Here is a 143,289-nt window from a genome sequence, read left to right on the forward strand (position 1 = left end):
AAAACTTCTAAATGAAACAGAATTAAAACAAATTAAAAAAAAAAGACAAAAAAAGACGCCGGCCAGAAAGTGACTGTGCGCCGCTCAAGATGTGACGCCGTGTTGAGTGTGTCATCGTTTTACTGCGAACACGGAAGTGAGTAGGAGGGAATCCTCTCGCTCCGGCTGGTCGTTTCACCACTCTTCTCTCTCTCTCTCTGCTTCTTCTAAACTCTGCAGGCGGCGTTGCGCGTCAAAACATTGCGTCTCTGCAGGACTTGTCAGGGCCAGAGAGGAGAGGAAATTTGCCTGGGAAGGAATGCGAAAGAGGCTTTAGGATTGGCATCGCCACGAGGAGAACGAGGAGGTGCGACATTTTCTTGGCTACGTAGAGATCCCGTTTTTTTCTTCTTTACAAAGGTAATATGATTTCCACTGCGTTATTTTTCCACTCTGGGGCACGAGTTACGCACTGTTTTCATATCGCTCTTTGATGCTTATTCAAGCATCGCTGTAGTCGTGTACAGCCTGTCCAGTAGTTTTTAAATGAGGCAACTTTTCCGTCAACCTGAAGGTACAGATGCTATATTATTACACATTAAAGGTCAAGTTTATGATTTGGTCGTATTCTGATCATTGTAACAACAGTTCACGTCTGGACTGGTGTGTTTTCTTTGTGGACGTGATGCTGAAGTCTGAAGTGGAGCGACAGTATCTTGTGGTTATTATTAGGACACATGCTGTTTGTGGTCCTGCTGCACGTATGCGCCATCGTCCCTGTGCGCGCGCGCCTGGCCGTAACTGTGCACGTCAACGGTGATCAATGCGGGTTATCGTGTAATAAGCTCACGTGATCCCATACTAACGGAAAACACTTGTCTGTGAAAGTCATTGGGGATGTTAAAGCTTTGCAAATGTAGCTCTGTGTGTGTGTGTGTGTGTGCGCGCGCGCGTGTGTCCGTGCGCGCGCGCTAGCGCGTGCACATGTGCGTGCGTTTTGAGCATTGCTGAGCTGAGGCATCCCCGCCATCTGTACTACGTGTGGTGGCCGAAGTTCTGCCCCAGATAAAGTGCGCCACTGCCTGTGACCTGATTCAGACCAATAATGACAACAAGTACTGTAACCTCGAGCCTTCCTGCTTCCGTGTTTTTACTGATGTGTTACCCCAGGTGATGAGGCAACACTATTTACCTCCAAAACCAACTCAGTAAAGTCCACGTGAGGGCATACGGACAGCTGTCCTTATCAAGTCACAACCTCTCTTCTTTTTGCAGATCTATTATACATGCTGATAGTCATTGATCATGTGAGGGGGGTGGTGGTGGTGGTGGGGGGGGGGGGTCTATACCCAGGGATCGAAGATGGGGCTCAGACAGTTGCAGGCCTTGAAAGGTGATCCCTCACAGATAGGACTTGTTTACACAAACAAAAGTTGTGTACAGTGTGTTGCGCTTACAAGACTCTTTGTCACATCACCCACTTTGTTTGTAGTCACAGTTTGTCATCTGATAGCCACATGTTAAAATGCTATAGAAATTATATAAGCACATGAATAAGGAAAACATGAGCAATAAAAATAAGTTATGTGTTGACTCCCGCCTTCTGCAAGGAGATATGGTGACATTTAAGTGTCAGAATCGGCTGAAAACAAACATCACGCTCCATAAAGCTGCTTTTCCCTTCTGAGGAGAACAAGACAAAGAGAGACAGAAGAAGTGCAGGCGTCCGTAACCAGACACACACACCCGAGAAGCAGGAGCATCACTTCATCAGTGAGATGTGATATGAGGGTTTTTTTTTTTTTTTTTTTTTTTTTTTTTTCTTCTTCTTCCTCCAGTCAGTGATGTCATGCTGCTGTAGGCTGTTGCCCTGGTGTAAAGCTGAATGGAGAACAGGATGGGAGTACAGAAAGTACAGCAGTCGTGATGCTGCAGCTCGTGGGCAGCGTAGGACACGCAGCTCAACCGGCGCCAAGGGACACACTCCTTCTTTTTCTTCTTCTATTCATTTAACTCGCTCTCTGTCCCTCTCTGACTCCCATTTTCACCTCGCATCCCTCCTTCCCCTCTATCTTCCCCCTGCCCTCGATGGTTGTCAGAAATGGCATGAGCAGCATCAGTGTGTTACATAACAAAGAGGGTTTTTTTTGTTTGTTGGGATACAAGGGCCCTTTTGGCTGGTGAGACTCGTGGCACGTAGCCTTTTGTGATGACACCCAGAAATGACCAGAATGGACAGCGCGGTGACCTCAAACGACCCGCGGCAGGACTGATGAATAGACAGAGTGACAGCAGAAAAAAATAAATATACAAACAGGCTGAGAGGCATGGAGACAAATGAAGAGAAGATTGAGAGACAAACTGATAAAAAAAAAAAAAAGAAAAAGAAACGGGACAAAACACACGGCGGTTGTGCAGACGGTCTCAGTCCTGCCTTGTCAGCTTTGATAACATTTGTAGGCTGTGTGGATCCCTGCAATCAGCTAGTCATCTGATCATTTATGCAATTTGTTTTTGGTTTTATTTAGTGAAAAGCAGCCCGGACGGACTCTTTGTGTCAGCACATCAGCATCCTGGTTCCCAGTAACAATGTTGCTTTGCAAAATGACTTTCAAGCATCTCCACCCACCAAGATGAGCGAATTTGGAAACAAATGGAAATTGTTAGAAAATGCCAAACAGCCTCGAACAGATCCAGTTCATTTTCATCTGCTTCATGTGGCTCTACAGCCTGTGCCTGCTTTCTCTCAAATATTTCAGTACTTAATGTTTGGTGTACTTCTTGTAGTCACTGCGTGTCAGAAGAAACAAGGTGCAGGAGACAAACTTTTGATAACGGGAGCTTACAGCCCTTCTCGTATAATAGTGGCAATAAAGTATCTCTCGGACTGCAACTGAAGATTGGTTTCATTATCAGTTCATCTGCTGATTATTTTTTGGTTAATTGATCTTTAAAATGTCAGAGTCATTGAATGTTTTTTTTGTTACTGCGGTGTCTTTTAGGAGCAGCTGGAAGCCGTAAAAAAAATTAACAAAATCCTAGCATGTCAGCTCGCTGACGGCCAAATAAAAGTCTTGAAAGCCTGTCACAAATTCTCAGAGCCCAAGTTGAGTCTTTAAATGTTTTGTTTTGTCCAAATATCAGTAAAAAAAAAAAAAACAACAATAACCTCAAAGACATTCACATATCAGTGATGTCAATCGAGCAAACTCTCACATGTGAGAGGTTTGAACCAGAGAATGTTTGGGGTTGAACTTTTTCTGACGATCAATCGACCGATCAGTCCGGCGAACGTTACAGCTCTACAAATAACTCTGGCACTTATCCCTCCGCAGTCCTGTTAAGCACAAGCTGTAACTTCACACAGCATGACTGTACTGTAATGTATTTTTGATCACATTAGTAAGATGTATCGGTTTTCATGCAGAGCCACTGGCAGACAGTTACAGCTGTCATGAAGCGATTCTTCTTCAGAGTGTGAGTCCAGATAACACACACACACACACACACACACACACACACACACACACACACACACACACACACACACACACACACACACACACACACACACACACACACACACACACACACACACACACACCGAGAGAGCTGCGCATGGATTATGTATGACCCACGAGATGATGCGTTAACGTGTGCGACACTGTAATCCTCCTCCGCTGTTGAATATGAGTCCACAAGGGCACACGAGTATCACGATGCACTATATGCGTCAAACATGCTGACAATTGGCTGCAACAGCATGTCGCAGAGCTTTTTCAGCGGCGCGTGGTCGTCTGGCTTCCACTGTGACGGACAGCTTCTGGCTCATACGAGCGTGTTTACGTTTTATACATTAATCTGGTACTTTTGAGCCTCCACAGCAGCTTTTACCACAAGTCTCTCAGGCTAAAAGAAACTGCTTCAATTTAATATAATTCAATCCAAAGCCTGAGGTTAATTCTTGCATTCCTAAGATTAATTACTCATTCAGCTTTTTTCTTGATTAAGTTGTTCATGGTTTGATAACACCAAAAAACAACAACTGTCCATTGCATTTTGTAATTGCCTGACGGGACGTCTTGAAATTGCTTGTTTTGCCTGATCAACTGTCGAAAACATCAGAGGATTCCATTTTCTATCATGGTATACAGTGAACCCTCGCTATAACGCGGTTCACCTTTCACGGTCTCGCTGCTTCACGGATTTGCATCGTGCATTGAAATCATATTACGACTATATGTAACGTAGATATATTTAATGTCCAGTTCTATCTATTTCAATTGTAAAATAAAGGTTACTACTTCACGAATTTCGCCTATCATGGTTTCTATTTGGAACGTAACCCCCGCGAAAAATGAGGGTTCACTGTACTTTTAAAAAGTGCAAATATTCATATGAAAACTTCCTATCTCTAATTAGAAAGATAAATTGTTAATTAGGTAAAGGGGGACTCAAAATGTTGAACAAATCTCGGACGACTGGACGCAGCGTAAATGTTGTCCTGAACTGACTGAGAGGGTAAAACATTCTCTGGGTTGAACATCTGTGTGTGTGTGTGTGTGTGTGTGTGTGTGTGTGTGTGTGTGTGTGTGTGTGTGTGTGTGTGTGTGTGTGTGTGTGTGTGTGTGTGTGTGTGTGTGTGTGTGTGTCAGCTCTGACAACTGTACTGAGTGTGTCTTTGTGCCCTGATCCCACGCTGCTGGCACAGAGTCAGAGGAGAGAAAACAAGGGCACGTCTCACTGCCTTATTTATTTATATCCCCCCGGTCCTTCCCATCAGCGCTGGGGCCTTTATCAGCCTCCGTCCGACACTAAAAACAATCATATTGCAGAGCTGTAAAGAGGGCTCCCCTCCACGCCCCCCCACCCCCTCCCACCCTCCACTCTCTCACCACTCTTGTTTGTCCTAAACTCACAAAGGCCTCCTGCACCCAATCAGTATTTTTTTTTTTTTATTAGTTTTTCCAGATGGTTCAGTAAAGACACACAGGAAGGAGAGGAGACAGAGTGGGACAACATATTGTAGAGGTGAGCAACTCAAAACAAAAATCTTAAAGAGTCGGAGTCTTACGAACAATAGAAATGCCTGGTTTTATTTAGTGAGAGAGGTCATGCTTTTTTTATTTTACTGAAATCATTTAAATCAGAAAGAATAGTAGGCGGATAGACAATATAAGTAGCATATACAGTTTTATTGGGGGCTCATCCACAGCTTTATGAAAAGAAGCACAGGGGAATAAAACAAGATTACGTTTGTGATTGATAGGGTAGCAGAGTCACATCGCTGAAATCACGATTAAAGTTGCATTAAGCAACGAAGACCACAAACATTATTACTGCAGTGCAAGAGGCAGAGCGCAGGCCTCTAACCATTTAGTTTCTCCTGCACAGTTAGTCAAAGCGTACTCCTCTCCTCCTGGCCCTTGGCCCCCGGGATGCGTTCCCAGGCCAGCTCACTAATCTTCTCGGTCACCAGGGCGCACCAGTAGGAAGTATTTTAAGGGCTCGATCCATTTGGATATCATGGAGCGAGCATAGCACGATCCTCACAGTTGTGCTAGGCCAAGCAGATTATCTCTGCAGCCTCGCAGACTTAAACACGGAGTGTGAGCTAGCTGCTGCTACTGCTGTGTGTCCGGGGAAAAAAAGCATTCAGCTGGTGTGAGGGTAGTGTGGTTTGACTGTAGGTTAACAGTAACAGCTGGGACAAGATAATGGTCAAATGATGACTGCTTTCATTGCTTAGTTTTCCCCCAATGCCTACTTAAATGTTTGGTCTATAAAAACCTGAGAAAATAGTGAAAAAGGCCCATCAGAGTCCGAGGTGACATCTTCAGATGTATGGCCATAAAAGGGGAAAACAGCAGCCCTGCCCCTCGTGTTTGAGGAGCTGGAAGTCGCTCAAAGAAGTTTAAATCCAGAAGCTATGTGATTACTGGGCTGGATGCGGACATGCTGACCTTTTATAGATCTAATGTTTATAATGGTCATGACTCAGTTTAGTTTGTTAGCATGCTAACATTGCTAATAAGCACCGAGGCGGAGGCTGATGGTAATGTTATAGCTCCTATTATTAAATACCTGCATTGCACAAATTGCAATCTTGATGCCTCAGTCTGTGATTTACTTCTCAGTCAGGAGGATTTATTATTTGGGCCCCATATGTGCCTGTATAAATGTCATGTTAATACATCGTAGTAGTAGTGGTAGCATGGACGCAAATTACAAATAACATTTACAGAAGTGCTTGAAAGTTTGTGAACCCTTTCGAAATTTTGTATCTTTCTGCACTATTGTTGCCTAAAACCTCATCCGATTGTCACGCAATTCAGAAATAATTATTTCATCAGCGATGACAAGCCGTCCTGTTCCAGATGCACCAAAACAGGCCCAGACCATGACACTACCGCCACCATGTTTCACAGCTGGGATAAGGTTCTTATGCTGAAACTACGTGCTTTCCTTTCTCCAAACAAAATGCTTCTCACTTAAACTAAAAAGTTATATTTTTGTCTCATCCATCCACCAGACGTTCCTCCAGTAGCCCTCTGACTTGTCCTCATGATCTTTGGCAAACTGCAGACGGGCAGCATTGTTCTTTTTGGAGAGCAGTGTCTTTCTCATTGTAGCACCAATGAGAAAGACACACCGACCTCATTGTTGTTCAGTGTTCTCCTGATGGTGGACTCATGAGCATTAACATTAGACAAAGTGAGAGAGGCCTTTAGCTGATTAAAAGGTCACCCTGGGTTCCTTTGTGACCTCCCAGACTATTACAAGCCTTCCTCATAGAGTGATCTTTGTTGTTGGAGCCCTCTTGGTGAGGCTAACAATGGTTTTGAATTCCCTCCATTTGTACACAATCTGTCTGATTGTGGATTGGTTGAGTCCAAACTCTTTACAGATGGTTTTGTAACCTTTTCCCAACTTATGAGCATCAACAACTAATTTTTTTCTGTGCTCCTCAGACGTCTTCTTTGTTCGTGCCATGATACACTTCCAATCCATAGACATGTGAAACTTAGACTTTAATAGATTCCTTTCATTTAATCTGAACAGGGCGCCCACTAACAGCTGATTGTTATCCCATTGATTAAAAACACCTGAGTCTAATCACACATTCATACCTGCTAATCCTGGAGGTTCACATACTCAGAAATATGTAATATTGGATAATTTTCCTTAATAAATAAATGTCCATGTATACTATTTTCTCTTATTTGTTTCATTGGGTTCTCTTTAAGGATAACTGTGGATCTTCTGGGTCCTCCTTTCCACAAGCCAACGTGTCTTCAGGCAAGACACTGAACCCCCAGTTGCTCCTGATGGCAGGAGAGCACCTTGCATGGCAGCTTTGCCGTCATTGGTGTGTGAATATCTGTGAGTGGATGAATGGGGGAAGAGTAAGACTGCTTAGGTGATAAAGCGCAATGTATGTGCCGTACTTACCATTTTATCCACGTTTAGGACTTGTGTGAAAATCCAATGATGTTTGATCATATTTATTCAGAAATATTAAATACACTGAAGGGTTCACAAACTTTTAAGCACCACTCTACCTGATAATTTTCTGTTAGGCCCTGCTTTGGTGGCTCATATTGTGCTCCCGACCAGCTAGGAGTTATTATAGGCTACTAGGCGGCGATGGAAGCCTCTACCTGTACCGTGTTTGATACTCATCTCTTTCAGTGCTGAGATTTTTCGGCTTGAAACTGAAATGTGAAATTTTGTGCCTCAGCACGGTACACAGGTCCATTAATAATGCACGATGTCTCATCATATCATAGCCTTTTGATGTTTTATGAGTTTCTCAGATGCAAGCCCGGCTGGAGAATTCACTCAGCCCACAGAGCAGACTGTAATCCCATCAGCAATTTTACACCTGTGGCTTCATTAGCAACAACAGTTTAGGGAAACAGCTGTTACACAACCATGTAGCCATTAACCGCTCTCGTATCCTCCGTGTGCTCAGGTGTTCGCCTCCCGACCCACCGCCCACCACGGCCCTCACCTGTGTGTTGCGGTGCTTCCCTTGTGAGCCGACCTGGGCTGGCAGTCCCTTCTTGCACCGCCCGCCAACTCCGCCCATGGTCAGGATGACGCGCTCCAAGACCTTCCAGGCGTACCTGCCGAGCTGCCACCGAACCTACAGCTGCATCCACTGCCGAGCTCACCTGGCCAACCACGATGAGCTCATCTCCAAGGTAACCGACGGCAACAGAGCAAATCCAGTGACTTGACTCATTTTACCAACAGTTGTTGCCCCTGGAAACCACCAGGACAGGACTTGCATTCAGGCAGCTCATTACAAACTGGAAAAAGAGAGCAATGGAGTTCACAGGCAGTTCTTTGCTTCGCTTTTGGTTTAATCACAGGTGATATTTTATTGTGTTATAAATTGGAACAGACAAAAAAAATTAGAATTATTTGCAGGATTAAGAGCAATTAAACGGACAAGCACTGAGGAGTAAAAGAGAGGTAAACAGCAGGCTGAACACCTGTATGTCTGTCAGCCACCGCCACACTATTGCCTGTGGCTGGATTATGTTATAAACTGGTTAGTGAATTGGATTACGAGTGCTCTATCACTTTTTCCACGTACGATTACAAAAAACCCGCTCACCTGTGTACAGAGGCCTGATGTCAGTCCTAATACAGCTGCACTAAATAAATCTGTGTAATTTGTCTCTTAAAAAAAAAAAACCCACTGGTGTTGCAGCAAAAAAAAGGTGTGCAAGAATACAGGTGCATTGCTAGGTTTAAAGGTACTTATGCATTTGTCAACTGTGATGTTGTCAGTGACGTAAAGTAGATATTAAAACAGATCTTGTCTACAGGTTTTAAAACGAGAGCGTCTGTGACAGTAAAAAATAGTCTCAACTCAACATGAGGAAACCAAACCAGACCTTGTGTTTGAATGACAGTTTAATAGCACGCTTAAACATTTTTATTAGGTTGTTAGACCGTATGAAGAGGTAGATTCTTGTTCCAGCCTTTTTATGTTCGTCTCATCTTGTCGCCGCAGTCGTTCCAGGGCAGCCAGGGCCGAGCCTACCTGTTCAACTCAGTGTGAGTATCCATCGAACACCTCTCTTCATGCATTTCAACCCACCTGTCTTAGAAAAAGACACACGTAACCATGCTCAGGTTAATAATACAGATTGTCCCACATGGCAGATGTGTTGTTTTTGATCCCCAGTGTAGACAGTGTGCCTCAGAGCGATGTCAGCTGAATCGAGTGTGAGAATGAGGATGTTTGAATCTATGCTGCGCAGCTCGGTGCCGTATCAGTATGCAGCGTGTGAGTGTGTGTGAAGCAGCGACCCCCCTCTGCAGACACCATGCAATACAAATTTCATAGAACTATTTTTACAAAAAAAAACTTTCCTCTCTCGCTGTCTCTGCTCATGTCTCCTTTCTCTTTTCTCTCAGGGTGAACGTTGGGTGTGGTCCCGCAGAGGAGAGAGTTCTGCTGACAGGCCTGCATGCTGTAGCAGATATCTATTGTGAGAACTGCAAGACAACCCTGGGCTGGAAATACGTAAGTGTCCTTGGCTGATAGGATGCACAGCACCGCAAATTGCACCCAAGTTTAGAGGACGATAAACTGGGAGCTTGTTATTATAGCATACACAGATTTTATGCGTACCCTAATTATGTTTGGACTCGTCTTCTCCCAGGGCTGCTGCAGGAGTACAGCTGCAGGCTGAAGTAATTAGATAAACTTGTCAGAACAGATGGAGACAAGAAGGAGAAGTTGTGATTGATATTATGAGACTTGAGATGAGTGTTTTATGTTTTGGGGAATCATCTGGTTAAGCAGTTTTTTTTTTAAATTTCTTTTGTCACTTAAAGCTGAAGATTTACAATTTTTAGATTTTAACAGGAGATGTCTGCTTATGCTGTCGTTTATGCAGCTGATAGGTATTAATATTTCCCAAACATAAACATACCGGCACTCTGGTTGAATACGAGCTTAAATGATATTGCAAACCACATTGTGTAGTCTTGGCTAACCTGAGGCTCTGTAAAAGTTAAAGCCTGCGATGTAGCATGTCAAAATACAAAGTTTGCAGAATGTATTTAGTGCAGGCAGTATTTTAGGTCCCAAGTCAGGTTGAACCAAACAAGAACCACACATGTTAGCTGTCTTCATATATCAACAGAGCTGAACATGTGTTGCTGTTTTTGGTGACCCCTGTCAGCGTGGAAGTGAAAGTTTACACTACAGGGCACGTGACTGTATCTTTGAAGGGTTAACACACACACACACACACACACACACACACACACACACACACACACACACACACACACACACACACACACACACACACACACACACACACACACACACACACACACACACACACACACACAAATACACTCACAGTGTCCTTGTTGTTTAACTTCTGAAAAGGCCCCATTGACCAGAACTATTTACCTAACCTCTAAGTCTAACATTCACAGCTGTGTTTCACTTTAAACCTGATTCTTTAACCTCTCAGCCTATATATAATTATTTTCCTTATGGCGCCCGGTCAACACCTGGTCAACCAGCTTCAGAAGTAGCTACTTTTCTCAGTAGTTTCTATTCCTGTCGGGAGCCCACAAAGCAGAGAAAAGAGAGGTCACATGCATGCTAAAGCGCACAGGCACCAGATAAGGCTTAATGTAGGGCTGCCACTAATATTAGTTGCAGCAGTGTAGATTTTCTGCACCCGTCAAAGTTCTATTGAGAGGCTTGACCTACTGCACTTCTACACCGAGAAATCTGATAAGGGGCCTCCGCAGCTTTGAACCAAAATAGCCAAAGACAAAACAAGGTACAGACGCTGCACAGTGAAAGAACATTTGTATCGGCCGACTCTGTTAGTGCTGTACAGTGAGTGAATGGCTTTCGAGCAGAAACACAGGGTTGTTAATGGACTGGGACAGCAAGCAGGAGTGTCATTTTGTGCCATTTTTCATGGCATTGATTAAAAACTCTTTCCTAATTAGTGTTACTAAATAGAAACAATTGATTTTGAACAGTTTTCAAATAACAATGTGTCAAATGATTAACGGTATGTAGCCAGTAAACAGCCAGTACACTCTATATGATAGTATGTGAAGGAATTAATGACGTTTTCACACTCCTTTATGTATTTTACGCAACTGAGCAACACTACATGGTGCTCAGCTTCTATGTGGCTCAGATTTTGGCTCTGGTGTTTTCTAAATCCCATTCATATTTTCAGAGGAATTTTGGACTGCACAGCTACGAATAGAAATGCACGTTGGAGCCTGCAGAATTAGAGCTGCTGCGAGGCTCAAACCTGTGGCCTTTAGATTTTGGCAGATTCTTAGTGGTTGGAGATATTTTCCTGCCAACGTATGACGATTCAGTCTGGTTCTGCCGGCTCCTCTGCAGTGTTCAGTGACTGATGATTATATAACCAGCTTCCATAGAGCCAGGAGCAGAGAGGATTCAAGGTTTTATATACAACTAAAAACATTGCCCTATGCAGTGGTATTTTATGTCACGTGTCTCTTTTCCAACGTGATCCTACTCTCTATCAACATGTTAATATTTTCTGTCCATGGTTTGAATTAAATGATGTCTCTGCCACTCCCTCCAGGAACATGCTTTTGAGAGCAGTCAGAAGTACAAAGAGGGAAAGTTCATCATTGAGCTGGCCCACATGATCAAGGACAACGGCTGGGACTGAGGGGCGAGCAGCCGGGTGACAACCGCAGCGGAGGAGGGGAAGGGAGGGGACTGGGTGGAGGGATGGGAGGGAGGGAGAGGGGTGGTGTGTGGTGGGTGAGTGTGTGACTTTGGTTTGGCTGATTTACCATTAACCTCTGTAACTTACTGCCCATCCCTCCCGACTACACCTCTTGATGTACACGCACACACTCACAAACGCACACATCAAGGTCCCAGACATCCCAGTTTGACAGAGAGACAGACCAGGCAGGCTTGTACGCAGCTAGCAGGACTAGGTGACTGGCTGGCAACAGTAGACAAGACGAGATGTCAAATTTTTGTGTGTTTATTTTTTTACTCAAACAGGATTCGATTAAGCAAAAGGTAGCAACACTCCCTCTCTACACGCTAGGAGACATCTTCAATGTGTGCAGTATTTATCTTACAATAATGTTGGAACCAGTTGTCAACGGGTCATTCGGCAGAAATTTAGCCAGAAGGAGACCAATTGGCCGAGGCTGACGGGGTTCAGTGGCCTCGGCGGAAAAGCTGACGGGCATTCACTCTGTCCCCAGCGTGAATGAGATGACCTAAGATGATTATAGCAAATCCAGCTGATCGGGGACATGCCAGCTGGGCCAGTGATGAGGCCTGGCGCTGAGGCTTGGCACGGAGGCCCGAGCACATGGGTATTGAGTTGTGGCAGTGGGGGTGGGTGCAGGGATTGCCACCCACCAGGCCGCTCGCTCAAAATGGTGGGGAGGGGAAGATCCTGATACAGTTATGTAGAGGCTTTGATGGCTTCTGGCTGGGATCCAGTCCACGTCTTGCCAGTGATGCAGCTCGGGATGGACAGGGTGGGCCGGGAGGGAAAGAGATACAGACGGACAGCCACCAGCTTGTCCCAAAACCTCACAGGAATTTGCCCTTGCAGCAGCAAAGCAGCTCCCCTGGGTTTTATTCATCCTTCGATACACAGAGTTGTGTAAAGCGATCTGCTGATCCTCCCCACGTATGTCTGGTGTCGGTGGATGCATTGCTGCATCCACCTTTTGTTAATTGGCCAGATAAAATTACAAAACATAAGCATGTCTCAGGTCAACAACTTGGGCTGGGATTCCCAAAGGTTTGCGAGCACTGTGAGCATCTTTCGGCTGTGGCAGGGGCGATGAGCAGAGGTGACGAGGCTCTGCGGGCTTTGTTAGGAGAACAGCTAGTGATCAGGCAGACACAAACACAACCCTTGCTGTCATACAGACAGCAGTTTGATCTGAAGAAACTGGCGAACGGGTGGCCGACGCATGACTGGTTTCATGGGCCAAGGGAAAATGCAAATAGGAAAAAAATGATCACTAAAAGTTTGTTATTACTTTTAATGAAGTCCTGAGGTTTATACATGACCACAGAGGCGTGTACTGTAGATTTGTTTGTAAAGTGTATCACTCTTAGGCTCTCTTTCAGTCTGGGATGACTGTTGTTTAACTGCTGTTACCCTGATCTTCACTAACTGGCCCTCACAAAACCTACTAGGAAACATTATGAAGCAATGTACTCGATACACTTCGTCAATGCTTCTTCTTCTTCATGGCATTATTATTCCTTAATGCACCGACACATGATCTACTTACGGTTTTCCAAGCTTATTAAATATTTCAAATGCTTTATGGGCCTTCGATTTAGGACACCTGTGTAATATTTGATGTACCATTACTGGGAAGGAAGCATTGCTCAGGTACATTGATGCTAACTTTTCTTTGCTAAGGCCAGGATCCTACTTAATGTGCTGGATGTTATTCTCTGATGGAAATGTGTAGTTTTCAAATGAGAGAATCGATGACAGCTGCCTCCATCCCATGCAAATGCAACGCTGATGCATGCATGATGTAAAGCAACTCCTTTTCTGACTAGTTTTGTGCTGGGTCCGCATCACGTTTTTGTGAAAAGAACATTTTGTGTGTATTAGAGTTGCAATGAAACCTTGTGCTGTGATTCATCTAATCAGTTTCGCCGCAGTCCATTTGATCTGCAAGATCCTTTTATTTCCAGTGGCACAAAAATATCACAGATTAAATGTGATCCTGGTTTAGAAAAGCAAAATTAGTTGCTCTGTTTGTCACACAGTTTCCTGCAAACATTGCTCTAGAGGTTGCCCTGTATATGGCGAGACCTTTTCGGTTACAACCAAACCTGAACAGTTAAGTCTGTTTCAGTAATTCTCAGCGGCTGACTGCTCAGTCGGAGGCTGCAACATTAAACCCAGCACAACCAAAGAACCCACCCATCAACAATAAATTTGACCAAACAAAAGATTTAATTTTGCTTGGGCAAAGTGTTGCAAAACAAGGGTGTGTGTGCATAGCTGAAAGCCAAGGTTGTGGATAGCCTTTCTCTGTGATATATATATAATGCATTATGATTTTGTAAACAAAAGATCTTAATATATGAATATATTCTATTTACTGTATTCATCATGAGGATTACCATTCATGTCAACCTCTGTGTTACAGACTGTAAATAGTGTTAATGTATTGTGTTTTATCTATGATCCATACGATGATAAATGAATATGATTTAGGTCATGTCAAGCTTTTTCTCTGGTACCCCACATTGGCTGTACGATACTACTTTTTTACTGACAATGTTTCAATTTTAATGTCTTTTGTAAAGGAGGATGCTGATGTTGGACTATATATCATTGGATCTTCATCTAATAAAACGCACCTTGATATCTGTATGGAATATTTGTCTCTTCTCATGCTTGGACGTTGTGCACTTTAAAGGGACACTCTAATGTCTTTGTCAGGTTGTCCCTGGTTGTCCCTTTTAGACTTCACTCCCACAGCCCTAATGGAGGATTTTTAAAGTCTCAAGACAAATTAGAGAGAACTTTGAATCGTTTCCATTTAAATGCAAGACAATGTAACTTTGAGTGAACGTCAACCAAGCCACCATTTAAAGAACACAGTAACCACAAACATGTTATTTTTTCATCAGCTCTTTAATTAAAGAGAATCAATCCTTAATTAAACACATTTAAAAATGTGTTTTAATGGAAGTCAGAGGCCGCAGCAGTTACTGCCTCTCTAAGCTGATTAGCTTTCATCAGGACTTTGATTTATCTGCTTTTTTTCTCCACAGTGATTTAACTGTGATTTTAATTGTGTGGTTTTACAGACCTCATAGTTAAGCAACTGGAGCGTCAACATTGATTATTTTTTTTATTTTTTTCAATTGTGGTTAATAGGAGAAATCGGGGCAAGCTCGAGGCTACTAGCTGTAGCCAGCAGGAGTGCAGCCACTGCAGTTTGGATTTTGAGGTACCTGTGTGATCTTGTGGCCAAAACTCTAAAATGTATACACTAATTATGACTAAATTACGCACAAATATCTAACAGGAGAATATGATGAAGCGATATGACATTTTATATTTAAAGAAGGTCGAAGGTCAGCTTCACCGCGTTATCAAAATATTTTGTGAAACAATTTGTTATGGCTATTATTCAACACCGCAACACACGAACAGAAGGGGAGATTTTAATACTGAATGGGGGACAGTAGCGTCAGGTGTTCACCTTGAAACTGTGGAGATGGTATAAATCCTCTGTGCTGTCGGGTTGAAGTTGTGTGTGGAGCATCCACATGTTCGAGTTTGTAGTTTATTTGCAGCCACATCTACATCTGAAGAATTGTGTAGCATCAAGGTTACAACAACAGTCTATTAGCTTTCTTGGTCAAAGTCTTCAATACATGTATTATAAAGCAACTGGAAAAACATGGATATGAACTGTAACTTTACTGGTTGGCAGTGAGAGGAATGTGTTCAAGTTCATTTGTCTCGATTTAAAAAGCTCCCCTCCTGGCCATCATGGATTAAAAAAAAAAAAAAATCTGTGGAGATCCTCCTTATAAGAATGAAGAATTTGTTGTTTTTGTAGATGATGGATGCAAATACAGTCTCTGCATAATAATAACATCCTTGCCTGATTGAAAACGGTATTGGTGAGAGAAATGACTCATTCACACTCGTTATGAAGGTGAGTGTTTGTGTGAATTGACCAGGCATCATCATAAGAGGACGTGGGCACAAAGCCTGCAGCGAGAGGCTGAACAGAGATATCTGCTGGTGACATTTGATTGTCCCCGTGGTAACAAGTGCATCGTCTGCTACTATTAGGAGAGTTGCATAAAACAACAACAGCAGCGGAGCTTGGTTTCAGCACCAGTGTTGATCACTTTACGAAAACGTAGAGGATCCTGCTCGTGAGGTTTTCTGGGAAAAAGCATTCGAAGACGTGTGTTAGCGTGTGCGGTGTGCGGAGGAGGGTTATGAGTGGGTGGTAAGAGAGTCACACCTGTTAGTCATACATTAATCAAGCGTGCTTACGTGCTTATTTTCCTCCCTTTCCTCACTTCTACTCCTCATTCTCACTCTCCTGTCTTGCTTTTCTTTTGTGCTCTTCTTCCATTATCAGTCTAAATCCCGTCCTCTCCTCCCTCTGCTCTACACTCTTGTCTCTCCCTGTCGTGTTTTCAATGAGCCTCCTGGGCTGATTTCTCTCCCTGTCCAACTTGGCTAACCCACTCCAAATCTCACTGCAGCAGATGGTGCTGTGTTTGCATTGGGCCAGGTCTCCTAGCAACCCCGCCTCTCTCTATCACTCTTTCCTAAACCGGAGGAGTTGGTGTCATGTACTGTCTGGGTCCGCCATGCCCACCCTTCCTCTGTCGCTGATTGACCTGACTGCCTCTCAGTGTTGATGTCTATGTTTACGTCTGTCTCTTCTCTCTCTCGCTCTCTCCAATGCAAAAGTAGGGCAACGGATGACTGTCTGGATTACAATACATGTGCAATGATTACATTTGATGTGCAAAATGGGCAAAGCAGACACCACAACCAATGACCAGCCCTTTCACACAGACAAAGTGTGATTTGTAGTGACCTACATTTTACAGATGTTCATATATGTTGCGAGGGCAGGGAAAGATAACATCTGGGTCATGTCGGGCTTAAAGACAATATTTCCACAATTTCTGTTATTTCAAGCTGCAAAAAGTGTAAGTCTGTATGTTCTTTATCATCCCATCATTTAATATGTTATTAAAATGTTCGTTACTATCCTGTGAGCCGGTCTTATAAAAAACCAACAACAACAACGCACACCATCAGGTAACAAGCGACGCTATAAATACAGTCTGCAATGTACAGTCTGTTCTGCCCAGACACACACACACACACACACACACACACACACACACACACACACACACACACACACACACACACACACACACACACACACACACACACAAAATGCACTTTACAAAGACAGGAGGGCAAATAAGGACTTGCATCCCTACATGGCATTGGTCTTTTCATTGTGCCTCTGGCCTGCAGACATGCACACACACACACACACACACACACACACACACACACACACACACACACACACACACACACACACACACACACACACACACACACACACACACACACACACACACACACACACCACTGATATAGCACCACTATCACTGCCACTTTTACCACCAATTTCTTGATAAATATGTTATTGTGGGAATTACAGAAAATATAAGCAAACAGAAGGCAAATATTATAAATAATTTCTAGTTTTAAATTAAGAAACAAATATGGCAATACATTTATGGGAAAAACAAACCATGCATACCTCTTTTGCAAAACGAAGGCCAAATTCTCTTTCCCAAAATAAATTCCCCATATAGGCTAATATCTCTTAATTTAAAGTGTGGATACTGCAGTAATGTGTCTTTAACCTTTAAGCATTTGATGTTTTCTCGTCTCCTTGAGCGTAAAATCTAATCATGAACCCAGACTAAATCTTGAAGGGATAGTTTGACATTTTGAGATATATGGTTTCTGACCAAGAGTGCGATGAGAAGATCAACTCAGATATGATGTTGGAGGCAGCAGACCATTAGCTTAGCTTAGCATAAAGACTGGACACAGATTGCAACAGCTAACCTGGCTCTAGCAGACTGCCAGCACTTCAAAAGCTCACTAATTGACACAATATTTAATTTGTTTAATCAGTACAAAAACCGAAGCATAAAAAAAATTACGTTTCACCATTTTTCGGTGGTTACGAGCCACCATTTCCTTGCCATGTTGTGAAATTGCCAAGGCAAACTGGAAAATGTTTGTTTTTAATGTCGGTCTGTATGAATTTAAAAACGATGACAGAGGCCTATAGGGTGATAAACACTGAAAACACTTTGGAGGTGCTGAACCAGGCTTGTTGTTTCCAGTAAACTAAGCCAATCTGTGATTGGCTCCAGCTGTACAGTAATGAAAGTAGTGTAATTTTTTCGAAATAACTTTCAGCAAGCATATTTCCCCCAAACTATTCCATTAATCTTTTTTTTAATTAAGCCATTAAGCTTACATTTTTATTGTTGTGGCAACATTTGGTCCTCACATGCAGAAGTTTGTCACCACACTCACACATTAGCCTCCAAAGTCTCTAAGTAATCATCCATCATGCACAGAGTAGCACACAGACTAGCACACAGACGAGTAAACAGCCTCACACACACACACACACACACACACACACACACACACACACACACACACACACACACACACACACACACACACACACACACACACACACACACACACACACACACACACACACACAGGACACCTTAGTATTGTCGAGGGAAAACACACAATACAAATGGCAGCTACAGGCCATCTTTATGTCTCCCTGTCTCTGATTAATTGCTTTCATTTGCTTTTCCAGCTGCATCACGCAGACAACACAAATGCTTAATCATTCTCCTTGAAGTATGTTGACTGGTAGCAGAACAACAGCCCACTGCTACACGAGTATGCTGAATAACGTCTTTGTCTACTTTCACTAAATGAAAACTCCGCTGGCTCGTGTCTAAAAGGTACAGTTGCACAACTAAGTGGCAGCAGATATTGATGATCAATAGGGCGCCATCCCCCAGGGACCGTCTGCATCAGCTTCTAAAAGCTCGCTTTGTGGCTCTGCCCTCGTATGTGGAGGAATCATTGGCCCTAGAGGGAAACAAAGTGCAGTCCAGGTTGTTTGTTTACTTGGTTAGAAGTGCCCACAGGTCTCAACCAAGCTAGATCAGCTCCCATGCTCCCATTGCGTGGCCTAATGGCTCGCTATCGCCCCCTAAAGAGATGCCCCGTCGGCTACATTTACCTACATGCACGAAATCCGGTGGACATCACACCTTGTCGTACAAAAAAGTTCCAACGCACCATGACATCAACTCAACAGGAAGTCCGCCATTTGAATTTAGTTGCCATTTTTGGCGATTCGCGCATGTTTTACTTTAACGAACTCCTCCTACAGATTTTGTCGGACCGACTTGAAATTTAGTCAGTTCACTCTTAACATGTTTGGAATTAAAAGCTATCAAAATAATTTATCGATCGGTGTGCCCGTTGCGGCCAAAACGTGACCCAAAATTCATACTATAGCATGTTGTCCAAAAAGTAAAAAAAAAAAAAAAGAAAGACTTTTGGGTCACTTTTTGCTTTAGTAGGACTTTTTTTTTTCTTTCATAATTTGGACAACATACAATAGTATGATTTAAAAAATAAAAAAAAAATTGTGACAAGGGGGGTACTTGAACACCCAACCTTTTTAACTGAAAGGCAGCAGTGCTATCCACCGCTTCACCAACACTCTCAGATGATAGGAGGACAGAGGAGGATGAGTCCGCTTAATAAGCCACACAGTTCACAGAGGGCGAACCCTCTTAGGGTAAGCCACATGTTTCATGGAAGGTGAGTCCTTCTAAGGGTAAGCGACTCGGGTTTGTACATGCAGACGTATTAATACCAAACCAAAGGTCAACAACAGTACAAAATAATAATCCCCCAAAAGAGACATTTTTTAAAAAATATTTTGGACAACATGCTACAGTATGACACAGTGGTGCACTGGTCAGAGCAGTTAGCTCACAGTGAGAAGTAACTAGTTTCGATCCGCCCTTGAGGCATACATGTCAGTTCAGAATAAGTTCACACTCCAAAAAGTGATTACAAAATAGGCATGTTGTCCAAAAAGTGACCCAAAATCAATTATAGCATATAGTACAGCCGGGGCGATGCAGCTAAGTTTGATGTTTCGCCGTGACACAGGAAGTTGATGTTTAAAGTCAAACGATGCTCCAAACCTCACGAAACTTTGCACATGCGTCAGGCACCAACTTTCATGAGTTTTTGAAGATGTTAAAGCCGCCAAAAAAAGCCAATTCTTTTTTAAGAACAATAAGGAACGAGATCGCGGAAAAAATTAAAACCGCAAGCGGGAATATGCGAACCCTCGCGTGCTGCACGTCGGGGAGCCGGCGGCCCCGACCCGCCGGATCCCCGACGTGCAGCGTGCGAGGGCCCGCACATCACTGCTTGACAGTTTTAATTTCAGTTCTTTGTTTTTACTCTCCACAGCCTCATGGAGAAAGTGGTTTGCGTTTATATGTTGCTGTTTTTTTGTTTGTGACAGGCTCTGAGGGGTCAGGAGAACTTCTGGGAAAAGATGAGCTCGCTGACAAATGCAACATTGCCTCTGTCAACTGCAGAAATAAGGACATTCATGTTTTCAGAATTTGATGATAAATTGTGTCTGTTTACTCCTAAATTCAAAATGCGATTCATAAAAGCCTCCTCCCGTATGTTTGATTTACAGAAAAAATAAATATGGCGCTACAGCCAGCAGCCGGTCAGCTTAGCACAGACTAAAAACAGAAACAGCCAGGCGCTGTCAAAAGGTAATGAAACATACCTGCCAGCATATAACTCACTGCCAGAAGTAAATAAGTGATTTATTTACCCCGAGTATCAAAATATTCCTTTGAGTTTGTGCATTTCCCTGATCCAATGTTGAAATTCGATCACACAAAATGTTTTACTTGTCTTAAGAAAGTAAGACATGCAGAATTCATTTATGGAGAGTTATACGTGTGGTATCTGTGAGGAATAATTAAACACAAACGAGTCGGCACATCCATTGTGACCATGCAGCATTAAGGAAACGGTCTGGAGCGGGGAGGGAGGGGGTCCAACAGAGAGCAGTATGATTTGTTGTCTAAAACCACAAGTCCTGCAACGAACATTGTTCCAATTTTTTTGGCCATAGTTTGTGCTGAGGATCACACAATTGTAGATATATACGTGCATAGATAGATAGATAGAAGTACCTGCTTCATGTTATAAACAGTGCGTTGTTTCAGTTGGATGACACAGTTTCATACCTCCCTACTATCAGTAAATTTCTTTCCATGTGTGTGAAGAATCATCCAGTACCTGTCAGTGTACTGGCTGATTTAGAGCAACTGTACAAGAGGCTGTCATGACACGCGCTCACACACACGCGCGCGCGCACACACACACACACACACACACACACACACACACACACACACACACACACACACACACACACACACACACACACACACACACACACACACACACACACACTGCTGCCAGGAGACCTGCTGTAAGGCAGCCCAGCTCAGGACTGCAGAGACTATAAATAGCTCAGGCAGTCTTTCTCACAGGCACCACCCACCACATTACCCATGTGACAGAAGAGCAGCACAGAGCAAAACATCACAGCACCACTGCATACTGTTGGCTCCTACATTTTAATGAGTTCAGAGTTAACCTGCTCAGTGCTGATTGAAGTGGTACTGAGTCATAAGTGGAATGACAAGTGTTAATGGAGGGCTGTTTTTGTGAAGATGAAGGCCAGAAATGTGTTGGTCTGTTAGAGTTAGACCAGTGCTGTGTGCCAAGTGACAAACTTCCCTTAGTACACCGGTGTTCTTACATGTTGGGACTCTTACTTGTGTAGTACTTCACTGTCAACAGGGTAGTGTTGTCTCAAACCGCACAGCGCTGTACTGCACTTACAGGTAATAACCGCAGCATGTGAACTGACAACATATCCGCAGTTTTAATTATTTTACCCAGAAATGAATGTGTTTTTGTGCCCTCTGTTCAACGCACAATAAACACGCTGTTGGCTTTTGTCCAACAGCAGTATGGGGCTACTTAGTGAAAAATAAACATGTTAGTGCAGTGTTCGGGAACAGCTGCCTTGGACCCTTAATTTGAAAACTCTATGTCAGTTGTCCCCCCACTTCCCACCAAAATGGCGACTGTTTAGGGAGAACTTTGTTCAGCATGTCACACTTATTTTTTCGACCGTTTTGAGTGCATCACTCAAAATAGTGAATGTTGGAACTCAAGTACGTCATTTGGAACACAGCACAAGATATAGTTACTCTAAGACCAGTGTAGTAGGAGTTTAGACCATTAAAACAACAATACTGAGGACTTTTTTGGGTCAAACATGTTGGCAACTTGACTCACAGCTCTGCTCCCACAGTTACCAACTGATACTGATAACAAAACATGGAAAATGTGGCTCAATTTCACATTTTAAACAATGTGGAGCAGTTATTAAGACAATTAAAGGCTTTTTAAAGTGACTTTTACGCAGGATGTACGAGCTAACTGTCCGTGGCTCTAAATAGTCTTCATGAAGTCAGATTTAGCTGGCGTGCATAGTTTGGAGCCCCAAAACTGACTAAATATAGTGAAACATTATCAGACATGTTGGCTCAACCTTGTGACCACTAACATACCCGAGGACCAGTAAAGCAAAATACATTTTTATCCTAAAACCAACATCAAAACCAGAAGTGAGACGATGAGAGTCTGGAGGCTGGCCAAAAAGAACAAAAGGATGGTGGGAAGTCTGGGCCAGCCACGCAATGGGCTGTTGAACCCAGAGCTCCCCCCCCCCCTAAACTAACCAAGACAGATAAACTAAACTAACAAATAAACAAAATACCCCCCAACAAAATAGGACCGCCAGGCCTCCAGCCTCAAAAGAAAGAAAACCACTGATGAAAGCAAACAGTCTGCAGGAGGGAGAGCTCATCCTCCTTCTACCTCCCTTAAATAGACTGAAGTGGGCAGAGCCATCTACTCATCACAGATCCAAAACACCTGAGGAGACAAGAAGACAAGGGGGGGTTAATGAAATCAATTAAAACTTGATATGTTTAAATCTTTTAGGATTTAACCACTGTTCAGTCATGTGAAAAAATAAGTACATCCCATGGTGACTGTGGGCTTTTTTGGACAAAAAAAACAACCCATTTGCTCCTCTTTGACATAGTACTTTAAGATGAGATTCTTTAAAAAAAAAAAAAAAAAAGACCACAAGGAAAATAAGCTTTTTCAGTCATTTGGTCAACAAAATATCAACAGATGTTATACTTTAATGTAGAAAAACAAAGTTCACACAGTTTGCATAATAGTCCACCATTCTGTCATCAGCTTTGTGAAATGTTTGAAAACTGTGCCAGGAAAAAAAATGCCTTTAGTTGCAATTAGGTTTTCTCACATGTAATTTAATCTTCCATTCTATTTCAATATGATTCAAATCTGGGTTTTGACCAGGCCGCTACCTTCAATATTTCTTTTTGAGACATTTCTTGGTGGATTTGCTCGTGTAATAGGGTTCATTATCCTGTTGGAAGGTTCACCTTCACCTCATCTTTAACTTTGGCACCGTATGGCTTCATATTATCTTCAGGTAGAATTATAGTTCAATCAGTGATTTCAAGCTGCCCCGTCCCTGAGGCAGCACCGCCTCACTGTTGGTTCGAGGTTCTCCCCATGGAAAGCCTACTTGCATTGAACATTTCTTCTTCTACTATGGCCAGCTGTGTATATTGGCAAACTTTAATTTTACTGTAATGTTATTTTTGGACAGTAAAATATTTTTCCTGGCGGGCCTCCAATGCAGGTCAAATTTGTGCAGTCTCATTCTGATTGTATTTGCACGAACTTTGACAACGACATTTGCAAGATCTAGACTTAAAGCTCTTGCCAGTCTCAAAGACATCCACAAAAATGTTTCCGATCTTTAGATCTCTCGATCATGGCATGATAACACCACACACTTCACTGGCAAAAGGAACTGCAGACCCCAGATATCAGAAGATGTGATATAGTGTGGTGTCCTTTTTTCATGTGACTCTTTTTTTAATTTTTTATTTATCATTTATATAAATCATGACTACAAAATGTTGATTTTGAGACACATTTTGGTGGATGCATTTCTGCAGCACACCTGTGCACTTTAAAACTAAGGATGAATTGTGTCAGAAACCATTATAAGGTTTAAAAAAAAAAAATTCAGGGTGCTGTTTCACAAAAGTAGATTTTAAGAAATCCAGGATAAAAGAGTAAAGTGAGGCTTGATGTTGTCTAGTTGGTGCATTGTGGCTTACTCTGGTTTCAAAATGGCCAAGCCTGGCTGAGCAGGTACAGCCAGGTCAGGCCAGGTGTAATTAATCTGGATACGTGTTCATTCCCGGCTGTCTTCAAAAGGCCACGAGGTCCATCACAGGTTCACAGACAGTGAAATCGAGACATGCTTCCAGTTGACAACGGTTCTTTGGTGTGTGTGTGTGTGTGCGTGCGTGCGTGCGTATACATACATACATATATATACATTTAAATTTAATCAAACCTGGCTGTTAGCCAGACTAAATCTCCATGGTAATTTATGTGCCACTATTTTCATGAAACTGAACCATGGCTTAATTCAGACAGCAGAGCTGGAACATCATGGCTTAATCCCTTATGGAGGTTTTATGAAACAAGCTGATTTTTGTTTGTTTACAACCTGCTGTTTATGTTTAAAGAAATGCAGGAAAACTTAATTTATAGGATGAATATGTGTTGTGATAAAAAAAAAAAAAAGATGCAGAGCAGGGGCAATAAACACAGATTCATCACCAGGGGTTGATAAGAACCGGACACCATTGGGTGTTGCTTCTCTTTTCTGTGTTACTGTCTCAGCGGGAGTCTGTTGTACTGCAGCTACAAAGAAATAAGACTCTTATCAGAAGATGTGTTTGATCCTGGAGCACACTTTAGCCCAGATTAGGGATTTCTGTAATCTCAGCACAGTGGTTTCAGATTACGCCGATTCATTTACTCACAACTCCTGCAGCGGCTCTGCCATGTCCGAGAGTGGGGGATGCCTTATGTGAGTGTGTGTGTGTGTGTGTGCCTTGATGTATTTGCAGTACAGGAGGAGCAGATAAGGACAGGTACAGACTTTGTGGAAAGTTCAGTTTTTGTCTCTCATTTGACAATATTGTATTTGAAGTTGAATGCCAACAAAGCACTTTAAATTGCACGAGTCAATCCTTTTACCCACCACGACCAAAATTAAAAAAAAAAAAAAAAAAAAAAATCAATTAGCTGCATTAGGACTTCAGCTCTGCTCTGATGTAGTTGTGGGGTTCTGTGAAATGTTATTGAGCTAAAACACAGCCCATTTTTCCTCCACTCACTCTCACATACAAGTGCCCCATTGTTGGCATTAATAACATCCTGCTACATATTCTCTTCTCCAGACAAACTGAAATGCTGCTATTCATTCACTTTTAGGAAATGCTCGAGGCCTTTCGCCGAGCGTGGCATTAGCAGGTAAAAGGATTAACAGAACAACGACTGAGGCAATTTATCAATCAATGATTTTGATGTAATATCAACTTTTTCAAAGAACATTAAGCTGCAGAGGAAAAACAGCGAGTGATAGGCAAGAACAGATCTGTTCCCTCCGTCAGCTGAATGATCTGGAAAATAACTTGTTTCATAACATCCCGCTTTCCTCATCACGTTTTCACGCTCTGCTTGATTTATCCGCTCCAACCGAGAAGAAGTTAAAAACCACAGTGACACTTCACTCTGTATTAATGAGTTGAAATATTTATTTTTAAAAACTGAAAAAATAAAAACAAACCCACCAACATAGTTTTAGTATATCGTACAAAGACATTTCAATGTTGCTATGTGAGTATTTGTTTCTCTTTGACTACAGTGTGAGGCAGTTTGAAAGGCTAGCTGAGCTGGTAGGACTGCAGACACAAACCCGAGAGAGGAGACAAAGAGAGGTTAATGAAGAACATTTGGGCGAAAATAAAACCAAACATCACTCAAGGTGCGATCAGTACATCTTTCAAGACACCTAAAATACCTTAAAAGATTTTGTTTTTTTTCCTTTTATGGTATTTTGCTGGTTTACTTTATATTTCAATTTCTGATGAAATCAGGTACCAGTTTACCCAGGTGTTGAAGAAGTGACCAAGCCACAGCTGAATTGATGAAATACAAAGACCCGGAGTCAACAGTGCTCCAATTAATACTGCTGTCTGTTTTAACCGGGCTGGAGCAGCAGGATGTGTATGTCCTTTTTTTCCACAATTAACAGTCTTCCTTTGGGTGGTTTACAGTTGTTTTTTTGTTTTTTTTAGGGGATAATTATTGGCAAATACTATTTGACCAGCGTCTGTTAAATACCCAGTGTCACAACTTTTTAGAAATACACAGCTGAAGTATGTTAAGACACAGAAAGACAAACTCATCGTCAAATAGAGAGAAGGTAGAAGGTGATGGGTTGAAAAAAAAAAAAAAAAACTGCTCATCTCATTGTTTCCACAAAGGCATGGTCAGGCTTCTCACAGAGTCCATCAGTCTCAGCAGTGAAGTTCTGCTCAATAACAACCTCGTATGGTATGGAAGAAACAATGACTCATATTAGTAGTGTGTGGCGTTCATGTGCACCATTTTGTTCCCCTAATTCAATTAAACTGAATCCTTACTGGGAGAGACGCAAAAACAGAGGCTTTGAGATTCAAAGAAAGCAAAAGATAATTTCCAACAATAGAAGGCTTGTAGTTTATATACACAGATACTTGGTCTTGAGGAAGCTATTGAAAACACTGCGTGTGTGTGTGTACTGCAGTGTTCAGAGTCCACTGTGGTTCAAACTGCAGTCGACCATCGGTCCTATTGTGGCAGGATCGGGTGATAAAACGGGTACATCTTCAACATTTCCTTAATAAAGGTTTGTGCAGGGGAATGGCCTTAAAGTTCTCACTCAAGTTTGACTCCAAAATTTCAAACTTTTCTGCATTTACATTTCCTTCTTCTGTAGATTTATCTGACTTGAGCAGGCGGTTCTGTCTCCTGGAACACCCTAAAAGGATTATCGCCCTCACCAGGAGCACAGGCGCCCCGCTGGCAGAGTCATTACGTCTCCGGGAGAAGAAACTCGCAGAACTGTCAGAAGAAAACACCGTGAGCAGTTTGCTAAGTGGCTGGATCCCAGCTCCACCTGCGACCGGTTTGCCGTAGTGCCGCTTGATGGCTGACATATCGAAACAAATGCATCAATAAAGGGTCTTCAACTTTCTTAAACAACTTTGCCAGACTAAAAGAGCAGACTTTGTGTTATTGAACGGAACAGGTAGCACAACACGTTTTCCCGTATATAAAAAAGACGAGGGCAGCATCTCACTACCCTAATTTAACCATTAAAAGAGGAAATGACAAGAATTAAGCCCATGTTATTACAGTTTTGAGCAACACTTCCCTACTCCCCATGAGGCACCGCGACCTCTGACCTCTGTCGGTGTAGCATGAGGTAGTCGGCAGTCTGGAAGCTCACAGGGAGAAGACTGTTTTGTGTGCTACTTTCCTGTTCTGAAACTACTCCCAACCCGCCTGCACGCTGACAGTTTGGAGTCGTTTTCGGAGTTTCCATGCAAGCATCTGTTAAAATAAAAAGTACAAAAAAAAAAAAAGAGGGAGCATCGCTTAAGTTAACAGTCACAGTCGTTACAATGGTGAGGAGGTGAAAGGCAGAAAGTCCAGTGCACCAGCCAGTAAAAGCGGTACGGACTTAGTAAGGTGATAACTCACAGTGAGAAAAGAAGAGGAAGAAACTAGGGAGGAAGAAAGCGTCAAACTGCACCGACAGATAAAGAGCAGCTCAGGCTCCCGCAGCTTTAGAAGCTCACGACGTAGAACAAAAACACTTGTTTTAACAGGAGAGCATGCATATGCCATCTATGTCACACGAAGACATGAGTTTGGGGCAAAGGTAGGACAAACGGTCACTGATCTCCCCCCTCCGGCTGCTGAGAGTTTGGCCCTTGTGCAGTGCATCCCGGGATGTCTCGAGTAGAACTTGTGCTCATAGCGTCTCCGCTGCGACTCCTCGACGGAGTGGCGTCGTTAAAAAAAAAAAAACGCAGAAAGGAAAGACAATAAATACTCGTCAGAGCGGATCGACTTCATAGCTGCTTTTCACCGACAGTCCTGGAGGAGAACGGGGGGGGGGGGGGTGGAGGGAGGGTGGGGGGTGGGGGTGTGTGAGGCTGTTAAGTCGGGCTTCTCTTTCAACCTGCTCCTTACTTCCACTTGTTCCTCCCTCCGCCCGTCGCTGAGCCCTTGCTGCAGTCCCTTATGGAAGCTTCCGGACACGGGTGGAGAAGCAGGTTTAGAAAAGAAGCACCTTTTCATTTGGCTTAGATAAAAAAAAAAAAAAAAAAAAAAAAATTACACAGAAATAAAAAATAAAAAAAAAAAAAAAAAGAGGGAGGAAAGAGACTGAAAAGTGTGTCTATAAATAGAAAGAGGCAGATAGAAGCCAGTTTTCTGGTAGAGGAGGGGGCCGACGGGGCGGCGGGTCTCAACCTGTGCCTGTGGACGAGGACCAGACAGATTTCAGCCATTTTTACGACAATACTTTAGGATCTATTCAATGTGATGTTGTCTTTTGTACCCACCCTCCTCCCCCTCGCCCCAGCCCTCCGCTACTCCGGCCAGCTCATAATGCTTCTTTCTCAGTTCGCCGAGACGCTCTCTCTCCTTCTGCAGACGAGTCTCCAGCTCCAGAACCAGGACCTGAGAAGACACGGAAACATTCACACACCGCTGGTCAATTTCCGATTTCATGTTATTTGGAAGTCAAGGAAAAGTAAAAATGTAAACAAAACAAACAAGTAAACAATGTAGCTTTATTTAAACAGTATATTGTAGATTCATTTCATTTATTTGTCCAGAATTTACTATAATCTTTTCATGGATGTCGTGACAGATATTTATAGTTTTTGTTTTCCCTGTGATCAGCTAGCTGTCACAAGATGCCACTTTTTGTTTTTTATATACAACGGATTACTTTTTTCTTAAACACAAAATGTCATCCGGGCAAAAATTTTAAGTGGTAAATCATTTTTGTTCCTAGTTTTCTTTAATTTCCCTTGTGTCCGTAAAATCTTTCTAAAATTAGTTAAAAGTCATTATTTTCATCACAGGTTAAATTTAGACTAAAATTCACCGACTGATCTCCAAACAGGAGCCTTCTGTGCATTTACAACAGTAAACCGTGTGTGTCGGACAGTCCAGAGCTTCCTGTATGTTTCTTTCCTTGCGGTTGAAGCGGAGCTGCTACACAGAGTAAAGTGTTCGTATGAGTTTGAAATTCAGCTTCTTATAAGATGAAAAACAATGTACCTTCAGTGTTTAACAATCAACACGAGTGAAGCATTCATTCCTAAAATAAGATTTTCTAATGTTATGGGTCAAAAGGGGAGGGACCAAGGGCACGTTGTGAAAACTTTTCTTGAATGAAGCTTCAGTCACTGCTTCACTTAATTAAAAGCAGTAACAGCTGAACTGGGCTTTGGTAAGATGAACGCTTTTACTCGGTGCCTTTCTGCCGCTTACCTGTGCATCCATCTCTTGTCGTTTGATCTGGGTGAGAGTCATGCTGGAGAAATCCATTGTATCTGGAAACACAGCCAAACAAGAAAACTTTTAGGTTCAACAAAGAATTATAAAATGATATGAATAAATATTTTTTGGACATCAAAACAACCATTTTCTGAATTTAAAAATCAGAAAAGATCTGAAAATTTAGAAAACAGCAAACCAAGCGGAAGTTAATTAACCCAACAGTCACGCAGTCGGTGTGACGCTCTCACCTTTCTCTTCAATCTGGGACTTCCCAGACTTGGTGGAGGCCACGACAGCTGCGGTGGCCTGGGTGACGCCTCGGGACGCCTGCTGCAGACGGTGCAGGTTGCTGCTGTCTTTGTCTGCTTTAACCTGGAACAGCAAAAGTACAAAAGAGATGATATCTACAACTTGGGGGATGCTGTTTGTACATCTAGTCCTCCGACAAAGCCCAGAAAATACGAAACCTTCGAGTCATAAGTCGCCCCTGTAAGACACTACACTAAAAACTGCACTGTGCTATTGGAGGAATAAAAACATGTACTTTGCTCACCTTGGAAGCAGCCACTAGCTGCGCTGTGCTGGCAGCTATTTCATGTGAACACACCATCAGCTCCTCAAACTTCCCTTTGCCCTGCACCACCAGGTCGGCAGCATCCCTGGATCCACACAACACGATGCAAAATAAACTCAAGCAAATCACCTTTTTAAATGTTGGAAGTTAAGACCATTTTGTTGGCAAAGCAGTGAGAAACATTCGATTTATGCACAATCTTAAACACCCAAAGATTTACTGTTTTGTTGGTGCTTTATTTATTTCCTTGTAAAGGTCCCTTCTTTGGTTCTTCGTGGACATTTAAGATGCAATACACGTTTCCACTGCTGACTTTATGGATGTGAGCACTGTTGTGAGTGAGAGACACTCAGGAGAGGAGCTACTTACACCAAGACCGTGGCGCCCCATCCCACTGCTTTAGAGGCAGAGATCAGGCCCTCAGTCCAGCGGGAGTTCTTGGCATAAAATTCCTTCATGGAGGCTGCCCCCTGGTGGACGATGGAGGAAATATTGAAACATTTGTTTCATGACATGTTTTAAACTCACAGGTATGAGGACAGGGGTTTATTTTCCACTACTAACCTGGCAATTAATGTCTCACTTATTTAGTTTATAGCACATTAGAAAATATTGAAAAATGCTGATCACTGTCTGGAGAAGTTAGAAAAACTGTGTTGATGATCCAATATCTTGAATGAGTCTGTCAATCTGCCTTTGGGAAAGAACAAAGAAGACAAACCACAGCAAAAACTCACCCTGCCACTCTCCACGATGTCCCTTTGCAGATCTTTGGAGGACAAAATGAGCTTCTTGATCGCCTGCATCAGCTCTGTACAGGAGGCCAAGATCCTGCAGGGGGCAACATAGCAGAGGACACAAACACTGACACACTGAGACTCTACAGCTGATTTATCTACTTGATAGGAGGCGAGGCAGAGCATCACGTTTAGAGCTTGTTCTGCTCCAGCCTGCTCACATTGTGAGGTGTGAAACAAAAAAGAATAGTTTTTAAAAGACGATGCACAAAACAGGAAGAAAAGTTTCCCCACAGTCTATCATGACTGATGCACCGCTGACCTAAATTCTCAGTGTAGGTTTTTATAGGGGCTGCGGTAGCCGTTTGTTTCTTTTGATAATTATCTCCCACAGCAGTGGAGCAGCATTTATTAAGAAAACAAACTTTTTTTTTACATTATAATGAAGTCACTGGGAGAGATGAGAGAGCGTTTAATTGGCTTAATTTGCACACAAAGGGAATTATTACACAGACCGAAGGAATAATACATTCGTTCCTCTTTGTCTTTCGAGTTTAAAAATGAAAAGATACAAACATAATTAGCAGATGACACACACTTACAGCAGCAGGAGATAAAAGAAGCAGAACTGAGTGGAAATCTAAGACGGATACTTCTGCAGCCTCGGAGAGTTTAACGAAGATTTATGTGCGTGCAACAAATCAGTCGGATGGTTACGTTTGGAACGGAGAGTCAAAGCTTCTGCCCAATAATGTAATCAAGAGATTTCTGAACTTCCTGGAGCTGTCAGCAGTAGAGCGTAAATAAACCGTCTTGGTGTAATAGTTTGTGCAGCTGTTCCTGTGAAAAAAGACCCTGAAACTGCCCAACACTGGAGAAGCTGATGTCAGGCTTGTTTGGATGACAAAAGCGTTGTGCAGACAAACATTACGGGTCACACTGGCTTCACAGTTTGCACGGGCTTTGTAGCCGAATTGATTAAATTCTTAGCACAGCAGCACTCGGTGTGCGACTTTCTGAAACGGCACCGATGTGGCTGTTGCGTTCGCCTTGTTGAAAAGCAGCTCTATTTCCTTTTCCAGCTCATTGCCCTGGTTTGCATCCATTACATTAAATTCACAAACAAATAATTGGAGGCTTGGTTATTTATTCATAACAGATGAATTACTTTCTCATTATTTGAAGAATATTTGTTCAGTCATGTTCATTTCTCTTTCATCGCAGAGGTGGTTGTTGTTGTTTTTCTGAGTTTTGGTTACTAATAGCTCCAGTTATGGTTTCTCCTTAGATCTTAAAAGTATAAATTCAGAATTTAATTTATTTTTTGATCATAAAGCAGTCCTAGCTGCTCTATAAATACAGTGAAAGTGCCGAAACCCCTGAGAAATGCACACGGCGTGTATTCAGCAAGTGTGCTGTTTGGACTTTAGTAAGTTTGTGATTTCACAAACTCATACTCATGTCATATGTTTGTCCTCAGACCGCTGTCCCACGTTTTATGGTGAAGAAAACACAGAGAGTTTATTCTGTCGTGAAGCTTGTGAGCTACAAGAGCAAAGAAAACCTGTGGTTAGCTGGGCGTGCGTCACTCAAAATAGTCAATCAATCAGGAGAGAGCGTCACTGATCTCAATGCGCCTTAAAGACCTAAGACACTAAACAGCCTGCTGAAAAAGCTTAAGAGAGAAGAGCTATTGTTATATTGAGATGGTTTTTGATACTTCAAACCACAAAAATAGCTTCTTATGGACATCAAGACTGCTAATAAAACTGTAAAAACATTTTTTTTTTGAAAATATGGGACCTTTAATGTGACCTACTGCGATGGAAAGGAGAGAAACCGAGACAAAGCCATAGAAAATAGAAAAGTTTGTGGGTCAACTGTGTTTCTATTTAGGGAATACATGATATTCCTGTGAGTGTAATGAGGGTGATCTTGCTTGGTGGATGCACTTCAAATCTTATTGCTCTCTCTTTAAACTGTTCGATTTTTCAAGTATTCGTCGTCTGAAAGAAGTTTGACCGTGTTTAGATTTTTTTTTTTTTTACCTGGAAGAAAAACAATTGTATTTTTGAACCTACAGTTCACTTAAGAGTGATGTTACAGGAAAAAGTGAGTCCAGTCCGTTTCCTTTTTGCCCCCAAAATTGTCCGTGATCTGAATTTTTACCTCTCGTTGACCTCCATCTTGATTCCTGTATCAACTGCTCGAGACTTGTTGAGCATTTCCTGTCGGGACACACAGAGGCACAGAGGATGAAAAACACAGACACTTTGAAGTTGACGCTGCTGTAAAGTGAAACCGAAGGGAATGTTTTCACACAAATAACTGAAGCACCAAGTACGTCTGAATACACGTGAGCTGTTCGATGACCACAGCCAAACATACACAAACACACCTCTATCCTGGCAGCTGCCGACTCCACGGCAGCAGAAGTGGCAGACATTTCCTTCTCGACCAGATCTCCCAGCTCCCCCTGCTGCAGCTCCAAACCCCGAGGACGCAGTTTCTAGAACAATGAAAGAGCGAGATCGAGGCAGTGTTAAAGATTCTTAAACAGAACAGAACGGAGACGGATGTCAAATAATAATAACTTTATTTCTATAGCGCTTTCCAAAAACAAGTTACAAAGCGCTTTACATTTAAAACAAAATGCAACAGTATAAAATATAATGATAAAATACAACAGAAGTAAAACAGCCAAAAAACAGCCAGTCTAAAAGTCTTAAAATAATGCGTTTTTAAGAGTGACCTAAAAGAAAACGGTGTGTTTGCGTCCCTGATAACCTCTGGCAGGTTGAACAGAAAACGCCCGGTCACCTTTAGTTTTGCGTTTAGTTCGGGGTATGGTCAGGAACGACCTACCAGAGGATCTCAGGTTGCACGTAGGCTCGTAGGGGGACAGGATGTCCGCTATATATTCAGGCGCCAGCCCCCTGCGAGCCTTATAAGTGATCATTACAATTTTTAAAATCTATTCTAAAATGGACAGGGGGCCATTGAAGTGTTTTTAAATAAGGTGTAATGTGCTCTCTCCTGTCGGACCTGGTTATGAGGCTCGCTGCTGCATTTTGAATGAGTTGAAGTTTGTTTATGTTAAATTGTGAGGCAAGATGTTACGCAAGAAATTAATCGAGCGGTTCTCTAAAAGGCAGGAGTAATCATCATACAGCCACTCGGGAAACACAGTGGCTTGTTTTATCTCTCAGCACCAGAGTGTAAAATCCAGTATGTGTGAAGTGTGCACCTCTGCAGTGGCCAGGACGGCCTCCAGGGCTGCCTTCAGCTTGCAGTTGTCAGCTGCAGCCAGACTGTCCTGCTGCTTCATCTGTCCCAGGAGAGTCAGGGCTTCAGCCCCGCACGACTTCACACTCTCTGACAGCGCTGACGGAGACAAGGACACGCAGAGAGGACGCACGTGTTATTAAACATCAGGCATTAAAACACACAAGCCAACAGAGAAGCAGAAATATTCATCCGAGCAGATAGTTAGACTGCACAGAGAGGGATTTTCAAGTGTTTTAGTTATCATACTCCACACTGTGATGCTATTTACGCGCCGTGAAAATACCATATCATGTCTTGCGTAAACTCTGACGTTTGACAGCACCACTAGTGGCTGCAGCTGCGGTGTTAATTAAACCAACATCCCCTCAGGCAAAGAGTCAACTGGCCGAGGAAGAGGGAAACTAAAACTACCTCTGCAGCAGCCGTCGGCCCGCCGATCTGTGTCAAACTGTACGCAGGCTTCCTGCATGCTGTATTCACACTATTCAGCAATGTGATGGCAAAAACAGGGTCAATGCAAAGTGCTCTCCATTGATCCCCAGTGTCACAGCTACACACTACGGTTTGACCCAGTTGAAGTTCTATGCGTTTGTTTTTGGTTGCAATAATTCCACCGCAGGGCGCAGCTCCATTATATTTGGGCATGTTTGGACCTCCCATCTCCCACGAGAGCTGAAAAACATTACTGTCTGCAATTTTGCTGCTGATATTCTGCATTGAAAATGTGACTGAGGGGCTATTTCACAAAGACATTCAGATACATACACTGATACAGGCTATTGTAACAGACAGCAGATTGTTGGATGATACTGCAGTTAACTTACATCCCAGTAAACTACAGACAACAGTTCTAATTGAACACAATAAGATAACTACTTACCGACATATCAGGACACGTAAACGTCAGGGCTGACTGACTCACCCACAAATACCAGGAGAGACACTAAGACTACAGTCGATTCATCTCTGGCTCTGTCACGCGAACTCACCATCAGCTTGCTCCACAGGCACCATGTGGGAGGTGGCACTACCCTGAACGATGGTGTCGCCCACCAGGTGGCCACACTGGGTCACCACTCGTACTAGCCCAGACACACCTGCGCAAAACACGAGAAGAAATTATTATTATTATTATTATTATTATTTTAAATCAGCACATTCTTTGTGAGTTTCCTTCCTCATGAGGCGGCCTTGTTCACTTCTACATAAAAGCTGCTTTCGTCTTCATGAAATATATTCATATGAGGAACAAAAGTTGATAAAAAAAAAAAAAAAACATGTCATTGTCGGTTTTAAACGTTAACGCTAATAATAAGAACAACGTTGTCTTCGTTTTGACATTTGGAGAGCGTCTCACCTGTGTTGTCGGCCAAGAAGGCCTCTCTGGCAGAATTTAATCGGTCCATGCAGTCCAAAGACGCTTGGCATCTGGATGCAAGGTAATCTGCAGAGACGGAGACACATATGAGAACACGCAGACAAACAATTACTACACACAGTGCTAATTATGTCCCAGCACTGTGCTGATTGAATCCAAACATTAGCGTCTGACCTGCGGAGCTGGTGCAACTGATGTGTGCCGGGTCGTCCATCTGAGCTAGCGAGTCCTGGATGATCTTCTTGGCTTCCTCCACTGCTGCCTGCACACTGGACCACCGGGCCGCCACCAGCTGGCTCTCCAACGCCTGCTCCCTACTCTCCTGTGGACGCACACACATGGGTGAACTCATCACAATCACACACCTGTGTTAGAAATGCCAGAGGGTCTAAATGTTGAAATTAAGATTTTTATTGGACACGTGGGATCTCTGTGGTTCTCTCACTTGGTACTGAAACATCTGCTCGATTTACTGCAGCAAATTAAAAGAAAGAAAGAAAGATCAGTTGAAAAAAAGACTATTCTTCACCTTCTCATTGAGCTGATTCTGCAGGGCTTCAGCTGTCTTCACCCCGCTTTCCCTCTCAGTGGCGAGCGAGGTTTGGACTCGCTCTAGCTCCTCCCCCTGGACCGCAAGCTCCGCCTCCACCTTAGACAGGGACTGCACGAGCTCGGCCCTCTCAGACTCCAGGGCGGCCAGCTGAGCGCCGAGCACCTCGCTCGACTGCATCGAGGAAATTAAAGACGGGTGAAAAGCAAAGTTACCAAGAGGAGGAAGTGATTTTGAGGCACAATGCAGTGACATGGTCAGGATAATAAATAGCTGTCAGGATGTGGTATGATACGAGTGCTCTGACCTCACAATAGAAGAACACTTTATCTTTAACCACTGATTATAACAAGTTGCCGTTTGTGGAGAGCCATACAGTCTCCGGAGAGGTTTGGATTGAATTAAGGTTTACATTCAAAGGAACAATGGGAAGTTGTGGTTGTGCAACTTGGCTGCAGCGCAACGATGTTGAATTATGGCAACAGAGCGGAGTCATATCAGATCCCTGTACTGGGGCTTTGTGTGTTGGACGGATGTGAAAGCACTGGAACTTGTGGTCATTACCTATTCTGTCCCCCCCCTCCCCCCAGGTAGGTGTTACATAGGTAGGTGTATGCATTAAAAAAAAAAAAAAAAAAAAAAACAGCTGAAAGACTTACAGCCTGGGTGCCAGCAGGTCCGGCAGACAAGGAGAAACGAAGGAGAAACAGAAGTGGTAAGAATTTGACTTTTAAACAGAAGCTAGTGAGAGTTGGGCACTGGAAATGTGACATGAGCAATAAAACGTGGGCTGTGTGTGAAAAGGACTTCGGAGATTAGAGAAAGATGGAGGAGGACAGAAAGAGTGACAGAGCTGATAAGTGGCAGCTACAAAAATAGGACGTCAGGAGTGGGAGGCTGAGAGACAGATGAGAGGTACGTAAAAACATCTGAAACTGGGAGGAAGGAGTCACAACCAGTCAGTGGAACGTGAGGGTTAACAGCATGAATTAATGTCTTACGATACTAATTCAGCTATCCCCTTATAAATGTGCCTGTAGGTCATTTTCCTAGCTTTTGATAGATGCACTTTTATCCTGAAAATATTCAAGAATAAAGCTCAAACTTAAGATCTTGTAATGAAATGCTCCACCAATATGCTGAACTAAAAGGGCCATATATCAGTTTTAACACAAGCAGTTATTTGGACAAGATTTTGCTGCTTCAGTCTTGTCATTTTGTTTGTTTTCTTTTAATTAAGTGGCTTCAGTCGGCTGTCGTAAACATCAGCTTGGCTCAGTTGTTCAGCGATGACAAAAACAAACCGAAGGAGGATTAAGAAAACAAAATAAAAGACGGGTTGAAAAGAGTTTTGCTTCTGTTTGAACAATGTCTCCCCTCTGAAAGCCAATTAATTCACTGATGTCAAAGAACTGTATTAAGATATCAAGTCTGCCAGAAGATGAAGTCTGAGCCTCTGAAATGGTTCGTGTTGAAGACCAGTCAGTGACTAAGAGGAAAGCTGACATTCAGAAGAAGCAGTGAGCTGAAGGGAGTGAGTGGATGACAGACAGGGATATTGTGAGTGTTTTTAAGGGGTGTGAATGTGACAGAAGATGGAAAGTTTAGTTTGCTTATGGTGGAAAATTTCTCTTTTAGGCATGCGGTCTTTAATAGAAGCTCTAGAGCGGTCAACTTCCACCTTTAAGATCCAAGATCTGTTATGACTAAATAAAGTCAGGATTTATTCTTCAATCCTGTTATGAAAACTGACAACAGCAGTCAGGTTAGAATATGACTGGGATTATTAGTATGTAAAAGAGTCTGAAAAATGTTTCTGAGAGCAACAGAGTCATGCGAGTAACGCTGCAAAAAAGTTGAGTGTCCGTGAGATCATGAAATAATTGATGAGGTCTGTTACTCATTCATCTTTTCTCACTTTCTTGTTACAGCTGGTGCTTTTTCAAAATGACATAAAACTGTGGCATTGTAAATTAATTCTGTAACTTTTCTCAGGGTCTGCTTAGCAAATTGAAAACGATCTCTTTGTGTGACAAGTGAGGGAAAAAAAAAAAAAAAAGCTGGGGGAAGAGTGACCTGCTGTGATGAGGCCATGTTGGTCTTCAGGGAGTCCAGCTCTGCCCGACTGGACACCAGCTCTCTCTGGAGCTCCTGGAGTTGCTCAAGCTGTTCCCTTTCCTGAGCAAGAAAAGTCAAAACCTCACTTGGGACAGCTCACAAAACAAAAAGCACAATTTCTGAAAGCGGTTTTGTTGACGTTTGAAGCCAAATGATCGCGCAGTGGGCCAGAAAAATCCGACCTCTGCCTGATTATTTCCCTCTACACAGCACTGCTGGACTCACGGCAAATCGTCTGGCTCGACACCACTAAGCTGAAAGCTCGAAGAGAATTTTCCATGCGTGTTTGGCCATGAAAACAAAATTGATCTCCTCACCTGCCAGTCTGCGGTCTCCTGAGCCGCCTTCACCTTCTCCTGCATCTCTTTCCTCACTGCGTCCACTTCGTCTTGTGCTGCCTGAGCGACTGTCATCTGCCGGGTCACCTCTGCGTTCTGCGCGCACACACACACACACACACACACACACAGAGAGAGACAGAGAGACACAGAGAGACACACCAAAAATAATTAGGACAGAGGTCTGATCCTCAGCTTGGGGGAAATAAAACAGACACTCAGCGTGTGATGTAACTTGAAAGTTTGAGGTTTTATAAACAGGTACAAGGACACAGAGGAGGATTTCATGAACGTGAAGAAGTACGACTCGTCTTTCTCACCTTTCTCAACAGGTCTGCATGACTCTGAACCAGCTCTGAGTACTTCTCCTTCAGTTTGGTGTAGCGCTGCTCATTGGCCTGAGCCTTTTCTGGTTAAAGACACATGAAGACAGAGGCAGACGAACACAGCAGGAGAGGCAACATCATCAGAGATGCAGTAAATGACGTCAACAAGTGAGGAAATCATTCCTACATGGTTTAATAAATGTGTAGGTTTTTATGTGAAAACTTTAGTTTTTTTTTTTTGCTTTGAATTGTTGTTTCAGAAATTAAAGTTGTTTTAAATCGCTGTTTTTCCTTGTTTTTATTTTGATTGGTGTCCAAAAACTTTTCTAAAATACACGATTAATAAAGTCACCTATATTTCAAAAGGAGGTTACTTCTCCTTTAAAGTTGTCACACAGCAACATGAGTAACTTATAAATGTCTGCAGTGAACACTTCTTACATGAGTCATGGATATAACCAGGAGCAAACTGAAGAGTTAAAAAGGGGCCAACACATAAATGTGGAAGTCTTTACTGCAGGTTAAGTGCACTGCTGTGTCTGCGTGTCTGTGTTCTGTACGAGTGGGACACAGCATCTGTTGTACGTAACTAAATGAAGCCTTACTCTCGATCTCCGTCAGGCTGCGCTGCTCCTTCTCCGTGTCCTCCCTGACCCTCCGCAGGTCGTCCAGCTCGGCCTTCAGGAACTCGCTCTCTCCGGCGGCCTGCAGCCTCAGGTGGCTCTGCTCCGCGAGCTCCGCCTCCAGCTCACTGACACGCCCCCTCAGCGCCTGACACAACCGACCACTCTGGTGGCAGACGGAGAGAAGAACAGAACAACGAAAAAGAGATGAAAGATGGAGAAGAGGTGGCTCACTCGTGCAGATGCTGTATAAATCGAGTCTTCTCTTTACCTCCAGTCTGAAAGACTCCAGCTCTTCTTTGAGGGCCTGGATCTCCCTCGTCAGCTGTTCGATCAGACGGTCTCTGATGAACAGACAAAATATCCCTCATTTAGCGAACAAATAAACCCATAAACAAACTGTACTGTCACCGGTGTGTGCCACCTGTCACCAGTGCATTTTTGTTGGATTTTCGCTCATATTTGATGAGTCATGACTTTGATTTAACATCTATGTGTTGCTGTCTTAAACATGTAAAACACAAATATGATCAAGTCAAAGATAAGTAAATAAATTGTGTTTTCTAGACATGTAATCTTTATTATGTTCTTCTGTCACACAAAAAAAGTACATACTGTATACACAAAACAAATATGGTGCACATATGGTTATATATAAACACATCCTGTATACGTGAATGTGTCTTCGCATATAATTACATGCATACGTGCAGACACCCACACATTCAGTGAAGTATTTCATTCAGAGCTGCAATGGCAGAGAAAACAAAACTCATTTATAATCCTGCATCTGTAGGCAGACACCACTAATGTGAGGAGTTTACTGAGGGGTGGACTGGTGTCATTTCAAGAGGTCAAGGGTCGGGCTGCTAATGATGTTAACGGTGGTCTGATTTCTGTTCGAACAAGAGTCCAGTGTTTTTAATTTTTTTTAATTTTTTTTTAATTTTTTTTAATCATTTATGTTTTTTAATGTACATGTAATATTTTTAAATCTTTTAACATGTAAGATAAACATCGATGCACTCTTACTTGTCATCCTTGCGCATGCCGTTCTGACTGTTGAAGTTGAACGGGTCGATAGCAGCCGAAGTGCCAAACAGGTCGTCAAACTTGGTCTCCACAGCAGGCTAAAAAGTAAACATTTACAAATCAAATTCAAACTATGCAGACAATATTTAAATACACGAGGTAAGATTTTAATTTTACTTGTCTTTCCCATCATAAAACAACCATATCGTTGTAGGAAACAGATTAATCATCTAATGGGTTTTATATATACAATCAACCTGTGGTTTTATGTTTGCTAGTCTACTAATTAAATATTTTTTCCAGGTCCGTCAAACTTTCCCAACTGCTCATTGAATTATGGATCCAAAACATCATTAATTACATCATTACCTCTTAAGTTCACAAAATGCTCAACTACAACAGCCACGTATGTGAAAGTCAATAAAACTAGCACCATGATAAAAGAGCGTAAACATAAACCAGAGATAGTAGGATGACTCAAAAATCCCCAAAATATCGGCGTCTATTAGCGAATGTTCCCTCCTGACGTCTCCCACGAACACCGATACGATATGATTTCTGATTACAGCACATAAATAAACCGGTGAGCTACATAACAGATGGACTACATCAGGGAAGCTGCCACTCAGAGATACTTGTCTTGTGCAGTTACCGGTAGCGCAGGGATGTCCGTGTCCACCAGGTCGTCCGTCTCCACCACGTGCTCGGATTCGGGGGACGACGACTCGGCAGGGATCACGACCACGGGGCTGATGTGCTCCGACAGGGCTGACGCACGCAGGAAGTTAGGAGGGTTCTGCGTGAATCAGAAAGCACAACTTCTGTCACTGTAATATTTTAAAGCTTAAAGTGTATTTAGAGCTACATCACATCTGGGTTCAACACAAATTCAAACCATGAAAGTCTGATAAGATTTGCATTGTGTCGGGATTTAAATCACCATAGCAACTTGTCAGAGGGAGGTTTAGCCTGTACCATATGACGGGAGGCAACAGTGTAGATAAAAGCATTTAAACTGACATTTGGGATTATTTATGCAGTGCACTTAAAAATTTTCAAAATGTAATGTCAAAACTGACGTAAGTGTAACATAAGTGTGACTTGGTGTCCCTTTTTTTCCTCACGCACGTTATGTTTTGATGTTTATGTTTGGTGTTGGGGGTCAATTTCCAGAAGTAGGACACATTGTCGTTCAATAACTGAAAAATGAGGCAAAACGATCGATTTCATGAACACTGGATGTCCTGATAGGCGTAATGACATGAGGAGTTCAAAAGTATACAGTATAGTGTACACACACACACACACGCTGCTACTGATAATTAGTCGAGCAACAGGATATTAATGGGCAACTATTTTGAGACATCATATCTTTATGATCAGCTGAGAAGAATTAAAGCGAGTAAGAGACACCTGATCTTTCATCAACAAATATTTCTACAGCTGGTATATATAAAGCTTTTTGAGTGGAAATTATTTAAGCAGCTGGTAAGAAAAAAAGAAAAAGACCTGAAACAAGCGTCATGGGTCAACCTGCAGCTTCGGTGTGGCGAAAACATTGAAAATGTAAAAATGAAAGGGGATGGTCCTCACCTCAGGCAACTGTGGGATCTGAATCAGCCTCTTGAAATACTGCAAGTTACTGGAGCGGTAGAACAGACTCTTCAGCCTGGAAGCGAGAGAAGAGGACATGTGAGCACACGGGAGGTGAAAAAGAGGAGCAGACAGGAAATCAGAGTGGAGAGGCCAGACGGAGCAGAAAGGGTTAACACTGAAAATTCATTCAGCACAGTGCGAAGAGCTCAGTCATGTGCGTCACACTCAGCCGGACAGCACAGAGAGACTGTGACCGACTGCTTTTCTGCTTGTGTGTGCGAATGCGAGTGAACTTCATACTTCTTAAATTGTTCCTGGAAGCGATCTCTGTGTCCCTGGAGAGTGTCAGCTGGAAGGCCTGCAAGCACACGTAACACAAACACATCAGACCGGTCAGACCTCAGGAGCTATGTATATAGATGCAGCACAAATGCATGTCTGAATGCACACGCGTGTGATGGGATTTGATGAAGAATATTATATATATATATATACATTCAAATTCATCCAGAGAGGCTTTGAGATTTTTTAACTCAAAAAAAGAGGACGTCATCTTTCAGTCTTTTTGAAGAAAAGTGTCACAGATTTTGAATCATTCACTCGCATTATGTCTGCGTTGCAGAACGTTTAAGAGCTAAAGTTAAACCTAGAAACGCAACAGCTAAATTTAATGCAGCTGAGGACATTGTACCATCGATTTAAGAGACTTTCACAATCACCTGATTCTCAGTTAACATTCACAAGGACTCCAGAGTTATTGTATTGTATATGCATATGCTAGCCTATCTAACCTCTGTTCTCGGGCGACATGTCATTGACAACTATATTAACATTTTCTACAGTAATTGTTTCAGGTTCTGTAATACAGCTTCTGACTAAAGTTCAAATGATTAGCCAATCAAAAATGTAAAAAGATTAAAAATAAATACACAAATAGCAACCTTCTTGTAAAACTTTTATGTAACTGTTTCTGTAATTTTTTTTCCAACCATAGTGCCAAGTCTTTGCTTGTTGAAGCTTCTTAAAGATGAACTTTATCTGCTCGGTTCATCATCTCTAATTGTGAATGAAATATATTCTTGCGTTTTAATTCTTTGCTCAAATGAAAGAAGCAGATTTAAGGACATAATTTAGAGCTTTTGGAAAGCTGTGATGAGCATTCTTACCTTTCGTAGTTTAAATATTCAATCGGCTAAATAATCAGTAGATTAATCAATGCTGTGGATGAAGCAACAAACTGTGTTCACAGACAATGGTTTGGAGAAATGTTTCTGAGCAATAATTCACTTTGCGTGGTCTAAGGTGGTTTGAAATTCTGTCCGTTTTAGTCTTCGGTGACAATTTTGTGCTTGAAACTTGTCAACAAACAGAGTGGGACAGAAAGTCTTTTGTAGCAATTTAAAAGCAATGCTTATGCTAATGATGTGTGAACGGAGTTTTGTGAATCCGACTTACAACCCTCACGAGCAAACCTGCAAGAAGAAAAACGTAATGCAACTCGATGGCCCAGAGGTTAGCGTGCGTACCAACAGTGATCCCCAGTTTGTCATTTCTCAGCTCTATTGCGCCAAGTTTCCTGTCTTTATACAACTGCTTCTATCCAATGAAGGCAAATGCCAAAAAATATCCTAGAAAAGAATTGATTGTATTTATTGACCATGAGGACTTTTTGTTGCAGTTCTGGCAGCCAAACAAGGGTTAAACTCAAATCCACACCTGTTAGCAAGTTGGTTTTACTGTGACAGCTCAACTGATTTAAATAAAGTCCATAAACAGTGACTATCTGCATGGCGTTATATGTAAACTATCTATGGAGTCAATAAATTTAAATCACAAAGACTGGAGGTTTTCAGTCACTAAAGAAACATAAAAAAAATGTTGAATATTAGTATTTGGATCAAACATACTGAGCGCCCGTCACCGAGTGCTGCTGTTACTGAGCCTGTGTTTGTGAAGTTTGACCGGCAGAGTCGAGTGACTCACAGGAGTGCAGCTTGAACAGCAGCTTCACGGTGTAGTCATACAGGTGGCTGCTGTCCAGGATGACTTGGATGAGAGGGGCTAGACGACACTGACCCGCCGCCGTCACCGACACCGACCGAGACATGTCCAGAGAGCTGAAGACTGTAAGCAGAGAGGGAGACACACACCTGATCAATACGTGTCATACACACACACACACACACACACACACACACACACACACACACACACACACACACACACACACACACACACACACACACACACACACACGCATCAGTGATCATTCATGTAAAGACAGAGACAGGTCGCACAAAAGGTTCATCAATCATTCATTTTTCAGAACTCAATCAACACCGCGACCCGACCTCGGATCAGCGGAAGATGATGGATGGATGGATGGACTCAATCAATTTGGGCTGCCGCACCCTCTATTCATTTCTCTGCCAATATTAAATAAGAAAAGTGTCTGAGAGCAACACGCAGCTCACTCGCTTTCAAAAACAAGACAGGAAAGAGGTTTTAAGCAGAGCAGCAACTTGAACACTGACAGGACTGTCTGACTCCATCTTTCATTTCCCAGCCGCCCTGCCCCAAAGTCCGGCCTCGAGAGCCGCTGTGCAGTGCAGAGGCGGGGTTTCCTGCATAGCTACGAAACACACACACACATCATAGACACACACACACAGACACACACAGACACCTCAGGCCTGGCCTCATTACCTCCAGATGACGTGATGCTTTTAAAATACACCAGACCAGAGGAGGAAGCTGGCACACGCTTTGAGATTTGGGTGTAACGTACTGAGCCAACTACTCTAATGTGTGGCGGGTATGTTTTGTACATAAAATGGTGTATCTGAACACGGACAGCATCAAACTACCACAAGGTATGAGAGAGATTTGGCAGATATCTCCATTTCTCTAGAGACAGGAGGAGGAGGAGATAACATCATCACCATGACGCAGAGTGAAGGGGATGATAAATACAGACCAGAATGTAATTTCCTGCTGATCATTCATGAATGGAAGCACACAGCTTTTCTAGCATTTCTACTGCGCTCCTAGTCTCACCCCAGCCGTCTATTTTTAGCCCGGTCTTATACTTTAAGAAACATTAACCGATGATGACTCACGCAGAAAACAACAGGGCCATGGTACAGCACGTAATCACTCAGCCTCGACTGAGTCAGACGAGGTGAAGCTGTGATGATACGCTTGGTATCAGCCGTCTACATCTGTCTGTTTCCATGCACCATTGTACACAGTGCACCTATCAGTCAGACTGTGTCTTCATGTCTGCTAAAGTGTGAACTTCTCTGTCTTAATCTGTGCGACCAGAGGAACTTACCACCCAGGAAGAGGTTGAGCTCACACTCCAGGTAGTCAAACATCTCTACCGTCAGCTGGAAGCTAAAAGAGAAGAGAGAGATTACCATGACGACACACACCAACAGTTTATTGCTCGTATACAGGTGTTTAAATGGAGCAGCTCAGGCTATCTGTCCAACCTGTTGCTCCTTGTTGTTCCCAGATCCAAACTGACTACGGGGCCGACCAGGGTTTCTGTATTGCAGTTCCTAACCTCCTCCTTACATATCAGGTCATCATCCTCTACACATTGTTCAAAAACCGTTTAAAATATTTTTTCACTTGCTTTTACTCATTAACCACCATTTACTTTATTATTTACTGCTCCAACATTTTTTTGTGCTTTACATTGGCTTAATCTCGCTTCATTTATTTTATTTATTTGGTTTTAATGCTTATTTCTTCTGACAATCAAGTCAAAATGACTTTTTATTCTGTTATATGTAGTAGTATATGGCCAACCTCTGTTGTGTTTCAATATTATACATAAATAAATCAGACTTGACAGGTCCATTTTCACTGTATCACAGGAGTAAGATCGAGGAGTGTGACTAAGTCTCACTTTGATGTAACTCTTTTCTCTCATTTTATAAATCCACCATCGAATCAAACAAACAGGTTAAAAGAGCTTTTCAGTCTTTTCAGGTATTCTTCCTCAGTGTTATGATTTTCCAGTTGCAGATGATGGAAATACAGACCAAAAAAACAAACAAACATTTAACACAGCAGTATTAAATCAGATATCCTGTTTAGCTCATGTCAAAGAACTGAACTGTGAGGAGGAGGATTTCCACCAGCCCTTTAGTTTTTATGTTGCAATGACCATTATCATTTAAATTTTCCACCTGTTACCCTGCTGACAATATAAGTAGCTTCATTTCGCTTCTTGGTGTTTGACTGTCAGGTCATGATTGAAGTGTTTCACTTCATTTCACACTTTTGTCCAGACAGCTGAGAAATAACAGTGAAGCTCATTAATATGATGATCCTGGAGCTCGGCCAGCTCAGCGGTAACAACAACAACAACAACATCAGCCGAAGCAGCAGCGCACCACACTCACAAGTTGTTCACGTCGTTCTCTCCCGCCTCGTCGAGCTGTCTGTTTGACATCTGAAGGTTGCCAGGGAAACGAGGGTTCTGAAACAGAAGACGACAGGACAACGCTTTAAACTCGAACTGCAAAGTTCAGGCGTCCTGATGTCCATCTCATGCGAGATCGTGACATTTTACTGGCAGAATCAGATGTTATTATAACCATTAATGAATATGAATAAACACGGTGGATAAAAGAGGAAGAAGTAACAAAGTACAGAAAGTCAAGTGCTGCACTTAAGAGCCAATTTAAGGAACTATACACAAGTATTTCCTATTCTTTTGTACTTCTACTTTCCTACTTTTACTTTCAATTTTCACTTCAAGACTTTTACATTAAATGGATTAGTTTATTATCTTCATTTTTAAGCAGACAATTGTGGCGGAGTGTCAAGCATAAATGAATATACTAAATTACAAAGTAATTAATTATGTGATATTGTAATATGTCATATCCTAAAAGGTGGAGTTTTAAAAATAATTCATAAATCAACTATTAATGCATCATAGACAATAGCAGCTCGTTCTGTAGCCAAAAACACAGCGAGAGCAACGATCTGAAGAAGCTGCAACAGTCGCTAACAGTCAGGTGAGCGACATAAGAGTCATGTGATCCATTGATAATATAAAAATACTGATTTAAGCAGCATTTTGTAAAGGATCTGAATGCTTCTTGCTCTGCTGCTGACCTGCAGGTATGAGACATGAATCCCTGTGAACCCCTACGGTAAATGTAACGTTAGACTGCTCTCAGACGTGGTGCCCCTGGTAGTCTGACCAGCTGAATCAAATCAAAACAAAACCCCGGCTCTGTATCAAGCCAGCGGTAGACTGGATGCCTGTCACGCTGAATTTACATAAAACTGCAGCACGGAAACCTGCACAAATGATTACGAACGTGTTTGTCTGCTGCTTGGACCGATAACTACCCAAAAGTAAAGCCATATCTTCACGGTGAGCAGGTGTAAGAAGCAAAAACACAATGCAGATGTCTTTATCTGGAATATTTTACACACATGTATCCTGATTTTGTTTTAAAAAAAATAATGCAGAAATAAGACATAACACCCTTTTATTCTACTGGAATATGCATGCAAAAGAAGTGTTACTGAAGCAGTAATTCCATTCAGCTGGTTTGCAGGTTAAAAGTTAATATGAATCTGTCTCCACAGGAGCTGATTGATGATTAATTGACCTTTATCTTGTGTGACGTCAACACATGAAGCTTATTGAGCAACCTACATGGTGGAACATAAGCACATAACGTCATAATTTAACTAAAGCAGGAGCGACATGACTCCTTTGGTTCTCATCTTGTTGAAGCCACCCTCTCAGACTCGCCTCAGTTTTGGGTATGAATGAACTCCGAAGCCTTCAGCAGATCAACAATTAACCACATTTTCCTGTGATAGCATCAGAGCTGCCTTTTGGTCGCTCCCCCGCTCTGCTCGGCTGTCTCATAAAAAGACTACATTACAGATTCTTGAGAGGCTATTAGCGTAAAAGCTGGCATTTTCTATGAAGCCACCCCCCTCCCCCACCTCCCACAGAGACACACTGGCACTAAAAGGAGAGTCTGAGACAAAGATAGTGAGTGACGAGGGAGTCTGATCTGTGTTTTATAGGCCAGGCCAACTCACTTTGACGTGAAACTCCATTTTGGTGATGAGCAGTTTGAGGTAGATGCTGCACAGCTTCCCATAGCCTTCACTGAGGTGACCCTGAGGGAGAAACAGAAGAGAGAGGGACATCAAGGAGAGACGTGATCAAAGCTACAACATAATTTTTTTTTTTTTTTTTTCCTGATGGAGGACGGGAGTGTTTTCTGGTTAAACAACATGGAGGACGCAAATCATTTTAGAGGAAATTCATTGTGTAAACAACAAACCAGGGGGTGCACAAGGCCATCGTCATACACAGCAGAGGTTAACTGAACCAAAGCAGCCAATACTCTCTCATCTTAGAGCACAGTTTGACAGTCTTTACTAAAAAAAAATTAAAACAAAAAAAAAAAAAACACACCATAAATGAATTGAATTTTAAAGTACGTCACTTCAGTCTCTGTGAAAATGTTCCTGCTGCGGTAGGGAGGGGAAAAAAAAAATCCAATAGCTGTAGCTATTTGTCCAATTGCTTCTCACTTCCTCCCCCCCACTCCCCCATCCCCCAGTGTGGGAGGTAATGACACAACAGGAAAGTGAGGCCACAACCCTGGTCACAGCGACCAAACTTCCTCCATCCTCCTGCCTTGTGACATCAGCAAAAAAAACAGCGCAAGAAGAATATCCAGGCCTCCACCCAAGTCGCTGTTACTTAAGACATAACTGAGAAGTGACTCGTCACATCTTGTGGCTTAGTCATTGCAGTCCACACAAGTTTACACAATAAACTCCAAAGATTTCATCAAAGGTGTCTGAAGCCATTCTATGAAGGCACTATACAGAGAGCATTTCTCCAATAATAGCTCTGCCAGCTAGTAAAATCTCAACAGGTGAGAGCAGTAGCTTCCCACTAGCTTCTGAAGTTTCACTGTGATGTATTGTGAGCTCTTATAATTCCATTTGGCTTGTTCTTCATCGCTTTTGTCCATCACAGCTCGCGATATCTGTTATTTCACTGTGATGGCAGCAGGCTGAGTACAAAATCCGACTCTAATCTGTTATAATGAGACAAGGAGGACAGTTGGTGACTGAACTCTCAATGCCCATCAACAACAAGTTTCCTCAATTACAGTTCTCTTTACTTTTCAGTGTAGCTGTAATCACTACTGATTCAAAGCCCTTTTTTTCCCCAGTTCAGTTCAAAGAACTCGTTGCCTCTGACGATGTCGTTCGTTCATGTCTTTTTTGGGGCTTTTACATCACAATTCGACGGCCCTTCGGTAGGTAAAGCGGTAGGTAAGTGAACTCATCACTTCCCACGGCCCGTCGTTCATCACTGACTCAGACTGTCCTCAGTTCAGTAGCTCATTCAGTCTGTCGTGAGTTCACGCTGTTAACTGCACTTCAGTAAGAAGCGGACTATCCGAGCACTGGGCGCAAGATTAATAGCTCAGCTGCCTTATTTACGACCGAGTTATCAGATTGTTTCTGTGGCTTTCTCTGTCTTTAAATAAATCTTCTAATGAGGAGGTCACTTCCTGTGAGCGTTACCAGTGAGTGGAGCTCCGCTGGCTCATTCAGTGCAGTCAGTCCACTTTGAACATTCATCGACTTCATTCCGGCACTGAACTCGTCTACGTCGCACTTCTGCACACACTCCGATCGTGAGGCCAGAGAGAGTTTTCACTCTGCTGTCACAACCCTCTCAGACAGAATCAAAGGGAGCAGGGTAATAAAATAGTTACACTCCTCTTTTGTAATAGAAGTTGTGGTTTTGTAATAGAAAATGATATGCTGACAAAACAGGATTAATATCATTTCAACATTATTATTATTTACTGTTACTGAAATGTTTGCAAAACTGTTCTTGACTTGCTCTCTTTGAGCTGATAAAATGCAGTAAATGCAGCTCTAAGTATGAAAACGCACTCACTGCTAAATATTTGCCTGGACCAAATTCTATTTTTTTTTTTCCTGATTGACGAACTTTTATTCAACTGCCTTTACATTAAATATGAACAAAATAACAGGAGTCATCAGTAAAGAAGAGTAAATATGGTGTATGGTCATATTCCTTAGACCTGTGACTGAATGATGCACTCTGACACACAACACAATATAATAATCTCGATGTCCTTCCTTACCCACATCCTGCTCATATCGGTTAAATCCGACTTGTTCCTCATGGAGTCCTTTATCACCTGGAGGTTCAACAGTGGAAACAGACAGAAGAGACGAGACCCAACGGGGGAAACGTGTTAATATAACAATCAGGTACATGTAATCAGATATAGATAAATTAAACTGGAAGTGTGGAGTGCTTGGTTGTCTGTGGGTGAATGTGAGGACATGAAACACAGGCTCATTCTCGACATCTAAAAGTAAATCAGTTTTCCAAACAATTACCAGACAGAGAAAAAGCCACCGATCTGTTCTCGGATATACGAGTGGAAGAGGTTATGTTGTGTTTACGTACGTTTGGGTGTCCGTCTCGCAGCAGCTTGTGGAAGACGTGGCAGAACTTCCAGCAGAGCACCGCGTTGCTAGAGAGAGGAAGCCGGTTGACGGCGGCCCAGAAAGTGTGGGCACCTTTCTCATGATGGGTCCCCAAGATGCAGGGTGACAGGGACAGTCAAGGATCGCTATGGTTACAGTGCAGGGCATTTATTTGTGTGGCGTCGCCCGGGCTCCAGCTAACGTTACATATGATCAACACTGTTTTCTTTGACATCTCTTTACTTTCTTCTTTTGATTTCTCTGTAAACTCAGAGTGGTCATCCACTTTTATTTCTCTCTGACATACTTCAGAATTATCCTTTCTTAAAAAAGATTTTTTTACTAATCTATACCAAACATAATACAGAAAACTAACTATTTTTACTAAAACTTGAATCTGATTTGTTGTATCTCTTGCTGCAACAAGAAACTTACAGTTTAAATTAGGTCATCTTACAATGTTGACAGCTCAGACAACGATTTAGGTAATTGACCAGACAAGAAAGAACAGATATGAGGTGCTGATAAAGTGGAAGAGTTAATTCTTTTGAAATAAAAAAAAAAGTGTCTGTACAGCATATGTATTGCCAAGAGCCAGACTGGGTGTTTTTAATAATCCAAATGAATAGTAATAATTTCCAAACTCTCTTTTTTGAAAACACAAAAAACAAGGCCTGTTTTGTACTTTTTAGTGTGTTCGATGAAACAAAGATGGTAGAATACTCTTCACTGTCTGTGTAGCTTTGTGCGTGATTTCACATATGACTAAATTAGCTGCGCAGCAGGGCCACGTGCAGAAGATGGGGTCACACTAAGTTTGCTGTTTTGATCTTGCACTAACATAACCCTCGAGCCACGGAGGAACAGCTCCGCACACATGGTAATCGAAATCAACACACACAGAGACAATATGAGGATATTCCTGGCATGCTTCTCTTTGACCGCGACCTCCTGTGTGTTGATGGCCTTATTGATGCTGACAGCCTGTGAAAAGGAGGAAAGGAAGGGCAGAGGGGCAGAGGGGCGAGAAACAGAGAACACAAATCAGCACACAGCTTTTTACTCTCAATAGAAAGTGTCGTGTCACATTTTAAAACTTGACTTCCTTCCACCTTTCAGACAGTTGCTTTTTCATTTTCCAACCACCTGGGGAACAGGAGGCAGTGAGGTTTTTTAGAAATGGGTGATTGACCTATTTTCTGCAGAGTTAGTATTCAAGGCAGCAGCTGAGAGGCCTGAGCTCCTCGCTGCTTTTGAAGCGCTCCGCAGCCTCGCAGGCAAACAACAGTCTCATCAAACGACACGTGTGCCATCACACACCTCTCTTTCCATGTCTCAGCTGCAGAGCACAGTCAATACCTTGAAGTATGAAGAAAGAACAAATATGAGGGGGATTTCTCTTCCTACGTTCCCACGAAGAAAACGTCCCGTTTCAGGCTAAATCACTGGTATGGGATCATAATATAATTTAAAAAAAAAGAACAGAAACAATCAATTGCTGCTATATGGAGAGCGTGGACAGAAAGTCGTCACGTAAACAAATAGACCGGAGCCATTTGGAGGCAAGACGCCTGCTTTCATATTTCCAGGGAGCAGCTCTTCAGTAAACACAGTTGACATCAGGACTGTGAGCAGACAGACTTAAATGAGATGGCACCAACATCTACACGCATGTGGATGAGCCGAGAAGTCTCTGTCTGTGCCCTGAAACCCTCGGAGGAATGTTAGCCAGCTGAGACTGAACTCCTTCCAACTTCAGCTCAAATTCAAGCATCTGCCAACCAGCACAAAACAAACTCACAAGAAAAGTCTCTTGACTTTTGAATTAAACTCAAATCTTAGTCACTGTTGAGGATTCACAATGCTGTGCTTCAGATCAATCGAGACTATCACAAAGATGCCGCAGTCGTGTTTGATAGTAATACGCTGAAATGCATCCACTTGCCGTTTTGTTGTGTTAGCTGCTGCAAATTTGGCAGTTTTGATAATGATCCACCTTAGCAGGAAATAGTGACAATTGTCAGTTGAAACCCCGAGTCTATTTGTTTCTTCTTTGACAAAACTAAACTGCTGTCTGGAGGAAAATTTTCTGAAAAATATGTTTATCACAAAACAAGCTGACTCTACAGCCATGCTAGCAGCTTTGTGGCATAATATCATGTATAATATCATGCATATGTATAATATCATGTATAATATCATGTATAATATCATGCATATGTATAATATCATGTATAATATCATGCATAATATCGTGTATAATATCATGTATAATATCGTGTATAATATCATGCATAATATTGTGTATAATATCATGTATAATATCGTGTATATGTATAATATCATGTATAATATCGTGTATAATATGTATAATATCATGCATATGTATAATATCATGTATAATATCATACATAATATCGTGTATAATATCATGTATAATATCGTGTATAATATCATGTATAATATCATGCATAATATTGTGTATAATATCATGTATAATATCATGTATAATATCGTGTATATGTATAATATCATGCATAATATCATGTATAATATGTATAATATCATGCATATGTATAATATCATGCATAATATCATGTATAATATCATGCATAATATCATGTATAATATCATGCATAATATCGTGTATAATATCGTGTATAATATCAGGTATATTATCATGTATAATATCATGCATAATATAATGTATAATATCAGGTATAGTTTCATGTATAACATCAGGTATAATATCATGTTTAGTATCATGTATTATCATGTATAATATCATGTATAATATAATGTATAATATCATGTATAGTATCATGTATAATATAATGTATAATATCATGTATAGTATCATGTATAATATCATGTCCACTATTTAGCTTAGCATGTTAGCATGCTATGTAGCGCACCGGTTCAACGCTCTGTCACCTTTTTTCCTTCAAAGTGAAGAAATAAAATGTTCACGGTTAAAATTAATTTAAAAAAATGTTAAGTGCAAATGCTCATGCAACAGAGCCAATAAAAAGAAATGAAACGGTCGAGTCAGGGCACATAAAACTTAGAAATCTCGTTTTGATCCACTACCGTTTGCCCTGTTATTGTCATTTAGCATGGCGCTAGAACAAAGGGCAGTTCATAACAAGATGACCTGGGAACGACCAGACCCACAAAGCAACTTGACCGCCAACAGTTTGGTCAGAGATTCACGCTTCCAGCAGCTAATTTAGCCGTGAGCTGCTGGCCTCTCAGCCCCCATCCTCTGGGGAACAGTGATATCTGGACATCTAATGGAACGCCATCGAATAGCCGTCACTGAAAACAACACACTCAAGCTTGGTACAAGGTTAAATGTCGCAGGTCCACCAGCCATCAATCCTCTGGGGACCATGAACATCGGTACAAAAGTACCGAGATATTTCGGTCTGGACCAAATTGTTGACATCGACGTCTATAGAGCCACGCAGCCCGACATAGTTCATGTGTGAAAGGTTTTCTTTATGTCCCTTTAAAGTTAGCCTATGTTCGTCCAACCAAACAGGAAAAGCTGCGAGATGAAATGAATATGAAGACAAGCCCACGAAATGTTCCTGCTATAAATTCCAGGCCTTCGGCGTCTGAGAGTTTAAGCCGTTTCAGATGGTTTTCAAAACAAGGTGTTCTGGAGCAGCAGCTGGCTGAAATATCACATCACACACACACTGGAGAGGAAATCCAAACCAAGACAATAATACAGTTCAACCGCCGACTCACACAGTGTTCATCGAATACCGCCAAACGTATAACCTGCCGCCATTGTTAGCGCGGTGTCATAAAGTGCGAGCGTTGGCGGCCAGGGAGGCCCGTTTCATAATCTCATTTCCCACAGATGTCCCGGGTCGGCTCCTCCTCTTCCAGTATGTGAGCTGTTCGGACTGGAAGCTCACCGTGAGGAGTCGCTGGAGGAGGAACGGGACGGGAACGAGGCGGGGGTGAAGAAGAGAAGGCACCGGAGCGACTGTAACCTTCGGTAACGTTGCAGAAACAAACAAATCTGCTACCGGGTGTCAGTGAAAAGGAAATGTCTGGAAACTCGGTCCAGAAAGTATTTTCTCTTATGACCATAATAATCCCATGAAATACGCAGCCTGAAACAGAAAAACTAGGTTGGGATTAGACACAAACAATCTGGTTCATAATTCAGCTCCTGCTTTGTCCAAACAACAGCAGACAATAGACTGCGTCCTCCACGCGACGTTCGCTCTGAATGACAGTCCATCACAAGCTCGAGCACGTCGAGGCAAACACGAGGTTGGTGTTCACAAAAATCGATTTTATGAGTTAAATTCAGGTTAAGTCACAGGAGTCGTTCGCTGAAGCAGAGGGAGTGTGAGGACAGAAAGAATTCAGGAGCAGGCAGCTGTTTCTCTCTCTCACACACACACACACACACACACACACACACACACACACACACACACACACACACACACACACACACACACACACACCAGACTATAAATTTCCCATCGTCCACTGTCTGCGCTCAGATCGTGATCCTGACGATGTTTAAATGCGTCGTAAAGACAATGACTGGCGCGGATGATGTTCATTAAACACGAGCACTGGAGCTACAAGTCTAACACATTTCCTGTCGCATCAGCACCACAACCTAAGCCAAGACACTAGCTCAGTGTGTGTGTGTGTGTGTGTGTGTGTGTGTGTGTGTGTGTGTGTCGGTACTGTAAAGGTCAAACACAGTGGGGCTCACGCTGACCTGTTCAAGCTGTGCAGAAGAGAGCTCAACTCAGAATGTGGTTAAATCTGCAGTCTTTCAGAAAACCAATCAATATCTATCAGCACTTTAAGATAATACCAATAGGACTGTGATTCAGATCGTATGCGTGCAAACTATGCAAATGCTTGATAAAAGCACTCTTAGCAGTTTTTGACATTTTTTTTTCCCCTTTGTGGTTCTGGACTTTGTTGGCCGGCAACCAACTGGTCACTACTGTTAACATATCATTATCATATTTCGTTATAAATGAGTGTGAACAGATTAGTCTGTAATTGCCCTCGGAATGAAAAATGAAGTCATTTGAATTCAACTGAATTTAATTTACATCATAACGAGACCAAAGTGTTCAAGTTGGATCATGAAATGTGGTTGACAGCTACATAACCAGCCAAAAAGCAGACCCTGAAGTCTGACTTAATCGCTTAAATTTCCAAGGCCAACTTTAAACTATCAACATTCAACAATGTGTTTGGCCCTCGGTTCATTTTGTTTTCTGAGCATTAATTTTTTTAATTTTTTTATTATTACATATACTGCTTATTATGGAGCTAGTTCCTGCTATAAAATTTCATTCTCACTGGTACTATTTTGTATAAACAGATGGGTGCTGGTGTAGAGGAGACATTTACTGCAGTGCACTTATTCACATTTAATTGCTTTTGTTCACACCACACTAATCAAGTCCAGAGTTTGAATGCAACAAACCAGCATTATTTTCACCTCCAAGGCTGTACGAGTACAAGTGCTGTGTTTTTACTTTTTTTTTTTAATCAGAGAGCTCAAATCTAACTCAAGAATATAGATTAGCCAAAACATTTTGGTTCCCCTGTGGCCACATCTGTCTCACATTAGCTATGAGGGAAGTGACTTTCGTGTCACTTCCTGTCACTGGTTGTTAATTTGTCAAAACAACAAACAGGGACTTTGGGTCATGATGTCATCTGTACAGGGGTCAATGCAGTCAAGATGACCCGGCAGGCTTAAGGAAACAACCCTTTTAGTTGTAACATCAGCTGGTGTTGGATGTTATGGCGCATTTAGATCACATAGATTTTTTTTTATTTTTTTTTTTATGTCGTATTGATTCAGTTCACTTTGCTTCCTCCTTCTCTCTGTCTGTCACACACACACACACACACCCACACCCACACACAAAATCAAGTGATGATTGAGCAAACGCCAGTGCGACTGGTTCCCACATGAGGATGACCCAATTAGCCCACAGTGAGACTTTGTACTTTGTGTTTGGGTTGAATGAGAGTGCCAGCTGCCTTGGACTCCTGGCATTGGCCGAGGCGGCTTGCTGGCATCAATAAATCAATGGCCTATTAGCTCCTCGCTGTGCAGCTACGCAGACCAGCTGACAAAGTCAAAAATGAGAAATTAAATCAGAGGTGAGAAGCCAGCGATTATGGGGATCAAGAGCAAAGATCAGCGCCCAGGGAGTCCTCCACTGATTGGTTAACGTGGACAGAAACCCACGTCACTGCGTCCACAGGGGGCTGAACTCAACTCCCTTCCTTTGCTCTTCCTTTATAACCCCTGTACTAAACACTTCTAATAAGGATTCAATCAATTACTCGCCAACACAAAAAATCCTTTTTTTTTTACTTCTTGGTATCTACAAAAACATCTTTTTTTTCCACCGCTTTCCTTTTGAACAAAGTGTTATTGATACAGTGTTGAAAGCATGTTAAGTCGGGCCTGGCAAGCTCCAATCAGCCCCTCTGTAGAAAGCCCGGCATTGATATGCTGATCGTAGCTTGGCGGTGTCCACTGAACGGCCAGCACACAGCACTCAGAGAGAGAGAGAGAGAGAAAGAGGAAGCATCTTCAGCTTGCTAAATTCAGCCATGGACTCACTACCCCATCCAATTTGATTTCCATGTTAGTCCTAAAGATATGTCATCATATCGCGGTCACTTCATGATGGTGGGAGAGAAGCCGGAGCTCCTCTGCTGTGGCCCACTTCATGTCAACATTAGTGATGAGACCAACCAGCAGCCGGTGATGTTCAATCAGGAGAAAATGACAGTGGAAAATCTCAGCAGGGCCAAATGAAAAGCGGCAGAGTACATTCGGAAACACATGTTCTCGTTGGTTTTAAATTCTCATGGGTTGAGGGCGTGTCCTCGAGTCACCCTGATGATTTAGTGAAGAAGCAGAGCGATTAATCTTAGTGACAGACTATGGTTATCTGACCTCAGTCATTTAGGTGTAGAAAGAGTAAGACAGTTCTGGGAACCTTCATGATAACACAGTTCGCAGTTCTTTAAGCTTCACATGTGTCAAATTATCCCATCTGACGCTCATCTCAAACTTCTTATTGAGGAAAGTCAAGACTTTGGTCTCGAGACCTTCATCGGGGCTAATGTTTGAGAGAGATCCTGTGAGATTACATGTATTATGAGTTTGACACCAATATATAATTACCACTAAGATTCGGTTTAATAATGAATATATTTAAGGATTGTATGTTCTGTTTTCCCAGATGTTTTTGTAGCATGTCAGTCACATTATTTATCCTCAGTTCTTGGAATTTCCCTTTTTTTTTTGCACTTCTCAGATAAAATATCCTCAAAGATCAGACTGATCAACTATGTAAATAAATGGAGGTTGCAACCTTAATTTTGAACTTTGTCCCACAGTGTAGTATCTATACGAAACTCAAAACGCATGAGTACTTTCCAGACAAAGTCGATATTTAATCCTACATGATGTAGACTGACTAACATGTGTATCGGTGCATTTCCCCACACACTTGCCCCGATGATTCAAATTCAATCTTGCTTTGATCTACCCTTCTTATCAAAACGAGGCAAGAAAAGCACTGAGCATTTTTCTCTTTAAGTGTTGTCTCTGACTCCATCTTTCATCAATAATTCCAATTTCCAAGCAACAGAGAAGACACTTTTCACACGTTTTCTTTAGATATGAGTATAAATGAATGATGGTTCAGATGCCAGACCACGGAGGCGGGTGCTGCTGCCGAGACTCGTCCAGCTCCTGTGCTGCACGGAGTGACGGCTAAACAGTGAAGGGATGAAAACAGGGAACGTGCAGTCTGTGAATGCAGCGGTGCTGCAATGGTGAGGTGCGGCGGAGGAGGGCATGGTCACAGTGGCTCTGGGGGTGGAGGTGCTGGAGGGGAAGAAGGGGGGGGGGTGCAGGCACTCAGTCAGGCTTCCTGTCTTGGCACGCCCTGCACTGCCCATTTCCTGCCTGCCTGCTGAAAAATATCCAGCTCCACCACCCCCTCCTTCCAGCTACAAACCTTGCTCAGTCAACCCAGACAGGCAGTGGCTGAGACCAAACACTACCCCGCTCACATTTCCTGCTGGACTCCTCCAGGTGTTTTTTTTTTTTTTTTTTTTTAATTTTAGGAAAGACTCTGCTTTGAGGAGTATTGATTGTTAAAGGCACAATCTGTGACTCAAATGTAAATAAAGAACCTAAACAGTAAAATCAGAACACGAGATCTGAATCACCGGTCACTCTCTGCTTCCTTCATATAAAGACAAAAAAGGATATATTATTATATCCGTCAGCGAACACCTGCCTATTTACACGTCCAGCAGATATCAACATTCATTTTGAAGTCCAGTTTCAGCCCAGCTGATGAGTGAAAGTCCAATATTCACTCTCCTTTAAACTGTCTGGTCTCCACCAGCTCCTGAGCTGCTTTCCAGCTCCACCATGTTCACGAGCTAGTTGCTAACTGTGTCAGTCTCCTGTTTGGTGCCAAGCAGGTAGAATACAGCCATTTTATCAGAGCCGTTTCCATGAAAGCAACTGCACCCTGAAACAATGCTGATAAGAGTTGCGAGCGTGAACTCTGGTTCACTGAAAAGTTTTGGACTCGAAAATGAAATGATGTCAATTTATTTTGAATACACACTGCAGTTTATATTGTCCACAAATAACAGACTGGTCCTTAAAGTCAGTGTTTCTTGTGTACTTGTTATTTTGCTGAAGGGAGTTTTGACCAACTAAAAATACAATTTCCTTGCAAGTTATACAACTTCTCTCATGGTTCGACGTGCACAACCAAAAATAAACCATTGAAACTGAAAGCAGGCCTTACTGCGGTGCATTACACACAAACACACACCCTCCTTCCCACCACAGGCTACAACACTATGAAATGTCACTTTTAATAAATGCATTCAAACGTCAGATAATAACTGGAAAAGCGTTTTGGGCCCAAATATTTTTCCAAGTGCAACTCCACCCGATTCAAAAGGTCGCTGCTCTGAACAGAGCCTTCTGTGTTGCTTGTTTAAGGACCGTGTTACGTGTCGCTTCGGACACAAACATCCGCTCTCATTCACCAGTCGCTCCGCATCTCTGGAAAAGCCGCATGGCTTGCACTGAGGAGAGGAAGGTAGTGGAAAAGTCTAGAAAGTCTGTCTCCAGTTGGCTATTTCTCATGTGTCCTTGTATGTACACACATACGGAGACCCAACTGTGAGAGGGGGAACTCGCAGAGGTCACGTCATACAGGCCTCATCGGAGGCACTGAGGGAGTTTCCATATTGATCTGCACCACTATCAAACATAATGGTCAAATTCTATCATCATGATGAAACCACGCATCAGCCTAATCACTGAAAGGACTTATCACTCCTGTACAGGCCTCGGAGACTGTTAACAGGAAGCTTGTTTTCCACAGAACACCCCGAGCACCTCCTATCCCATTAATAACAGGGCATTTGGTGATGCAGATAAACCCAGTGGGATGATGGTGTCTCTTAAGAGCCCATTAAGAAAGCATCAAAACATAGAGCTCCAGGATGTTTGGATGGTGGAGGGGGGGAGCGGGACCTCAGAGCACTGAGCTTCTGTTGCTCCGGGCAGAGGTGGAGGGCAGCAGCTGGTTGAAGACATGCACTCGCACACACACACACACACACACACACACACACACACACACACACACACACACACACACACACACACACACACACACACACACACACACACACACACACACAGAGAGAGAGAGAGAGAGAGAGAGAGAGAGAGAGAAGGCCGGGCTCTCAGACCTCCACCCCCGTAAGAGCTTTATGAGCCTTTCCTAACAGGACTGCTTTTGCAGCCTTGTGTGAAGGACCTTCAGCTCTGAAGCTTCCTGCAGGATTGGTGATGTCATGAAGACGCATCATAAAACAAGCATCTGTGCAGCTGACCTTGGCCGACTTACTAACACCTACACATCACAGAGTTTGTCTGTGTGTGTGTGTGTGTGTGTGTGTGTGTGTGTGTGTGTGTGTGTGTGTGTGTGTGTGTGTGTGTGTGTGTGTGTGTGTGTGTGTGTGTGTGTGTGTGTGTGTGTGTGTGTGTGTGTGTGTGTGTTTTCCTGAAGAGCTTGATGATGGCTTATGGATGGATCTGACACCAACTGAACACTAAACCTCCTGCAGCACACAGACTGATGTTGGGGGGTTTCTTTAAAGCAACACAGCCTGTTTTACAGGCCTGTGCCAGCTCGATTTGTTAGATTTGTTCAAGAAGAGCGCGTGTTTCCATGTTTCCTGAAGGCAAAAACAAGAATCTACTTCAGGGATTAATTCACACATTGAAATCTAGGCACAGATTATGTCACCAAAGACAAAGCGTCTGCTCATTATTTAATCAATAATACTATCGGTGCACAGTCTCGAGATTAAGACAATGCTGATTGGCTAAAGGCTGCTACAACAGTTTCAGAATTAACCTGCGATCTACGCCCAGTTAGATGAAACAACTGGAGATCATTCCTTACAGAGCATGGTCAGACCCGTGTATTCACACGGGGAATTTGGGTCGTGTAATACAAAACTAGTTTGTGTTAAGGCCAAAACTAACAGCTATTTTCACAATCAATTAATGTGCCGATTATTTTCTCAAGTCCGAAACTGTTGTTGTAAAATGTCTGACATGTTTACCCGACGAACAAAGGAATGTCTTCAAATTGATTCTTCTGTTCATCAAACAGGCAAAATTATTTTTCGAGTATTTTGGCACACAAAAATAGAACCAGGTTTTGCTGTAAAACCAAAAAAGACTAAAATTATTATTTTTTTTAAATTAAAAAAATTTTCCATTTTGTTTTCAAATTATTATTTCAGTGGAAGACCATCTGGTTTTTTTTAATTAGTCAACATTTAACACATTATGTATTTATTAACTTTTCTGTTAATTACAGGAAGCAGATTTCCAATTTTTGACGCTTACAAAAAAGGTTTCACTTGAAGCAACAAGATGACAAAACAATGTGACAAACGGGTCTAAAGATGCACACCTTGTAATCGCATTGTAATGTCCCTGGTCCAAACCTGGCTACAGACTGTTGCTGCATGTTGTTCTACACCGCAAACTAGCCAATAAAATGTCTGAAAATAGATGTTCTGCAAAAAAAAAAAAAAAAAAAAAACAGGAGTCTAAGTCTGCAGCAGCAAAATATCAGTTTAAACATTTCAACATCATGCATCTCCATACAAAACACCTTCCATGTGTTCGATCACATTCCTGCAGTGTGGGAATATACGGTTTTATGCTTGCATCTCTCTGGATTTTGTTTTCATACCACTACATGCCAAAAAGCCAAAACACAGTGTGAGAGAGAAGGCCAATAAACCACACAGGGCAGCCTTGAGGAGTTTTGTTGGATCCACAGTGCTGGACAGTTTCTTACCAACATCTAAAGGCTCGTCTGAAATAACCTGATAACTGAATGGAGATCCACATTGCTTCGCTACACCCACGCCACGTCTGCACTACATGCCCCGACTGACTTCACGTGGGCAGCTGAGGGTGATTTTCCTGTTCCAGTTATCAAATGAGGCCCTGCGTATCTACCTGCACTATTTCTTCTGCTGTTCCTTTAACTATTTCCTCCACAGACTCCTCTCCCCTGGTTGAGGATTACTGGAAAGAGGACTCTAGGTTGTGCTTTCATCACACACCCTCCCCCACACCTCCACTAAAAGTACACCCATCCATCCATGTTGGCAGTGAAAGGCCGGTCTTGTTGCTCCGGCTTATGTGCACCTGCTCCGGCAGCCCACTCTGGACACTTGGCCGGCCTGTTGGCCTCCATCGCATCATTCACAGCACTCCCGAGTCACAGGCACATAAACACACACACTTTGTTTAGCATCCAAATCTGGAATAAAGTCCACATTGTTTTTTTACTGAACAAAATATAATCTCAGCTGACTTTAAATTCGCACCTGGTGGCACCCATCTCTTGAGTTTATGCAACATCAACATAGCTATGCTCAGATCTGCCTTAAATTTGGTCTCCAACAAACTTCAGTACGTAATTGATATTCATAGCACATTTAAACTGTGCTTGCAGGACTTTTTCCACCAACCTGCAGCTGGAGACTGCTCCATGTAAAAAAAAAAAATAGAGGAAACATCTAAAGTATGAGATGGTTTTAGTTGCTGTTGGTTTGTTAGACAATTTTGAATGTCCACAGTCTATGTGAACACAAACTAGTGATCTCAGGGTCTTACGTTTTATTTTCTAAGTCTTAATGTTCTTCCGTTCAGCAGGGACCCCTTCGAGGACCCTGTGCGCCAGCTTTAAAACCACAGGAGAAAACACAGGAATGCAAAGACCTTCATGCCCGTCTTTTCCACAACAAAACCCTAAACTTCTCACGGCCAGATTTGGCTGCAATAATATCAGACAAGTCCCTGCTTGCTTGCATGCATGCAGCCCGGGTGTGTGTGTGTGCAGCAGCGGCAGCAGGACTTCTTGGACACCACCCCCACCTCCAAAAAAACAACAACCCAAAAACACACACGCAAATCTGTTGCTGCCGGGGATTTTTTTTCTCATCATTAATAAAGAAAACAAATCGGTGTTGAGAAACTTACAATTTTACTCAGATCCATGATCGTCCCCCAAAGCGGTGAGCGAGGATCCTCGGAGCCGGAGAGGAGATCCGCTTTATCCTGACGCGGAGTAATTAGTAACGGGAAAGCGATTGAGGCAACACATGCATTTGGGAGGAGAAGAAGCAGGGGGGAGGTGGAGTGGGCTGCTAGCTCAACATGTGTCCCGATTTGGTATTAAAACGCTCCTCTATCCTTCCTTCCTCGCTTCCTTCTCCTTTCTCTCCGAGTCCGACGTGCTCCCTTGTCGGCGAGGACTTCCAGCATCCGACCGCCGAGAAGACGAGGCCTGTCTGGGAGGGAAACCACTGACGACTACCGCCGATAATAGGCGCTCATCTCACCGCTGCTTCACATCAAGACCCCCCCCCGCTCTCACAGATCAGCCCGCATAGCGCCTAAACACCAAGACAGGAGGCTACCTTTATTTTGCAAATAGCCCGCTCTCCTCTTAGACAATAGTAGCATGGAGCCTGCAGAGTGGGATGGCTCAAAACCCGGTGGTTCCCAAGCTGGGGTCCGGGGACCGCCGGGGGGGTCCTGCAAGGGGGGGCGGGGGTGTGCAGGGAGGGAGGGAGACCCAGGAAATGAAAACAAAAAAACCTTCCACCCACTGTTGCTCCAATCGAGTCTTTACAAATGATTACCTGAGCTCACCTGCAGCAGGGGGTTTTAAAAAAAAAAAAACTAAACTCAAAATCATCCAACAGGGTCTCCCTCAGGGGGAGGGGGGAGTGCTGTCAGTAACACCTGATTAAAGGGTCCTTTGCAAGAACAAAGGTGTGGGAAGCCTGCATCTCTTCAAACACCACATTAAAAAAATTACGCACGTACACAAAATGTAACCACAACCACAAGAAGCAGCTGTAGAAACACCACTGAAAACAGAGGAGAAAGCATGACAGAAGACAACCAATACTTTGATCAATATTTACACTTGTTTCTAACAGGATTAAGTTTAAGATCATCTCCAGGATTTATTATTTATTCTGGCTGCAGTGATGTCGGTGCCTCGAAAAGAACAACTTTCCAAAGGTGGAAAAAGCCGAGCTTCCACTGTGGAAGCAATTCTGGCTGACTGATGCCCCCATCTGGTTTCTCTGAGACTGCCAGCTAAAGTCTTTCTGTGTTTGTGGTGCATAAACTGAGAGCATTATATGACAGCAGGCCTTATGAACACAAGACATGTGGTCATGTCACATGTGTAAATAATTAAATCGGTTAATGTTGGCTCACTAACTAAACAAAGCCATCGTTAGTGTTATTGATTACACCCGTGTGTCTATTCCTTCTATGACGAGTCAAAGTGTCAACTACTACGTGTTTCACATTTTTAAACCACTTGGACAAATCTATCTCACAGGCTCTGAGCAGGCATCCTTGCTCTCATAATGGGTTGCATTAGATTGTAAAGGTGTACCTAATAATCTGGTCAGTGTCTGTACATTACTAATCCTTATCAATCGCGTAATACAACCAGCGAGTGGTCTGATTGGCCCATATTCATTCTGCTGCAATTATAACCGACGTTAAACTTCTAGCCAGAGTCCTATAGAAGTGTCCTCAGTGACAAGAACAATGACAGTCCATCCCACACAAAGGCCTGATCTCAACACCATCCAGGCAGTCTGGGATTACATGAACAGACAGAAGACACTGAAACAGCCTCACACCACAGAACAACAACAAACCCACAAGATCCATATTTCAATCCAGGCCAGGCTTTTCTGTACAATCACACGACATCAGGTGACCAACCGCGGCCATTATCTCAGATAATCAATATGGCTTAATCATGATAAACAAAACACGTGATGATCTGAAAGCAGTTTGCTCCGCCAAGGCAGGATCACAGAATTTTCAAACATTTATCAAGCTCACAGAAGACCTCTGTGATTATTGTGGCCATAAATAAGCTTTCATTTTCACTCTGACATGTTGAATTAACACCAAGCCATGTCAATTTGGCGAGGTGAGTGGAATTACATCCCGATTAAAAAGGATCACACGGTATAATGTCAATCATTTGCAAATCTTCTAAATCATTTAAAAGCAAGTAACCAAAAACATAACTTTTCAATTAACTATAAAAAGTTATATTTTACATGAAAGAGGAGGAAGATACCGTATAGATTAGTCAGTTGCTGTTCACTATAAACTCATTAGACCAGTGGGGCTGCGCGTTATACCTCCGGGCTGCTCAGCAGTCTGTCTCCGAACAATGCCGTCTATTTTCCACCGAGTCTCTTCACTTCCTGGTACGGCGTGGGCCCCTCCGCCGAGGGCAGAGCATTTCTCACATACAGCAGTCCCACTCTGCCTCTGTCTGAAACCCTCTTCTGCCTCTCGTAAAGTCTACCCACCTGGAATAAAGGACACGTCTGACGCTCAGTCTCAATTTACGCGTGCGAAGCATGGACAAATAAAGTAGTCTGGTCGTTTTGTCAAAGTAAACGAGTGAAATAAATGTGCCATCTTCTTCCTCACATGTTACCATTCCCACGAACCTTTTAAAAAGTTCAGCAGTAATGTCACTGAGCACCTTCCTTCCTACGGTGAAGGAGAGACACTTTGTGACGTCACAGATGGAAGTTTCAACTAACCTGCTCATTTAGTGCTGGAGACAGAAGTCTCCCGATCAAACATCACAAACTTCTTCCCATAATGGTGCCATGATTTGCTCTAAATGTTTTACAAAACGCTGTCTTTGGTAAGCTAATGGGCTTAAAGGGTTTAAGGTCCGCTGAAGGAAATTGTCTTATCTCCCACCCACAACTGTTCCAATATGTGCTTTAACTGACTTTATGTCTCCCAGAGCAAAGCCCACCACACACTGTCTCAAGCATTTTGCTCAAAGAAAAGTTTTTGGTGTGTTCATATGTGGGTGCATGGGTGTTACCATCGTGTCCACCAACAGGGGGGTAGATGCCTAAATGATGCCTTTTAAGTTATGCAATATTATTAAAAAAGAAAATGAAAAAAAAGAAGAAGGGGGTTCATCAATAGAGCCGAAACCACCCACATGTTCATCATCTGTATGCTGTCGGAGTAATCATGATAAACAAACGCGTGATGATCTGAAAGCAGTTTGCTCCGCCGAGGCGGTATCACAGAATTTTCAAACATTTATCAAGTTCACAGAAGACCTCTGTGATTATTGTGGCCATAAATAATCTTTCATTTTCACTCTGACATGTTGAATTAACACCAAGCCATGTCAGTTTGGCGAGGTGAGTGGAATTACATCCCGATAAAAAAAGGATCACACGGTATAATGTTAATCATTTGCAAATCTTCTAAATCATTTAAAAGCAAGTAACCAAACACATAACTTTTCAATTAACTATAAAAAGTTATATTTTACATGAAAGAGGAGGAAGATACCGTATAGATTAGTCAGTCGCTGTTCACTATAAACGACCATAAGTTTGATCATTTTATGTTATTTCACAATCGTTTGTAATCAGCAGCCTTTGTCAGTGTTTCTTGTCACGTCGCTGAAAACTGTGTTGCACTCGTATGATTATTAAAATGAGGCGAGCTCATTTGCATACCACACGCTTACACTAATGGTGTAGGTTTCGGTGTGACTTTTGACCTCTGCTACAACTGAAACAAAAAGCAACCCTCCATCTCTGTCTTCCTGCCTTTCCGTGGTACTGTGCTGTAAAACACAGGAGAGGACTCCAAAACAATCTGTGAATCAAAGCCATTGTCGAGGCCGCCAGGAACTCATCGGTGCACTTTGTTCCACTTACTAACCTGCCACTCATGTCCAGCTCTTTTGTTCCACGCACAGTCAGTGCAATGAGGCCACAAACCACCGCCTGCTGTTTCTGCTGCCTCGGTGCTTTTAATGGTCTCGCTCTCATGCCTGCGTGCTTGTCTGTGTGCACACCTCGCGTATGCGGATATCCTGCTATAACTTCCCAGCGTTTTTTTTAAATTGCCGGATTTAAATAGGAGCCGAGGAGGATGTGAGACAATGAGCGATGGAGGGGAGATGACCGAAGTGAAGAGAAAGAGGGGAACGTGAGGCAGACAGGCGGGGAGATTAAAACCAAAAAAGGCTCGTCTACGTCCGCTCTGCTGGGTTCTGCTTGTGCCCGAGGGCCATGAACCTGCTCCTCCCCTGAATTCCACAGCTGCCAGGGCACCAAGCAGCACTTGAGGAGGGCCGAGGATGGGAGGATCCGGGGGATGTCCATCAGGTCAGATTTACACCTGCTGTTTGCCAGACAAGGTTCATGTATGCCAGCGGCCGGGCGATAGGAACAAAATCAAATATCTCCATATTATTGACCAAATACCTCGATATCAATACTGCGACAATACTGTAGAGACAACTATGTTTTCATAAATACTCACCAGTAATATAAATCTAATGACGTAATGAGAAGGTAAAGGTAAATATTAACTAGAACAGTCTAGTAAGTTCAGAAAACTCCCATCACTTTACTGTAATGCAACCTTTAAAACCAGGAAAAGACTCGTGCCATATGATATTACAATATCCAAAATCTAAGATGACATCTAGCTTGTATCACAATATGGATGCAGTATTGCCCAGCTCCACTTTTGCAGCTAAAATGAGGTATGTGAGAATCGGACCCTGCCGTTCTGCAATTACCGGAAACAATTAGAACATTTGAATGCGTCACCTGCCAACACATTTGGAGCTTTGATTATTTTAACCAGAAATAAACGTGTTTTTCTGCCCTCTGTTTAACGCACACAATAAACACACTGATGGCTTCTATCCAACAGCAGACGTGGTACTTTGTAAAAAACAAAAAAACAAAACACTTTTGTTACGTGTTCTGCAACAGCTGCAGCAACACTCAGACGTCTTAATTTGAAAATACTTTAGAGCGGTGGTCCTTCCCTTCCCACGACGTAGATGTTGACCGATGAGTTTGGAAAGTGTCCGGCGTTTCGCACCGAAGTTTGTGGCCGTTCAACGAGAGTCGCACCGACCAGGGCTGCGCAAGATATCGTTTCTGCATCGACGTCGCGGTGAACTAGTCCCATCAAAGGACATGCAACGTCAAGCAAGGCAAATGAACTCAAACGGGTCAGGCTACAACTTCTTTTGCTACGTCATAAAAAAATAAAAAAAAAACGAAAAACTAGCTCAGTTCTCATTTTCTATGACTTATCTACAAAAGAAGTCTGTTTGATGTCACATGGTTTTCTCTTGACGTAATGGTTCGGGGGATACAAGGAGTTTGCTGCAAGTGAATTTCCACGATCGCGCCAATCATTTAAAAATGACTGATTCTTTCAAAATGGAGCATTTCAAGCAATATGCAGGATTTTGTTTCGTATCACAAAATACACACGGGTGTCAAATTAAAGAAAGGTGTTGATCCACCACGTGGACGACAGCTTCCGTTTCTCGCTGGCATTGATTCTACAGGTGTCTGAACTCTACTGGAGGGATGAAACAAAAAGCCAGAACCACCGTGTCCCCTCGCTGCGGGGGTCAAGCATTCAGCGCTGTCTTTTCATTCGTTTCCCGTCTGTCTATCAAATGTCAGTTTTTCTCCAATCTTGTTCTGCCTTACTGCCAACCGTCCAACACACACACACACACACACACACACACACACACACGCACTCGAGTAAAGATACAAACGAGAGTGAACTCCGTGTGGACAAGTAAAGAGGAGGGAGGAGGCCAGCGGGAGGTCTAATTTTAAGGCCTTAATTATGTAACATACAATGCGGTGTCACTCAGTAGCTCACAGATCCCAACTTGAGGAACTGGAGCCCCAGAAGTTTTCCACAAGCACTAATTATGGCTCATATCGGCCCAGAGATTACTACCTACACCCGCTTCCAAATGAAAAACCCTCCTGTGGCCTCTGAGACGAGGGCGCTGGCATCTCGGACACTTTGGAGCCTGAAGATAAAGAATAGAAAATGTGTTGTGTTCCCTACTGGCTTGTTATTTACTCGCTGGGTTTCCTACAGCTATCGAGAATATGATTCCAGCACCAAACCAAAACATGCGATGACGTTTCGAGACAAACACGGCAACAGATTAAATCCGCCTAAATTAAAGGGTCAGCTGCTATTATGAGGCAAAACATGTCATTAAAAGTAAGCGCTGTGCGCTATCTGGCTGCCCTGGTTTATGCTTTTTATAACCCAGCGCGGTCACCGTGACAGGGAGGATTTTGAACGCAACAGAGAGAAAGACAAGCAGTTCTAGGAAAGAGTTTTACACGACTACGGTTTTAAGTCCAAGTATGGACGACCGTGAACATTTTCATTTACTCTGTCCTCTGAACACTGCAAACTATTTTCAGAAGTTAAGCAAGCAACAAAGATGCGTCAGAGCTTAAAGAATTAGTTGGTTAACTCATTGTTTGTCACTCTTTATTACATTTTTAAATCCAAAACGTGAAATTGTTGACAAAATAACCAGAACACTATCAAGTAAATGAAAGTATTTCTAAAGTGTAGCTCTCAAAGCAGACTTTAACTTCATATTCACCGGGGGATTAATAATAACATTAGCAAGTGTCCTTTATGGCAGAGCAGGCTGTCTGTCTGTCTAACAATCTAAGATATCTGTGGACAGACACTGGGTTTTCTGCAGCGGAGGTGAAAGCCAGCCACCCAGCAGATTTAGGCGGCTTTAGAGCACAACAGATCCGAGGAGATTATCTCTCGTTGATCCGCTGTGAAGCAGACAGCGGATTCATTGATTCCTTGCACCTCCTGCAACAGCTCTGGATCTCCAGTCAAGAATCAACCACAAGGTGAGAAGACAAAAAAAAAGGAAAAAAAAAAAAAAAAAGGGGAATCGCGAGCAGCATGTGCACGTGTAACAAATCCTAATCCGAGATATTTGTTATGACTTTACAGAAGAGAAACCGGCACCGCGAGTAAGCATGTGTCGAGAAGAAGCAAACCAAACTCATCCTTCTGCAACATTTCCTGAAGAAATCTGATCAACGTTCTCGGAGAGCTCCAAACAAGGCTAAAAAACTATCGCAGCAGGACGAAACTCCTGCTCCGCTCGTGTCTCTTCTTGCGTCACCTGCCACAGCATGTTGCGTGAGAAAACTATGAGCGTGTGTTACGCTGCCGGAGAGCTTTATCTTGACACACTTTGTGGAGGGTCTGATCCCAGGAGCCTGACGGTGACCCAGTGACCAACAGGCTTGGCTCGGGAAACGTAAAGCTACGCAATGCTCTCTCGTCACCTCTAATCCATGCTCTGTGTGTGTGTGTGTGTGTGTGTGTGTGTTAGGGTGAGGCATGGAGAAGAGGGGGCGGGGGGGGGGCAAACTGACCGCGACCATCTCGACGCAGAGTTGCCAAATACCTGCTGTGCACATTTAGGCTGTGTTGACTGCGCTGTCCACTTTAGCAGCCGCTGTGGACGGATGGGAGAAGCATGTTGCAGTTGGGCTGCCTTGATTCATCTGACCTACTTCCCCCTCCCTCACCCACCCACCCACCCGCATTTCCCTCCCTTGTGCCTGGTCTGGGGAGAGGGGAGGGGAGACCACCAGGCAGGAAGCAGCAGGCTCTACAGCATAACAGCAGCCTGCATACTGTCCATACTGCTCAGTGGGAGGAGCAGATCATGCAGAATCACATTCATTTATTATTCATCAGCAGCCGCAACATCAAAACTAAACACAACATGGACAGAAAATCCACTCGGGCTACTACATCAGGCACCGAAAGCAGAATTCACCCATCAAACCATCTTCATCCTCACTGGTCCTGCCTGGACTGCGAGGCCTTCAGGAGGTGCTGACAGCCCGGCAGCTCCATGGAGCCTCAACTTGCCTCCCTCTTGTCTGGTTTATACAGCAGTTAGGCAAAACAGCACAGTTATCTGAATTCAAGAGGCCACCGACCCACATTTCAACAGCTCTTTTGTTATAAAGTGGAGTCATTTGTATCTGCTGACCGCAGACAGACATCTGGGAAAGTAACAATAATCTGGATCAAATAACCGACACGGTGCAATCCAAAGTATTACAACAGGAAGAGTAGGTGTTTTATAATGTAAATCACAAGTGTTGTTCTTCTTCTCCTCACTTTTCTTGGCACAATCTCAGTGCACTGTAGTTTAGGAGACAACAAACAGACATGACTGTTAATCCTCCCCAGCACATAAAGCGGCTCTCAGCCAAGACATTGTTCGTCCGACGCTTTCATGAGAAATAATGTTATCCTATCAACATGCAGCCTTTGTGCTTCCTACCTGCCCTCTCTCAAAGTTTTCCTTCTCCAGCTCCAGGCTGTTCGCCCCTCCGGTCCGTCGGATCACTTTGGGGATAGCGTTGGGGACTTGCTGCATGGAGCTTTTCACTCGATCCATTGTCGTGTCCGACAGAAAAACACAGCAGCGAAAGAAAATTATAATAATTAAAAAAACAGAAACTTTCCGCCGATAAGCAGGCTAGGCTGTAAAAAAAAAAAAAAAAAAAAAAAAAATCCCACTAAAATACGAGCTGCACCAACTATGGCGGGTAGCCGTCCATGCTGGACTCTTCGCCCCGTTCACTGGAGCGTTTGGCCTTTCTGTCCAACACCCCAGTCAATGACAGGAGGAGCAGCCCGAGCGGCACCAGCGTCAAGTAAGCCAGGAAGAGACCATTTCCGTTTTCATTTTTCAAAATAAAACTCCCATATAACTAATGGGAGGCACCAGGGAGAGTGAATGAAAAGTGTAGTGCGTGAATCTTACGTAATTATACGTAGTTCAACACTTTAAAGACTTAAGCGCAGCCTCTTTTCAACTGTGCAAATAGCCTTCAGCCTATATAACAGCTTCAGTTTTATAGTCATATCTGTTAATTATGGTGACATTTCCCATTTGTCCTCTGATTGACATTTTAAACTAAATTACTGCAAGAAATATGGTTGATAAACATCTTGAGATGTAGTGAAAGTATTCAGCTTTTTTAAGAAAAATCCCTGATAACACAGTGAAAACACTTCATGTAAAAAATATGTTTTCAAAACCTTACTTCACTAAAAGTATGTGTATCATCAAGAGAATGTACTTATAGTCCCAAAAGGAAAATAACTCATTTTGCAGAAAAAGGCTCCTTGTAAGTGTTTTGGTATTATCACATAGCCTACTGTATGATGTTATTTTTTTTTTAAATTAATTTCTATGCCACAATAATGTGTATTTTACTACTACAGTTAGCCTGTATAAGGTGCTGACTTCACCTACTTCCTATAGATGCTGTTAGTTTAATCTACAGTAATGCATCATTTTATATGATTGATAATCAAATGTTTGGGGTGTTGCTGTCTTGTGAAAATCAGTCCTGTTTTCAGCTTTGATGCATTTTCCAGCTGATCCAAGTGTATGTTCAACAATAAAGGAAAATTTCATTTTTCAGTTTATTAGAAAATATAAAATTTGAAATCACCAAATTTGTAGATTCGTGGCTCTCAGTGGAATCTGTATAGGAACCAGAAACTAAAGCTGTCTCTTAGGTGTACTCTAATGAAATAGAAGAATAATGTAACTTAACATGGAAATTTGTAAAGTACAAATACCTGGATTTTGTACTTACTTGTCCTCCCAGTGTAGTCAGCCACTGGCTGCAGCTCCGGCAGGGCCCGCCTTCACCATCGGTAATGTGCACAGATTTTTTTTCTCCAGCCTGCATGATCCAAAAACTCTACCAGCAGTCTTATCATACTCTAATCAAACAAACATGACATATTGACAAGAATATCCCAGCTGGGTTGGAAAAGTTCAGGCACAATAATATTCAGTCTTACTTGGCTGAGATACTTTAAGACAGATAGATTTCATATTTCCTAGTTGTTAAAGCCATTCTTGTTTTTGTTGGCAACAGCAATTCAATTGTAAATGTCACAATCTTTGCCCTTTTGTTTTTTTACAATGGTGCTTTTGGTCACAGTAATATGATCTGAAATAGATTTGAGTTTAATAGGCCTATATTTAAATTTAGAACTCCTGATGAATAATGACACATCGGTACAATTCAAAGCTGCTTTATGTAGCAAATGATGGCAACAGAAATCATTAAGCGTTTGAATACACAGCACTTCGTGTCACAAGCACTGCATGAAATGACGGCTGAGATCCGTTTGCCCAAGTAATAAAACTATGTACTTTGTTCCCTTTTGGTGAAACTATTTTCACAGTTGTTTTGCAGGGCTGCACCTCAGTGGACCACAGTCCATTTGGATCAGTTTTGGTAAAGTGGAAATAAGTCAAACAGAGCTGACCCTGCTCATGTGCTCTCTGGGAGATATAAGAAAGTAAATGAGGATTTCCTGTCAGAGATTATTCTTATCACATCAATAAATCAGAACTGTAAAAGACAGCCTTTGCTCTCAGTCATTGAAGCACAGGAGGATTGTTTGCTCTACTCGACTCAATTGTATCCTCTGCTGGTCAAACATGGGAACATGTACATTTTAGACAGGTTTTTGTCTCAATAAATTCACTGTAGGAGCAAATCCAATTTTTCATCCCACAAAAATATAAAAATATACATTAAAAAAGTGAAAGATAACAATCTAAAAAATAAAATAACAATTAAAAGAATAAATAGGTGGGAAGGGTACTCAGGGAAAAAAGCACCAATGTCACAATGTAAAAATGCACCATGACTTTATGTACGAGTTACTTTAGTTCAGTATATGCCAACCTGGGGTCAGGGCCCCATTCAGACTGTTACAAGAGAAATCTGGTGTGGTCGTGAAGTGACTGAGAAAACACAATCTTCTGCAAGTGAAAGCTCGGACAATGATTTAAATAAAACCTTCAGTTTATAGGGAATTATTTTTGGTGTAACGGCGAACAACTCATCTGAACTGGGACAGGGGCACCAACCAGATATTGCAACAAAAATGTAGGGCTTATTTTTAGCAAAGCACGTGGGAATTTGCAAAGAAAGCAGGGAAGCTGGAGGCTATTTATGTCACAAATAAATTTGGTTGAGTAAAAAGTTCAATTCAGCTGAATTATAACAGGGTAGTATAAAGTAAAATAAAATGGAAATACTTAAGTAATATTAGCTGGTCTACTTCAAAATTGTACTTCAGTACAGAAGATGAGTGAAAATTATAATAAAATAAAATTCCCAATTAGGTCAAATCTAATAAATAGATATAAAATTTAAAAGAAAATAGATTGATAATATAGATTAAAAACATAGATAGATAGGATTATAAATGTGTCTAACTTGAACATAGTGAGGAATGTGATGCCAAAAAAGGAGAGGGGTAAAAAAAAAAAAAAACATAGACGAGGAAATCTCGCGAGATTACCAGTGTAACGGAGGACTGGGGCTTGGTCTTGAAGTTTTCAGATGCATCTGTAGATGAATCATAACAGCATCAAGATGTCGGGACGATCAGGCCGCGCTGAGACCCGAAGTCGGGCTAAAGATGACATTAAAAAGGTCCTGGCGGCCATCGAGAAAGTGCGCAAATGGTATGTAAGCTGTGTGCGGGCGACAATATGGAGGGAAATGTGTTAGTAGACCGCAGCCTGATATCTGCTGCGTCGCTCAACAAACTTCAGTCGGAAAAGTTAGATGATTGACGAGGCTGCTGACCAACCAGAGCCCTCGTTTGACAGGAGAGGCGGGGCTAGTTGAGTTTTTCCGCCGAGAGAGCTGTCAATATGGCTCCAGCCTCACATGCAGCGACTGTCCTGTTAGTCACATAATAATGAAATCATTGAACACCCCTGGTCATGTTTAATGATTTGTACACGCTCCTGCAGTGAGCATAAGAAGATGTTTGATCAGCTGTCATCTCTGCTGTGGACAGAGAGGACATGAGCTTGTATTACTGTATGTCATGTTGCAGATTAATATTATTAAAGCTAATGGCAGTGTTAGGTGTACACTGAGCTCCCCTCTGACGTCTGTCATAATCATTTTATCCTCAGGGAGAAGAAATGGGTGACAGTGGGAGACACATCCTTGCGTATATTCAAGTGGGTGCCAGTGACAGAAACAAAGCAGGTTTGGGCCTCTGTCATGTGCATACGCTACAGTTTCACTGCTCTTCTGTTTGTTGGTTTATTTATGTTTTTTCTCGTGCATTTTACACTTTCCGTGATCAGATATATCACACCAAATCCACCGGTGGAGACGTCAGAGGGTTAAAAGATGTGGTCCTGGAAAACACAAACTCTTTACTGGATTTCACTGGTGAGTTTTTGGGCTAATTTTTATTAAGAATGAAAATATTAATGTAGAGCTGAAACACAGATTACACTGATTAATCGATTAGTTGATCGACAGAAAATTAATCACCAACTATTTTGAGAATCATTTAATTGTTTTGGTTTATTTGTCTAAATAAAAAGCTTAAATTATCTTATTCCAGCATCTTAAACATCAATATTTCCTTTTTCTTTTCATCCTCCGTAATATCAAATTTGATATCTTTTGGTAGTGGACTGTCAATTTTGACCAAAAAAAAGACATTGCAGGCTGCACTTTGGACTTTGGGAAACACTGGTTGACATTTTTCATAATTTTCTGACATTTCAAACACCAAACTATAAATCAAGTCATCGAGAACATATTCAACCGAAGAATCAATAGGAAATAACGGTTAGTTGCAGCCCTATTGTCAGCTGATGTTCTGTGTGTGTCCCGTGCCTCAGATGAAAACAGCAACCAGAGCTTTCTGTCTGACGTTTACCAGCCTAAAATGGACAACAGCAGCAGCACTTCCAGCTCGCAGCAGGTCAGCCCTCCGCAACCCTCCAGCCTTCGAACTGAAGACTCTCAGCCGCCAATGCTCGGCCAAGAGATCGTGGATGGTGCGTGGATGGCTCTCCTGAACAACCTTTTTATTCAGTTATACACACATTCCTTTCAATTTGTAAAGGCGCACACAAAAGATACTGTATTTGTGTATTTATAGCACTTGCATAGATGTCTAGACTAAACTCTGTATTTGACAAGTGGCAACGACAACATACAATGACAAATATGTTAACATACCAATATGACATCACTGACATGTGTCCTGTACTGTCTCTGTATTCTTTCACTGTCAAAACTGCATTAATGAGGATATTATTATGTTAATACTTTCCTCGTTAACACAGAGCCCGTTCACTCAGGACAAGAGGGGGCCGACGAGCCACCTACTCTCATCAAGGAAGATCTTCTTTCATCAGGAACTATCAGACGGAGCACCCCAGACACACAGGTTTACTTAACCACAAGACTCGGTCAAAACCTAGTATATAGCTGAACTGTGTATAAAATACTAGAGGGATTTTAATTTGAAACCAGGTCTTTTCATTTGAAACGGATACAGGAAGTCAGGGCGTTTGGCCGACCGTTGGGGACTTCAGTCAGACCAGTCATGGTCCAGTCATGGACGCTTTAACCAGTTTACAGTTGGTTCCACTTGCAAACTTTAAGATCAAGATTACTTTTCCACAGTCTAGAAAGTCACGTCTTACGTCACTGTATTCGTCTCCACTTTTCCAGCAATGCTAGCGCCAACTTCAAGCACAACAACTATTTTTCGAGTCAAGTTTTAAGGCAAGGTTATTTTGGATTTCCATGAGGGACCACAGTGTAAGGAGACCATTTGCTTCCTACACACATCACTGTTGTTTGTCCTTTACTTGACTTAATATTTTTATGCTGAAGCGTTGGTCTTGAAGTTTTAGTCGGTCTTGGTTGGCCATGATAATTCCTCCACCAGCCCCTGACATGGTTCTTGACTGTAGACCAGCCAGGTATTGGTGCCGCTCTGGAAACAGTTTTCCTAGAAAACAGATGGTTGTTTTGTTTTTTTTGCTGTGGAAATTTGAACACAAAAAAATGGTTTAAGATTAGAAACAGGTTTCAAACCTGGCATCGAACCGCTTTAGTGGAAACTGGGTAACAGTGACAGGCAGTCGTGTTCATAGGGACGACCCTGCTGTTGAGGTTCGGCCAAAAATGGGTTCAAGGAAGACTGCAAACATTTGCTTTGATAAAATTATTTGTGTGGTGTTCGATTCATGACCTAAATCTGATGCCAATTAAAACTAGAATCGTTTCAAACCATATAATCACTTTTACGACTTGTTTGATTTGTTCCTTTTTGTTCAACAGGAAGAACTGGATGAATCAGGAGCCCCTCCTTTAAAGAAGATTTGCACAGGAGAAAATGCTGTTCTGAGATAGCTTATTTATAATCCTTTTGCCAAAATGCACATACCTGTCCTCAAGTTGTTTCAAGATTAGCAACTCTTTCAGAAGTATTCTGGTCCTCTTTACATATTTACACAAATATTATTCTTTAAATTTCAGCTAATGACAAAATAAATGTATTAACTGTAAAATCTTTTTTCACTGTTAAAGGTCTTTGAAGTCTCACTGTTTGAAGTCATTTTTGAAAAGAATGGAGGACTTTCCAGACTTTGTATGAAGCGGGATGTTTATTTTCATCCACATGCTGTAAATGTCTAGTTTTCTGGCAAGTGTTTCAGATTTACTCTTTATGCAGTTGGACTTTTGCATGTTTCCATATTCTATTGCTTTTATTTTCAGGATTTACATGCTATTTTGAAAAGATGTTATATGTGTAGCTTTATGCAGATTGATATTTAGATGTGCCATTATGTATTGAAAACCATGCCCTTTCTTGAACAAATCTTCTCTTGGCTTATCACCTGCAAGAATAGATGGCTTTTTAAACAAAAATTTGCGTATATATAATATAATTTGCTCGTGTTTTTCCACTGAAAACGTTTTGTAAACCATAATAAATGCTACCTTCCATTTTAATCAGTCGATGTTGCAAATCTGGTATTCATTCAACCAAACGTGTTGCAATCGCTCCGTTGTTGCAAAGGCAGGCCCACACAGGATAACCTATTGGGTGCGTTTGACTTTGTGCGGCGCTGCGCAGCGCTGACTTAAAGTGATGCATGCTGGACTTACAACATTGCATAATGGTTAAAAATTTTGTCTGACTTTAGCCGGTGCTGCAAAATGTCATGATGTCGCATGATATTAAAACCTTGCAGGAGCAAGGCGGCTACAGCTGCTCTTCTCCAGCTGCACCGGGTCAGAACCTCCTCGTTGACGACTCTACTCTATCCTGATAGGTTTAAAGTTTCAACGACATGAATGATGTGACGTTTATTTTTATTCTAAGACCTTCACAGCAGTAATCTCCTACAATTATCTTTCCTAATTTATTGATCTGCTCCTTCTGTAGCTCAGGTTTTACATCTGGACACAGACACGCTGTAGTTTTACATCCAGAAAAAATAAGGTTGTTTCTATTAAACATACTTAGATCTAATTTTATGTGTCCAAAACTAATGTAAACTGTCTGGTCAGTAAATTCTAGAGAGCAATATATTTGGGTGGATAAACAGTGTCAGCTCATCAGTTTGAATAATTGAGGTTTCCACTTCTAAAATATAAACTACAGAGTTATGTGAACAAGCTGCTGCTGAGACACAGCTGGACGGATTTGTATGTGTTGGCATGTTGCTTATTGATGATGTAATGTTTCATGGTACAAACCCGAGTTTCTGTTGTAAGGACCTCACTGTGTTCAGAGCCCTGACATAACTTGTGTTATTATTTGGAGCTATATATTTATAATGGAAATAAGCTTAAGTGAAAATGAAAGGCAAAACCTGCGAGATAGAATAGACCAATCAGACAGCAGGATAGAATAGACCAATCAGATAGCAGAATAGAATAGAACAATCAGAAAGTAGGATAGAAAAGACAAATCAGATAGCAGGATAGAATAGACCAATCAGAAAGTAGGATAGAAAAGACAAATCAGATAGCAGGATAGAATAGACCAATCAGAAAGCAGATAAAATAGACCAATCACACAGCAGGAGAATAGACCAATCAGAAAGCAGGATAGAATGGACCAATCAGAAAGCAGGCTAGAATACACCAATGGGAAAGCAGGTTAGAATAGACCAGGCAGCAGGGTAGAATAGACCAATTGGGAAGCAGGATAGAATAGACCGATCAGAAAGCAGTATAGAATAGACCAATGGGAAAGCAGGATAGAATGGGCCAATCAGAGAGCAGGCTAGAATAGACCAATCAGACCACAGGAACACCTGCACAGCTGCTCTGCAGTTTGTATTTTAAGCATATAAGTGTCAATATTTCAGACTGATGAGGTGACACTGACAAATTTACAGACCAGACAGTTTGCATCAGTGTTCAACACACCAAATTATATCTAAGTATGTTTAATAGAAACAACCTCTTTTACAGCTTTCTTGCTGAATGTAAAACTACACTGTGTCTGTGTCCAGATGTAAAACCTGAGCTACAGAAGGAGCAGATGTATAAATTAGGAGAGATAACTACAGGTGATAACTGTTCTGACAGTCTTAGAATAAAAACAAACATCACGTCATGCGTGTCGATGAAACTTTAAACCTATCAGGATAAAGTAGTGTAGTCACAGAAGAGGTTCTCCACTGTTGCAGCCGGAGGAGAGCAACTGCAGCCCCTCGCTCCTGCCAGGTTTTATTATCATGTGACAAACACACCTAAAGGTGTCCGACTTGACGGCAGTTTTTTTTAATACTCCTCCTCTGCAGCCACCGACAGCTCTCGCCGACCATCCCATCAAGTCAGACGAAGTCAGACGCAGTTGAAGTTGACACACCCATTGTCTAATCAGACCTGTTCAAAATGGAGCCCAGACAATGGGTGTAACAATTAATGTGATAATTGAAATAGGAATTAATTTCACATTAGTTTTGAATACATACATTATCAAACTATGGACAAATGTTTTGGTATTAATGAATTAAATATGCCATAAAAATGCTTTTGTCATCAGTTGACCTCTAGCCTCTAGTTTCTATTCTATTCGGGCGTGGTTTATTTAAAGTGGCTGCCCTGCACTGACAATAGACGGGCCATATCAGCCAATGAGAGACAGTCCTACCAATTCGATGACGGCGCCTCTCGGAGGCAGCCAATGAACGCGGAGAGGGGGCGGGAGGTGCCTGCGACGCCGCTTGCTGCCGGGGAAACGGAGTTCTGACGGTGTACGGAATTGTACCGGTGGAATAGAAACTCCCGCCATTTCGACAAGGAATTAACCTCTTGGTTGATTCAGGTTACTTTCTTTTTGCACTTACCGACGCTGGTATCTGATAAGAAAAAGAAGCTCCGACCGTACGAACAATGCGGCGAATAATGTCCGAACGAGAACGGGCTTAATTCACAAAGACTTGGTCGGGACGACACAGCGCGCCAGACCGCCTGCTGAACTGCGACCTGACTGTTGCCGCGAGTTTGATTTCGGGGTGTCGCTTCATGTCCACCTGAAGTTGACCAACTATCCCGGGAAAACAAGTCCGACAGCGTGTAAAGACACTTGTGTGTGTAAAAAGAAAAAAAGAAAAAAAAAAAACCTCCAACATGACGCCGCGACGTGAGGAGCGCAGGATGATGCGATGAGGCCGGCGGCAAGAAGCGCACTGTTATTGTTTTGCAACCAGATAGCAACCCGAGCTAGTCCGCTAGCTGCTCCACGCTGAGTGCCGGGCCTGCCGGCGGTAACGTGAGACGGCGTTAGCACCTCGGCCCCCTCGGCGACATACTAGTGCGGATTTGGTGTACCAGCTCGTTGCCTAGAAGACCTTTATTTTTTTTTAAATTTTTTTTTTTTTTTTTTTGTGTACCTCCTGGATTTGAAATGGCACCGCTTCTGGGCCGGAAACCGTACCCGCTGGCTAAGCCGCTAGCCGAGCTACCAGGCCCGGGAGAGGAGGTCTTCATCATCGAGCACACCAAGGAGGCCTTCAGGAACAAAGAGTATCCTTCGACGTGATGCCGATGCTCGCTCACAGCCGGCCACACACACACACACACACACACACACACACACTGCTCGCCCTTTGTCTACCCGCGTAGCTGAATCGGTGCTCCCGCTTGTCACGTGCGCAGGACCGGAGAGCCGAAGCACCGATTTAGTCGTGAGTTTGACGTTTTTGAGTTCCCCCCCCCCCCGCCGGCATGTACACAGTTTCACATCGGACCACCAGTTCGCGAAGCTCCCGTCCGGATCGCTTCGCTGATCACCGCCGCTGCTGCTAGATTATTTAACTAAAGCCAAGCGGGGAGATGAGGCTTTTAAAAAGGCACGCGGCGCGTTGACTCGTGCCCGGTGAGATTGTAAATAGATCCCCAAAACAAACAAACAAACAAACAAACAACAACAACAAAAAAAGCGTCTTGTCACTTTCAATCTTTTACGGCCCCGCTTGTCAGCTACGGATGCTAACAGGGTTAGCTCGCACGCTGCTAACGGAGGTATCCCCATTATGTCACAATAGCCTCGTCTTGAGTTAGCTGGTAAATGTCGGAGCATCTTTAGAGACGGCTTCCCTTTAGGGAGTTTTTGACGGGTGGAGAAAACAGCTGACTTTTGACAAGTGCTCCCTGATTTTTTTTAAGACGGCGTTTGTCTTTTAGGTCGGAGAGTTTCTGCTGGTGTACGTGGGTAACTTCACCCTCTGGTTCACAGGGTGCTCGTGTGGTCGCTTCAAGGCGCCGGAGAACCGAAACTGTCAGCGAGGTTGTGAAGCCAGTTGTCAGCTTTAATGTGAGACACGAGGCCAGAGCAACAACAACAACAAAAAAGTGGTCCTAAAATGTGGTGTCACGAGTTGGGAGAAGATTTTTTTGTTTGTTTGTTTGTTTTTAATTCCTGCAAGTGAAATAGCCGACGTGTTGATTGAACTGTTGGTGGCTGTGTTTGAACTTTTCCTCGCACGCCTTCGTCGAGCTTCTTCCACTGACCCATCGGTGGGAACAGAAGAAATGACTCGGAGACGCTTTGTTGGTTGTTTTCGGTCATCAGAGGCAGCATCAAACCTCCGAGTCCCATCCGTCACCCACACAAGTATGTTTTACTTTTTCGGGCAACTTTTGGTGGCCCCGTGCTGTCGACAACTTCCCTTGCAATTATTACTCGTAACAGGCCTCTAACCCATTTCCTGTCATGTTGGTTTGAGTGCAACCCACGAACAGGGCTGGGCAATATATCGATATTTGATCGTGTCAAGACATGACCGATATTGTCTCAGGTTTTGGATATTAAAACTGTCGTCTTTTTCCAGTCTTGAAGGCTGCATGACAGTAAGGTGTTGTCATTTTATGAACACTACGGACCGATCGAGCTGTTATATCATTTGACTTTAGCCACGTTGTCATTATACACACATTACTGATTATTATATAACAAAAATCTCATGATGTGAATATTTTGTGAAAGCACCAATGGTCATCCTTACAATATTGATATCGAGGCATTTGATCAAAGGTATTGTGGTATTTGATTCTGTTCATAAAGCCCAGCCCGAACCACCCGGTTGGATTTTGTTTTGAAAAGCCTTTGTATGTTGGGTGTCCCTCTGCCTCTCTCTACTGACACCACTGTGATAGTGTAATGTAATCATGTTTTGTTTTGTTTTTATTACTAAGGAAAAAGCCTAACGGTGGAACTGTTTACATGCGAGTATTGTAATTTCCTTGACAAAATGCTACAGCGAGTACGAGGCACGATTGCTGAGGTACAGTGAACGCATCTGGACATGCAAGAGCACTGGAAGCAACCAGCTCACGCACAAAGAAGCATGGGAGGAGGAACAAGAAGTCACTGAACTGTTAGTATTACAGCCGACGCTTTCTATGTGCACGGTCGTGATTGTGTGAACCGTTGGTCTCCTCTGCCGATGTTCGTCAACAGGCTGTAGAGATTTTGTAATGGCTGTTACATAAGTGAATAATACATAGGCTCAGCTGCGTTGGTCGCTACGCTTTGCATTCAGATGTTTGGTAAATCTTTGGTCCTCATAAATATCTAACTATATAAAACTCTGCTAGCTATTGAGATGCACCGGTGGCAAAAAGTACAGAATAGCCACGCTAACATTAGTATCAACAAAGAGCCATACTCTCCCAGTGAAGGTCACAAGGCTTACTGCTTTGCTCTGATTGGATACATGTGGTGCTCCTCCTCCCATTCTATTTAGAGGGTGAGTGATTGAGTCATCCTTGAATCTGCAATGGCCTGATGAGAGTTCGCTTATCCTGATCTGACAAGGGGGAGGGATAGATTAGCTCAGTCCTCTCGTCACCAAACAGGTGTACATACACCGAGTTCAAATGTGATCGTAGCAAGAGGAAGGGTGAACTAAATTATATATGTAGCCCAAAGAGATGCCGAGGCAAACTGGGGAGAGCAGTCCTCAGCTGCCCAGGGCTCAAGTCACTCAGGCTCTTGAGCTGTATTTAAGCGCTGTCTAATTGTATCATCCAAGAGATTTTACTCCCCCTACTGGACACTCCCAGTCCTTTGTTGCCCTGTTATTGAATGCTCCTGTCACACCGATGTGTTTCACACCAACTCCTGAGTACAAAATGATCCCAGTGCAAGACTGACTGCACTGGACGTCATCTTCACGTTTGTTAACTGCTCGTGTTGTGTGTGTGTGCAGGCTTCAGGAGGAGTATCCCCAGTGGTTTGAGAAGCCCGTCCTTGAGATGGTCCACCACAACACAGTGTCTTTAGACAAACTGGTTGAAATGGCCTGGAAGGAAATCCTCACCAAGTACGCTGTGGGTGAAGAGTGCGACTTTCTGGTCAGTTTGACTTCTCAAATATACTTGTGTGTTATGTAACATGGATCTCAAGATCCCTCCAGTGCTAATAACTCATTCAGTTGTCACTTTAAATCTTATCTGTAGAGGACTACACAAGGTGTTTTGTATTTTGAACAACTGATCAGCCGCCCTTAAAATTATGGCTAATTTGACCATTTATCAAAACATAACAACACATTGAGATTAATATTTGGTTGGTTTTGGGTCTTTTAAAATGTATTAAAAAAAATTCAATCATGCACAAAAACGCTTTTTTCCCCCTATAAAGTCTGTTCTGATGTCAAATTATTATTGATTATAATGTTGGTGGTAGCACAGTGATAAGCTGGTGTTTAGTTGGTCTATTCTGACTCACAAGACTTTTTCACTTCAGGTGGGGAAGGACAAAGGTTTGCGAGTGAAGGTGGTAAAGATCCATCCCTTAGAAAACCCAGAAGGTGAGTCCGGGGAGAAAAAGCTTGAAGGTGCCTGTGACTCTCCATCCAGCGACAAGGAGAACGCGAGCCAGGAAAACCAGAGGAAGGAGCCGCAACAGAGAGAGGAGGAGAACAGGAGGGAGAGTCTGAGTGAGTGCTAATCACGTTTAATAGTCGTACTTTAGAATTTATTTCATTCACTTTCTTCGTTTAGGTGTTTTCATTTTCCCTCTTTCCACTTATTTTACCTCGTTGCATTTTACTTTTAAAACACGTTTATATTCCTAAAAATAAAAATCTCATTTAGAAAAAATAAATTGTTGTATTGCTTGCTCTCAGGTGATAGAGCACGGCGTTCTCCGAGGAAACTTCCCACTGCCATGAAAGAAGAGAAGAAGAAATGGGTAATGCCCAAGTTCCTTCCACATAAGTACGACGTGAAGCTCATCAATGAGGACAAGGTGTGTTTCTCATGTTAACAGATGGTGTCTAGACTTCTGTCCCTGACAAGTTAATCCTATTTTGATTTTATTCATATATTATTTTTCCATAGCAGACCATTTTTGTCATAATTTTGTGAATCAATATCTTAAATTTCCGTGTATGGACTTTTGAGGTCTGCACTGACTTTACAATTTTTAAATAATTTCTGTCACAGGTGATTAGCGATGTCCCAACAGACAGTCTTAATAGAACGGAGCGCCCTCCAACCAAGGAGATCATGCGCTACTTCATCAGGCACTATGCTCTGAGGCTGGGCATGGGAGAAAGTGCTCCATGGGTGGTTGAAGATGAACTGGTGAAGAAATTTAACCTGCCCAGCAAGTTCAGTGACTTTCTTCTTGACCCGCACAAGGTAATTTGCGCATCGTATGTTCTTGCATATTTTTGGAATGACAAATGTTGCTTGCTCTCGGCTCACCTTCTTTTGTTTGTCTCAAGTTTTTGGCTGAGAATCCCTCTACGAAGCGGAAGAGCTTGACTTCTCCAGAAGGTAAACCCAGCAAGAAGCTGAAGGCCGCCGACACTCCAGGAGAGGATTCAGGAAACGAGAAGGGAGAGAAGAAAAGGAAAAAGAAGAAAGATGCTTTAGGCATGCCCCTAAGTCCCACCATCTGGGGCCACATGCAGGTTAGCCGCCTTTCATGCAAAACATCAAGTCTCAGTTAAGATATAATAGCCCTTAAAAGTCCAAGCTTTGCTTAATGGGTTCTTGTGTCTGCATTTCAGAAAATAAATGGTTCTCCACTCAAGGTAAAGAACTCCGGTACTCCAAAGAAAGGAGAAGGCAAAAGCTCAGCTCCCTCCACTCCAAGATCTGGCAGAAAGTCAGGGGACAAGAAAGAGGGAAAGAAAACTGGAAAGAGCGGCGACAAGAAGCTCAATGTTCTCAAAGCCTCTAAAAAGGACGGTAAAGCTGGTGCGAAGACACCAAAGATGAAGCAGATGACTCTGCTACATCTGGCTAAGAGCACTGCTGCAGGCAGCCCTAAAAAAAGAGCCCGTAGTACCGGCCTGGGTACTCCTAAACTGGGGAAGCCACTGCACCCTATGGCTCTCCACCTCCTTCGTTACTACAAAGAGAACAAGGGAAAAGAGGATAAGAAGAACGCCCTGTCCTCCCTCATCTCCAAAGCTGCAAAGACCTTGTCCTCAGACGATCGTGGTCGTCTGCCAGAGGAGCTGAAGGAACTTGTACAGAAACGCTGGGAGCTCCTGGAGCAGAAGAAGCGATGGGCAGCCATGAGCGAAGAGGAAAGGAATGAGGAGCTGAAGAAGAAGCGTCAGGAGCTCAAAGAGAAGTTGAGAGAAAAGGCCAAGGAGAGACGTGAGAAGGAGATGCTGGTCCGCCGCGAACAATCTCGTAGGTACGAGGACCAAGAGATCGAAGGTGGCAAGACTCTGCCGACATTCAAGCTCGTAGACATGCCCGAGGGGCTGCCCAACACCCTGTTTGGAAATGTGGCCATGGTCGTGGACTTCCTTCACTGCTATGCAGGGCTGCTGATGCCAGATGACCAGTATCCCATCACAGCAGTGGCTCTGATGGAGGCGCTGGCCGGGGAGCGGTCCGGCTTCCTCTACCTGAACCGTGTGCTGGTCGTGCTGCTCCAAACGCTGCTGCAGGATGAGCTGGCCGAAGGCTACAATGAGCTTGACATGCACTTATCTGAGATCCCCCTCACCATGCACTCTGTGTCAGAGCTGGCAAGGTTGTGCCTGCGGCCGTGCGATGCTCACGGAGAGGAGAGCAACCAGGGCTCGGACGACTCGGGGGCCGTGGGCGGCTTTGATGACGTGGTAACCAGTGAGTTCCTGGAGAAGCTTGAGACAATCGAGGTGTTCGAGCTGAGCCCGGAAGAGAAGGTCAACCTGCTGGTGGCACTATGCCACCGCATCCTCATGACGTACTCGGTGGAAGACCATGTTGATGCAAAGCAGCAGCGGTCAGCCGAGCTGTGGAAGGAGCGTTTGGCAATGCTGAAAGAGGTGAATGACCGCAAGAAGGCTGAGAAGAAGATGCGAAAGGAGATGGAGAGCAAAGGTAGGCGGGAGCATCAGCTTTACCTGCAAAGGAAATGTTGTTGTGACTCAAATAACATGATCTGATGCTGTTATTACTGAACTTTCACTATCTTTACTCACTTATTGAAATACACTGAAAACCTCATTTAACACCCATAAAATATAAATGAAACTTTTTATGGACTGCTTGTAACATAAATATATTCTGATTATCCTTTGTAAAATTGTCAGAAATAATTTTATCTTTTGGCCTGTCATTAGTCATTAGTCTGTGAGTAATGTCCTTAAATTGTGTGAATGTGTAAAGTACAAGCCGACACCACAATACTGATTTTTGTTTTTCTATTTTCTGGGGTCAAAGGTGAAAAGAAAAAAGAGGGGGGTAAGAAGGAGAGCAAGAAAGAAGTAAAGGTGGAGCCGGAGCCGGAGCCGGAGCCAGAGGACATGATCAGCTCGGTGAAGAGCAGGCGGCTGATGGCCATGCAGGCCAAGAAGGAGAAGGAGGAGATGGACCGACAGAACAAAGGTAAACTTTGTCGCAGGTGTTTCGGAAGGTGCTTTCTTTAGACAATGTTGAGCCTTATTGCCGATGTAATGTGTTACACATGCGTTCATTTTCTTTTTCTTTGCATGCCTTTGCTCCGACAGAAAAATATTATCATTACAATTTTGATCCAGAGCACCTCATGACGTCATTGTTCTTGCTGTCTAGAGCGAATGGAGAAGGAGGCTGAAGAGGAGCGGTTGCGCAAGCAGAGAGTTGCTGCAGAGAGGGCCTTTCAGGATGGAATAACCAAAGCCAGGCAGGTGATGCGCAGGACTCCACTGGGGACAGACAGAAGTCACAACAGGTTGGTGCTGCACGCACACACGGTTATGGTTAAAGAATTTACACAGATGAGCCAAAACATTGTGTCTGCCCCACGGAGGAAGCAAAGAAAAAAAAAAAAAAGAAGTCCGATTGTCTTGTAACAACAGGACGTGTCAAGGTCTTGGATGTATGAAACGGTAAGAGAACGGTTGGTTGTCATTGGCAGCATATCCGCTCTGGGAGAGAAATGTACAGGTAAAACCATTATGATCAGACAACAACGTTTGAGTGCGTTGGCGGTCAGCGGTGGTGAGCTCCTACTGGGCCGGGACAAACCCGGAGCGTGAGGATCCTCTTAACGTGCCCCGAGTCCTTGCGTTTGGTGCGTCGGAGCTGGCTTTGGCAGTCGAAGGACCAACGGGACATCAAGCAGGAGCGGTTATGATGTTTCTGCTCATCAGTGTCTGCACAACGACTTTAAATTCTTTGTGTCGTGTTGGTAAATTCTAACCATCGTTGTGTGATATTTCTGTTCAGATACTGGCTTTTCTCTGACGTGGTTCCCGGTCTGTACGTGGAGAAAGGCTGGGTGCACGAAGGCATCGACTACAGCTTCACTCCTCCACCAGAGGACAAACCAGCTGAGCCCGAGGTGGACGAAGAGGAGGACGGAGAGGCAGCCGCACCTCCGGATTCACAAGGTACAGTCAGTTTTAATTATCCTTATTTATCACAAAGTGTTCTGTTGGTTTCTTTAAAAAAAAATTAATCTTATTAGCCTTTTTCAGTTTCATGTCTGTTTTGGTTTGCTTTGTTAGTTTATGGGTTTTTTGGGGGAATTTTTTTTTTAGATTGTTTTTATAATTTGTATTTTTTTGTGACAAAATAGTGGCTATAATAAATGATTGTTTACACAGCAGGAGCTGAAAAGGATGATGGCAGTATAGACGGTGCTGTTACTGAAGGAGTCCAGCAGGGAGCAGCACTTGATGTTTGTATAGAAACTACAGTTCCCAAACAGGGGCAGAACCTTTGGTAAGAACCTACTTCTGTGTTGTTGTTGTTGTTGTTGTTTTTCCCCCCACTTTCATTGGATCCATTTTATCCTTTTATTCTGCGTTCTAACTTTCCCGCCTCTGAATCCAGGTGCATATGTGACAATCCTGTGGAGCTGGAAGAGCTAGTGGAAAGTCTTCATCCTCAGGGAGTCAGAGAGAGCGAACTGAGGGCAAAGATACAAAGCAGGTGAATGGACTCTCATTATAAGAGATAATTATTTCCACATGCACAATAATACTATCCCGCCCTGTGCTCCCACCAGCTTTCAGCCATCTGATGGACTAATGTTGCAACATGCTGTTGACACTTTTGCTTTCTGTTTCACTATTTTAAGGCAGCAGCCGTAACTGAAGTAAATACTGAACACCAAGCTGTTCCTCTTCTGTTCCAGGTACCAGGACATCCTCCACTCCATCCATTTGACTCGTAAGCCCAAACTGGGCCTCAGGACCTGTGACGGCTACACAGAGCTGCTTAAATATCTGCGCAGCGACATCCAGGAAGTAGCCTCACGACTCCAGAAGGGAGGCCTGGGATACCTGGATGACAACACCGACATTGAAGATCAGGTGATTATTTGTCTAACCACATACAATATTAGTGGAAATTAAATACCGATATTCACTAAAGACTGAGAAATGTGTAGTTTCTTCTGTCACCATTCAAAATGTTAATCCTTTTGCGGGCGTTAACAAAATCACATAACTTGTTCAAATGCAAGGTGGTATTTTGATTTGGTAGGAAACAAATATAATTCTGTTGAAGTGCTTTACATGGACTAATTCTGTACACGGACTAAAAAAAACAAAAAAAAACAACATAAAACCTATAATATAGTTTGACAATATTGTAATTTGTGTGAAACTCTTAATGTTTTATGATACAATAACATGTTACAGCTCATGCTTTATATTTGCCTTTTGCACAAAGCCTTGTATTTCATAGCTCTGCTTCATCCTCGTTTCACAGTTGAACAACATGGACAGCTTGAAAGACTTTGGCGAGTGCATCATCACTATTCAGGCCTGTGTCATCAAAAAGTTCCTGCAGGGCTTCATGGCCCCCAAGCAGAAAAAGAAGAGAAGGCAAGGCGGGGAAGAAAGCAGCAAGGCTGAAGAGGTGGACGAGGAGAAGAGACTGGCAGAGGAGGCCAAGGTAAGAAAACGAAGCTGCGATGTTCTTGTCGGCGTCTCGCCGATAACGAGGTCAACGAGTGCAGCGGTTTTCTAAGCCGCCCACATCACCGAGCTCTGCATAAATGTCAGCTGTTAAACGCTGTGCAACGTGGAACTTTTCCCCTCAGGTGGCCACGGCGGTGGAGAAGTGGAAGACGGCTATCCGAGAGGCCCAGACCTTTTCCCGCATGCACGTGCTGCTGGGAATGTTGGACGCTTGCATAAAGTGGGACATGTCTGCCGAGAACGCTCGCTGCAAAGTCTGTCGCAGGAAAGGTCAGGAGGCTTTTCCTCTGCTGTCACACTCGTTTGGTCAGAAAAGTATGTAAAACGTGCAGACGTGCTTCACGGGTTAAAAAGAGGACGGTTTTTAGTTGTTATTTAATATTCTGTGCTGTGACTGTAATTACATGCAGTTCGGCACCATTGAGAGCACAAACAAAACTACTTCAGAGACCACCCCAGCTCATAGCTAGCAAAAATGTCATTTGCCCTTTTTCCTCTCGCACTAACTGTACAACTCCAATGTTTTACTCCAGATTTGTTGGAATATCGTGTTGTTACCTGCATGTCAACCTGACAAATCGTGGACAGTCAGTCCTGTTTAAGAGAAGCAGCGCTGCACTACCCAAACCATTTTCTGCTTCCTGTCTAGTGCTCATGCAGAACCCGTCTGTGTTGAAGCTCATGGCGTGTAGGCCCAGATCCAGCCAGCAGGGCAGGAGCAGCAGCAGCAGCAGCAGGAGGCTCAGAGCAGGACAGACTAGTTGTGTCAGGCAGGTCTACATACGGAGCCGACAGCTCCGCAGGCCGACAGGTAACCCTGCGGTGATGAGAGGACGGTAAAAGCCCGGTTATCTGCACAGTAGCACAGACACGCAAGTATGAATGTGCATGAAACGCTCAGGGAGGGAAGATCAGGGAAGGCGAAGACTATGGAGGAGTGAAATTGAGGAAAACAGGATGAAGTCCTTTAACTGAGCCTTACGGTCTATATTGATCTCTTCCAGGTGACGATGAGAAACTCATCCTGTGTGATGAGTGCAACAAGGCCTTCCACTTGTTCTGCCTGCGACCGGCCCTGTACCGCATCCCCGCCGGAGAGTGGCTGTGTCCGGCCTGCCAGCCGACTGTGGCCAGACGTGGCTCCCGCTCAAGGTAACGGCCCGCTTTGTGCTGGCTGTTCTTCATTGTGTTACACTGAGGCGGTTACAGAGGCACGTATCACACGGCTTACATTTTATTGACCAGGTATTTGTATTTGAAGGTTGTCACAGCCTAAAACAGTCATAAAATCTAGCCGAAATGAGGAGATACAGTATGAAGCGGGTTACAATCTGCATGCACACATAATAAGACTGTGGGTTGTGTTCTCTCCTGTCAAGAAATGTCACACTTCATAAACACTAGTCGGGCTGCTGTCATGGTAACTGCCAATGAGTACAAAACACATTTGCTTTTATATATATAACAAGTGGAAACATGAATACAGCTGGAAAGAAACGTGTGCTGCCGGTGAAGTAGAAGTGTCAATGGAAGCTGTGTTTTGTGTGCTTTTTTTTTCTTTATCACGTGTGTTCGGATTTTTTTTTTTTTACGTAACTTTTCCTTCGCAGGAACTACAACCAAGACACCGATGAAGAGGAGGACTCGGAGGACTCGGAAGAGGAGGACTCGGAAGAAGACGAAGAGGACGAGGAGGAGAACGACTACAAAGCCATGGGGCACAGCTGTGAGTATCGGCGACGGAAAACGATGACAAATGATGACAAAGTTTCAGGTCACGGTTTCCTGTACTCATCAGTAAACGGATGATGATGATGATGATGATGATGAATGTGACCAAATGTTGCAGTCACATTTTAGATGTACTCAAAACTGGAGTCCTTATGTCATCAATACATTTTTGTATTACAAACTGAGTCACAAAGCAAAAATAAGAGAAGACAATAAATAGGTCAAATTGTCGTTAAAAAAAAAAAAGAAGGAAAAAAAAAAGACCGGAGTTGGTTTTGGAAGAGGAGCGTCCTTCGTGCCGATGGTTGGGAATGAGAGGAATGCTGATGGGGAATTTCAGCCCTGGTCGTCTTTCCGTCTCTATTGTCTGTGCGTTGTCATGTAGCACAGCTCAGGTCTGGACTTTGCTTTGAAGCTACGAACGCGTCACTCCGGCTTCACTCGGAGTATGTGGCAGGATGATCCCCGCTGTCAGCTCAGGCCTGCACATCAACGATAACCATGTCGAAGTTTAGTGCATCGATGCTGAACGGTTCGGGAGAGGATGTGGGTGCACCGGAAAGCTGATTATTTTTCTCATTTCAAGCGTGAGGCTCTGACAAGTCTAGTGTTCACTCCACGGTGGTCTGGGATTGGTTTTATCCCACCTTTTTTTAAATGTCACAATTAAGCACTAATCGAGCTGATATTTCAGGTTTCAAGAGCACAATTGGAGCGTGTGCACATGTCAGTTGGTTTTCATCATCATCATCATCACTTTATTTTTGCTCAACAGTGAGACCAAGGAAGAAAAATAAGCAGTCCTCGTCTCGGCAGAAAAGCTCCAAAAGTAAACCCAAGAAGGCCTCTTCGAGTACTCAGAGCAGCAAGCAGAGGACGGGCCCCAACAGCCCTGCAGACATCGACGAACTGGTGAGAAACCACAAAGACGCTCATTTCAAGAATATCCACGTAACCCGGCGGCCATTTGTGATCGACGCTTTCACTGAGAGCAGAGAACAAATCAGTCTGATGTTGTTTATTCGCTCTCATTGTTGGTCGTGTGCGCCGGGTCTTCAGGTGCGCCAGAGTTCCCACACAGGAGTGCGCAGGCAGGCGCTGGAGCTGGAGAGATGTGAGGAGGTCCTCAAGAAACTGATGAAATTCCGCTACAGCTGGCCTTTCAGGTGAGCAAACACCCATCATCCGTGTGAGACACCCGGAAGAGAGCATGGTGGGTCTCCTGCCGCGGCGTTCATCACATGCTCTGCCCCTCTTTTCAGGGAGCCCGTTTCCTCGGAGGAGGCGGAGGACTACCTGGACATCATCTCCCAGCCCATGGATTTCCAGACGATGTTGGGAAAGTTCAGCCGGACCTCGTACCGCCACGCCCAGGACTTCCTGGAAGACGTGAAACTGGTCTTCTCCAACGCAGAAGAATACAACCAGCAGGGCAGCACCGTGCTCTCCTGCATGGTCAAGACGGAGCAGACGTTCACCGAGCTGCTCCAGAAGCTGCTGCCCGGCCTCAGCTACCTCCGCCGGCGCTCGCGCAAGCGTGTCAGCCAAGCCCCTGCGACCTCTGAGGAAGAGGAGGAGGACGAGGAGGAGGAGGAGGAAGAAGAAGAGCAGCAGCAGCAGGACGAGGACGAGGACGAGGAGGAGGATGAAGAGCAAGAAGAGACCCCGAAGAAGAAGATACAAAATGGCAAATCAAACAGGAAGAAAACCAGAAATGGCCGGGGACGCAAGGAGGGCGAGAGCGAAGAAGAGGACGAGGAGGAGGAGGAAGATGAGGACGACGATGATGGCAGGAGGAGAAGTAAGCGGACCTCTGCCACCTCGGGCAAGAAGGATTACAGGGAGCAGGACAGCGATGGCGAGCGGGACACACGGAGAACTCGTCAGCGGGGGTTCCGGGGCGACGGTGGGGGCGCGAGCAGCGACGAGGACCGGCCCGGCCAGCAGCGACATTCCAAGAGACAGAAACGCTCGTGAAATCCAGGGTGCTGTTTTGCTCTTTTGTCATCTCTACTTGCTTTAAAAAAAAAAAAAAAAAAAAACATCTGTCCCGCTCCACTGAAAAAAAAAAAAAAAAAAAAAAAAAAAAGACCACGAGCTCTCCATCTCCTCCTCCTACAGCCAGCGGGACTTGATCCTCAGAAGGACTCGTTTTGTGTTCAGGAATTTCTGTTCATATTTTGAAAAACAACAGAGGAAAAGTGATTTATATTTGTAACATGTTTAATATTGGTGATGTTTTTTTTTTTTCAACCAAGAGAAAATGAGACATTTGAAATAATGAGGTCCTCAATAACACTGAAGACTCTTTGATTTAAATTTCAGTTCCACGTGGACAACCTCACACAAGTGTAATTTGACCTGAATGTTGTCCCGTGAACCGCTTTGTTTTGTTTTGTTTCTACATTTGCTCGGTCCAAACACCAGTACGGTGTAATCAGAGGTCTGTCTTCACTCTTGGCACACGTAGTCGAGCCATCACTTTACTGCCGTGTTTCAGGAGAAGTAAATCTTGCTGTCAGACGTTAGTCCCGCCCACATCTCTGTGACAAGTCCTTGTGTTTCCACTGACGACAAGAGATGGTGTCTGTGTACTTAACACACACACACCCCCCCACCCCCCACACCTGTAAATTGCTCTTACTGTTAATTACCAATTTATCTTTGGTTAAATGCAAGTCTTTAGATAAACATGATAGGATTTTACTAGTTGTAGTTTTTTTTTTTTTTTTTTTTTTCTCCAGCAGAGGATAAAAATTTATTGTCCAAAGCTGGTTGAGACTGCAGAACACACTCGTAGTCCCGTCACCTTTAGTGGTGTATGAAAAAAAGAAAAAAAAAAGAGTTTCATATCAGCTCTTGGTGCCAAGACGTTTTCAGGGTCCTGACTTGGGAGTCTCAGTCTTGGCTTGCGGAGCTGAGCAGCCTTTCCTCCTCTGTAGTGCCCTGCCACTTTAAAAGAACCGGTACCTCAAATGATCCCACAGTTTGCACTCCTCCTGTGTGAAAGTGCACCTAAATACGCCAGCAGCTGCAGGACCATACTTTAATGATTATGTGCATAAACATTTGTAAACAGTGTTTAAAACGACAAATGTGATGTTTGTTAAGAAAAACGGGCATTTTTTTGGATATTTGATATTTTTTGCACATTTTATTTGGTATTGTAAATGATTACTTGTTAGTGAATCTTAATCACATCCAGTAAATTGCGAGGTTTAACCAGGGCTCTCAGTCAGCGCAGATAACATGTTGGTGTTCTTTTGCTTTTCGGAGACACAGCAGGAATTGTACATTTCATAACAAACACAGGACGGCCCCGCCGTTCAGTTAAACGAAATTCCCGACGCAAAACGTGGGTTGAAGCAGCTCCTTCGATTAATAAAAAATAAATAAATAAATAAATAATGAAGGTTTTCCAGCACGCCCCCTGGTTCGGTCACCAGGTGGTGCTCTGTTCCTGCACTTTGAACACAGCATTTTACAAGTAACTCAGTCGCAGCTGCACTCTTGAACCACCTGACTCCCACTGCTTTGTGTTCTCACCGGTCCCATCAAAGAACAGCGGGGCTTCATGGCGCTGGTTTATTTTGGCTCTCGCGATTATTTTGTAGTAAGTTCTACACAGTGGGCCGGGAAATGGACACAACACCCTCCACAGGAACACCTGACTCTGAATGGACAGAAGTTTCTGTGGAGTTTTTGGCGAGGTTGCCAGCAATGCGCGCGTGTGCTGTTCGCGCCTGTGTTTTACTGGTGCTGTCATCATCCACACCTCCCCGCTCCTGAACGGCCACTGATCGTCCCACCCCCTCCTCCCCCCCACTCTCTATTGTTTTTGTTTAAATTCGGCTTTTGTTCCTGACATTTTGACATTTCAACGAACACGCAAAAGGTTACTGCCCTTCTTAAAAATGAGACCTGACTGTAAATGCTTTCTTTATTCTTGGAGGAACTGCAAAATTCTTTTACACTTCCTTTTTTTATATATATATTTATAGTCTCTAAAGCTGGGTTTCGGGCAGGTTCGGAGGATTCACATGTAAAGAATTTCCAATAAAGGCTATGGACGAAGACCGTAGTTTTCCCTGTTTTATTTGTGTTGAGCTGATGAGTGTCCCCAGGTCAGACTGCCAGACATCACTGCCATCTGTAAAACCTTGTGATAAGACGATGAACAGGGAGGAAAACGGGCTCGCCTTGACGGCCAAGTTATGTCTTCTTTACTTTTTAATAAAATATCAAACAATTGTCTTACTCTCTGGTGTTGGCTCTTTTCTCAGAACATCTGAATCTGTGTGCATAGAAGCCAATTTGTCTGCAAACATGACTTGCTGAAGCCAAAACTTGACACAACAGATGATAAATAGCACCATTATTCACAGAGCGACGAGCAACTTGGACTAAAACCTTTCTGTGGAAACATTGGAAAAGGTGAAGCTGTCGGTGGCTGGTTTCAGATGTTCAGGTCTCTAAAGTCATCCAACTACAAGGTCCAACTTTTAACGGCACATGGACATTTAAAAAAAAAAAAAAAAAAAAAAAAAAGCTGTTCACACGAGCGCAGCAGAATTTCGGAATAATTTAATTGGACTTAAAACTTCCAGCCAGTTTCACAGGGATTCTCTACGTGTGTCTGTACAGGTCGTAGGCGGCGGCATTGATCCCGCACTCGCCTAAGACGAGGTCCGCGTCTGATGTATGCTGCCGGGGAGAGTGCAAGGAGGACCTTATGAAACATCTAGTAGAAGTGGTGACAGCCTGTGAGCCGTCTGTAATTTGGCAACAGGTGTAGACGCCGAGATGGGTCAGAGTAAAGGTCAGAGATGTGGAAAAGCCTGTGGAAACGGAGCACTTAATTAGTGAAAGTTCAAGCAGCTGCATTCAGCTTATAATAAACCTAAAAATGATCTTTTAACATGGCGGGTTTCATTGTCCTTTACTACATTTTAATTAGTCCTCATAAAAATGGGTGTAGAAATGAACATTTCTTAAAGCCTTCATTTCTGAATTCAGTGGTGTCGTTTGTGTCATACCGCACAAAAGAGGAGAGGCTGCCGGCACATTATCTTCATCCATAAGAAAGAAGTTAATGACAGTTTGATGACATCATAAATGCCTCGAGGTGTTGAAGGGAAATCACAGTGTGTCTTGTTGTTAACTCTCAGACTCAGAGCTGACTCAGTTTCTGTTAAAGGCTTGTTTGACTGTTTTGCAAAAATAGGACACGAAAATGAACTCTGCATGACTGATATGAGCTTCTCATGAACTCTGTTGAGTCTCAGTGTCTTCAGCATTCAGCAATGTGTTGTTAACTTGAATAAAACACAGTATTTTATTACATATGTTAATCTTTTTCAAGTTCAGAGTGTCTATTGGTTTCTCTCCAAAAACTCATGAAACGTGAAGTATTGGCATTCCTCACGCTCCATCCTACATAGCGAAACATTCATGCTGAATTCAAGGCACTCATTTACTGTACATACTGCCATGTACCATGGGAAAGTTTTTACAGTTAGCAGAGCTAAACGGTCCAGAATACAACTGCGCAATGGGGAGGAATATTTTATGATGACTTATTATGCAGTCATTTTGTCTGATTTATGATCTTGCTTCACTTTTAGCCATGCTCGTGTCATTAAATTTGATGGATATCCATGCAATATTGGATGAAATCATTGCTCTCACACCGTGATCGACTTAAAAAAAATATATATATCTGCCTGCAACACCTGTTCCCGTCAGCCTCCACCACCTGTACTTAAATCCAGGAGCAGTGTGTAGAATGCAGTGACATCTAGCGGTGACGTTGCAGACCCTGAAGACGATCTACGGTGGCCGTGACGCTCTGTAGAACCCCTTTAAGCCAATGGTACAGCCAGTGCTCGGTTTGTCCTTTCTGGGCTACCGTAGAAACAACATGGGAACATGCCACGGGAAGAGTTGTCTGGTCCTGACATGGCGGAGTTGGAAGTGAACCTCAACACACGCGCACGCACATCACATATCACATGGAAATAAGGTGACGCAGCCGCACTCGGTTAGCCCGGCCTTGCTTGTTTGCTGTCTGCATCAAAACACATACAAAATGTTCAAATATTTATTGACGTCCTTGAGCTCCATTTTGTCCCCCCCCCACCCCTTCGTTGGTTTATACGGACGACGGAAAGGCACATTTCGATGTCTTCTGGCAGCGGAAACAAGCTCATGTTTGTGAACTCTCTCTTATCTCTCAACATTTGTAAACACGCTCCCCAGCTGGCCTCAACGCACAATTAGTTTCAGGTTGATTATACACTTAAGAAAACATAATAATGGATATGATATTCCATTTGTGCCAGGAAATCCCCCGAAATCCTCCACACACCTGAGAAATGCAAGCATGTGGTAAACGTTTATGAGCATTAGGCGTATTAAGCATGTTAACGTGTGGTCCGTAGCACCACGACGATAAATACAGCCAGTCTTGTTGAATCATAGATCATTTTTAGTTTGGCTGCGTTGTTTTTCTCTTTTCATTTGAGCTGCTTTTCCCACCTCGGTGAGGTCGGGAAGACCTTTGACCTTTGAACGATTGTGACAATATTGATTTTGTTGTCATGTTGTTTTACTAAATATGACGTGCGTAGCGGGGCAATGTAATTCAATTGGGACTGATGAGGATTATAGTATGGATACATAACGTACTTTGACTTTGAACCTATAACCACCTGATGCCAAAAGACGTTTTGGTTGCAGAGAAAAGCCTGAAACAAATTCTTGTTAAACGTGATTTCTCAAGTGTTTTACATTCAGACTACTTCCTTTTTTTTAATTTTTTTTTTTACAACAAACAGAAGAGCACAATCTCAGCTGATCCTCTGATGTTTTCAAGGAGCCTATACAAAACACGATGTCTGCGCGCAGTCCCGCGGGTCACTCATACTTGTAAATAATTCACCGCGAGTGTGTTTTTTTTGTTTGTTTTTTTTAACTTGTAATAGCGGTCGGGTGCGGTTCGACGAGACAAATTACTGAGCAAGAGCGAGTTAGTTCAGGACACGTGTCATCGATTTAACATGTCCGGGTGCATTATCCTCCACTGAAATACAGAGTTTTAAAAACATCACCACTGCTCGTTTAGGTTTCACGTCGTCTCCGCCTTTACCGTCGACTCGACGCGAGCAGAACCGGCGGCGGCCGGCGATCTCCGAACGAGCAAACACCGTCCGCCGCGCAGACTGACCTTTGAACCCTGAGCAAACAGACAGCGGCAGCGTTGCGACCGATCCGTATCCGCACGGCGCGCGGGTGCAGCCCAGCCTCCGGCAAATATTTACCTCGGGTCCAAGTCGGTGCAGAGGGCATGTTGGCAGCGGGGGAACAAGCGTGTCTCTCGCTCTCATTCCAGCAGACCTGAAGTTTGATCTGACGTTACAGCGGCCGCGTCGCAGGACAGCTGAGTCACCGGATAGCCGCAGCGTTTTAGTTACAGCCAAACGCGCACGGAGATGTTTATTGACTCTGACGTCACGCAGCGTTCGAGCTTTCATAAAACCGGTGCAGGGTTGTTGTTTCTGGGTCTGATTTTTGTCGCTGTTCTTCTTTCCCGTCCGTGTGCATTAAACTGTGAATGCCGAGTTTATTTTGTCCTGTTCTTCTAAGTATTTGGGAACCTCACGGGAAACCAGCCGGGTTCGGATCCGACTTGTACCCCCCACCCCCACAGCCCGCAGCCTTTCTTTAAGTTTGTCGCCCGCCTGTACCTTTTAATAGCCGTCAGCCCGGGACTCTGAAGAGAGCTTTCCAAAGAATCTGCGCAAACATCTCGTACATTTTGAGCACGTCTTCCGCTGGAGATGAGGTCACACCGAGGCCTCCTCGCCGCATTTTTCTTGACACCCGTCCCGCTGGTGCCGTCACAACAACCTGACGCGGCGAGTCGAGCTCTCCTACCGGAGCAGTCGCTGCGGCGGCGGCGGCGGAGCGTGAAGGCGGTTTGGAGCTGCGAGCGTAAACTCGATTTGTGTCACGTCGTGGCACACTTCAGAACGAGCTCAGTCAGTAGTCGATCACGCTGGCAGCTGCAGGAATGCGCACAGAGAAAATGAGGACAAGGGGTAACAAAAAAAAACAAAAAAAAGAGAGAAAAATCCTGACAGGCTGCCAGAACAGAGAGAAGTGAAGTAACATAATCATTCACAGAGCATAAAAGGTGTCACGAAGTTTGAGCGTGAAAAACCAACCCGCTTGACCGCGGCAGCGACATGCCCTAAATTTATTCCCCCCCCCACCATCTGCTTTAAGTGCGAGCACAAATGATTATTAATGCATTATTCACAAAACAGAGCCTTCTCCCCCCCAATTTTCTCCGCCGATGCGCGTCCTCTCCCTTTGATGATATAACCGAAGTAAGAGAGGGGGAGAAAAAAAAAAAAAGCGAGGGAGTGCGAAAACGGGAGGAGTTCAGAGGGATGGGGGGGGAGGGGGTTTCTCTTGGGAATGGCGCAGCTCTCGTCCCGAAGGGATTCCCGCGCTCTTCCGAAACAGACCGAATCTTCCCGCAGACCGGCCTCCGAACGGCAAGCGCCCGCGCGCCGCTGGCGCACCCTCCTCCGCCCCGGGCCCGCCCGCGGCGCTCCCGCCCTCTCCGGCCGCTTCGCTCGTCGAGACGGGCGAACGTCAGGCGCGAACGTCTTCTTTATCGATAATGTTTTAACTTTAAGGGTGTACGCGGAGGCACCGATTTGGAAACAAAAAAAAACAAAAACGTTAAAGCAATTTGAAAAAAAAACAAAAAACGATCGAAGAGAACGACCTCAGAGTCGCCCGGAGAGTTCTTTGAACTCGGGGATCCAGATACGGGAGCGGCGACAATCGGATGAGCGCGCCGCGGGGAAGATGAAAGGCAGTCGAGCTCGTCGACGCAAGAAGTGGGCTGAGGCCTTTCCTGATCCGACGCTGAGGATTCATCTTCGCCGTTCGAGTCGAGTTACAGATCCCGAATGTTGAATAGGCTTATGTATATTGTGGGATTCTTTGTAAAGCTTAGCGGTGGGTGATACAAAGCCAATTAACTTCCTCCCGCTTTTTTGGAAACAGACGCACGCGCGCGGTGATTTTAAAAAAAGAATGCCCAAATTAACACGCGCACCTGACGCAGAGCTAATATTAAATCACAACATAAACACAAGGGAAACGGGAAAACAGCCAGACTGGCTCATAAGACTGTGAAATGTTGCTTTTGCATGTTGGATTTTGGATAAATAAAATATATCGTGTATTTATTGGCGACCTTTGGACGGAGGAGCAACTCGGGACGAACCGATTAGATGTTGGGGCTCAAGGTCGCCGTGACCTCGCGTCCGTCCCCCGTCCCGAATGCGATGTTTCAGGAACGCCTCGAGGGAACCTCAAGCACGCAGCGGGCCGCCGTCGGGTTGAAGACGGAAGCGAAACATCCCCATTTTAGGATTTGTAGCCTCTTTGCCGCAACATCCGTGTTCGAAGCACCGTCTGCCGTCGTCGCCGCGACCGGGCTTATTCACCACGGTCGTTCTGGGTCTCCGCTACGTCAGTCTGGATGGGCATGAATGTAAACTACATCTTGACTGGTTGGTGGAGGCCATACAAAAGCAAGATGGTCATTTCAGTAACATTTTCTTTCTTTTTTTTTTTTTTTTCCTTCAGATCACATTCTTCTGAAGTTTCATGATGACCTTGCTGCTGTCACAGCTAATGTTTCTCCGGAGTGTGCGTATGCCTGGTGAGAGAGATATCAGCAATACATAGATTAAAGTGTGTAATGGCCCAATAACCACCCCTGCATTTCTCCACCGTGCGAGGGTGATTCACTTTAAAAAAAAAAAAAAAAATGGCTGCAGCTGTTGGGGCTGACTGTAGTTCAGATATTGGTTCAGTAAGAAACTGGAGGTGGTTGTGTACATAGTAGGAGTATGTAATCAGTATGTGAATAATAGCAGAAGGGAAACAGAAAAAGACCACACATCCAGGATTAAAATCTATAATTAAATGTAAATGTGTGTAAATACAAGCATGTGCACTGTGTGTGTGTGTGTGTGTGTGTGTGTGTGTCTGTTTGTGTGTGTGCGCCAAGGTGTGTAAGTGTACCAAGTGTGCATGTGTCTTATAGGAAGCAGTCACAGGGCTGCTGACGGCTCCATAAAGGAGCCTTTGAATAGCTTGGCTCTGGTAAATTCATAGCAGATGTGAGGGAAAGAATATCCACCCAGGTTGAGTGGCCCTTCGCTGTGAAGGCGACAGGAGTCCAATCCAGGGGAGGCAGACGGACGGCAGACAGGAGCCAGGGGAAACACACACACACACACACACACACACACACACACACACACACACACACACACACACACACACACACACACACACACACACACACACACACACACACACACACACACACACACACACGTTGGGTGAACTCCAATTAGCCAGGAGGGAACCCTGCACACCACTAAGCAGGAGACAGGAGGTTTTTTTTTTTTTTTTTTTTTTGAACCAGTTTTAAATTGAAAATGATTCTCGCTTTTATTCTTGAAAGAAAAAAAAAAAAAAGCTCCCAGTTTCGCTCTCTGGGCAGGTTTTCCATTCGAGTGTACACGTCCGGGCCAGGTGTGTGCTTCAGGGATGGCCTCCGCTAACTGGATCAAGCCTCCCGGTTCCCTCTGGACCCAGGGAGTCTGGAGCGCTCCGAGGCCAGGCTTTATGCCACCTTTCCTGGCTCTGACCGACGCCAGGGGAAGGGGTGGGGAGGTGGGGGGGGGGGGGAGACTGGCGCCTCACCGCCAATTAACATCCTCTCACACGGAGAGCACGGCCAGGTAACACATGATAGGCCTGGGTCTTTCTCGCAAAGAGCTCGGCTGACAAGTCAGGTGGGGTGACGCTCATTAGCTTATCCATGCGCTGGACATCTGTCGGTGATACGACCCGAGGCAAGTGGGGATTTTTCCAAACGTTGAGAGCCACCGGTGGGTCGCAGCAAGACAACGGACAACAAGATTATATGCGAGAGGATTCTAACAAAAGATGATATTCTTCTTTTACAGTGAAACTATCATTTTAAAAATATAAGTACAGATGAATGCTTGAAATCTCTTTACGGGCTGTCACCTCAGCTAAAAGGCAACGGGCCCTCCGTGGATGATAAGTGTGATGACGAATTATTACAGCATCTCGAAAGTTTTCATCTCTGCTGCACGTAGAAAAAGTTCCCTGCGCTGCCTCAGCAAAAGGAGTCCCGGCTTTAATTAAAAGTAGTCTGGAACATTTATCACATGGGGGCCGCGCTGACGCTCATTCACACACTTTCGGCCTCCTACAGGCAATTACAACTGATAGATGGAAGGTTTGGCTTTATTACCTGCGTTGCTATAAACAAGGTGTACGTACAATGAGCTTTTTTTAGTCTAAAGTGATGAGGGGATCCATGTGCCAGCTCATAAATGAGGCCCCAGCACTTTGTATCCGGAGGCGATCGGTAAACACAACATGAGCTCAGTCTCACTCGTAAAATTCGCTGCTTCGACTGTGACCACGAAGCAAAAGCTGCGGTAGTGTCAGGATTTACATCAATGGAAATGATTTATAAACTACTCCATGGGAGATTACCGTACGACAAAGACACCTTGAGAGTGTAAAACACACCAAACAAGGATGGATGCCCGTTGGGAATTAGCATCCTAGTTATTCTTGATCTCTGTGTCTGGGTAGTAGAGGTCGTTGTTGCTCTTAGCCGGTTGATGGAGGTGATCTTGCATGCGAGGGTGCTTCTGGAAAACCAGACTCAGGAGAGTAAGCAGATTTGTCTGTAAGCAATACGCCCCTCCTCGGTGTGTGCGAGGGCAACGGGCACTCTGGCTGTAACTCAGGCTGTTCTATCTGACTGCAACTGAAAACAAACAGCGAGAAGGAGAAATTTCACACCCCGGGCACCTCCTGAGCAGATGAATTACTGTCTATCTCCTGTGTGTGTCTCTTCTTCCAGTTGTCTCTGCATTTGTTTGTCTGTTTTCTTCATTTTCCTGACATCTCCCTGTCTCTTACTTTGTAGTTACGCTCCACACTCCTCATTCCACACTCGGATGAACCTCGGGGGAGAGACAAAGCCGGGGTGGTTGGCCGGCGGGCATTGCTTTCACTTTTAATTAAAACTTCACACCCAAATAAATGTAGCCGAGTATCACACCCACTCATATCGCCCTATGAAAAGAGCCCGCCGGGGCCAGATGTTTGCCTTAGCGAGGATAAATATCTAAGTGGCAGCTTTCTCTGTAAGGGAATCTGCTCCCTCTGTCGTTTTGTCGGATTAGCTGGGGTAAGGAAAACATGAGGATCGTGTTCCGTGCGTTTCCCACTCGCTGGCTGTTCAGCATAAACACTATGAGTTCTTGGCCTCCCTCACATCCGCCTCCTCACTCCTCCACCGTTCTCCTCGGCCCCTGGGGTTCCAGCACAGGGTTTGTTTTAGTAGCATAGCCCCAGAAGAGTGTTTGGTTGTGTTGTGTGTCACACTGGGTGAGTGTTTGATTATGTTGAGTGTTACACGGTGCTGGGGTGCATGAGCAGCGAGGGGGGTGGGGAGGTGGGGGACGCTAATCCCTCTCCGCTTTGTCCTCTGCTGCACAGCTTTTGTCTTTGCAGGACACTTCACACTGAAACTGTGGAGGAATTCATGAAGCCGCTGCTCTGAGAGGAGCTCTGAGGCTCTCGGAGTCGTGCGCGCGCGCGCGCACACACACACACACACACACACACACACACACACACACACACACACACACACACACACACACACACACACACACACACACACACTCTAAAATGAATGCCGAATGGCTGTTTGGATGTGCACGAACAGAAACAAAGGATGGATCAAGAGCACCTCGGTATAATCAGACTGTTCACAGTCGTATTGCTGGCTTGATTTGCATTTAGTGGCCACGCTTACACCGTGCAATTAACTTCTTCTTAAATGATAAATCTGATGATACCCTACATTTTCCTCATCACCAGTAAATAATTTTTTTTTTTTTTTAAAAAAAACCCTCAAAAACCAATAATAAAATGATCTAATTTATGAGTATTGATTGTGTATACACAGTCTGCTTACTCTTCAGTTCATTACGATGAATATTCACGCTGAGAAAAAAACAGTCCTCAGCGAATGCACAGTTTACTCCCGTTTCAGTAACATTTGTTTAAAACTGCAGCGCCCAGCTGTTTTAGAGAAATAAAAATGAAAGTATACGTTGTCACCAGCTTTTAAAGATTTACGATATTGGGAGCAACAAGGTGCTGAGTGCCACTGACAAGCTAGCAGTGGTCCCAAGTTTTGAGCGCTGGACCGTTGCACTGTTGGTTTTGGTCTTTTCATGGGATTTGTTAGCAGTGTTGGGAAAAACTGAATATCATTAGCATTATTCTTTAGTTGGGTGTCCAAGCTAATGAGTGATCGTGGATGATAAAAAAAATATTTGGTGTTTTGAGGACAGATTTGAGAAGGAAATGAATGTTGCAAACTTTTCTAATGACTAAACCTTCCTTCGTTTGGCCGTGTTGTGGAAACCAGGCCGTAGCACGGAGCACCTGGCCCAGTTGGGTTCTGGTTTTGGCCTACAAGCTGGCCCCACTAATAGGCACTTGAGGCCCACCCCCCCTCCCCCTCCCACATCCGCCTAGTACCATGTTCCACTTAATGAGGCTCTACCCTGGGCTGTAAACAAGCCCAGATGCAACCCCAAAACACACACAGGAAATGTCTCATGACCATAACAACACAAGGATCCTGCCAGCTCATGCATGATGGGGTGTGAACAGGAAGGCTGATCCTTGCAGGTTTTCTCCCTCTGTGCTCCACAAGCACTTATTATCCTGAGGGAAAGGGCTGCATGTGGTACTGCTGCTCTAGCCTTGGCTCTGCGTGCCAAATCCTCACCGGCCGCCAAGATCATCACAGACCGTTGCCTCACTCCTTTTCCACAGCCTACAGTTACAGTATGTACACAAACCACAGTTTATTCAGCACTGTGTTGGACCTGGCATGTCAGCTTTGACACGCCACAATAGGAACAATGTCTGCTCCTGCACAAAGAGTATCTCTCAAGGTTTTTTATTTTACTTGTAGGGGGGCTGAGACCTTGACAAAAGGTCCAGTGTTGGAGGGAGCGTGGCCCCAGCTGGTTCCCTTTACTACACAGACTGGCTAATGTACAGTGATCAGCCTGAGTCAACAGCATTGGCCGGAAAAAGGGCTTAATTGATGATAGGAAAGTTTTTGGCTCAATGTGCCTGAACTGCCCCGAAATGTCCCGTTGAATTTTCTGCCTCATTTTAGCCATAAAATACAAATAATCCTGGACAACCTCAGCAGATTATTACATAACGTGCTGAACATACAGGGTTCATTAACATGTTAACTCAGAGAACATAAACCAGAACTAAAAACAGTTCCCGTTGGTGACACAGTGAGGACCCCTCCCACCCCCCCACCCCCTGCACCACCATCCCTCTCCCACCCACCCACCCACCCACACACAAGGGCACTAACACACACGACATTAATGAGCCAATCAAGTCCAGAGTTCAGCATCATCAAACTTCCTTTCTTTTCTTGTTAGGATGTCTCGAGCAGTGGAAAGACACGCTAATCTTAACTCGTGTTTGTTTTTGTTCTATTTTGTCACGATTTTCGGCCATCGTTGCGTTCACTGTTCCATTCAAAAGTTAAACTACACTTCTTCTTCCTCTCATGTTGGACGGAGGGCAAACGGGATGCGGGCGTGACTCAGCATCCCCTCTTGAGTTGTGGGGTGGTGTTGTGACTGGAGGGGGGAGGGGGGCGGAGGAGGGGGGGGGCGGCAGGCTGGTCAGCATGGTAACTGCAGCAGGTGTCTCTGCACTGCGGTACATTGACGTCTTTGATATTAACTGTCTTCACATTCTGTTGATGAATTTAGTTCATCTTTGAAAAAAAAATAATCATACTGCAGCTTTAATAAGGGACGGGCACGATTCGAAATTCGCTCCAAACGGTAACATTTTTAATCCAATATTTGTCCCCCTCGCATGTACTAATCGATTTTGTAGATTATAACGACCGTTCGGATATCCGTGCCCCCATCCCTAGCTTTAATACGCCCCACTCAGTCATGTTAACTTTCAAGGAATAAGTAGACACGTCTGTAAATATAATTATTTTCTACCTTTTCAGGAACTGATGACAACACTGATGCCACTCTTATCTCTGCGGGGCAGATACGAGGCTACAGCTAACCATGAAAACTGGAAACCGGGGAAACGGCCAACCTGTAGACTGTACAAAGGTACGCAAGATCCACCGACCGACACTTATAAACTGAACATGGTGTTTGTTGACTTGACACATTACCTCCTGCGAAAACGCAACTCGACTTTAAAATCAGGTTGCTGCTTGTAGACGGAGCCAAGCTTGCTGTGTTGTCTCTACTCTTTATGCTAAGCTAAGCTAATTACCCGCTGACTGTAGCTTCAGCGTACAGATATGAGAAAGGTGCCAATCGTAGCACGAGCGAGTGTTATTTCCCAAAATTAGACGAATTTCTTCCTTTTAAGTAATTGGCTCTCTTCGTCTTTGCAAAGCTGAGTGATTAAAAGCCGGTACCAGTGATTACAGGCAGCATCGGAACTCAGCGGCGCGACGGCGCCAAATGTGCACATCATCTGAAAACGTCACGAATCAAAACAGTCAATATGAAACATAACTAAGTCAAAAAAAAAAAGAGGGAGAGAGAAAAAAAGAGGCAGACAAGAACAAACTTCAAAACTCAAAATCAAAGACTGTGAAATGCAACGGAGAATAGCAGATCCTTACCGAGCCTGGGGCTGGGGTGGGGAGGGCGAGGAGGAGGGGGGGGAATCAGTGCGTTGGGAGGGGTGGGGTGGGGGGTGGGGTGGGGTGGGGTGTGCCTCCTTTCTCAGAACACAGAGCCGAGGGGTGAGCCTTTGATGGCGGAGCGTGACATGAGCACATTTAGGATGGGGGTGCAGCTGCAGTGTGACAGCAGACACACTTGCCAGACGACTGAGCTCGGGATCTGAGCGGTTCTGATCCATTTCGGTACCTGCTGACAGACACCGTGCGGCAAAGTTGTCACTTATATCAACTGTCCTTCCGTGACTGACCCACTGGAGATCGTCCGCCCGTTCCGAAAACTCAGCAGTTGAAAGATGTTTAGATTTTGTTTCCCAGCATTTGAAAAAAAAAAAAAAGGGGCACAGATTTGGATGTTGAAGTTGTGTGATCCTTTCGTTATTCAGTCAATGGCACAAACAAACCGTCCGGGGTTTAAAGATGTTCGGGAGGGCCAGAGCAGGTTTCAGGGCCGAGCTTAGACTCCCACATCCTGTCCATTTCCACTCCCTCCCTTTAGAGTGTTTCTAAAAGCGGTCCTTGCATGGGTTTGTGTTCTTTGTTGATGCTGTTTTCACATTTTTTTTTCGTCCTTTGTAACTCCTGCTCCCTCTCTTTTTCTCCGGGGAGAGACTCTTTGGTACAAGAGATTAGAGCGGGTGCTGCCTAGCAACTGAATAAAAATGGCAGCTACAAAAGGGGCGCTCTCACTCTCCAACGTCTGACCTACATAATCCCAAGCCTCTGATCGTGCAACATAACAACATGATGAAAGGCCTGCTGTGATTTAACCCTCAAACAAATACTTGCCATGGCTGACCCCCTAGCTCAAAGAGCGATCTCGCTTGCTGCAGAGCACCAAAGGGTGACTTCTGAAATCTTGACGGTGCCTAATTAGAAAGGAAGAAGAGGCCGTGAACGCTATTGGAAAGGAGATGAATGTATGTGAGGAGATGGCAGCAGAGTGGCAAAGGAGATTAACAGTGATCACAGCAATGCTGTTGGCTTCAGAGAGCGCGAGCGAGCGATGGAACCTCCCTCTGTTCACTGATTCATCTCTCCTTCAGCCACAGGCAGACGCAGCACAGGAATGAGTACAGAGGGATGAGAAAGCTTTACTTCTCTGTCTTCTGCTTATTGATCAAAGGAAATAATAATAATTTTAAAAAAAAGATACAGCAAAAAACTGTAAACTTTGTCTTGAAACTTCCACTTTCTGCACAGTGCTCTTAATATAATCGGCCCTGCCTCTGCTGCTCCCTGTTTTTATCCGCTTTGACCTGAATGAACCTTTGACAAAGTAACTCACGATAAGTACATAAAGTCTTAGCAGGAACAAAACCTCGATGTCATCAAGACTGTAGATGCACGTTCAAAAAACGGACTAAACTAAAGTGTCAGTTTAGTGGTATGGAGGTGTCTGAACAGCTGTTTTCAGACTGTGGTTATAGAGGGACAGTCACCTTACAGCAAAGTCTTTAGTGTCGATGAGTGAAATGCACACTATCTCATCATTGTAATGGATCAATAACTTACAAGACTGCTCCTGTTGTGTGCAAACGATGCGCGTGCACGGAGCAGGAGGAGGGAAGAAGATATAAGCCTAATGAATAAGTGTTGCCAATTTTGCCGCGAGATCAAAAGTTATGCGTGGTTTTGTGAGCGCTGGTCCGATACTGCCACTTATATTTTACACTTTAAAAGTGACCAAAACTTCTAGTGGGGGGGAAATGTCTGTTTTTCTAATACAAATGAACTTTAAAAAAATAAATCCTCTTTAATTAAGGATTATTTCTTGAATGTAGTGCAGCAGTTAGCCTTGTTTGCCCGTCCTGTTGTGAGACTGTGACACTAATATTCAAAACATTCAAGAAAAGTACCAGTAACAGTTGGAGATGGAGCTCAGACAACCTGGAGAGGTGACATGGAAGTGAATTTTGTATATACACTCCTAAAAATGCTGTTTATTTATATAACCTGTCATTTTGAGTGGTAAAAAAAAACCTTTTAAGCATTCATTTTGCATTACTTCTGGAAATACGAGGACGCTGAACAATCCTCTGTGCTCCGAAACCGACTTTTAATCTCTAAGTCTGTCTGGTTTCATTTCTTTGACTTGATAAATGCTGCGTAAAAAAATTCCGTTGCTGTATCTCTCGCTTCAGCAACTCGACACTCTCTTCATTTGTACAAAAAGTCACTGTAAAGCAAAATTCTTAAACTCATCCGTGTGTCTTTACCTCTGTCCTCAGAGCTCACCTTGTAAATGCCTGCAGAGTGATATGAGTCAGCATGCATGTGCACTGTGTGTGTGTGTGTGTGTGTGTGTGTGCGTGCGTGTGTGTGTGTGTGTGTGTAATTTTGTGTGTCGTGCCCTTACAGACGAGACAGCCGTACCTACTGGGCGTCTGATTGGAGTCCGGTTGCGAGGAGTGGTGAGCTGTGTGAACTCTGCTGCTCTCTGACTGCCGCATTTTCATGGAAAGCATCTCTTTGGGGGCCCCGCAGGTTTTCAATACGCTCATTTACACATCAAAACAGCACAGGAAAGGGATAGTGCTCAAGGGGGGTGAGGGACTGCAGAAGGAGGGAGGGAGGGCAGGGTAATGAAGGATGCTTTATTTTCTCTTTTTTACCCTCAAGGGTGGGCAGGGGTTTAAGTCTATGAGGGAGGCACATTGATGCCATAATGATTGCCTTTAATCAGACCCATGACCAGATGGAGGGATTTCTCTTTAGCAGACAAAAATATGGTGTCAGCAGCTAAAGCGGGATAACTGTGTTTTCACGCCTTTTTTTTTTTCTTTTTTTAATCAAAAACAAACGTACAAATCCTGGCTAAATAGACCTGTTCTGTGTTGCTTAAGAATCAATAAATACTCTCTGGGGCTCACAGTTAACACAATGAAATATTCCTGACAAACCTAAAAGGAAAAGTGCTGTGTTTTCTGGGAGTAGCCTTACTTTTGGCCCAGACGAACTTGCTGCTCGGTGCGACTGACTCTGACACTATTTAACCTCCTGAGCCAGAAGAGAAGAAAAACAGCGCGGAGATTCAGCCAAACTCTAAATCTTTCGAGCGAGACCGAGCTTACTTACTCCTGAAATTGGACATTACTGGAGATGGGGTGGGGTCTTCCTAAAAACAAGCTCAGGGTTGATTGGCTGGCGCTGCTCCAGCACTGCAGACCTCAGGTGTGAGTTTGTGTGTGTGTGTGTGTGTGTGTGTGTGTGTGTGTGTGTGTGTGTGTGTGTGTGTGTGTGTGTGTGTGTGTGTGTGTGTGTGTGTGTGTGTGTGTGTGAAGGGAAGGGAAGGTGTTCCCGGCAGCCACATCTGCAGGCGCCAACAGAACCACAGCTCAAACAAACTCTGTTTTTGGAATGAACCTTTCTTTCTTGCTTCTATCTGAAGCTCTGTGCTGTGTGATTCCTTTCCTCTGCAAAAGAGGGAAGCTAAAAATAGCTCTCAGTGACCTGGAAATGTAGCGATAGAAATCATATTTGTGGAAAAAGAAACGGCAAAGACATCCTGTTGCTGCTCTAACACGTTGTTTCTGTTGACCTTTTTCATTTTTTAAAACCTGTCTTTGTCATATTCAGCGGTACATTTGGGAAAAAAAAATCGGAAAATAATTACGCCAACAGGGTAGAAAAAAATGCTGAGAAGGAAAAAAGCCATAATAAAACACTGCTGCAGAAGACAAACTTGCCCTCTGTACTACCCCCCATGTGCTTAGCCCTCCACAGCTACCTCCTTCCTATCTAATCAGTGGAGCTCAGCGCAGGTGGGACACGCTGGTTTGTGTCTCACACAGCAAGTGTTTTGCCTCTCTGGGTCATGTCACTGGAGTGTAAACCGGGGAGGAAGCACGCGCCCCCGTTCAGGCGCCCGTGAACTGGAACATGTGGCTGAAACACCACCAGCCGAGTCTCTGGCTGTGAGCACGCTCCAAGCAAAACACCCCTTTTTAATAGTTAAATGTGATCCACAGTGTCAGAGTCCAGGACTCGCAGCGCTCGGCTGCCAAGCCACGGACAGCGCCTACAATGGCTGAGTAATGAAAACAAAAAAAGGGGAGGATGTTGGTAGTTAACCCAAATCTTGTTCTGAAGAAGGAAGGAATAAGTAATTGAAGTTAACTCAGCCGTCACACAGATCCACACAACACTGCACCGAGTGGAAATGTGGTTAATTTACTACAGAGACGTAATACATCTTTGCTGTGTGCGTCGTAAAACGGATACTAACGTGTGCGTGGGACAACTGGAGTACATGAATCTTATTTTAACTCTGATGGAGTGCACGAGGTGGAAAAATGAAAACAAAACAACTTTTAACCTCTGGAGATGTCAGCGAACACACGCCTGGTTCACCCTGCTGACGTTCCCATAATGTAATGAAAACAAGCTCCTGGTCATTGCAATTTTTCCAAACTATCACTCCCATCTGCTGCTGCTGGTGACACAGCACACAATTACACACAGACACAATAAACAATCAGCTGTCAAACTCTCATTTCCACTGTTTTGCTGTGAAACGACTTGCCTGCCGTGTGTGGCTGCAATTTATGTTGGCACTTAAATTGTTAAAGTCCTGTAATGTAAAAGCTATTTATTTTCATTTTTATGGACCATGTGAGGACATGGTCGCTCTAGTGCATAATAAAATGGACTTTATTACTGAAAAGTTATTTGCGAGAACCAACTTAGAGTATTTATTTAATGGAAATAATATTAGGCATACCTTTTCGCTGAATCAGCGATAATTTATACTTCATGGTAGTTTGTGAAGGCTTAAAGGTACATTGTTTCTTTAACCAAACAAAACGCTGCGTGTGTAGTGGAATTCCCTTAATTTATATTAGAAATTCAGCTTCCAAGAGGCACAAATCACACACATGCTGAATATTAAGTTAATAACACAGCTCCTCAATGAGCAACCACAATTTTGAGTGCCTGTGCTAAACTTAAATCTGTCAGCGAAACCATGCAATAAGGCTGAAATCCACTTCAGATTTGTCCTCTCAGATCAAAGTGCTGAGTGTTTGCATGAGGATCAAATGGAGCAGCGAGAGGGCAACAACAGTGATTCGGTGGAAGGATTAAAACAGCCATTAATTAAATATATTCCTCCGCCAAAACTGCTCCTGCATTTTTTAAGCCGATGATGCAAACATGAATACTTGCCACGGTTTGTCACTCTATTCATCAGCGATTCTCTTTGAGGATTATTGTTGGGGACGCCTCTGGGATGCAGCAGGCACTTGGAAGACAACACGTGTGGCAGGAGTCCTGCTGTAAAAAAAAAAAAAAAAAAAAAAAAAGGGTCTAAATCCCTGGAGGAGAGTGGTAGGAAAATCAGGGAAACAAAACTGAAATGAACAATTGTTTGTTACAACTAAAACGCAAGACTGTTGAGGATTGATTAAGTGGTTAACGCACTGAGATAGATACCAAAATAACAACAATAAGACGAGAGTTGAACATGAAATCCACAAATTTATTGTCCTCCAAAAGGCCAGAACCAGAGTTCTTATAAAAGGCACTTAACTTCCCTTGACCTTTTTAATAATTGCATCTAAACAACAAATCTGGTACGAGCCAAGGTGAACTTTAAATTAAATATATTTACAATAAATAAAACATTTATACAGATTTATCATGCCACTTCCAGGAAGGAGAATATTTCCAAGATACTTCCCATAACAGTCTTTTCCTTTTTTTTTTTTTTTGCTTTGCAACACTGGGCATGTCTACTGCACAGAACACAATGAACAGGAAAATATGGGTAACAATACTGAACATTTCCCTTTATGCACTGAATACTGTTTATAGATAGTTTCTCACGGTGTACTTGTGTGTCCCTTGGCAGCAGCAGAGGAGTAACTGACAGTTCAATTCAACCACTCCTCTTCTTATAAAGTCTTTTAGCAGCTCCTTACACAGGGCATATGTGTGTGTGTGTGTGTGTGTGTGTGTGTGTGTGTGTGTGTGTGTGTGTGTGTGTGTGTGTGTGTGTCTGTCTGTCTGTGTGTGCTCTCTCTCTCTCTCAGACGTGTGTGGGGTTGTCCGAGTGCAGCTCAGTCTTGGCCATGTGCAGAACCACAGCAGGGGATTTGTAGTGGCAGTGTGTGCTGCCGCAGCTGACGCCGCTGCAGGGCTTCCTACTACTAGTCCTGTCCGCCAGCTTCCTGCTGCACAGCCCCTGCCAGGTCTGCAGGGTCTTAGAGCTCCACACCCACACCCCGCTGGTGATCCCCACCACCAGCGACATGAAGATCTTCAGCATGAACACGGCCACCGTGGGCACGGACGTCTGCAGCAAGCAGTCGCTGCTGTGGCCGTTGAAGGAGCCACACTTCATCTGCAGGCCTCTCAGCTTCCAGTAGTCCATGTTGAGCCTCTCGTAGAAGTAACAGACTATGACGCAGGTGGCCGGCACTGTGTACAGGATGGAGTAGATGCCGATTTTCACCATGAGCTTCTCCAGCTTCTCCGTGTTGGTGCCCTCTGTCTTCATCACTTTGCGGATGTGGAAGAGAGCCACAAAGCCCGTGAGGATGAAGGACGTGCCGATGATCAGGTAGCAGGACAGAGGGATCAGGACGAAGCCGGTGAGCGCCCCAGAGTCCATGCTTCCTACGTAGCACAGCCCTGTCAGCTCATCCCCTGCCACCTTCCTCATTGTGAGGATGATGATAGTCTTGAGAGCAGGGATGCCCCAAGCAGCCATGTGGAAGTAGTTGCTGTGGGCTTCAATGGCCTCGTGGCCCCACTTCTTCCCTGCAGCCAGGAACCAGGTGAGAGTGAGGATGACCCACCAGATCGAGGAGGCCATGCCAAAGTAGTAGAGGATGAGGAAGACTATGGTGCAGCCGGTGGACTCCAGCCCCTCCTGGATGATGTACAGCTCGCTGTGCTCGCGGTCGCAGGCGATGTTCTCTGCCCCGGCCACTGAGCGGATGATGAAGGCCACAGAGTAGACGTTGTAGCACATGGAGAGGAAAATGATGGGGCGCTCTGGGTACTGGAAGCGATGAGGCTCCAGGAGGAAGGTCAGGACGGTGAAGGCGGTGGAGACAAAGCACAGGATGGACCACACAGTCATCCAAATGAAGGCAAAGTCCTTGTCCTGCCTGGACCAGAAGACGTCTACACCCGGGGAGCAGCGTGGAGCACACGACTGGCTCTTCTCCACAAACTGGAACTTGTCCGGGTTCTCGCAGGAGCCCACGCTGCCCGGGGAGCGGCCGCCGCCGGTGGCCGGCTGCCTGGGACGAGGGGGCACCGGGAGCATGCCTTCCCCTTTCTTCCCCTCCGTCCTGGTCTCGTTCTCTGGGGCCTCCATGCACAGCGCGTTGGGGTCGTTTCTGGTGGGCAGCTTGGAGCAGTCCAATGAGTCCGGCCAGGTGTAGCTGAACTTCTTCATGATGGGGGCGCACCTCTCTCTGGCCTGCTCACACATGGGTCTGCAGGCGGGGATGGAGGTCGACACTTTGTCCGTGCACATGGGGGCGTAGAGGGAGCAGAGGAAGAAACGGAGGTGCACATCGCAGCCGTAGGCCACCAGAGGGGCAAACTCGTTCAGCTTGATGGCAGCCTCCTTTTGGTCGTCGTGGTCCATGAAGTTGGGCATCCGGGTCAGGTTGTAGCCGATCCCCTCGCACATGGGGATCACGATGGGCTCGCACTTGGCCGGTCTGCCTCGCTCCAGGTCGTACGAGCCTATCTCAAAGCTGGAGCCAGAAATCACCAGCAGACACCACAAAAAAATCGCCACCTTCAGCGGACAACCGTCCATGCTCATTATTATAGCCAAAAAACGGAGCTCTGTCTTTTAGAAATGATCATGAAAAAGTGAAAAAACACGGGGTCAGACACGGAGAGATCCCCGCTATTTCCCCATGTCGGGGGCAGGTCGAAACTCAGCCCGCACCGTTAGAAGAAACACTTCAAAAAAAAAAAAACAGCTGTAAAAAAAAACAAATATCTTGTCCGTTTAATTATCTAGCCTTGAATAAAAAACGATTACTCCCATAGACAGTCCGGATACAGGTCCGTAACTAAATCGTGACAGTCGGAAACTTCGATAAACAACCGGAGGAAAATCATCCAGATCAAACACCGAGAGCCGAGTGTAAAATCCTCAAACAGCGGGAGAAATAAAATCAAAAAGCTGCGATAAAAAAAAAGGCGTTTTGTTGCGGCTCCGGGTGGCTGTTTGCTCGGCTGCGGCTCTTCGTCCTCCGCTTTCAGGCTCGACACTGAAGTTTGAGAGCCGCTCAGAGGGGCTTGAGTCAGGGAGACACAGAGAGGAGGAGGAGGAGGAGGAGGTGGGGGGGGAGGAGGAGGAGGAGGAGGAGGGGGAGGAGGGTGGGCGCTCCGTGACGCTCACATTTCAACGCGAGCCCCACACAAGGAAAATTATCAGACAGATGCTGGAGGATGGTCAAATACCTCTGACATTTCTGCCCTGAATAGTACTCGCAGGCTTTACTCGAGTAAAAGCAACGCATGGCACGAGGTTAGATACTCATACAGGTGAAAATGTCCCGCAGATATAGGTTAAGTAAAACCGTGTGAACAAAGATAACTTTACGTTTCCAAAAATAGTCTTTCGCTGGGGGAATATAACACTCGGTAGCTGTATGAAAACGTTGCACTTTACAGTTCATAGTTTAATTCAGAAATGTATTAATTTTTTTCTGTAGGCTACTATATTTGTTTTATAACTGCAGTTTACAAAGATTACATGCAAAAATTCACAAAATAGAACAATATGAAGCAGTTCAAGCTTATAACACACACACACACACACACACACACACACACACACACACACACACACACACACACACACACACACACACACACACACACACACACACACACACACACACACATCTTATGTTCCCCAACGTGTAAGTTAATTGAATGTCAAATTCATTTGGCAATCTACACCATATCAACTGGAAAACTACTGTTAAAACTGGAAAAAAAAAAAAAGAAAAAAAAAAAAAGCAGAGGCTTTACGGCAGAGCAAAGTGTGTCAGATAAGTGCGAGGTGAAAAGCTAGTCGGAAAAAATGAATCACAAATGTTTGTGTCGGTGAAAATTCTGATTTAGACAAAGTGCGGCACAGAACTTGAAGCTTCGTACGTGTTTCTTCTTCCAGAATCCACCCATGCTGCTATCTACCCGATCTACTTAACGCTGAGGTGAGGCTAAACGCGACACTGACACAGTATGCTGGAGTGGACTGACAAGTGTTTTACACACTTTGGCGCGATGCAAGGCGTTTTATTTTTATATATGTTAACACATAGGCAGCATTTTATGTTTTGTCTAGGTGGTTGGTTATTTTCCAATTCGCTAATTAAATAGAGTATACTATTTTCTGGATAAAATGTAGGAGAGAAAACATTTAAAGCAGCGCAACTACTTGTTGCAGTATACTGTTGAGTAGTTCAATTTACTGTGTAACAGTAATGGAAAATAACGAGAGCAAAGAACAAATGAAGTCGTGAATGTTATACTTTTTCCCTTCAGTTACTTTGCACCATCAGAAGCAAACCATACAGTCAGGCATCAACACAATGACTCACGTTAATAACATCCAACAAATGGATCTGCAATGACCATTATCCTTCATTAAGTCATTACAAGAACTACACACAAATTATAAAGGTGAGGCAACAATTTCCCCCTCTGGATCCCTAAGATGAAATCTGCCACTACAGTTCTGCGTCAAACGCTGAGTAGTTTATTTTTCTCCACTGGTTGTAGAAAGTAACCTGCTCCTCTGGTAAAATGATAGTCCCCATGGTGTCTGACTGTTGCTGACTCAAAATGACTGTGTCACCATTTCTGCTAATGTTTTCATGTAATATAATGAGAAACTTTATTGAGCCCCGCAGGTCAGTCCCCCTAAAACCAAAGCAGTCCTGCAGCTGGTAGGGATTTCACCGCCTTGCTAAAAGACACCTCAGAAGGGGCAAGTGCTCGAGAGGAGAGCGGTCCAAGGACGGTCGCCCCGAAAACACAGACGCGTGCACACAGAATCCATAAACGGGATGATTCGATTGGCATAATGAGAAGAGAAAGCAGTGCAGAGAATCGGGCGTACCGTGTGAAACAAATGGATGCAGCAGTGATTGTACAGAGCAGGGTATTGTTTCCATCTAGTGGCTGGAAGGGAAGAGCCGGCAGCTCCACAGCTGTTGAACTGAGCATTTGATCTTTTCTCAAACAGGGGAGGAACTCGAGGATTTTGGCCTCCCGCCCTGCAGGACTGAATTGGTTGTCAACTGCATACTGTCTCTATTAGCCCCTGTGTTAAAAGTCTGAGAGTGAGATCAATGCTGGCAACTGAAAATGTTGAACAATTTGCAAGAAAGCGTGGCATTTAGAATTGAAATGTTAGAAATAGGCTTTTTTTTGCTTTCTGTCAGTGTTACACGGCCCTAACTCTAACTCTAACCCTAACCCTCCTATCTGCCGTTGAATATAAGGCTACAGCCAGCAGCTGATAGCTTGGCTTAGCATGAAGACTGGTAACAGAGGGGAAAAGCTAACGGTCTCTGATTGAAGATAATAAAAAAAAAATGCCTACCAGCAGCTCTAAAGCTCTAAAGCTATGTTTGCTTTTTGCAGCTGCTAGTTCTATAAAACTAGAGCCTGCATCTGGTTATCGTTCCTAAAGCTCGTATGATTCTGTTTAAATGTAACTGTGTGCCGTTCATGCACCTCTAAAGCTCCTCAATTAAACTGTTTTTGTTTATTAACTGCACATGTCAAATGAACAGTTGCTTAAGAGCTGCGTTTGATTTTTGGAGAGAGGCAGATGAGCTGTTTCCAGTCTTTGTGTTATATATGAAATATAATAACCGAAGTGTAGTTTTACATGTCGTACAGATTAAAAACAAAGAAGATATAATTAGTTATTTAGTTAACTTTAAAAACGAGCACCTCGGCTGTTTCACATGTCCAGTGGTCTGCTAAGCTAAGCTAACAGTTATGGGAGTTTTAAGGGTGAGTTTTTCACCTCATTGCGAACTATTCCTTTAAGATAACCGCATACAATATTTTGAACTTGTCTGATGAAGTGTTAAAATACCGCAGTTTAAATACTGCACTTCATCAGACCTAATTTACCTCTGATTTATGAGAGGAGATCTCCTCTTGTGCTTTCTACATGACAAATTGAGCAACGATGAAGGCTGTATAAAAGCAGCTTTATCAGATCTGGCTTCAGGTAGACCAAAAAAAAAAAAAAAAAAAAGAAAATAAAAGAAAGCCTCCAACTTCAAATTAAGACTAATTGAGCGGGGGGGAAGGAAATACATTCCAGACTCTGAGATGATATCTTATTGTACGTCAGCGCTGAGGCTTTTGGTGAATCAAACAGAAATGCTTTGACTGAAGTTCCATTACTACCCAGCAGCCTCTCCATTTTAACGTTCACACTTCAAAGACAAGGGGTCATTGGAGAGAGGCCAGCTGGAGGAGCCTCCGTGTGCCCTTAGAAGGCTTCAGATTATTATCGGAGAGATATCTCTCTCCAAGGTAAGCAACACATATCAGGATGCATTAGTGTCCAAGTCAGTGGGAACACTGGTGGATCAAGGTTCGACTCGTGAAGCAGCCCGGATTATAGTTAAATGACCCTCAGCCCGTAGTCAAGATTGGGTGGGGTGGGGTGGGGGTTTGTTTAAATTTTTCAATAATTTAAGGTAATAATTTAACAATCAGCTTATTTGTTTTCTTGCCTAGAAATTACATTGATAAATTGATACCACTCTAACTTGCGAAAATTACTATTGCGCTTCTTTCCAACTGTTCAAGAAAGTGTATTTCCAAACATGTCTTTAAAAATACTTTTTAAAAATGTGTACGCCTGATTAAGAACAAGGGTCAGCTAACCCTAACCCTAACCCTAACCCTAACCCTTTTCTGGATACCGTGATCCACTGCTATCTTATATCCTACCCTATCAGCGGAGCTGGTTGTCAGAGCAACGCTATGTGAAACTCTCGTGATGTCATCTTCAAGCAACACAGGAATAGTGGGGGATATCAAAGGCATCTCGGCAATCAATCAGAGGCCCCTCCTCCATTGACCGGGGCCTAGTTTTTGAAGTGTTACCAATTCATCAAGTAGTCCAGTGAATTAAAAAAAAAAAAAAAGTTGCGGCTGTGGCCAACATTGTTTTATAACCAAACTATTTTTTTTTTTTTTTTTTATCAGGCTGGGAACCTGAGGAAACTGCCCCCCCCCTCCCGCGTATAACGTAAGTAAATTACTTATATCAACATAACATTTTTAACTTGTGGAATTTATGTTAAGTAACTAACATGAAGTACGTGACATTATTTGTGTAAAATAACTGATGCGATCCCAAACCATGATCTTTTATTAACCCTGTAACCGTATGTAGTTTTGGTGCCTTACACTGAGGCAACTTATTGTTTACGCTATCGTCCACAGACGGGACAGGTGTTCATGCTTTGGTGCGATAGCGAGGTGATTAAAAAAAATAAAAATAAAAATAAAAAAAAGCACCAGGTAGCTGACTGTGCACAACCTTCGGCCGACTGAAAACGCCGAGGCAAGCTAATAATGATTCAGTGGAAAAACATCCACAAACCAGCAACAGGGGGGGAAACAGCTTGCGCGGCTCCAGCTGCACCTTTTCTTGTATCATTTGTACACTTTGTGCTTTTTTTTTGCAGGTTAAACAAACACGATCCAACACGAATTTGTTCTCCTGTTTGTGAGGTCGGAGGTGTTTGGTAGGTTGATTTTGTTCTCGCGGGAAGGGGTCGGTCTAACTTAGCGCGTTTCCAGGTGTAGTGGTAAGCTGAGCGTACCCTGTAATTAATGGAGAGAAAAAAAAGCACACTGATTAACTCTCGGCAAGAAAGTACACATCCTTAAAATGTCTATTTTGAATGGATCACTGTCTGAATGTCTTGCGCGTTGTCCTTCTGTGTTGTCGCCTGCATCGACATCTTGCATGATTCCCAAAGAGACCGGTGCACGTTTACGCACAGCAAGAAAAGCGAAGGGGACGCTTGTTTTGGGCGTTGTATGTGCGGAGGTTCCTCCTCCGTGGCCTCAGTATGCGTGTGCAAGTCTGCAGAACTAATTAGCGTATCTCCTATATCTCAGGACGCGAGTGTGCCAGAAATAGCTTAGCAAACTAAGCTAACCTGCTGCTGGATGTCGCTTTATGTTTACTGTTCAGAGCGCTATCAATCTTCTCATCTAACTCCTGGCAAAAAAAATAAAAAAAAAAGCTAAAACAATAACAGTGCGATACCATTTTCTGGGTTGATTTACAAATTAACAACCGAGTACACTGAGTTTGGTTGGCCATTGCTTCTCTGCCGTGTTCCTGGGGCGACATCTATAAAGAATACATGGCATGGTGCCGCTGATTAGTTTAGGAGCCACAAGGTCTGACCGCACCGCTGCTGTGTGTCCCGGGTCCTACAATAGGATACCATTGTGCTTTCTTAGTGTGCTTTTATTTCACCTAATTGTGTTATTTCTTCTTGACCTGAACGGAGAACTGGAAAGAGAAGGACTGTGTTCAACTGAGTGTTTTGATTTTGGGCATTTTCTGGCTTGTAGCTGATTTGTTTTAAGAAGGTCAGTGCTATTTACTTTGCCATTTGGTGGAGGAAATGGATATATAGGCTATTTATTTCTCCCCCTGCTAGCACTCTCCTGCTCACAATACTGCCGTGTGTCAAGTCTCTGTATGTCCTTGTAATAACTCGCCTCCACAAAGAACCCCCCCCATCTTTAATTTCACGCATTCATCAGGCGATCCAGTGAAGTGTGGGCCTTGTAATTACTACCTCTTACTTATTGGTTATCATATATCAGGCACAAAGCTATAAACATCCCGTGGAGAACAATGGGAGAGCCTTGCCACAGCCCGGCATGACATTACAATCCCAGAGACACAGGCTGTCTGAGATTGTTATGGGTGTAATAAGAGACACTTCACACATAAAGCAATACATCTGGAGCAGTGTACTGCTTTTCACTGGGGGTATAATGGCAAATTGTTGAGGCTTAGATCATGTAATTATCTCTTTGTTCGTATTGTGTAGTCATAATCTGTACGAGGGAATAAGGCGACACAGGAGACGAGTGAAAGTTAGCATCCGTTGGAGTTGTAGTTTTCTTGTTTTCTAATCACGACTGCAGAGTTATGATGTCTGTTTAAGTGACTTTGGTCACTTCTTTCCAAATCCACAGTTTGAAACAGTTATTTGCTGTAATGAGAGGACAGTGTGCACAAAATGTCTCAGTTTCACTGTTATGCAATTTTATGTAGTGCTATTAGGTGACTGAGTGAATGGGCTTGATTCATCACCTCCGTCCATCTGGGTTCCTCATCCTCCACTGTTTTGAAATGAGATAATGTCCTTTACAGCTTGTGGCAGGTAGCGAGAATGACACCGCTGCCATGTCCTCAAGATGTCAGCGTAGCTATGAATTGAACAAGCTCATAATTTAGTTATTTCACCATCATTGGGTTTCAGAATGATCCAAGTTCTTTAATATAAATGTGTTCAAGGTAATGTGGCTAATTCCTTTTTGTGTGTTTGGCATGTTCACACTTGAAAGATTACAACGTCCTGGCATGGATGTTAGAATCACTTTATTTACAATTGTGCTGCTGATGTTTCCACAGTTAGAAAAATAAGAATATATAACTCCAAATGTCGGTTGTTTAAAACATAGAAATGAACAAATAAATCCTTAGAAAACGTTATGTGAAGTTTTCAAGTTTAAATGAGGTTCCTCATGTATGTGTCAATCAGGGCATTTCATGAATGACATCAGTTTAGTGCAGTAATTTCTTGTTCCTTTACCAGAAACAGTTGTGTTTCAACCTACAGTATGTATAAAGGACTTGATCGTATAAACACTCACTATCACTGCTATTTCCTGCAGCTGTTTTAAAGTTAACATCCATTTTACATTGTCAGTATTTATAAAACTAGTGTTCAACACTTAGTGTGGAATTTGTGTAAACCAAACATTGATCATTGAAACTAGGCTACTGACGGAATTTAAAAGTTATTTGTCTCTCACAGCTACCAGCTGCGTTCACGCAACCTTTTAGCTACCTGTTTTTCAAGGACAGTTTCTACTTGCTGCTAAAAAGGTTTCGACAAGTTGCCAGATGATAGTTCATATAAATAGGCTATATTTTGTACAGTCCCATGTTTAGACTGTAACCCTGAAATACACAAGCAGTGCAAATCATTATGGGCTGTGAGTATGTGACTGGCTTGCCAAACTGAACGGTTGGGTTTAGACAGAAGATTAACGCTGGTTAATTTTAGGTATAAGCCTCGGGATGTGTATGTTTGAGCACAATGGTGGAAGGTGTTTGGAGTTAAATTTGAGATGATTAAGTTTCTGTTTTTTCTCTTTAGTTTGCACTGTCAGATTTGTTTATTTTTTATATTCATCTGTCATCCTTTTAATTTCAAACTCTGTCACTCCCTCAACACACAACAACGACCGTCACCTGTGCTTCTCGCTTTTCCCTTCAGTCACCTAGTCATCTCCTCCCAGCACACCCGTCCCTTGGTCCTCTGATCAGCCACCTAGTATATAAACCAGTCCACCTGCACTTCACAACTGTTTGTCCGTCTGTGCTGCTGACAGGCTTTAGTGTTAAACCCTAGTTTGGTCTTTCTTTGGTTCTTGATTCCCCAACTGCTCTCTTTTTGGTCTTGTTTGCTTTGTTGACATCTTTTCTGTTGCCTTGTTTTTAAATCAACACCAGGTAAACATTATCTAGCTGCCTCTGCATCCAAAGCAGCTGTCACAATGCATGAAATGCACAGTAAGACACAAATCTGTGTAAGGAAACACTGGAAATGAAAATGTGCATAAAAAATGTGTAGCTCTAGTAGATTTTGTGAAATGAAGGGATTAGTCCGGGAAATGTCATAAACTAGTTCTTGTCAAAGTGGCATTATGGGAATTTGAAAAAAAACACTGCATGTGCATTCAGCCCCTTTTTGCAAAATCTGCACCTTAAATATCTCAAAGATAAAAATCACTTGGACTGATTTTAACTGATCTTAATTTCCATCTCCTGAATAATTTGTATGCATTTGCAAATGGAGAGTTATGATAATGTAATTTTTCCATGGGTTCATTCGTGAAAACAGAAGTTTGCTGATCCCTGGAGATTATTTTTTTTTAATCCTAATCAGAGACATAAATCCCTAAAACAATAATGATAGTTGGTCTTGGAAAAAAAGGTTAACCAGTTGGTACACAACAGCCGGCCCTGCTTGGGCCCGACTGTGACCCAAGTTCAAAATGGCCCCTGTGGGAAAAAGGTCTATAGGGTTTCAGTTCTGCAGCTGAGTCATCACCCTGAGAAATATAAAAATAGATACAAATACCAAAATATCCAACAGCTGTCATGAGCATGCTGAAAACATCCTAAAACAACATCCCAACTGAGGAAAAAAAAACAACACTTAAGTTTACTGATGAGCATATGAATGTTTGAGTTTTCCTCGCCCTGTGTCACCGGATGTTTATCCATACTTGAGAGATCATGAGGGCTCCTTCTGATTCAGCTGTCCTGGATATGAAGTGCCAGCGAGAGCCAAACATTTTCAGAGATATTATTAAATAAATTGAGTCTCTGTCTTCATATGAGAGAGATTTGTTAAAATATCAACAGTCTCCTGAAAGTTTGTCTTAGCAGAGGAAAAACAAAAAGGTCAGAATAAAGAGAGTTCTGTAGAGATGGATTATAGTCTTCAGCCATGTCAAACACATGAAATAAACGAATGATGTATTGGTGTATTTATGTACTGGAGGTCTGCATGCAATATGTGGGTATGTGTATGTTTGCACAGGGGGGCTAATGCTGAATGGCTCGCTTTGCAAACCGTTAAACGTCTCCACTTTGTTTTTAAAAGGCTGAGGTTTCTGGGCGCACACACGGCCACTCTCGGATGTCCGCGGGGAGCAATGCAGTTGAAAGCAACACTAGTGCATGGTCATACAGTCGTAGAGGAGAGGGGAGTGGGGGTGTGTGTGTTTTGAATGGCTGAGGCTTTGCTCAGAGGGAAAGTGGGGTCAGAGGATTTAGAAATAATTCAAGATAAGGTTTTCAGAGGAGGTGAGCCTAAACAATGATATTATGTTATTTGAATTGTTAGAATTTCTGTGGGCGCGGAGGAGAAGAAATAATGCCTGTTTGCCAAGGTTGTATAACTGGAGAAGATGTTATATTCCTCTTTCCCAGAACATGAATATTCGTAAAAGCATCCTGCGTTGGTAAGAGCTGGGATTGATTGTATTTCACTACGGGTCGGAGTGCAGCTAGTGAGCGACTTTAGGCTGTCAGCCAGACCGGCATGGATAGACTAAAAATGGCTTGCGGGGTGATGGACTGAGCAAGGTTAAAGGAACAAGTAGCATGTCTCACTTGAAATAACACCACAGTTGCTATTTATTTTGTCAAGGCCTGTCAATCAGCTTTAGAAACTGTACTTAACAGAATGAACAAAACATATAGACTTTCCTGCGTTGTTGAACGCATGTTCAGTAAACCTTCTGCTTTGGTGGCTTTTGACATCACACTGATGCAATGGGATAAATAACCTGACATGACCTGGACTGTTGACATGCAGTTCAAAGGAACTATTTGGGGAAATACAACTATATGAAGAGTTAGCTAAGAAGTTGACATTTTTAAATGTTTAAGTTGAGTTTTGATGCTATTGTTGGATATTTAAAAAATTTCCCCTCGGGGATTAATAAAGTAAATACCTACCTACCTACCTACCTATTTAATTGTCATAACATCATTATTTTCACTATTGATCTATTCAATTATGTTCAGCTTAATAATATAAATTTAAGTTACTTGCGTTACTACGATCTCAACCACAAAGAATTCTCCCTGCTCTTCATCAGATTCATTTGCCCACTTATTGTTTTGCTCATCTAATTACTGATTTGTTTGCATTTTTCTATCTTTTATTATACTGTGTAATAGTCATCATTTGACCCCCTTCAATATTCAGACCAGACCAGGCCCAGGCGTTTGAAGCGGGAATTGGGGAACACCTTGGAGAGGGCATGATGGCTGCAACTTCCCAACTTCAAGTAGGAAGTTGCTTCTTAAACCCAAATCAACATGCATTAGGGGTGGGGCTGTTCAAAATGGGGTCTGACCTGCAACAGGAGGCAAGCTGCTATGATTCTGAGTGGATAGCACGACCCCGGTATTATCAGACTATCAGAATATCAGGATCATGCCACTCTCCATTTAAGATTATTTCCAGTCTTTGTATCCTATTGGGCGTAGATCTCGGGTTCATTTTGAAACTGTTTGATACTTTAACCAATCGGCATCGACCACGATATACTGTATATGGCACGCTGAAACTCTAACATCAACACCCTTGTTGAAAAGACTTCAGCATCCCCCCACTGGTTACTGATTGAGCCATTTTTGGAGTGGTTGTGCAAACCTTAATGCACACAGAGTTTATAGACGATAATCACAGCGAAGACTGAAGCTGTGAGCGATGGTCGGGCAGAGCCAGGCAACGATAGCACGGGAGAAAGCAAAGATAAAGGACAAAGGAAAAAACAAAACATCCAAAAAATAAAATAAATGCATAAACAAAAGACCAAAAGACCATCCCTGGATCTGTATCGACCTCTGGGGAAAGACCAGGGATAAATAAAATAAACATTACACATTGCCGTTTAATGTGTTGGACAAGACAGACTTGTTGTGTCCCTATTTCCAGTCTTTGTGCTAAGCTAAGCTGCTGGCTGTATAGCTTCATATTTACTGTGCAAACATGAGTGATATTGAACAAAATGAGAAATTTCTCAAAAATTTCAGTTCACTCTATTAATATTTCAAAGCAAGGTTTTTTTTGTTTTGTTTTTTGTTTGTTTTTTTGAAAATCAGACCAAGAACTAATTATAATTTTTTTTTTTTTTTTAAATCACGAGAAAATCTAAAATCCAGTCTAATAATTGTGTATGACTGTTTCATTATAAGTAAAGAGGTCCTGGTGCATGTTTACCAGCTCTTAGTGTAGCTAGTGCACCCGTCTGGAAAACCCTCGATGGTGCTCAGGTTCAAGTCCCGGCCCCCTGCCAGGCCCTCACATTTCTCCCTCCTCTCTTTCCCGTCTCCTCTCCTTCCCTGTGCTGTCGGAAAACTAATAAAATGCTGAAGGAGGGCGGATTGCTCACTCTTCTTTGAAAAAAAAAAAAAAAAAAAATGAGGGGAGAGGATTATTCCACACAGCTGCGCAGTCCTGAGGCCGTATCTAAGGAGCCGCCACCAGAGAGGTCAGCTCTGTCACAATCTCACACCGGCCTTTAAATCAATCACATGTCGAGGCTGTGAATAGCAGGCCAATAAGCTCAATTAACACCAAAATACTCTGAATCCGTGCCCTTCTGGCGCCCGTCACCACCTCCTGGGAGAGGCCTCTCAGATCTCAGCACATGAGAAGACACCGCCAGCCCTGACCCACCATACCTTCAGCCCAGCAGAGGCCTCGCAGCCACGTACAACCCCTATCAAGCTATAGTCGCATAACTTAAGCCTGCACTTGCACACAAACAGCCTGGTGCCTATTTATACATCACATCCTGGCAACGCACATGGGAAAACAAGACTGCTGCACTATCAGTGTATCCAGTGTTGTCTGCCTCTCACTGTTCTGTCGGGAGGGGGACAGAGACATAAGATAGCTGCTTAGGATAGCTGAAAGATGGCTGCTTTAGATAGCTGGAGATACCAAAACAACTTGATTATGCATTTGGCAAGAGTAAGCAGTTGTTGATATTCCAGACGTTGCATTCCCCGTCTGCATTCCTGAGCATGTAATTGTCTGTAGTGTCGTGTTATCAAATCATTGTCAACATGAGTGGGCTACAATAAAACTGCAGGACAGTCTGATGAAACTCTGCCTGCAGCGCTCGGCTTTGAAATAAAAACACCTAAACGATCCTTCAAACTCTGTTCTTTATTTGGATCCTTATTCAACTGATACCTCGACCAAAAAAAAAAAAAAAAGCTTCCCAACATAACCAGACAGTGCCACCCGTGCAAAACATGTTGCAGGCAACATATCAGGAACAACTTCAAATATACGGTAATCTCTGCAATAAATACAAGTTTAGAAGAAAGCAAAAACAACTTGTGATAAGAAAATCAAAACAAAAAGTTTGACCAAACAATATCAAAGGAATAGTTGAACTGTGTTCTCTTTCTTAAACGACATATAATGCAGCATACGAATAACTCATAATAAAATGAATGTGAACATTTTGGCAGGAGAAAATTAGAGACAGAAGAAAACAGCTGGCCCGGCTCTTTCTGAGCCCGGGACACGCTGCCTGCACGGCGTAGGTGTGTGTCAGTTGCAGAACGTCTTGATTTTCATTTCAGCGCCCATGTGAACAGGTTAGAGCCGTTGGTTGCGCAGCCTGCGCGGGATGCATGCGCAGGGTTCCCAAAAATGTCAAACACCTGTGATCACGTGTACTGTATACTCGTAGCAGAAACTAGGTTCTAATTATATTTTATATCAATCATTTAACAGTGTTTTTCCGGCGTGCTTTCCCTCTGTTTCTCCCTGTCGGACCCCCGAACATTCGATTACTGATGGCTCCTATCAAAGGCAAACCCGATGCAGCAGAGCCGCACGGGCCATGCAGGCGTTGTCCCAGGCCTAAAGCATATTTCCTAAAAATGTAGAACTACTCCTTTAACTTGAGGCCCCTTGTCGCTTTTTGGAAATTTTGATGGAAAACATGACAACTGAGCAAACCCCATGCGCAGATGACCGTTAAATACGGAAAAAGCTAGAAAGTGGACAAAAAGTTAAGACTGTTGTCCAAAAATATGAACATTAAAGGTCTTGATATTGGTTAGTGTGACTGTAACTACTAGATCTAGGAAGCACCAAGTTGCCCAAACAAACACATTTAACTGTCAGAGTTGACCTGGTGATTAAACCCAGGTCAGGGGCTCAGCACAATACCTCCTGTCTCATCCTGATTGCCATCTTATCCTCGTTTTCTTAGCAGAAGAAGCCATCCGGTGTGGCACCAGGAAGCTTGGTCCTCCAGGCTTGTTTAGTTTAAAGCTCTTCAGAAGTCGCTTTGGCAGTGATCACACAATGCGAGAGCCAAACAACTTTACGCTCAGATTTAAGACGGGTTTGAAATTAATTTGTTGTTCTCTACTCACTTATCGTCGCTGTGTTTAATCTAGTTGATCGTCTTTAATCTTGTTAATCTGCACATCCCGTTTCTCAGGGACTCTCTGTTGGGAAATACAACATGTGCAAGCCAAAGAGTCACAATTCGCATTTTAACACATGTTGACTCATTCTGTGCTGCTGCCAAGCGTGTAGAAAGATTCAGAGGGAGGAGAGAGTTTGGGGGCGTTGTAATTATGACGACCAAGCACAGATCTCCTCTTAGTCGCCGACCATTTGCCGTGTGCCTGAGCAGTTCGATCACAAGCTGTCAGCCGAGCTCCAGCCCAAGGCAGAGCCAGGGAGACACACTGTGCACTGGTGATGATGAAGCACAAATACCCCTCGCCATTTGTCATGTTTTCATGTGTTTGACCATTTCAATTACATGCTGTCAGCTGGGGAGAGAGAAAAGAGGGAGAGTGTAGGAGAGACGGAGCGCATGCCGAAGAGAGTGCGAGTGACACATGCTACACGGGGTGAGTGAGGGAGGACACATGGCGGGTCGATACCGAGAGGGAGTACAAGGAAGAAAGAAAGCTGGCAGAGCAGAGGGGAGGGGGGGGGGGGGAAGGAGAGGAGAGGAGGGGGCAGACACAGTGGTTAGAGGACAAGCACAGGGGTATCAACTATCTCTGACCCCACCCCCACCCCCATCTGCCCACCCTGTAAGCCTCAGCGCTGGTACGTCAAACGAGTCCTATTAATAACCTGTGGATGGATGAGGGAATCAGGTGGACTCTCCTCTGGAACCAGTCCACATCTGAAGGGTGTGTGTATATTTTTTTTTTTTGGGGGGGGTCTTTAAAATTAGCTTCAAATTCTTTACATGACTTCTTTCCTCTTTTTTTTATATTTGGAATTTTATTTATCAATACAAAGGACACCATGTCCCTGTCTTCCTTGTAAAGATGTTTTGAGCTGGAATTATATCTTTGTCTTGAAAACATCTCATTTTCATAGGGTGCTGAAAGGATCTGCATACTTACTTTAGGTTAGGTTAGGTTTATTAATCCCCGAGGGGAATTTTTTTTCGCTACAGCAGCATACGGAAGCAATAAGATAATAATAGAATAATAGAAAAGCAATAAAATAGCAGTAAATAGCAGTAAAAAATATAAAATGCACAGTATATACAGTACAGTATATATCTATATATATTATATACAAACAACCAAGAAACACAGTCAACAGTGTTATTGTTGTGTGATGGATTTTGCCAGAGGTGAGTTATTGTGCAGTCTTATTGCGGTCGGCAGGAACGATCTCCATTCCTTTCATTGTACTCACTAGCTTGTCCACCTATTTGAGAAAATGTCAACCATATCGCATGGTCTAACTCAGCTGTCAATGTGACCTAATATCACGTGTGTGGCCACAAATTTCAAGGATTCATACTCCAATCAGGACAAAATTTCACAGAAATGGCTAAAAGGATAAAAATGAGGTTGAGGATGACGTTTTATATTTGAAAGGTCAAAGGCCAACTTCACCGTGACATCATAATGTTCTGCACAAACACTTTTGTGGCCATCATTCAGCACCATAACTGGTCAGAAACTGAATCGGTGACACTTATCTTGGATGTTCACCTCGAAACTGAAGTTGTGTAGATTTTCTGTGCTGTTAGGTTGACGATGTATGAAAAGCATCCAGTTTAAAATGTGTAACTTCTTTGCAGTATCAAACATATTTGAAGATTTGTCTACTATCATGACAACAACTTTGTGTTCTGTCAGTAGCATCTTTATTGGCCAAATTCCTTCAAAGTCTCATACATTATAAATCTGAATAGGAATGAACACTACAGGCTGGCGGAGACATAAAACCGCGAGTTGGTAATTTGAGGTTCAAACTAGATCGAGTTTGAAATTTGATAGAGGTTCATGTTTGAGCTTTCTAATTTACAGGTTGAGGAATTCTGTCTGCTTTCTGTCGCAGCACGCGAGTAAATTATGCTTCGTGAACTCCGACAGATGTAATACACACAATTGTTACATAATTAATGATAATAAACTTAATAAATACCATCCTGCACAGAAGTGAACAGAAAAAATATCAGGTGTCAAACCTTCATTAATAACAACTTGGATGTAAAGATACTTTGACTTATTCATTTTTTCCCCGTTAATTCAGAGGAATATCTTTGATCATCGCATTTCATAATTAAGACATGCAGAGGAGAATAAGATGATTCCTATCAGCTCCTGCAAACGATCGACTTCCATGAAGCGACCTTTGTCAGGACTTTCATATGAGAAACAACAATCAACTCTCACGTGAACAAACAACAAACACTGTATTCTAATTCAGGTGGACGGCCAAGAACAAACCCCATGAGAGCAGTCATCAGCCTCAACAACCTTTTACAGTTGGTTTCTTGGTTCCTCCAAGAGGTTGTTTCTCCTTTTGAGTATTTACTAGAATATCCAGGCTCGTCATTTAAATGTCTGATGACTGAAGTGTAGCTATGCAATAAATCTGACATAATTGTTGGCCTGTGTGCAGGGGCTGAATTTGATTTAAACTTTGTCTGAACTTGATCCGATCATCTCATCCTGGCAGTTCCTTTCCTCCTCTCCTCCGTTTGGTTGTTGTGGTGTGTGCCACGAGGTGATGGCGGCTGTGATGTAAGGCTAAACCTGTGCTAACACCAGACAGCTAATAGGCTCATCCATCATGGAGGAAATGAGGCGGGCTCTCCCATGCTCTCTCTCTCTCTCTCTCTCTCTCTCTCTCTCTCTCTCTGCTCTGTCTCCCTCAGCCAACTCTTGAGCCCAGACACACTCTCGCACACTTACAGTCGAAATTACTGCAAAGTTCTTCACCAGGGTATCCTTTCTTTATTATTTTTAGTGAACAAGGGGGCCCTTCATAGTCAACGTAATTTATCCAGTGTCTCATTTTGAAATAAAAAAGTCCAAAACTGAAACGAAAGGAGTGAGAAGGTCGTTGTGGTTTAAAACCTCTAAGCCACAGGCCTTCCTGAGCGGCCTGAACGTGGAACGGAGGCCAGAGGGTCATGAGGAGGCCCATTCAGTCCTGGCTCTGTTTGACATGGACAAAAACACAGATCCATCAGTAGAAGCATTTACAAACCCTTGGATTCCTCTTAATAATTTGTTGGCTTCCCAATATTTCAGTTTCATGACTAAAACATCTTGAGGATCTTATTTTGTTGACACAGCATTACAGTAAAGGAGGCAACAGAAAATGTGCAGCATGTTCTGAGGGTGTCTCATGCATTGCAGCTGAAAGATACAAAGTTTTGAATTCTATATTCAATTTGATATATTCTTTAAATTCCAACAGAACAGTGTGGGGGAAAGTCAAGGCTGGATTACAAACCGGGCAGAGCAGGAACTTGTGCCAGACTGGAGCGCATCAACATCACCTGCGTCAGGTCCTTCATCCTTCATCTTGAGGCCGGGACTCCTGAATAGTTGTAGTTTATGTTGTGGTCATTTGCCGTGTTTGTGTTCAATGCGATTGCTTCAATTTTGCATTTGATCCTGGGAAAACCTGGGACCATGTGAAGATGTGTAAGAAAAACAAACAAAAATGAGTTTTTATCATCTCCAGGTCTCAGGTTCTGGATGTACAAAATGTGCAAAAAAAAAAAAAAAAAAAAAAAGTCCAAAATGACCATTATTATAACGTGAAGTTTCAAAAACACAAAATTATTGAGTTTCCTGTCATAGAAAACTGGCAAACTAGCAAAACTTGTACATTGCTGCAGCTGATACAAGTGCATTTTTTGCATTCTTGCTTGAAAAATGTCTTTGAAGATATTATCAAAATTGTTGCCATTAAATTTGATGTTAATCATTTCATCAACGAATCCTTTCAGCTCTAGAGTGTTGGGTGGTTTATGGGTGCCTGGGGAAATAAGGACATGTATACTTGGGGGGGGGGTCAGTAGCCAAACTACACATTTTTGTCCCCGGCCCTCTGGTTCCCAAACTATGGTACGTGTGCCACTGGTGGTACGTGAGGGTTCACCTGGTGGGACACAAGTAGTAATTTAAATTTTGTAGAAATAAAATCGTGCTTAGTCACATTGTGTTAAAGCGCTGGTTTGATGCAGTAGTAATTGTTGGTATCAGTGAGAAGTGGTACTTGGAAATTTGGTTTGGTAAAAGTTTGGGGAGCGTTACTCTACAGGGGGTTAATCCAGCCATCGTGGGAGCTGTCGATCACTCCTTAGACGAACCACAAAGACAATGTGACTTCTAATAGGAGTCAGTGCTAACATTAGCAGACGAGATGCCAAACAGCACTTTTTCAATTTAGGCGAGTTAGACGAGCTTTTCGCTTCCACTTTCTGAGTTTAACACACGCAGCACACGTGTTCCTCTCAAATGTTGAATGTTGTGGATAAAACAAATCTCTTTAACTGTACAAAACGAATGTGGACTTGTTCAAAAAAAGGGCAACAATGCTGTCGTCTGTCAACGTAGATGTTACAGTATACAGCACTGCAACATACTCTGGGTAGTAACGCACCACGGACGTGGGTCTCCTAGCAACGCTGGCTTTAAAATGTCAGTCAGCTGTTGCCATGGAAAACTTCCTCTAAGAGGCCTGAAGCTTAAACACAATTGACGCAAAAATTTCAAAAAAAATGTTTAATCCATCTTTGAAAAATGAGAAGATGTTCACAGTAGCAGCAGTATCAATAACGTTTATATTCTTTACACAAAACATGAGCAGGACTTTAGTTTTAGTTTAGTTTGTGTGGTGATTGGGCTTCTGTGGACACATAATGTCCATGCAAATGTGCAAGTTGCTTACAGATAGACAGATATGCAAACAAACACACACACACACACACACACACACACACACACCTTTTGATGGTAAAAGACGTCTTTGATTTGGTCCAAGGTCTTTACCCAGAAGTCTGTATGTTTTCCCAAAAGCAGGAAAATCATAAAAAGTGCAGGTTCCTAAATTACTGTCACTCAAAGAGTTTCTTTCTCCCCGTCTCCATTCACCTCTCCTCCCGCCAGCCCCGCAGTCTCCGACCCTTTCCTGCTTCCACCAGCAGCAATGGGGGCTTTCTCTTGTTTCCTGGTGCTGGCGCTGCTGGATAAACACACAACCTCCCCCTCATATAAAGGCTCAATTCTTCTCCATCGTGTTTTAAATATGGATACAAAGAGAAACTTGTATGATAATTTTTGGCATATGGTGGTGGGGGTCAGCGGGTGGGGGGCTGTGTGTGTGTGTGTGTGTGTGTGTGTATAGGGGGGTGGGGGTGAGTGGAGGGCAGGCGAGACAAAGTTCTGCCTTGTTCTGATACTTGTCTAAGATTTCGAGGTTTTTGTTTTATGCAAGACCAGACCAATGCCATCTGACAGAGTGAGTGAGCTGCAGTCTGTGTTTGAGCGTGTCTGAAAATGTGAGGTTTAACAAACGGTCGCCTCCCCTCGGCCGTACGCTGATATGATAAGTGTTGGCACGGTGTGCTGCAGCATAACCTAGCACTGTTGTGGAGTCTGGGTGGCATGTGGAAACACACGCAGTATCCAGGGATTAAACAAAGACTTAATTGCAAAAGTCAATCGAAGGAGATCCCTTCTCTCCGACGGTGGGCTGTCTGGACTCAGTCACGCAGCTATCGTTCATCTTTGATTTCATGATGTAGTGATGGAAATGGAGCCAGAATCTGGCTCCTGGGTTGGAACATGCCAGAGATGACACAGATACTCTGGATGATACTGATGGCCTGTAGATCACCTTACAACCCCCCTCCCCACCCCTCCCCCCCGTGCCAGCGGCACTGCAGCGAGGCAAGTTCAGACCTCTGAGGAGAGTGACGTTACCCGCCGTGGATGCTTCAGAGAGTGACGGCCTCCAGTAATAAGTAGCTGTAGGTGATAAAAATATACGAGTTGTTGATCTTTTGAAGGAATATTTCTCATTACTTAAAGTCAAACTTTAGAAACTTTAATAACATTGATAGATTAGGCATTAAAACCAGGAAAAAATAAAATTGGGGGGGGATTTGAACAATATTATATATTGTGATTTATCTTGATTGCTAATCATAAAATAAGAAACTAACTGGCGAGTAAATCATTAATAAAGGGTCAGCATTACTTTATAATGAGCCATTAGACCTGTAGTTGTATGTATTCATTATGTGCTCATAAAATATTTATAGACCATCAATAAAGCAGTTTGTTACAATTTGTAAAACTCTTAAGAAAGCAATGTTGTTTTAAAGAGGATAATTAGGATTAGAGAAAGATTGTGTTTGTGGCAGATAATCTGCGGTGAAGGTACTGTTACGGTTATTTAACAAAAAGTCTTTACTCCACCTGGCTACAGGTAGGAAACGCTGCGTCTTGCGTTGCCAGTAAACTCTGGCATTGGATGTAATTCGTGAGGTGCATAATCATTACTCTAAATGTAGTTCCCGGAGGCGATCGGCTGAGCAGCCTTAGGAATGCAGGATTTTGCCAACATGTTTCAAAACGCAATTCATTAATACATGATTTTTCTTCAGGGCATTGTGTTTGTGCCTTCGCACACGGTGGCCAAAGCAAAAAGAGCCTTTGAAGTACACAGTAACACTGTGTTGGTGGTGGCTGAACAAAGCCGGTGGCTCTGACGCACGCTAACAATGTCCAGCCACCGTCAAACAAAGAGTTTGCTGCGTCTTCGTCTCAGCGAGGAAGTTCAGCAAAAGACTCTCGCGTATTAAACACGACAGTTTCATTCTTGAACTTCGCAAAATGTTCCGAATTTTAAACTCACGTTGCTTTTTATGGAGTTTAACTCAAATGTTGGGAATATTTGATCATCCTACAAAACTGGTTCGCAAACACTTGACACTTGGACAATTGCACCCCAACTGTCTGATAAAGTCCATAAAACTTGTAAATTTTGTTTTAGTAGAGGAAAAAAAACGATACCTATACACATCCCAATACAATGATGTAAAAAAATTGTTGCGCAATAATTTGAACATTGTAGCCAAATTTGCCTTTGTTTGGCCTCAGAGTGATGTCACATCCCGACATAACAACGTTAGCTCGATACAGTTAAACAATGGTTGGTATCGGCAGTGGGAAGTGGTACTTGTGAAATTTGGTTTGGTATTTAGGGATACTGTACATGGTCTGAAAATGTTGGGACACGGAAGACACTTAAGTTAAACATAAAAGTATTTATAGTGAAATCATAATACCCTGTGAACTTACGTGCTAACAAATCCATAAACGGACTCCTTCAGCTGATGAATACGCTGAGATATGATTGGGTCATTTTGGATTGCATTGACAAACTATCGTGTTCTTTACGTGCCAGGTGGAAATAGTATTTTGTGTTTATCAACAATGGAAATCGAGAGAGGGAAGCAACCAAATCCATCAGATAGGAGCTGGCTCCAGGATTCTTTCCGCTGCGATACTGGTGATAAAACAGGATCAGCGGGGATTTGAGAACGACAGGGAGGATGACATCGGGAGGAGGGGTTGTGTGGGAATGGTTGAAGTCCCACTAAAGAGGAGAAAAAGGTTTAAAGATTTGGATTTGATGAGCTAAAATGACAGCAGTGCATTGTAACCTGGAGATTACAAAAACCCTCTCATGTTTAGGGACTTTTTTTTTTTTTTTTTTTTTATCCATTGCAGGATTACAGTGTGCACTGCAGGTTAGTGTGACAATGAATATCTGTTCAGATGGAACTAAATATCTTAATACATTGCAGCCTGGCTGTTTCTGAGGAATACCTGCTGTATGATGATTGGCAGCCCGGCGCAGAGGTAATAAAGCAGTTCATTTTTCTGTCTGTCAGAGCATAGAGCACGCATTCACCAGCCGCCAACAGACACAGCCTACTCTGGGTTGCTGAAGAGGACGTATAAAAATCCTGTTTCTTTTGTAATCATCCCAAAAGCCGATTTGATATTTTAATCCTGTCTCACCTTACCCCCGACTCTCAAAACGAAAAACAACACATTAAGTTTACTTTTGGCTAAATCCTTTCCATTTTGACTTGTTCCACTGAGAACGTTTTTTATTTTTTTGGAATAACTAAACAGTCCACATCAAATGGCGTGTGATTACTCATGCCCGGTCCAAAGGGAACTATTGACAGTCACAGCTACAGTTGGATGATGAACTAGATTTCCAACCAGATAAAACTACAGAAAATTTAATTGACTTTCTATGCATTTACTGACTCTGCACTGTTGTTTTTTGTTTTTTTCCATGTTTCATAAAAGCTCATTAACTGCCGGTGACCTTGCTTCATGTATCTTTTATGCTTTCTGCACAAATAACACCCAACAAGCCTCGAATCCGAAGCCTCCCATGTGCATCAAAGAAGACAAAGTAACATGTTCACTGACACAGAGTGGCGACACTGTGAGCTTTTAACTGTAAACATGTAAAAACGGAACAAATGCCAGAGTTGTCTTTATCTGAGCAGTGACCCTTTGTAGCATTTTCAGTTCACTTGAGTCTGGCTGTAATCATATCAGCATGTAGAGAAATGAGGTTTATAACGTCATAACTCAGGTCACCCGTTACCCTCATCTACCTCCAAGGGGAGATCAGGACATGCAGTGTGGGGAGGGCGATGTGAGATAAAGTGCCCCTATGCCAAACTGTACACCAGAAAACTGATCTCGGAGATAATAAAGATCTAAAACACTGCGAGCAGTTTCGAGCCGGTAACTCTGACTCATAACAACCCCCTCAGAGCAGCGGGCACAAAAGAAAAACCTTGAATGAATTTGACATGTGGAGGAGTGAAAGATATGGATAACAAAAAACAAAAAAAAAGCAGGAAGACAAAGCTTTTAGTGTTTCCAGTGAGACTCATCTGGAATTTTGTGTTGTCTAAGTTAGAAGGAGGTGTGTTCGCAAATATATACAGGACTCTCTAACCAATTTTTAATTGATTGTTTGAAATGCGTTTTTGTTTCTTCTTTTTCACAAGTCTTAAAGGAACAGATAAAAAAAAATTGGGCTTGTTTGTTTTCTTGTTTTTAATCATGCAAATCTATCTGGCTGCAGAATTATATTATATTCAGGGAGGTGTGAGATCAGTATCAAAGTTTTCTTTAAACCTTCAGCGAACAATCAAGAGCAAAACTCGTCCCAAACTGTCTAACTTAAAAATTCACTTTCAAGCAAAATAGAGTCCTAAAATCAATTAGTCAAACTTTGTACAGAAATTAATGTCCCGCTCTGGTTAAGTTTTAAATTTTCCTTTGGTATGTAATCTACAAAATGAATGACATTACTCACATCCTTGGCTTAAGTTTGTGTTGAGTTCGAAGCAGCTGCTAAAACATGCAACATTACACAACCTAAACATGTTAGCATTGTCATTGTGAGCCTCACTACTGTTGTTGTAAATTCTGACTCTAATGTGATGACTTCTTTCAGTATCGAGTAGTGTAACTGTATATAAGGTATAAAGTGGACATAGCTTCCAGGTCTGATAAATGAAGCAGATGCAGAAGTGCCTTAAGCTGCAAAATCATCTTTTGCCGCTCCAAAAAAAAAATCTTCGACTTTACAGACTCCTGTTAAACTTCTCTCGTGAAATAAACAGTCAATACATTATTTTTTACAGGTAATTTTAGTGTTGTTACTTTAGTTTTATAGCAGTCCATCTAAAAATAATCCCATCAATAATTAGAAAATAGGCCTCCAAAAGTGTTTTTTGGGGTGTGTGTCTGTTTGATTGACAGGCCTGTCATGCAGTCACGATTCAGCTATCGATAGGCAGGATGAAGTATTGTCGGGTTTCCAATCAGATCCCTTGATCGCTCCCTGCCAGCTCCTCCAAATATGGTCACTTCTGTCTCTAAACCGCTCTGAACTACCGGCCGTTCATAAACCGATGGGTGACGTCACCGTCGGCCGCCGCTTGAGTGTAACACTTCGTTGGTTTGATATTTAGCTGTTTTTCTGGGAGTTGAGGCTCGATGAATGGGTCCGCTCTGCTCCTCTCTGTATATGTGTTGTCTCACTTTGTCAGTGTGTGATATGACTTTGGGAGAGCTGCCCCTGCGGAGGCCATCAATCAGCCAGAGCTTAGCCTTTCAACATTCAATGATGCACTTTACTGTGTTCTTGATCCTATAAAGCTCCCGCAAGCAGAGCAAACTCTCTCAGTCTCAATGACGGGATGGATGATGAGCTGAAATATTGATTGCACTCACTTCTCCACACAAATCCCGTAAACAAGAATGCTTCATCTGCCGCAGCTGTTGGGTGGAAAACCTCGTGTCTTAGGAATTGAGAGGAACATTAATATTGGATGTGAATATAGACATGTTTTCTGAAAGCAACATTTTTCACACGTCGGAGGAGAGACTGGCTGAGTTAGTGTGTATAAGGTAATGTCATTTTTTTCAGTTTGGCTGGAGGTTTTTCAGCCAATAGTTCAGCCTTCACTTCCCTTCAGATCAGACCTCTTGTGTCTTCAGGTTAAGCACATGTGAGTTATGATGCATGCTGCCCTGCAGGAGAGTTGCAGCTTCCTGTGGTGTCATTGTTGTGGCCTGTTGATTTAAAGCACGTTTCCCCTGACCTGAGAGAGGTCCTGGCTAATGGCTGAGGCACTGCTGCTCAATCAGAGACTGCAGCAGCACAGGTCACGCTGGGCGACGTGGTTCCACAGGGAGGCATACTGAAGTCTAATAAAGCTCCAGCGTGTCTGGAAGCAGAGAGGCCCCGGTCCAGAGGGGGGACTCAAACTGTCAAGGCCCATCAGTGAAGCCTTAAAGCACAGCGATGGCTCATTGAAGCAGAGTTTGTTACTGAGCAGATCTGAGCTGCTACTGCTGACTCGACTGCTGCGTCCAGTCCATCCCACAAACACCAGATATGGAGACGCACCAATATGCCTGTTTGATGAAGGCCTACGTGGCTTCATCTTCACTATGTGACGGCTCCTGCCGACAGATGAGCACTGTGCACTGCAGTTTGTACGTTGTAGGTGACACCAGGAAGTGGCACAGTGGAGCTATTCAATCGCACTGAACTTCACAGGAAGACGACGGCCTCGAATGCAGAAACATGCAAACAACAGGTTGTATTTTTATGTGATTACTGCATCTTTCACAGTTTTTTCTTTCTTTGTTTGTACTTCCTTCAAAACTGGTCAGTGTAGTTTTCAAGCTAATATCCTTATAACTGAAAAGCTGGAAACCACAATATTTTCCATTCTGGCTTTGAGTAGAGACTCAGGCTACATCCAAACTAATACTTTTGTTTTTTTAAGCATTAACCTTTGCTATGTTTATGCTGGCGGCCTCACTGTTTGGTGTTTTCAAATTGAGACCTTTGAAAATGCTGCTGACCTTGTTTTAGTTTTAAAACTTTGGAATTTGCGTTTCAGTCAGGACAGATAGAAACCGAGACGAGTGACACAGTCGCCTACATTTGTTTTCTCCTTGTGTATTGACAGTCATGACGAGTTCTTCCCTGATTCGTCACGCCCCTATCACGTGACCAATCTCTGGCAGAACACCGACGACATCAGCCTCGACAACCAGTGATAGTGAATTGCAGGTGTTGCTTACCCGGTTTATGCCGGCAACTGTCCTGCAGTTAAATTTAGCATTTTATAATGCTACTACTGCCTTCATGTACAGGAGGGATGCCTTTTATTCAAGAGATTTGCAAAACTTATTGTGTCCAGTGGCGTTATCAGCCCGACGTGGACCACCAGTGCAACATATTTGGTTATCCATCCGATTGTGTGATCTGCCCTGTAATTCCTCAACTACCTTCCTCCTCCTGCCTAACGCACCAAACACGGCCACCGGTTTGACGTGGTATGTCTGATGTATGTGAATGATCGTGTCATATGAGTTTCCAGGCGTGTTAGAATAGACAAAGATTAGTTCTGAAACGGTGAGAAAAATGTTCACGCCAACGGAGATAGTTTTCCTTTTAAAATGAAAACGTATTACTGTGGACGTTACCTCAGGCTCCCACTGCTTTTCTGGGAGACGGCATCAGAGCAGGACGAGACGAGCCTCCAAGAACTGACAGGTAGTGTTTGTAATCCAACTGCTCCCATGTGCCAACTCAAACCAAGTCACTCTGCCACAGGTTTAGAGGGGCCAACAGAAACAAGACGCAGCTCTTTGAGACAGTGTTTCTGTCGACTAAAGCAGCATTTATATATCGGATAGATTAAACTCATTTGAATTTAAATGTGTTTTTTTTTAAATTTTCTACGCATTTTAAAGTTGTGGCAAAATTCTTCATGTTGAATTCAAAAGACTTTACGTGTTTCTGCAAATTGTGCCACAGAAACAAATACAGTCTTAAAATTAACACGTCAATTTCAAAATTAATTTGCCAAAATAAACTACACATTATGATACTAATAATAGTGCAATAAAATACCGGGCAGCATGCAGAGTATTTATATTGATGGGTAGAACCGTAAATTACAAGTAAATAGCAACGGGATGAACGTGGGCAGTCTGTTTGGAAGCGGTTGAGGTCGCAGTTCAAGGCCCACTCCGTGTGATAAACAGAAGCAGTCTTTCAGCAGGTGTGATAAGGGACTAAACCTAACTGTCACATAAAAAACAAGTCTGACTTGTTTGTGATTTTACTGCTGCCAGCTTTAAACAAAACGCCTACTGATACCAGTGGACACTCCGAGCTGAAGACCTTTTATTTTTATTACGTTTAACCAAAGACTGCGTATAAAAGTGGACGAAGCTTTCAGGTCTGACAAATGAGGCCGATGCAGAAGTCACTGCAGTACCACTGAGGGCCACTAGGGGTTGGCTCCAAAAAGGCTCTCGCTCCATAGACTCCCATTCTTCTTGGGATTTCTCATGAAATACAAAGTCAATATATTTTTTCCATGAGTCATTATGCTGTCATTAGTAAAATTCTCTCCTAATTGGTTTTCTGTCTGTCCATAAAAAAAATAATCCCATCATTAATTAGATATTAGTCCTCAGAAAGCTGTATGTTTGGAGGCGTGTCTGTTTGATTGACAGGCCAGTGGTGCAGTCAGGTTGCCATTATCGGTAGGCTGGACGTAATATCAATCAGACTGAGTCAGATTCACTGCTTACTCCTCCCCATTTTGCCCAAATATGGTCACTTCTGACTCCAAAATAGAAAGATGGCGACGTCCAAAATCCAAACTCGAGGCTTCAGAACGGCGGTTCACAAACCAATAGACCCTAATCGTGTCTCTTTGTTCCAAAAGGCAGATTGTATCACATGATGCACAGATAACAAGGCGCTGCGTTTTGGGCTACATAAATAATATACCCTTGACTTGAATTGACTCAGTCAACAGAAAACCAGCACAGACTGGATGTTGACGTAAGTAGCAACTGTATAGTTTTCTTTTAAATGTTGAGTCCATACACATTTATCGACAGCTAACTCTTCAACCAACTCTTTCACTGACAATCTTGAATTGTCAATTTATTTTCAGGATTTCCATTTCAACTAACACTTCCACATCCAATGACACCCACACTTTGACTGACATTTCACCTGCTTTATTGAATCTTCAGCTCCTTTTCAGTAATTTCTCTCAGAGATCGCTCTTAAATTAATACTTAAATTCTTTCAAACTAACACATAAAACAAAACCACAACTTCTGTCTCTCTTCCACTTCAACTTATTTCAGTTTTCCAGCTATTTGAAGTTCATTGTTTCATGGGAAACTTTCCTGCAGCAAGTACACGTAAACTTTCTTTTCTATTTATCTCAAATGTCCCTTAAATTCAAAGAAAATTCATCAACTCTAATGCTCGAGCTCCTGATGTTAATCTTCATTGTTTTTTGCACCACAAATGTTAAAGTACATTTGGACAATTGCCAGGCCGAGTACTATAATTTTAAAGATATATTACGCAACAAAATGTAAGATTATTTCCCAGCAGGCTTTGTTTTTAACCTTCTCCTTTGTCAAAGTCATGGAGACTCTCAAGAATGTTGTTTTCATATTTAAGTGCAGCTGATACTGAGCTGACAGACACGCCTCTTCTCTTTGCACCTGACCCACCCCCTCAGTCCTGTCCACTATGTTTTTAATGTCCTGAGGAACGCCGACTCGACTCGCCCAGATCTCACGCAGGTCTCCCCCTCTGGTCATAAAGGCCACTTCACACAGCTGTACATCTGTGACCCAGCCAGTGGAAATGTCACAGTCGGGCTGTTTGTGGCTTCATGCACCGCTCCGTTGCACCCTCTTCCCGACAGACGCCGGTAAAGGATGGCCGGGCCTCACTAATACATGCTAATGCATACAGAGTGTTGTATTTCTTATAGTGTACATACATGCTAATGTTTAAAACATTTGACCTCCAAGTCTCGATATCAGTGCAAAGCAAGATGAGTTAAATCTGGCTTCCGTCGTTGGGGCTGGTCCAGTGATGAGACCTCTGCAGCGCATGTATGCAGCGCCCGCACGAAGCGTATTTGCAAGGGATTAAGTAGATGATCTGTGATAAAGTGCTCAACTGTTTTCCACACGCTGCTCTCGTGGCCCACAAGGGCATTGGAGATGGATAGAGGCAGCAAGAGCGAGAGCATGAGGGAGGGCGACAGAAATAGTAAGCGAGCTAGATGGACAC

General features: G+C 43.3%; 5 protein-coding genes and 1 long non-coding RNA gene across 7 annotated transcripts; 3 read left to right on the forward strand and 3 right to left on the reverse strand.

The window, feature by feature from the left end:
* Positions 1-218: 218 nt before the first annotated feature.
* On the forward strand, positions 219-11,731 carry ypel2b (yippee-like 2b). Its single transcript, XM_069721563.1, has 5 exons — positions 219-399; positions 7,955-8,186; positions 9,008-9,051; positions 9,415-9,523; positions 11,604-11,731. Exons 2-5 carry the CDS (start codon positions 8,070-8,072, stop codon positions 11,691-11,693), a joined length of 360 nt encoding a protein of 119 aa, XP_069577664.1. The 5' UTR covers positions 219-399; positions 7,955-8,069; the 3' UTR covers positions 11,694-11,731.
* A 13,755-nt stretch (positions 11,732-25,486) lies between these two features.
* On the reverse strand, positions 25,487-71,511 carry hip1 (huntingtin interacting protein 1). Of its 2 annotated transcripts, none has more exons than XM_069721099.1 (31): positions 71,326-71,511; positions 51,346-51,409; positions 50,406-50,548; positions 50,074-50,130; positions 47,969-48,049; positions 46,297-46,373; positions 45,216-45,277; positions 43,865-44,005; positions 42,182-42,239; positions 41,879-41,954; positions 40,938-41,081; positions 40,286-40,383; positions 39,525-39,597; positions 39,236-39,419; positions 38,625-38,713; positions 38,284-38,400; positions 37,925-38,026; positions 35,828-36,022; positions 35,473-35,620; positions 35,278-35,364; positions 34,910-35,017; positions 33,880-34,016; positions 33,031-33,141; positions 32,802-32,860; positions 30,633-30,726; positions 30,265-30,365; positions 29,875-29,980; positions 29,570-29,693; positions 29,313-29,374; positions 28,373-28,490; positions 25,487-28,286 (listed from the first exon to the last, which is right to left on the reverse strand). In XM_069721099.1, exons 1-31 carry the CDS (start codon positions 71,440-71,442, stop codon positions 28,276-28,278), a joined length of 3,144 nt encoding a protein of 1,047 aa, XP_069577200.1. In that variant the 5' UTR covers positions 71,443-71,511; the 3' UTR covers positions 25,487-28,275. The 2 variants fall into 2 exon arrangements, with proteins under 2 accessions (XP_069577200.1, XP_069577292.1); XM_069721191.1 differs by lacking the exon at positions 71,326-71,511 and adding an exon at positions 63,075-63,561.
* A 2,890-nt stretch (positions 71,512-74,401) lies between these two features.
* bcl7bb (BAF chromatin remodeling complex subunit BCL7B b) lies at positions 74,402-77,872 on the forward strand. Its single transcript, XM_069721683.1, has 6 exons — positions 74,402-74,553; positions 75,016-75,091; positions 75,193-75,280; positions 75,742-75,900; positions 76,192-76,295; positions 77,198-77,872. Exons 1-6 carry the CDS (start codon positions 74,441-74,443, stop codon positions 77,267-77,269), a joined length of 612 nt encoding a protein of 203 aa, XP_069577784.1. The 5' UTR covers positions 74,402-74,440; the 3' UTR covers positions 77,270-77,872.
* Positions 77,873-80,105: 2,233 nt separating this feature from the next.
* Positions 80,106-95,733, forward strand: baz1b (bromodomain adjacent to zinc finger domain, 1B). The gene is made up of 21 exons (XM_069721807.1): positions 80,106-80,905; positions 82,642-82,758; positions 83,593-83,737; positions 84,132-84,324; positions 84,514-84,635; positions 84,833-85,030; positions 85,117-85,305; positions 85,405-86,719; positions 87,062-87,226; positions 87,413-87,551; positions 88,049-88,212; positions 88,432-88,546; positions 88,658-88,756; positions 88,962-89,139; positions 89,540-89,725; positions 89,874-90,021; positions 90,756-90,903; positions 91,362-91,477; positions 92,258-92,394; positions 92,542-92,648; positions 92,745-95,733. Exons 1-21 carry the CDS (start codon positions 80,787-80,789, stop codon positions 93,457-93,459), a joined length of 4,815 nt encoding a protein of 1,604 aa, XP_069577908.1. The 5' UTR covers positions 80,106-80,786; the 3' UTR covers positions 93,460-95,733.
* Positions 95,734-112,868: 17,135 nt separating this feature from the next.
* fzd9b (frizzled class receptor 9b) lies at positions 112,869-115,642 on the reverse strand. The gene has a single exon (XM_069721936.1). The coding sequence runs from the start codon at positions 115,194-115,196 to the stop codon at positions 113,439-113,441; it is 1,758 nt and encodes a 585-aa protein (XP_069578037.1). The 5' UTR covers positions 115,197-115,642; the 3' UTR covers positions 112,869-113,438.
* A 15,924-nt stretch (positions 115,643-131,566) lies between these two features.
* Positions 131,567-133,720, reverse strand: LOC138616765 (uncharacterized). The gene is made up of 3 exons (XR_011310618.1): positions 133,542-133,720; positions 132,040-132,213; positions 131,567-131,739 (listed from the first exon to the last, which is right to left on the reverse strand). It is a non-coding gene; the product is annotated as an uncharacterized lncRNA (long non-coding RNA).
* Positions 133,721-143,289: the final 9,569 nt, after the last annotated feature.

The sequence above is a fragment of the Brachyistius frenatus genome, unplaced genomic scaffold (assembly GCF_029030835.1).
Source record: "Brachyistius frenatus isolate BFR_SWC_R1_liver_20210118 unplaced genomic scaffold, ASM2903083v1 Contig_1, whole genome shotgun sequence".
Classification (NCBI taxonomy): domain Eukaryota; kingdom Metazoa; phylum Chordata; class Actinopteri; family Embiotocidae; genus Brachyistius; species Brachyistius frenatus.

What these genes read in the sequence shown, in the direction of transcription:
- hip1 (XM_069721099.1), bottom strand. Translation starts at nt 71,442, where the DNA reads ATGGATCGAGTGAAAAGCTCCATGCAGCAAGTCCCCAACGCTATCCCC. An exon ending in ACATCGTGGAGAGTGGCAGG is followed by an intron (nt 30,366 to 30,632) that starts GTGAGTTTTTGC and finishes ATCGTCCACCAG; the next exon opens with GGGGCAGCCTCCATGAAGGA. An exon ending in GTCCCAGATTGAAGAGAAAG is followed by an intron (nt 29,375 to 29,569) that starts GTGAGAGCGTCA and finishes CTGTGTTTCCAG; the next exon opens with ATACAATGGATTTCTCCAGC.
- fzd9b (XM_069721936.1), bottom strand. Translation starts at nt 115,196, where the DNA reads ATGAGCATGGACGGTTGTCCGCTGAAGGTGGCGATTTTTTTGTGGTGT.
- ypel2b (XM_069721563.1), top strand. Translation starts at nt 8,070, where the DNA reads ATGGTCAGGATGACGCGCTCCAAGACCTTCCAGGCGTACCTGCCGAGC. An exon ending in GCCTACCTGTTCAACTCAGT is followed by an intron (nt 9,052 to 9,414) that starts GTGAGTATCCAT and finishes CTTTTCTCTCAG; the next exon opens with GGTGAACGTTGGGTGTGGTC. An exon ending in CAACCCTGGGCTGGAAATAC is followed by an intron (nt 9,524 to 11,603) that starts GTAAGTGTCCTT and finishes CACTCCCTCCAG; the next exon opens with GAACATGCTTTTGAGAGCAG.
- baz1b (XM_069721807.1), top strand. Translation starts at nt 80,787, where the DNA reads ATGGCACCGCTTCTGGGCCGGAAACCGTACCCGCTGGCTAAGCCGCTA. An exon ending in GACTGGCAGAGGAGGCCAAG is followed by an intron (nt 89,726 to 89,873) that starts GTAAGAAAACGA and finishes TTTTCCCCTCAG; the next exon opens with GTGGCCACGGCGGTGGAGAA. An exon ending in CAAAGCCATGGGGCACAGCT is followed by an intron (nt 91,478 to 92,257) that starts GTGAGTATCGGC and finishes TTTGCTCAACAG; the next exon opens with TGAGACCAAGGAAGAAAAAT.
- bcl7bb (XM_069721683.1), top strand. Translation starts at nt 74,441, where the DNA reads ATGAATCATAACAGCATCAAGATGTCGGGACGATCAGGCCGCGCTGAG. An exon ending in CTCTTTACTGGATTTCACTG is followed by an intron (nt 75,281 to 75,741) that starts GTGAGTTTTTGG and finishes CCCGTGCCTCAG; the next exon opens with ATGAAAACAGCAACCAGAGC. An exon ending in CGGCCAAGAGATCGTGGATG is followed by an intron (nt 75,901 to 76,191) that starts GTGCGTGGATGG and finishes TCGTTAACACAG; the next exon opens with AGCCCGTTCACTCAGGACAA.